The sequence below is a fragment of the Microtus oregoni genome, unplaced genomic scaffold, assembly GCF_018167655.1.
Source record: "Microtus oregoni isolate MIOR12 unplaced genomic scaffold, Mior012 000108F_ref0000382, whole genome shotgun sequence".
Classification (NCBI taxonomy): Eukaryota; Metazoa; Chordata; class Mammalia; order Rodentia; family Cricetidae; genus Microtus; species Microtus oregoni.
This window is the reverse complement of record NW_024544726.1, coordinates 720,945-865,123: the sequence shown is the minus strand read 5'-3', so window position 1 is coordinate 865,123 and position 144,179 is coordinate 720,945. Positions and strand designations below refer to the sequence as shown.

The following is a 144,179-nucleotide window of genomic DNA, read 5'->3' as shown; positions in this document are numbered from 1 at the left end:
TTTCAATGATGTCCCTCATAGGCTCTGGAATTTCACCATTCAGCTACCAGTTGGTGGTGTTTTGGGGAGAGGATGAGGAAGTAGGGCCTTGCTGGGGGTGGGCATCTCCCTACTTCTAGTTTCCTTTCTGTTTCCTGATTGAGACTGAAGATGCATATACTCAGCTTCTCTCTTCAGCCCTCTGCTACCATGTCTCCCCATCCTTTCTGGACTCTCCCTCTGGAACCATAAGTCAACATTGCTTCCCTAAGTTGCTTTTGATCATAATGTTTTACCACAGCAACAGGAAATAACTAATACAACCTCCCATCTTAGTCTGCAAGGCTGATGATATCGTCACAGAAAAAAACAAAGATTTTTGTAAGAAAAGATTCATATCCTTCTTCAATATAGATATCAAAATCCTAATAAAAAGTTTAGCAAATTAAATCTGATTATATATACTGGCTAACTCAGCACAGATAAGTGAAGTTTGTCTCAGAAATGAAAGTGTGAGTCAATAGTTTAAAGTCACTTTTTATTGCCAGGCGATGGTGGCACACGCCTTTAATCCCAGCACTCGGGAGGCAGAGGCAGGAGGATCTCTGTGAGTTCGAGACCAGCCTGGTCTACAGAGCTAGTTCCAGGACAGGCTCCAAAGCCACAGAGAAACCCTGTCTTGAAAAACCAAAAAAAAAAAAGTCACTTTTTATTATAATAGCAAGAATCAGAAATTTCTAAAAATTTCAAATATCATTTAGAATAGCATCAAAAGTATGATAAACTTAGCAATAAATATGACAAAGACATCAAAGATTTGTGCATTAAAACCTGAAGAGATAACTGAGATGAATGAGACCTAAAAGTGGAGAGAGACACTATATCCTTGGGTCAGAAGACTTGTCATAACATACCACTTCTTTTTAAGTTGATCTGCACATTATTTTCTTTTTTAATTATTATTTTATGTATGTGAGTTTTATACATGCACATATGTCTGTGCACCAGATATATGCCTCATATCCACAGAGGCCAGAAGAAAGTATCAGATCCCCTGGAACTGAAGTAACAGAGAGTTATTAGCACCCATGAGCCAATGCTCTTAACTGCTGAGTCATCTCTCCTGGCCCTATATACTATTTAAACATTAAAAATTACGTTTATTCTTACCAAAAGCATCTACAGATTCAACGCGATGCCCATCAAAATCCCAGCAAAATTCTTCAAAGACCTCGAAAGAACGGTACTCAACTTCATATGAAAAAGCAAAAAACCCAGGGTAGCCAAAAAGATCCTGTACAATAAAAGAATTTCTGGAGGCATCAGAATCCCTGACTTCAAACTCTACTACAGAGCCACAGTACAGAAAACAGCCTGGTATTGGCATAAGAACAGACAGGAGGACCAATGGAACCTAATAGAAGACCCAGATATCAATCCACACACCTTCTTCGAACACCTGATCTTTGATAAAGAAACAAAAATTATCAAATGGAAAAAAAGAAAGCATATTGGATCTCTGTGAGTTCGAGACCAGCCTGGTCTACAGAGCTAGTTCCAGGACAGGCTCCAAAGCCACAGAGAAACCCTGTCTCGAAAAGCCAAAAAAAAAAGCATATTTAATAAGTGGTGCTGGCATAACTGGATATCAACATGTAAAAAAATGAAAGTAGACCCATACCTATCACCATGCACAAAACTCAAGTCCAAATGGATCAAAGACCTCAACATAAAGCCAGCCACACTGAACCTTATAGAAGAGAAAGTGGGAAGTACACTTGAACACATTGGCACAGGGAACCACTTCCTAAATAGAACCCCAGCAGCACAGACACTGAGAGAAACAATTTATAAATGGGACTTCCTGAAACTGAAAAGCTTCTGTAAAGCAAACATGGTCAACAAGACAAAACGACAGCCTACGGAATGGGAAAAGATCTTCACTAACCCACATCAGACAGAAGTCTGATCTCCAAAATATACAAAGAATTCAAGAAACTGGACATCAAAAGATCACCTAATCCAATAAAAAAAATGGAGTACAAACTAAACAGAGAACTCTCAACAGAGGAATCTAAAATGGCTGAAAGATACTTAAGGAAATGTTCAACATCCTTAGTCATCAGAGAAATGCAAATCAAAACCACTCTGAGATTCCATCTTACACCTGTAAGAATGGCCAAGATTAAAAACACTGATGACAACTTATGCTGGAAAGGTTGTGGGGAAAAGGGAACACTTCTGCATTGGTGGTGGGAATGCAAGCTGGTACAGCCCCTTTGGATGTCAGTGTGGCGATTTCTCAAAAAATTAGGAAACAACCTTCCTCAAGACCCAGTAATACCACTTTTGGGTATATATCCAAAGGATGCTCAATTGTGCCACAAGGACATGTGCTCAACTATGTTCATAGCAGCTTTGTTTGTCATAGCCAGAACCTGGAAACAACCTAAATGCCCCTTGACTGAAGAATGGATAAGGAAAATGTGATACATTTACACAATGGTGTATTACACAGCAGAAAAAAAATAACAGCTTGAATTTTCCAGGAAAATGGATGGAGCTAGAAAACATCATTTTGATTGAGGTAACCCAGACCCAGAAAGACAATTGTCATGTGTACTCACTCATAGGTGGTTTTTAAACATAAAGCAAAAAAAAGCCAGTCTACAAACCACAATCCCAGAGAACTTAGACAACAATGAGGACACTAAGAGAGCCATACACAGATCTAATCTACATGGGAAGTAGAAAGTAGAAAAAGACAAGATCTCCTGAGTAAACTGGGAGCATGGGGACCTTGGGGGAGGATTGAAGGGGGGAGGGAATTGGCAGGGAGGGGAGCAGAGAAAAATGTAGAGCTCAATACATATCAATTAAAAATGTATAAAAAATTAATTAGCCAGCTGGTGATTCATATGCCTTTAATTTCAACAGCTGGGAAGCCAGCCTGGTCTACAGGACAGCCAAGGCTATACAAAGAAACCCTGCCTTGAAACCCAAATATATATATTTTATGTGCAGTGGTGCTTTGCTTGTATGTATAGGGTGTCCGATTCCCTGGGGCTGGACTTACAGATGGTTGTGAAGTGCCACGTGGTTGCTGGGAATTGAACCCAGCTCTTCTGGAAGAACAGCTAGTGTTCTTACTTGTTGAGCTAGCTAGGAGATCCTGTTTTAGGATTAAAAATCCCTAGTTTAATAGTTCATTATAAAAATAACAATGTGTGTGGTAATCACTATATAAAAGAATCAAATTTATAAAATTTACATTTATTTATTGATTGTGTGTGTGGAAATTGAAAGCCATGGCATATGTGTATGAGACAGAGAACAGAGGACAACTTTCTGGAGTGAGTTTTCTTTTTCTACCATATGGGAGTTCGATGTCATCCTGGTCTAAGAGTGAGCTCCAGGACAGCCAGGGCAACACAGATAACCCTATCTCGACAAACTTAAAAAAAAAATCGAGCCGGGCAGTGGTAGTGTATGCCTTTAATCCCTGTACTCGGGGAGGCAGAGGCAGGTGATCTCAGTGAGTTCGAGGCCAGCCTGGTCTACAAGAGAAAGAGACAAGGTTTCTCTGTGTATCTTTGGCTGCCCTCCTGGAACTTACTCTGTAGACCAGGCTGGCCTCAAACTCACAGAGATCCTGCCTTTCCCTCTGCCTCCCAAGTGCTGGGATTAAAGGTGTGTGCCACCACTGCCCGGCTCAATGGCCTTATTTTTAAGCATGGTATATATACCTTTTGCTGTTGTTGTTGTTTTTCTTTCTTTCTTTTTTTTGCTTTTGGCAGACATATATTAAAATTTATTTATTTCTCTGTGTGTATGTAAGAGTGCTCGTTCATGCCATGGTTCATGTGTGGGAGTCAGGATTACTTCTGTGAGTCAATCCTCTCCTTCCATAATGTGGGTGCCAGGGACCAAATTCAAATCATTAGGCTTGGCAGCAAGCACCTTTACCCACAGAGCCATTTCAACAACCCTGATCTCTATATTAAATGCAATCTCTCAATCAAAATTCCAGCAAGCTTTCCAGTAGAAAGTGACAGGTGGTTCTGAACTTCAAACAGAAGTGTGAAGGACCTAGAATAGCCAAAATAGAAGGCTAAAGCTACCTGATTTCAAATACTTACAGTAAAGCTACAGTTGCTAGACAATGTAAGATTGACATCAAAGTACCATTAGATAGGTATAGTAGATTCGAGGCCAGAAATAGATCTATACTTGTGTGAACATATATTTTTTCTTATAAAGATACAAGATAAATGAGTGGATTTAATCGATAATCTTTAAATTGATCTTTATGCTGCCTGTGGTCTAATGTGATGGCTAACATTATGTTTTAAATTACTGTGCTTAAGAGACCTATAAAACAAAAACATGCCTCTAACCTGCAAGTCCCACATGCCTAAGGACAGATAACTTCCTGGAATGCTGGGGGTTATTGCTCATATACAAGCTTGGCTGCTCCCACTGCACAGGGTATGTTCTTGATCACATGTAGGCAGGAAGTAAGTCAGGATGTACACTTGACTCTGATTGGACAAATGCTTGAAGTACGTAGTCTTGTTGCCTTTATAAGTCCCTGATTGATGTAATTTGGTGCCATATTTTGAGCATGGGTCTGGGGTATGGACCTGGCTGTAACCATGGCCAGTATTTAATAAAGCCTGTTTCAAATTGGCTTAAGAATTGAGGTAGTGGACTTATTCTTGTCTGTTGGGATTAATACTATCTGTCAGAACACATCAATTTATGCCAATAACAGCTCTAAAACTTATTAGCTTTACAACTTTTCGGCAAAGATTTTAAGTCTCTGTTGTGGGGGGAGGGCTCTCATTCGTTCCCAGCTGCCCAGGCCTGAAATAATTATCACTCAGAAACCATATTATTTGTAATACTATTTGACCAATAGTTTAAGCATATTTTAAGCTAGCTTTTTTTTTTTCGATTTTTTTCGAGACAGGGTTTCTCCGTAGCTTTTGGTTCCTGTCCTGGAACTAGCTCTTGTAGACCAGGCTGGCCTCGAACTCACAGAGATTCGCCTGCCTCTGCCTCCCGAGTGCTGGGATTAAAGGCGTGCGCCACCACCGCCCGGCTAAGTTAGCTTTTATATCCTAAACTAACCCATCTCCATTAATCTGTGTATGTATCATCATGAGGTCGTGGCCTACCAGCAAAGTTTTGGTGGGCTCTAGCGGAGGCATCTGTCTCTGACAGCGGCTACATGGCTTCTCCCTAACTCTACTTTCTTTCTCCCAGCATTCAGTTTAGTTTTCCCACCTAGCTCTATTCTGCTAAGCCAATGGCAAATCAGCTTTATTCATTAACCAATAAAAGCAACTCATATACATAAGAACTTCCCACACCAATGCCAGTAACAGCTCTCCAACTTATTAGTTCTACAAATTTCAGCAAAGTTTTAAAGTCTCTGTGACATGTTTCTGTCATCTGTAAAGTAGGGATACCTACTTCCTAAGTGACAGTACAACTTAAATATGCTGGTGTTAGAATACAGTCCAAAAATAGAGTCGTGTGAGAATTCTGAGTGCTTGTGAGAAAACTCCAAGAAAACAAGAGTCTTATGTCCTTGGTTTCTTCAAAAACACAGAAATGTTCTTGGAATGCGCTTTTGTGGCGCTCCCAGGTGCAGCAGATAGGAGTGAGTTTACTTCAGACTATTCATTACAATTGCTATTGCTGTCAGCTTATATGCCTTTATGGAAAAACATGTTTATGCCATGTGTGGGCTTGTCTGATACTTGTGGCTTGTCCTTGTGATTGTATACTTTATTCATGTGTAACATAAGGGCCTGCTTGTTGGGGTTTCTGTCCTGCCTGGTTCCCGCAATCATTAAGTCCCAAAGAAATCACACAGAAAGTCTACATTAGTTATAAACTGATTAGCCCTTTAGCTCAGGCTTCTTATTAACTCTTATAACTTACATTAGCCCATTATTCTTATCTGTGTTAGCTACATGGCTCAGCACCTTTTTTGGCAGGGTAGGTCACACCTTCCTTCTTCAGTGTCTGGACAGGACTGGGGAGGAATGGGCTTCCTTTTTCCCAGAATTCTCCTGTCCTCATTGACCGGCCTCTACTTCCTATCTGGTTGTCCTACCTGGCTACTGGCCAATCAGCATTTATTTAAAACATAATTGACAGAATATAGACCATTGTCCCGCACCACTCATGTGATTCTTCTTAACTGTTAGAGTATAAACTGCCCAATGCTCTGAATAAAGCTGGGTATTACATGAGACTTTAGTTTGCCTCATTTATTAGCTCCATCCTCCCATCACTGCTAGTGTGGTAAAAAATATCTACAATTGTTAAAATTCATAGAAGTGTGTATATTCAAAAGTATCAGTAAGATTGTGTAGTAAGCAGAAGAAAGCTGGGTATGGAGGCACACACCATTAATCCCAGCACCCAGGAAGCAGAGGCAAGTTGATCTCTATCAGTTTGACTCCAGTCTGGTCAACACAGAGAGTTCAAAATGAAACAAGAAGTCAATGACCTATCAGATCAGTTCATCTCTGTCGCAAGTGAGATCAAAGATTACCCTTTCCCTGAGGTACAGAAATCTTGATATCCTTTCAAAGGTATGGCCTCCAGCTATTCTGTTTACAAATTATTTCTTTTTTTTTTTTTTGGTTTTTCGAGACAGGGTTTCTCTGTGGTTTTGGAGCCTGTCCTGGAACTAGCTCTTGTAGACCAGGCTGGTCTCGAACTCACAGAGATCCGCCTGCCTCTGCCTCCCGAGTGCTGGGATTAAAGGCGTGCGCCACCACTGCCCGGCCTACAAATTATTTCTTGTAGTAATTCCCTTAGTTAAAACACTGCAGCTTTGTGTGAACAAAGAATGAATTCATTTGTAACTTTTTGGAAGGTTGTGATGGTAACTGTTTATTTTAGGATGAGAAAACGTGTTAATTTTTCTGTGTTACAAAAAGAAAAAAACCATATTTATTTGTTATACTAATGTCCAAGTCATTAGCTGAGCATTGAAGCTTAAAGCAGTATGTGAAGTGTTTTGCCTGCAGCCATGTCTGAGCACTGCCTTTAGGCAGTGTGACTTTAGACGCCAGAAGAGGGCACCAGATCCCCAGAGACTGGAATTACAGAAGATTGTGAGATGCCATGTAGGTGCAGGGGCTCAAACCCAGTCTTCTGAAAGAGCAATCTGTCCTCTTAACCACGGAGCCATCTCTCCAGACTCTGATTTTTTTCATACTTTTTCTTTTTTAAAAATTTTATTCAATTAATATTTTTTCATTTATTTTACATACCAACCGCAGTTGCCCCACCCTCCTCTCCTCTTGTTCCCACCCTGCTCCCATCTACTCCCCTCCACATCCTCTCCTCTTCCATCTCCATTCCAAAAGGGACAGGCTTTCCATGGACTTGGACCAAGCATGGCACATCAAGTTGAGGCAGGACCTCCCACTGCATCTAGGCTGGGCAAGGTAATCCAGCATGGGGAACAGATTCCCAAAGTCCAGCTCAGCTCCCTCCCTCCCTCCCTCTCTCTCTCTGAAACAGGGTTTCTCTGTGTAACCCTGGCTGTCCTGGAACTCCATTTAGACCAGGCTGGCCTCAAACTCAGAGATTCACCTGCCTCTGCCTCCCAAGTGTGGGGATTAAAAGTGTGTACAACCACCACCTGGCTTACTGTATCTGTTTTTAACTGCTTTCATCAGAATACAATCTTCTATAGGTAGGACTTATTGTCTGTTTTGTTTTCTGTTTAGTCTCCAAGATTAGAACTATCCCTGACACACAGTAGGAGCTTAGTAATATATTACCCATATTATTATATTATTAGAAGGGATTTTAGCTGGCCTTGAACATGCTATGTAGTCAAAGCTAACCACTTACTGCAGATCCCCCTGCTTCTATCTCCCAAGTGCTACAGTTATAGGGTATGCACCACCACACTCAGCTCAATAAGTAAGTTACTTATGTATATAAGCACATGTACATGTGAGTGTGTATGTGTGTGTGTGTGTTTGTGTGTTTGTGTGTGCATGGACACAGTGACCATAGGAACACCGTCTATATCCTTTGAGACAGGTTCTCTCATTGACTTGGAGTTCACTAATCAGGCAAGAATGGCTAACATTGTCCTGTCTCCATCTACCCAGAGCTGGGAATATAAGTACACAGCAACATGATGAACATTTTAAAAAATATTTTATTTATTTATTTTTAAAGATTTATTTATTGGGGCTGGAGAGATGGCTCAGCGGTTAAGAGCACTGACTGCTTTTCCAGAGGACCCGGGTTCAATTCCCAGCACCCACATGGCAGCTCACAACTGTCTGAAAATGCAGTTCCACGAGATCTGACACCTTCACACCAATGCACATAAAATAAAGTTAAATAAATCATTAAAAACAAATTAAAAAAAGAACTCAAGCATTCTCTTTTTAAAAAAAGATTTATTTATTATGTTCACAGTTCGCAGAAGAGAGCACCAGATCTCATTACAGATGGTTGTGAGCCATCATGTGGTTCCTGGGAATTGAACTCAGGACCTCTGGAATAACAGTCAGTGCTCTTAACCACTGAGCAATCTTTCCAGCCCCCTAAAAAATATTTTATTTGTCTTTAATGTTCATTGGTGTCTTATCTACATGAGTGGGGGTGTTGGGTCCCCTGGAGCTAGAGTTACAGACAGTTGTAAGCTGCCATGTGGGTGCTGGGAATTGAACCCAGGTCTTCTGGAAGAGAAGTCAATGCTCTTAACTGCTGAGCCATCTATCTTTCCAGCCCCAATGATGGACATTTTAGAAGGGTCTGTAGGGATTGAGCTTAGGTCCTCATGCTATCTCCACAAACCTTCAAAATGTATTTTAAATGGATCATGTTGCCTACTCTAATTGTATTTCAACAGGGAACTGTGGTTTGTATATTACGTTAAGGACCCCCAGGCCAGTCTTCTCAACAAAATTTTTCTTCTACATCTTTCAATTGAAGGTTCTCAATACTATCAATAGACATAATATTAAATAGTAAAAGATAATGTCATCCTCTGGGGTAGGAGATTTTGCTCAATGGCAGAATGCTTGCCTAGGAAGTGCAAAACCCTGGTTTGGATCCCCAGCACTACATAAACAGTGTATGGCAGCAACCCCAGCACCCAAAAGATGGAAGTAGAAGGAGGTTCAGAAGTTCCAAGTTATTCTTGGCTACTACACAGTGAGTTTCAGGGCAGCCTAGGCTATATGTATGAGACTATGTCTCAAAAAGGAGGAAACAGAAACAAATTGTGCTGGCAAAACTGGATTTCAATCTGTAGAAGAATGAAAATAGATCCATATCTATCACCATGCACAAAACTCAAGTCCAAATGGATTAAAGACCTCAATATCAGTCCGAACACACTGAACCTGATAGAAGAGAAAGTGGGAAGTACTCTACAGCACATGGGCACAGGAGACCACTTCCTACGTATAACCCCAGCAGCACAGACACTAAGGGCATCCCTGTCCATTCCTAATGGTTTCTGTCACCTGGTGCACATATGCAGTTTAAAAAAAAGGATTCACACACACATGCATGCATACACACATGCATGCACACACATGCATGCACACACACATGCATGCACACACACATGCATGCACACACACATATACTCTTGTTATGCTCTCAGAAAAAAGGATTCACACACACATGCATGCATACACACATGCATGCACACACACATGCATGCACACACATATACACTCTTGTTATGCTCTCAGATGTTGAAACATATGACGCTCCTTTTTTGGTTTCCACTTTAACATTCGAGTTATTCATCTGCTAGCTTTCTTGCCTGCCCCATCCTCAGAGGGATTTCCAATTTTTTAGTTTTTATAATTTATTTATTTACCTATCTATTTGTGTATTGTGGGGGCATGTGTGTACCATGGCACATGTGTAGAGGACAGCTTTCAGTAGCTGGTTCTCTCCTTCTACAGCTTCTACCCATGTGGGCCCTGGGGATCCAATTTGGGTCAACAGGCTTGGCAGCAAGCACCTTCAGTCACTGAGGCATCTCTTCAACCCTGCTATCTTTCTTTAATAGTAGGATTTATCTATACCATGAAACTAGATGCAGGGGCTAGAGAGATGGCTCAGCAGTTAAGAGCACTGACTGCTCTTCCAGAAGACCTGGGTTCAATTCCCAGCACCCACATGGCAGCTACAGACATACATGCAGGCAAAATACCAATGTACATAAAATTAGAATAAATAAATTTACAAAAAGAAACTAGATGCTGTTATCCTTCTACAGTACAAAAATAAGAGGCAGGAATAGTAGCACATGCCTTTTAATCTCAGCACTTGGGAAGCAGAGGTAGGTAGATCTCTGTGAGTTCAAGATCAGCCTAGTCCACATAGAGAGTTCCAGGATAGTCAGGATTACACAGTGAGACACCCTGTCTCAAAATAAAAATGAAAAAAGAAGCTGGGGCGGAGCTCAATGACAGAGTACCTGATTAGCAAGTACAGGCCCTAGGACCCACTTCCAGAAACACACAGTCCAAAAACTAAATAAGAGCAAATAGGTACAAGAATTCAAAACTGTGCTACCTACAGTGCCAGCATCTATTCAGAAAGATACTTAGGGCAGCAATACAGCATTTTGTTAACCCAGGACAGCAGTCAATATATACTGACAGAAAGCCAAATAAGAACAGGAGGCAAGACTGTACGGGGTCCCACACTCCAGTGGTAATGGTCCATGGAATATCATAAGGAGACTATACCAGCCTGGGTCTTAAGAGTCAGTCAGCTGAAACATATTTGGGGATAAAGATCTACACTGAGCTGAACTGTTAACTAGATTGAATAGGACAGTGACAATAGAGGGATAAACAGAGCTAGGATAACCAGGCCATGGGAACAGTCTGGGCCTCTTGGAATAAAGCAGAACCCTTCCTTGGTAGGCCAGCTGCATTAACTAGGCGTTTACTAAAAGGACTCATAATTGAGACATGTACCTTCCATAACTGGGAAACATGTTTCAAGGACATAAGAGTCATAAAAAGAAGACCCATGTCTCTAAGACTGAGTGGGAGAACAGGATCCGGGCTTTGATCTTTGTGAGCCAATAAACACAGCTTGCCTAGTCTCCTTTGTACTCAGCAATCCCTTCTACTTTTTATTTCTGATTTTGAGGCCCTATGTTTCCTTGGCTACTTGCTTTCAGTTGCCTTGGAAAATGTTTGCTGCTCATGCGGCACAGTGTACATTATCATTCTCCAACTAGCATGGCTGTCGATAACACCTCTGACATGTGAATCATGATGATAACGGTTGCCTAGGTTACTCTTCAGAGACTTGAAGGCTGGTTTTATTTTATTTTTTCCCCCATGAGAACCTATTGACTCTTCTTTTGGGTCTGAACAGGTGTCTGATGAGTGACCTTCTGACATCAGGAGGCTGAAAACCCCATCCTTAGACCATGTTAGCATTTCCATTTTCTGAGCACACATTCCATGATGAGACAGACTGAGGACATGTGCACAGGCCTCTGATTACTGCATCTCTATCACTCTCCTTCTTTACCCTGTAACTATCCCCAAACGGGAGGAAGATTTGAGGTTTGGGTCTCCCATGTCCTACTTGGCAGCCTTGAAAACGTGTTCTTTGTCTTTTGTGAACTCGTTATTCCTGCGACTGGCACAGAACAACAACAAAGCCTGATTTGTTACAAAAAATAAGCCGTCATATATTTGGACATTTCACAACAACAACAGGAGACATATTCTAGCCATGAAGTTTCAAAATTCATTTCTATCTTCTAAAAACTTAGAAATATTAAACTTACTTGACAATGGAAAGCATAATAGAACAAAGGGCAAAAGCCACATGGCCATTTCTTCTTTCTTTTTTCCCCTCCTTAAAAAATGGTTAGTTGGCCGGGCGATGGTGGCGCACGCCTTTAATCCCAGCACTCGGGAGGCAGAGGCAGGCGGATCTCTGTCAGTTCAAGACCAGCCTGGTCTACAGAGCGAGTTCCAGGACAGGCTCCAAAGCCACAGAGAAACCCTGTCTCGAAAAACCAAAAAAAAAAAATGGTTAGTTGGTATTTACTTGTAATGCAAGGTTTTTAAAATATAAAAAGGCTGTTATGGCTTAAAATTTTGTTGTAGATTGTAACAGCGTAAACAAATGCAGACAGATTGTAAAAAATATATATATCTATAGCTTTAATGTAGAAATAGACTTACAGAACTACTGTTCCCGCGGAGACCAGGAAAGCAGAAGCAACAGCTGGGAGCACGCTTGCCAAATTTATAGGCAGACATTAGCCCGAGAAGAAACATGCCCCCCCAAGGGGCGGGACCTATCCCTACATCTCCCCTTTTTGTCTAAATAAGACAGAACCAAACCAAATACAACTATATACAATAACAACAAATAATAAATATAACAAATAATATTGAGAACAAAATCTTTGCTAAACATTCTATCTCAAGGAGTCCAAATAATGTAGAGAGTAACTACAATAATATAATCTTCAACTCCGTCAAAGATCTGAGAAGGGAATAAACACTACTCAACAAACGAGATATATCCAAAATGTGCAACAATTGACAGAGACAACTGACTACCTGGGCAATCACCCAAAGTCTCGTTTGCAATGTTGAGTCAACCAATTTTGGCTAAGGCCTAACATAACTGACATACCATTATTAAAGGCAAGGAACTTTTCCCAACTATCTTACTCTGTCTTGGCAGGATATGACAGTCCTGTTTTATCCATTGATGCACGCTCTGTATCTCTGTCAGTGGTTGAGGTATGGGCATTTCTTTGCCCAAAGGCCAGTTCTGCCAAATAGAAAGGCTCCAGGTGGAGTGTCTTTGGTGCTCAACATTCTCTCAGGAATAGAGCGGTGTTGCCAGGAGCAATTGTGTCTCACTATCACGAAACTCTGAGTTAGATTAAAGGCCATTTTCTACAGCTCTTTGAAGAGGTCGAAAATTATCTATCTATACTGAGTATAATCTCTATATATCTAAAGAACCTGATTAGTCTAATTATAAATGACAAACTTAGATGACTATTTATCTATATAATTCTCAATATCTATCTAACTTAAAGACTAAGACAATAAACAACTGTGTAACAAATGAGGATAATGACCTCCAAATATAAACACTGTACAAATATACATTGCAATATGGTAAATATATATCAATACACAAATATTATATGAGTTTCTTAATCAGAGGTAGAAATGTACACTGCAATATGGTAAATATATACAATATGTATTTATCAATACAATATATGTCAATACATAAAAAATGTTTTAAACAGAGATAGAAACATGCATGCATACAATAGTCAATATAATTTAACTTTGTATCAATATACAAGAATCGATACCAATATATTTGTCTAAAAGCAGTAACTCACAATTATAAATCTATTATCCCATCATTCCCTCTTTTTTTTTTTCAAAATGATCCCTGAGCTTATAAAATTCCTCCCCCAACCTCCCAACCCCTAAATGATGTCCCTAAACCCAGGGGTAAATTTTACTGGGAGAGGGGACGTCGTCCTCTAGAATTACTTCCAGCTGTCATGGGGGCGATGTTCTTTCAGGGGGATCCTGTGAAAGTAAAATGATGGTTAAATTTCAAGATCAATGTCTTTTAAAATTGTAAATAGTCTCTGAGTATTTTGTGGAGGTCTGGCCAGAATGTTGTATAAGATGTGCACCATGTCAGCTAACCAAGTTGGGATCGTCTTGTGCAGCTGGTATCCAAAACAGGTCTTGTAGTAGCGCTATCAGTATCATGACGTCATATCAACCAGGTAGAGTTGTTGTTGTGGGGCCCCATCTTCTTCCTGGAAACATATATTTAAGAACATGCTTGGAGCATGGTGGTTCACACCTTTAATCCTAACACTTGGGAGGCAGAGGCAGGCTCTTGTTGCTTGGGCTGGCCTCAAATTTACAGAGATCTGCCTGCCTCTGACTCTCAAGTACTGGGATTAAAGGCGTGCGCCTCCACTGCCCAGCAATAGTTACTTTGTTTTTAAGGTTTTCTTTTTGTTGTTTTTAGACAGGATCTTTAATTTTTCAAAGCCTTCCTCGAGTACCATACTTCCTCCAATAAGGACACATCTCCTAAGCCTCCCAAGCAGCACTGTCAATTGGGGATGTTCAAACATCTGAGCTTGTGGGAGATAGTCTCATGTAAACCTCCATCCTGTATGTCTCTGTAAATGTATGCCACAAGTGTGCCAGTACCCAAGGAGGCTAGGAGAGGATGTTGGATCTCCTAGAGCTAGAATTATAGGCAATTATGAGTTGCCCAGTATATGGGTACTATTGTCCTTTGGTAGAGTAGGCAGCACTCAGTAAAATGCTTACTCTGAAAATTAAGGATTGAGCCGGGCAGTGGTGGCGCACGCCTTTAATCCCAGTACTTGGGAGGCAGAGGCAGGCGGATCTCTGTGAGTTCGAGACCAGCCTGGTCTACAGAGCTAGTTCCAGGACAGGCTCCAAAGCTACAGAGAAACCCTGTCTCGAAAAAAAAAAAGAAAAAGAAAATTAAGGATTGGAATTTAATCCTCAGAATCCACATATAAAAGCTGGGTATGACAGCCAAACATTAGGAAGAGCTGGGGGAATCATGTGGAAGAGGGGAAGGAAGGACTGTAGGAGCCAGAGGGGGTCAAAGATAGCATAAGAACAGAGCCCTCAGAGTCAAGTAACCTGAGTTCACAGGGGCTCACAGAGACTGAACCAACAACCAGGGAGCTTGCATGAGACTAACCTCCTCATATATGTTACAGCCGTTTAGCTTAGTCGTCTTGTGAGACTCCTAACAGTGGTAGCAGGGGCTGTTTCTGACTCTGTTGCCTCCTTTTGGGACCCTATTTCTCATACTGGGTCACCTTGCCCAGCCTTAATACATGGGGAGATGCCTAGTGTTACTGCAACTTGATATGTTATGTTTGGTTGATAATCATGGGAAACCTGCCCTTTTTGGAAAGAAACAGAGGAGTGGATGAGGGAAGGGCTTGGAGGAGAGGAGGGAGGGGAAACTGGTTAGTATATTAAAAAAATCATAAAAATAGAATAAACAAAACAAAAAAGCTGGGAGTGACCAGACATGATGGTGCATACCTTTAACCTGAGCACTCAGGAGGCGAAGAGTTTAAGCCAAGCTAGGGACCCTACCTTAACAAAACAAAGCACAAAAAAGTTGGGTATGGTGGCTCATGCTTGCCATTCCAATGCTGAGCAGGCAGAGACAGACAGACCCCTGGGCCCACTGGCCAGCTACTCTGTCCCACCTTATTCAACTGTGACCTAATTTTAACTGAACTACATCTATAAAAACCTATTTCTGCCAGGCACTGGTAGTGCACACCTTTAATCCCAGCATTCAGGAGGCAGAGGCAGGATGATCTCTGTGATTTCAAGGCCAGCCTAGTCTATAGAGTGAGTTCTAGGACCAGCTCCAAAGCTACACAGAGAAACCCTGTCTTGAAAAATCCAAAACAAAAACAAACAAACAAACCAACCAAAAAATCAAAACCTATTTTTCAATTGTGGTAGTACTCAGAGGTCCTAGAGATAAAAAATAGACATATTTTGAGGAGATATCATATGATTTTCTACTGCTATACCAAGAATCATCATAAACTTAGCAAGTAAACAGATTACCATGTCACAAGTCCAGACAGGATCAGACAGTTCTTCTGCTTCTGATTTCACAAGGCTGAAATCTGTTTGTTGGCTTTTGTCTAGCCATTTGGTGGTAGCCTTTACTTCCTTGCCCATTTAAGTTCTTGGCAGAATTAAGTTCTGAAGGCGTAAGTCACAAACAATGCCACACCAATTCGGGGTTATGATTATTAGGGTGGTATTTATTTAAAGGGGAAAAAACTTACAGATCACTGTCCCAGGCAACAGCCCTCTTTGCAACCAGGAAAGGAGTCTAGTCGCAGGCGGAGCAGGAAGTGAAGAGAGAGAGAAGAGGGAAGTGGCCGCTTTTTTAAAGGGAGAGAAACCACGCCCCAGTGGGCTGGTACCTCAGCGGTGATAGGCTGGAGGAGTGGGAGGACCTCCCGCAACACCTCCCCCTTTTGTTTAAATAAGAGAGTTCTAAACCTACTATGAAATTATATACAATAAGTACAAATATCCTATTCTAACTAGCTTAGATCTTGTATAATAAATAACTTGGCCAAGTCATGAGAGAAAGTAACTACATTTATATAGTCTTCAACCCCATCGAAGATCTGAGAAGGGAAATAATGTTACCTGGGTAATTAGGAAGTTCAGTAGAACAACTTCCAAAACATGCAACAAATTACAGAGACAACTAGCTACCTGGGCAATCACCCAAAGTCACATTAGCAGCGTTGAAGCAACCAACTTTGGCTAAGGCCTAACATAACTGACATACCATTTTCTAAGGCAAGCAACTTTTCAAAACTATCTTACCCTGTCTTGGCAGGATATGACAGTCCTGTTTTATCCATTGATGCATGCTCTGTATCTTTGTCAGTTGTTGAGGTATGGGCATTTCTTTGCCCAAACGCCAGTTCTGCCAAAAAGAAAGGCTCCAGGTGGAGTGTCTTTGGTGCTCAACATTCTCTCGGGAATAGAGTGGTGTTGCCAGGAGCAATTGTGTCTCACTACCACAAAACTCTGAGTTAGATTAAAGGCCATTTTCTACAGCTCTTTGAAGAAGTTGAAGATTATCTATCTATACTGAGTATAATCTCTATATATCTAAAGAACCTGATTAGTCTATTATAAATGACAAACTTAGATGACTATTAGTCTATATAATTCTCAATATCTATCTAACTTAAAGACTAAGACAATAAACGACTGTGAAACAAATGAGGACAATGACCTCCAAATATAAACAATGTACAAATATACATTGCAGTAGGCAAATATATATCAATACACAATCATTATATAAGTATCTTAATCAGAGGTAGAAATGTACACTGCAATATGGTAAATATATACAATATATATATATATATCAATACAATATATGTCAATACATAAAAAAAATGTTTTAAACAGAGGTAGAAACATGCATGCGTACAATAGTCAATATAATTTAACTTTGTATCAATATACAAGAATCTATACCAATGTATTTGTCTAAAAACAGTAACTCACAATTACAAATCTATTATCCCATCATCCCTCTTTTTTTTTTTTTTTAAATGATCCCTGAGCGTATAAAATTCCTCCCCCAACCCTCAATCGTGTACTAATTATAATCAACCCCTAAATGATGTCCCTAAACCCAAGGGCAAGTTTTACTGGGAAAGGGGACGTCGTCCTCTAGAATTACTTCCAGCTGTCATGGGGGCGACGTTCTTTCTGGGGGATCCTGTGAAAGTGAAATGATGGTTAAATTTCAAGATCAATGTCTTTTAAAATTGCCAATAGTCTCTGAGTATTTTGTGCAGGTCTGGCCAAAATGTTGTATAAGATGTGCACCATTTCAGCTAACCAAGTTGGAACTGTCTTGTGCAGCTGGTACCAAAAGCAGGTCTTGTAGTAGCGCTATCAGCATCATGACGTCATATCAACCAGGTGGAGTTGTTGTTATGGGGCCCCATCTTCTTCCTGGAAACTTCAAATGTCACTTCAGGAAAAACTCATTGTTCATTATGAAAAACTTAAACATTAATCATATAGACATATATAAACATATATATATATATTCAATGAAAGACATGATAGATATATTCAATGAAAAGTATGATAGATATGAAGAAAAGCAAAGATGTTTTCTAAACTCATATTTCTTTCTGTCCCATATCATGGCTCTTGACATGAGACAGAAACTCCAGAAACTCTGGGTTTTTCTCTTACTAACAGGCTTGGAATTGGAGAGGGACTGAGCCAAAGTCCAACTTCAAAACCAGCTTTATAAAAATTTAGAAATATGGTTTAATATTACTTACACAATCCATTCAGTTGTCTTCATATTTCCTATTGGGCAGGTATTTTTCCATTTGTCAGTATCCAAACATCCAGGGTCCCTTGAATTTCTCAAAGATGAGTGTTTTCCTGTGGAGATAAGAACAGAACCCTGCCCCCATTCTATATGTTTTTCTTACCACCTGTATGAATATCATCGTTGTGGATGAGTTGTCATTTCTCCTTTCCAAGAGGTTTCTCCTCTTCAAATCGAAACTTTATTAATTTTGATGGTATCCACAATTTTTCTTCTCCTGTGGAAACAAGAGCAAAACCCCTTCCCCAACGTAGCACATCTCCTGGCTTCCACTGAGAGGTCAGCACATCTTTGAAATAAATCGGTTGATTTAGTTCAGCAGACTTTTCCATTATCCAATGTCTTTCTGCTGCTGTCGTTCCTTTCTCATTAGCGTTAAGAAAATTCAAGGTTAATAAAGCATTATGTAATCTATTTCTGGGGGTATTTTCAGTCCCTTTCTGTTTGTTCAGCATATCCTTTATAGTACGATTTGATCTTTCTATAACTGCCTGACCTGTAGGATTATTTGGTATACCTGTAATGTGTTTTATATTATAATAATCAAAAAAGCGTTTCATTTTCTTAGATACATATGCTGGACCATTATCTGTCTTTATTTGCGCAGGTATACCCATGATGGCCATAACTTCCAATAAATGTGTGATTACTGAATCAGCCTTTTCTGAGCTCAGGGCAGTAGCCCATTGAAAACCTGAATACGTGTCTATGGTGTGGTGTACATATTTTAATTTACCAAATTCCATAAAGTGGAACACATCCATCTGCCAGATTTCATTTCTCTTAGTACCCTTTGGGTTACTCCCTGCAGGCAACGGTGTTTGATTATAGAAAGAACAAGTAGGGCATCTCTTTATAATGTCCTTAGCTTGTTGCCAAGTAATGGAAAATTCTTTCTTTAGGCCTTTACTATTGACATGATGCTTCTTATGAAATTCCGAGGCCTGCAACACACTTCCAATCAATAATTGATCAATCTCAGCATTGCCTTGGGCTAGAGGACCAGGCAGACCTGTATGGGACCGGATGTGTGTTATGTACATCGGACAAAGCCTGTTCCTGATTATGTCTTGTACCTGGATAAACAGTGAAGTCAACTCTGTGTCATCTGGTATAAATTCAGCGGTTTCAATATGCAAGATAACTCTTTCTGCATAATGTGAATCTGTAACTATATTAAGAGGTTCTTTAAAATCCCTTAGCACCATAAGAATGGCATATAATTCTGCCTTCTGGACAGAATTATAAGGGCTTTGTTCCACCTTACTCAATTCATCTGACTTGTAACCTGCTTTCCCTGATTTATTTGCATCAGTATAGAACGTACGGGCTCCAGTTATTGGAGCATCACGTACAATTCTAGGAAGAATCCAAGAAGTTCTTTTTATGAGATTAAGTCTATCACTTTTGGGATAGTTGCTATTAATTTCTCCCAAAAAGTTAGCACAAGCTCTTTGCCACGGTTCATTGTCTTCCCATAACTTTTTTATTTCTTCAGTAGTAAAAGGCACTATAATTTCTGCTGGGTCTATACCTGCTAGTTGACGAAGTCTCAGCTTACCTTTTATAATTAATTCAGAGACCTTTTCCACATAAGTTTTTAATTTTTTACTTGGTTTATTAGGTATAAATATCCACTCTAAAATAATATCTTCCCTCTGCATTAGAATCCCTGTAGGAGAAATTCTGGAAGGCAATATGACTAGGATGCAGCTAAGATTTGGGTTCACCCTATCCACATGTGCCTCCTGTAATTTTTCCTCAATCATTGTCAGTTCCTTTTCTGCTTCAGCTGTCAGTTCTCTTGGACTATTCAAATCTTTATCACCATCTAAGGTTTTGTTTAAATGAACTATTAGATCAGGTGTTATCCCAACAGCTGGTCGTAGACTGGAAATGTCTCCTAACAATCTTTGGAAGTCATTAAGAGTCTTTAACCGGTCTCTCCTAATTTGTGCCTTTTGCGTTTTAATTTTCTCTAACCCTATTCTGTAACCTAGGTAATTAATAGAATTTCCTCTTTGAATCTTTTCAGGGGCAATTTGTAATCCCCACCTAGGCAAGACTTTCTTTACTTCTTCAAACATCCTTTCTAAAGTATCTTTATTTGAATCAGATAATAAGATGTCATCCATGTAATGATAAATGATGGACTTGGGGAATTGTTTACGAATTATTTCCAATGGCTTACTTACAAAATATTGGCACAGTGTAGGACTATTGAGCATACCCTGTGGGAGGACAGTCCACTGATATCTCCTATTAGGCTGAGAATTATTATAAGTAGGCACTGTGAAGGCAAATTTTTCTCTATCCTTTTCTTGTAACGGTATAGTGAAAAAACAATCTTTCAAATCAATAACTATAAGAGGCCATCCTTTTGGTAACAGAGAAGGCAAAGGAATTCCAGATTGTAGTGGGCCCATAGGTTGAATTACTTTGTTGACAGCTCTTAGATCTGTCACCATTCTCCATTTACCAGATTTCTTTTTTAAAACAAATACAGGAGAATTCCAAGGGCTGGTTGATTCTTCAATATGGTGAGCATCTAGTTGCTCTTGCACCAGCTGTTCCAATGCCTGTAGTTTATCTTCAGCTAGAGGCCATTGTTTGGTCCATATTGGCTTCTCAGTTAGCCATTTTAAAGGTAGGGCCGTTGGTACCTCTAAAGGTTTGGTATTTGCTGTATGTTCTTGTACAGCCTGAATGGCTGGTGACCTTTTCCCATAATACCTCATCATATCCTTCCCAGAATTATGAGTTCCTGGAAATACAGGAATGTTAATCTGGGTATTCCATTGCTGTAGCAGGTCACGGCCCCATAAATTTATGGCAATATTGGCTATATATGGCCTTAGTCTTCCTATTTGCCCTTCGGGCCCTATGCATTCAACCCATCTTGTGCTTTGTTTTACACGAGATAGGGTTCCAATTCCCAGGAATTGAACATCTACCTCTTGAAGAGGCCAATTCGGATGCCAAGATTCTGGGGTAATGATACTTACATCCGCACCTGTGTCTAATAAGCCTTCAATAAAAGTGCCATTTATACAGACTCTTAGCTTTGGTCTTTGATCATTAATAGAAGTCTGCCAAAATATACGTTTACTCTGTCCTATTGGGTTTTTTGACTCATCCTCCACACGTAATTCTTCATTTAGACCAGTATTACTTTTTACAGCAGAAATTGGAGCTTTTAATTTTCTTGGTGAGGCACGTTCTCCACTGTGACTGGGAATGACTGGGCCACTGTTGGCTTGGGGGCCTGCGAGAGGCCCCCCAAGGAGTTTCCCGATGATATCGGATTGCCCCGTCTGTCTGTTGTTGACCTACATTCGTTGGACCAATGCCTGCCTTTACCGTATCTCCTACATATACCTGAAGGCCGAGGTCTCCTATTTTTGTCATTCCCAGAAGAGATATTATTCCTAGAAATTCTTTGCCTGCAATTCCTTTGCAAATGTCCTAATTTACCACAATTAAAACACCTGGCAGTTTGATGTCTCCTCATTGCTTTGGAAATCGCTTCTCCTACCCAAGATTCATCATTATAGCTAAACGTCTCAACATTCATCGTATGCTGAATCCATTCATCCATAGGTGCTGATCTAGACTTTAAAGGCCCAATTATCTTTTTGCATTCTATGTTTGCATTCTCAAAAGCTAGAGATTCAAGAAGTATTCGTCTAGCTTCTGGGTCTGTTACCCCTATGTCCAGAGCCTTAATTAATCTTTGCAAAAAGTCAATAAAGGGTTCTCTCTGTCCCTGCCTAATTCTGGTATATGATTCGACCCTTTTTGCTGGATCTTGTATCCTATTCCAAGCATTTAAAGCTGCTTGGTGACATAGACACAGTACTTCATCGTCATAAAGAGCTTGGACCTGTGGATCAGCATATTCTCCTGCACCAAGAATTTGATCTTGGGAAACCTCAATACCTTTTGCTCTTCCTTGCTGTTCCATATGTTTGGATTCTTCTCTGAAATAAATTCCAAACATCAAGGAAGGTCCATTATCTAAAACTGCAGACACTAACTGATGGAAATCATGGGGAGTAGCTCTAGCATTAGAAGCCCAAGTCCTTATCATTTCCTTTACATATGCATTGTGCAAGCCAAAATTAACAACAGCTTGCTTAATTTCTTTCAGATCATTCATTGCTATTGGCGTCCATCTAGCTTCTCTGACTCCCTTTGAGCCTTTAGAAGTTGATGCTTTTTCAGAATTAAGTATAGGGTATGTCGCTAGAACCCTGGGTAAGCCAGTTCTAATAGCTGGTGGAGGCCTTGTATCCTGTCCTTGTGCCTCCTTACTCTGTTCACCAGCTGCAATAATTTCCCCAATCTTTTCAAATCTTTTTATCATTGTCTCTCTTAAATCCTGAATCTCCTGACCTGTATATATTTCCAGTGATTTCACTGAGGTATCAATTTTTTGGTCCCCATTCTGCACCTGTGATTCCAAAGCTTTAATTTTTTCCTTCAAAGATAACATGTCCTCCTTAAACTTTTCTTGTATATCATGTAGATTCCCATCTTGGAGGTACATTCTGTCTGTTACCTTATCAAAACTTTGTGATAAAGTCTGAACGTCAAATTCAACAGCCTGAACCCTTTCAGGTAACTTTCTAATACCCTTGGATATGGAATCAATTTTGTCTGTCATAGTATCCACTTGTTCAGATAACCTCTGATTTTCAATAATTTTAATCCTGTCAATTAGTTGTTCATTATTAGTTCGTAAAGATTCTATCATTCTTAGGAGTGCCATATTCTTCTGTTCATTATTAGTACGTAAAGATTCAATCGTTCTTAGGAGTGCCATATTCTTCCTTAATGATAGAATATGGAAAAGAAAACTGAAGGCTAGTAACAAGCAAATTAAGGTATCCCCATAATCATATAAACCTTGTATGATGTAATTCATTGTATTAGTAAATATAAATTTACTAATCCATTGTATTAGTGAAAACAAAGCAGTAAAATTTGCGTTAGAAACAAAAACTGCAATATTACCTATTATCCAGCAGGTGGCGCTGTTGCAGAGTCGCGGTGAAAACATGGTCCTGTTTCAGTGCCTTAGTAGATGTTAAAAACTGGAAAATTCAAGTTTCTCAACAAAATAAATCTAATTAAATCAATTCCTGAGACGGAACAAGTCACCCTGAGGGGTTGCAGCTTTCAGCAACCACGTGCTCTGGTTCGTGCCACTTAAGAGCTGTACTTGCAAGGGAGATTTAAAAATGACTCAGAAAAGAGCAAACCACGCGGCCAGAGACTACGCGGGCCTGTGAAGTTTAAATCCACGTGGGGAGTCCAAGGCCGCTGGCGGCTGAGGAAGGGGAGGGCTCTGTGATTTCAAGGCCAGCCTAGTCTATAGAGTGAGTTCTAGGACCAGCTCCAAAGCTACACAGAGAAACCCTGTCTTGAAAAATCCAAAATCCAAAACAAAAACAAACAAACAAACCAACCAAAAAATCAAAACCTATTTTTCAATTGTGGTAGTACTCAGAGGTCCTAGAGATAAAAAATAGACATATTTTGAGGAGATATCATATGATTTTCTACTGCTATACCAAGAATCATCATAAACTTAGCAAGTAAACAGATTACCATGTCACAAGTCCAGACAGGATCAGACAGTTCTTCTGCTTCTGATTTCACAAGGCTGAAATCTGTTTGTTGGCTTTTGTCTAGCCATTTGGTGGTAGCCTTTACTTCCTTGCCCATTTAAGTTCTTGGCAGAATTAAGTTCCATGTAGTTTGGTTCTTAAATCCTGAGTTTCTTGCTGGCTGCCCCCAGAAGTCATGCTTAGCTTCTAGAGGCTACTCTGATTCTTGCACACAGCTCTACAAATAAGCGATAGTATGTTCTTCTGATGTTTCAAACCTGACTTTCCTTTCTGTTCAACCATGAGCATGCATGTGTGCATGTGCATGCACATGCATGCAAATGAAACAAAAAAAAACTGGCTCACGGCTGGACATGGTGGCTCACACCAGCAATCTCTGCATTTGGGAAGTTGAGGTAGAAGGATTTCCACAAGTTTGAGGACAGTCAGGACCAAGTGAGAAGGGCTAGAGAGTTGGCTCTTCTAGAAAAGCTGGGTTCAATGCCTAGCACCTATGTGACATCTCACAACTGTCTGTAACTCCACTTATAGGGTATTCAATGCCCTCTTCTTGCCTCTGAGGTACCAAGCATACACACGACGCACAAACATACATATAGGCAAAACATCCATGCACATAGACAACAAAACCAAAGAAGCCTGATATAGCTAGGGTGGGCCCACATGGATAGTCCCCCTATATGAAATTACATTATCACAGGAGAGATTATATCATCATAATCACAGCTTTCATCATATTTCCACATTCTGGAGCTCTAGGTAGAGCCATCTTTGAGGACCACTGAAAATATTCTGTCTGCCACAGTCTCTCCTCTGTTCCCTAGCAGCTCATGCTTCTGACGGGAAACCAAATTCACCCTTTCCCAAATTTCCCAGGGGGCTTGTCCCATTTCTACTTGTCCTCAAAGTTTCAACTCTCATTTAAATCTCATCAGCTCCAAAGTCCAAAATCTTATCAAATCATTTAGATCTGTGTGGCTGAGATTCCTTATACCATTTCTCTCCTTCTGTGGACGTATATAGCTAAAAGTACAGAACATCCATCCGTCTCCAGAACACAGTAATAGCTGAAGCACAGGTTAAGAGTTCTAGATGTCAGGGGCTGGAGAGATGGCTCAGTGGTTAAAGAGCACTGGCTGCTCTTCCAGAGGTCCTGAGTTCAATTCCCAGCAACCACATGGTGGCTCACAACCATCTGTACTGAGATCTGGCGCCCTCCTCTGGCGTGCAGGAATACATGCAGGCAGAATGTTGTATACATAATAAATAAATCCTAAAAAAAAAGAGTTCTAGACGTCCTAGTTAATAAAGGAGAAAATGAAGGGCAAAAAGAAGTCACCAATGCAGGGTGCGGTGATGTATACTCATAGTCTGAGTACTGGGAGGTAGTGGCAGAATGATCCTGAGTTCTAGGACAGCCCCGGGCTACATAATGAGACCCTGTCCTTACACACACACATATTACATACGTAAGAGACACTAGGCTGAAGCAGTTAAAACTCAGCTGAGAAACTCCTTTTACATGAGATGGGAACAATACCTTGTGGCTTCCAGTGTTGGCCTCAGACTTTCCTCCCTTTGAGTCATGCTTTTCCCCTCACCACACAGGGTTTCTCTGTAGCTTTGGAGCCTGTCCTGGAACTCTCTCAAACTGGCCTCAAACTCACAGAGATCCTCCTGCCTCTGCCTCCCCAGTGCTGGGATTAAAGGTGTGCACTACCATCGTCTTGTGAATAATGTTTTTTTCCATGCAAAGTAGGATGTGTTTACAGCCTGAGTAACCGAGTAACTCTTTTTTTTTTGGTTAGAATTTCTTTCCTTCTTTTTTTAAAATTGATTTTATTGAGCTATACATTTTTCTCTGCCCGAGTAATTCTTTTATGTATATGTGTGTACATGTGTGGGGGGGTGCACATGTGCAGATGCATGTGTTTGGAGGCCTGGCATCAACCTTTGGTATCATCCTTAGCATGGTTACCCATATTGTTTTTTCTGAGAGGATTTCTCACTGGGCAAAGATTTGCCAAAGTTAGGCTACACTGGCTGCCTGGTGAGCCCCAGGATCTTTTGTCTTTACCTCCCCAGCACTGGGATTTCAAGAGTATACCATGTTTGGTATTTTGACATGGGCTCAGGGAATCAAACTCAAGTACTCATATCTGTGAGACAAGCATTTTACTGATAGAGCCATCTCCCCAGCCCTATAGTCATTTCTGTTAAGTAACTTGTTTGAAATCTGAAGTTGTGTTTTCTTCAGTCCTCATGACAAATACACAAACCTTAAAATATCTCCAATTCCCCCTTCCAATTTTACATGTTAGTATTTTATTTTCATTTTTTAAAATATATTCAAATTAATCATTGTTGTATTTGTTTTTGACACAGTTTCTCCCCATGTAGTCCAGGTTAGCCTGAATTTAAAATAACCTGCTTCAGTCACACACACCTTTAATCCCAGCACTCAGGAGACAGAGACAGGTGAATCTCTGTGAGTTCAAGGTCAGCTTGGTATACAAGAGCTAGTTCCAGGACAGGTTCCAAAGCTACAGAAACCCTATCTTGAAAAACCAAAAGAAAAAGATCCCCCTGCCTCAGCTTCCCTAGTCCTGCAATCACAGGCATGTACAATGGGAATTTGGTAATCAAGATCATGTCTAGATTTTTAATGGCTAATATGAATAGATTTGTTTATATTTTATTGATTTTAAATTGCATTTATTTTGTGTGTGTGTGTGTGCATGCACACATGTGGAAGGAAGTCAGATGCTGCTGTGGTTTGAATTAGAATGGCCCCCATAGGCACATAGATTTGAATGCCTGGTCACTAGGTCACCAGGGAATGGCACTACTTGAGAAGAATTAGGTGTGTCCTTGTTGGAGCGGGTACGGCCTTGTTGGAGGAAGTATGCCACTGGGGGTGGGCTTTGGAGTTTCAAAAATCCAAGCCAGTCCCTGTGGCTCTCTGTTCCTGCTGTCCATGAATCCAGATGTAGAACTCGCAGCTACTATATCTGCCTGTGTGCTGCCAAACTCCTTATCATGGTGACAATGGACTAAAGCTCTGAAACTGTAAGCCAGGCCCAATTAAATAATTAAATACTTTCTTTTATAAGAGGTGCCATTGTTATCTGCCCCCCCTTCTGCCAAGGCAAGCAGATCTCCTGCATCCTCCAGCCTGTTCTCTCTCTCTCTCTCTCTCTCTCTCTCTCTCTCTCTCTCTCTCTCTGGCATATCTATGTCTGTCTCTCACCCTCCATGGTCTCCCACCCACCACTGCTCTGCCAAGGCCTGGGGGACCTACCATGGCCCTTCATGGGACCACTGCCCCTTGCAGGACCAGTCCCCACCACCATATATTTAAAAAAGAATAACAGCCATGGTCATGATGTTCCTTTACAGAAATAGAGCACTAAGACAGAGGCCAATTTGCTAGACTAGGTTTTCTCCTTCTACCTGGGGATCAGACTCAGTAAATCAGGCTGCTGAGTCAGCTTGCTGACCTCTACTTTTGTTGATTTCTTTCTACTTGTTTTGTTGATTGCTTCCTACTTGTGCTTCTACCCTATACTGTCCTTCTAGGACTCAAAACTTTTCTTTTTGACACAAATCCCTAAGAGATCCTTAAATGACACAGGAAATGTCATGTCACATTACAAAGTGTCAGTACTAGGCTGGTGATTCAAATCCAAAGTGATGTTTAGTTGTAAAATGAAATTTTAGTTGCTGTAGAAGACATGTGAGCGATAAGCTCATTCAGTCTTTGTCTGTAAATGTCTTCATTCGTCTTTCTTTTCAATACAAAATTTAGCCTCATGATGTGGCAGCTATGAAAATCTTGCTCCAAGGAACATAAACGACAGATGGCCTCAGACTACTGTACTCTGAATCTACCAAGGCAGCAGTGTGGACACAGTCCTTCACAACAGCTGCTGGTAGCAGCCAGTGACTAAGCATAGCATGAACAGCAAGACAAATCCATTTCTGCAGGATGTGTGTCCTCTGATGGGTATTTTGGGCCTGAGGCTGCCTTGTCAGCTTGACAAACCTTTCCCAGTACTGCACTACAGTTTAAGAATCAGTGAAACGGGGGCTGGAGAGATGGCTCAGTGGTTAAGAGCACTGGCTGCTCTTCCAGAGGTTCTGAGTTCAATTCCCAGCAACCACATGGTGGCTCACAACCATCTGTAATGAGATCTGGCGCCCTCCTCTGGCATGCGGGCATACATGGAGGCAGACTGTTGTGTACATAATAAATAAATCTTTAAAAAAAAAAAAAAAAAAAAAGAATCAGTGAAACGCAGAACCTGGAAACAACCTAAATGCCCCTTGACCAAAGCATGGATAAGGAAAATGTGGTACATTTACACAATAGAGTACTACACAGCAGAAAAAAATAACAACAGCTTGAATTTTGCAGGAAAATGGATGGATCTAGAAAACATTATTTTGAATGAGGTAACCCAGACCCAGAAAGACAATTATCACAGGCACTCACTCATAGGTGTTTTTTAAACATAAAGCAAAGAAAACCATCCTACAATCCACAATCCCAGAGAACCTAGACGACAATGAGGACCCTAAGAGAAACTTACATAGATCTCATCTCCTGAGTAAATTGGGAGCATGGGGACCTTGGGGGATGATTGAAAGGGCAAGGGGGAGGCAGGAAAGGGAGCAGAGGAAAATGTAGAGTTCAATAAATATCAATAAAAAAAAGACTCAGTGGAACAACCCGCCTTTCCCAGGCATCAGAACTGCAGTGTTTGAAGCCTCCTACCCTTTCCCTCTCACAGACATCTTTCTGATCAGTCCTGAGTGGCCAATTCCATCCTGGCTTCTGCTTCTGAGGGCTCAGACTAATACACTCTTTAATAAGTTTATCCAAGATAAAATGCATACAAGAGAAATCTCAGATCCATCCCTGCCCACATTTACCACTCTCTACACACAAACAAATACGTTGTTTTTTAAATTTTTTTAAATTTATTTATTATGTATACAGTGTTCTGCATGCAAGTATGCTTGCATACCAGAAGAGGGCACCAGATCTCATTACAGATGGTTGTGAGCCACCATGTGGTTGCTGGGAACTGAACTCAGGACCTCTTAACCTCTGAGCCATCTCTCCAGCCCTTAATCTATTTTTATATATTTTTTATTTCCTAATGAAATATAATAAATATGAGGCACACTGTTTTGTTCTATTTTTATTTGAGATACAACCTTTGCCTCCAATTGCCACTCTTACTGCCTCAGCCTCACAAGTGCTTGGATTTCAGGCACCCACAACCATACCCCACTTTTTTTCCCTTTCTTATGTAAAGGAAACACGCTACAAATATTTCTCTTAGCATTATTATTATTTATCATTATTATTATTAATTACATGGGTTTGAGAAAGGATCTCTCTGTGTAGCCCTGGCTGTCGTGGAACTTGTTCTATAGACCTGGCTGGCCTTGAACTCAGAGATCCATCTGCCTTTGTGTCCCAGTTGCTGCGATTAAAGGCATGCACCACCACATTCGACTTCTCTTAGTTTTATATATTTTATTTTTTAAGTCGCAAACTTGTTTATATGTTTCAATTTTGTATTATTCCATGTCACAGAATTCAGGAAAACTGCCTTAATCTATTTTAGTGTATTTACTTCTTTTTAGTTGTATCTAATCTGCTTTGTAACATATCCACTGAATACTTTTCAGGGCCTGCCTATTAAAACATACTTTTACATGTATTTATTTAACATGTAAGTGTTTTAACTACATGCCTGCAGGGTACCTGCAGAGGTCAGAAGAGGGCATCAGATTTCCTTGGAACTGGACTTTGTTGTAGGATATTATTTTAAAGTGTGTTAGTTTTGTTTATGCTCTGGAACATTTGTTTAATGAAGCAAAGATATGGTTCTTTTTTGTTTGTTTGTTTGGGTTTTTTTTTTTGGCTTTTAGAAACAGGCTGCTTGCTATTCGGCCTCTCTGAGGAGCAAGATTCTACCTTGACCTTTAAATCTTGAGTTCTTTAGAAGGCCAGAGACTTAGGTAAGTTCATTTGTAGCTTTGAAAGAGTCACTGCCGCTCTTTACCCAGCCACATTTGTGTGTGTGTGCTGGGGGGTCAAGAAGTAAGAATGTTCGGCAAGTTCTCTGCCACTAAGTTGCATCTTCAGCCCTGAAGCCACATTTTTCTATCTATCTATTGATAGGCACTTTAAAAAAAATCTGTATCTGCCGGGCGATGGTGGCACATGCCTTTAATCCCAGCACTGGGGAGGCAGAGGCAGGTGGATCTCTGTGAGTTCGAGACCAGCCTGGTCTACAGAGCTAGTTCCAGGACAGGCACCAAAGCTACAGAGAAACCCTGTCTCGAGAAACAAAACAAAACAAAACAAAAAAACACTGCTGGTAGCAGCGAAGTTGCAGTTGCTGACTAGGCTAGCCTTAGCTTAAAAAGCAGTAACAACTGAAAAAAATGAGGACAACAGGTGTTGCTATTGGTTGAGCCACCGTGTGGGTGTTGAGAAGTGAACCAGGCCCTCTGTAAGAACAACATGTATTCTTTTTTTCCACTTTTTAATTTTTTAAAAAAATTTCCACCTCCTCCCCTCCTCCCATTTCCCTCCCCTTCTCCCCACCCCTCCCTCTCCCTCCAGTCTAGAAGGTGAACCTAAAGAAAAACATATAGTTATCCTCCTGGATATTGGAAGTAGACAAGATTGCCAGGCAAAAATTGGGAACTTGGGGGTGGGATGGGGTGGGGGTAAGGGGAGATGGGGAGAGAAAAGTGAGCAGGGGAGGATGGGGAGAGCTTGGGGGAATGGGAGGGTTGGGATGGAGGAAGGGTGGATATGGGAGCAGGGAAGTATATATCTTAACAACATGTGTTCTTAATGGCTTAGCCATCTTTGAAGCCTCCAAAGTACCTGTATTTTATATTTGTGGTTTTCCCCTGCAATATAGCTTTTATTTTAAAAAATTATTATTGTTTTTTAAAAATATTTATTTATTTATTTATTTATTTATTTATTATGTATACAATATTCTGTCTGTGTGTATGTCTGCAGGCCAGAAGAGGGCACCAGACCTCATTACAGATGGCTGTGAGCCACCATGTGGTTGCTGGGAATTGAACTCAGGACCTTTGGAAGAGCAGGCAATGCTCTTAACCACTGAGCCATCTCTCCAGCCCTTATTGTTTTTTTTTTAATTTCATATATGTGTGTGGGTATGTGCATGAGCATGCTGGTAGCCATGGAGGCTGGAGGAGGGTGTCCGGCCTCCTGGAGCCGGAGTTACAGGCAGCTGTAAGCAGCTTGCTGTTGTGGAATAATCTTTTTAAACACTAAAGATTTCTCACTTGGATTGGTTTAATAAAGAGCTGAACGGCCAATAGCTAGGCAGAATTTTCAGGACAGAGAGAATGCTGGGAAGAAGAAGGGTGGAGATAAGAGATGACAGGAGCTACAGAGGAAGAAGCATGGGCAAGACAGAATAAAGTTAACTGAGCCACATAAAAGAACATAGATGAAAAGATATGGGTTAATTTAAGTTAAAAGAACTAGTTAGAAACAAGCCTAAACCAACAGCCGAGCTTTCCTAAGTACTAATGAGCTTCAGTGTGTTTTTTTGGGAACTGGCAGGCAGGACAGAAAAATCTGTCTAAAACCACCCATGGTGTTTAGCTCTCAACACGGGTCCTCTACAAGAGCAGTAAGTACTCTTAACACTGAGCCATCTCTCTAGTCGTAGCTTTTCTTTTTAAAATTCTTTTTATTTTATATGTTTTTTTGGGGGGGTGTTGAGTTTGGTTTTTCAGTAGCTTTGGAGCCTGTCCTAGAACTAGCTCTGTAGACCAGGCTGGCCTCGAACTCACAGAGATCCGCCTGTCTCTGCCTCCCAAGTGCTGGGATTAAAGAGTGTGCACCACCGCCCGACCAATGGTGCAAGTATGGAAGTAAACAATTTCAGGAGTCAGTTTCATCCTATGTCCTAGGGACAGAACTCAGGCCACTAGCTTTGAAAATACAAATCTTTACTTACTAAACATTTCACCAGCCCATGCTTTTTATGAGGTGCATATGTATCTTATTCTTCTTTCAGGTTTTACAATTACCCAAACTGAAATTATTTCACATTCTTTCGATTCTTAGTCTACTGTCTCTATTTGCGCTGGGTGGTGGATTGGTTTTTCTGTCAGCTTTTGAAATATTTTACTGTAAGTTTGACAGTAGCAGGATCTCATTTTTCAAATGTGAATTCAATGCAACCTGGACTCTTTGCATTTAGTTTTGTCAGGTTAATCAACTAGGGTACAATAAGGAGATAGCATCCATACCAATAATTTGAACACAGTTTATGTAAAGAATTAATAATAAAAGATAATTACTAAAAGGATGGAGGGCTAGAGAGATGGTTCTGTCAGTAAGACATTTGCCTGAAAGTTTAAGAAGCTGAGTTCAGATCCCCAGAGCCCCTCTATAGCCCCTCTAAAACGCCAATGATGGTGGTGTCTACTTGTAGTCCCCATGATAGAGAGACGAGAGGCTGAGACAGGCTTACCCTACACATCACTGGCCAGGCAGCCTAGCCCTGCTTTGAAAAGTTCCAACCCCAAGAGAGATGCTATCTCAAAATAAAAAAAAATGTGGAAGACTTCTGAGAGCTATACTTCTGTCTTAGGGTTTTAGCATACATGAAGCCCTGGGTTCTCTTCCTAGCCCTGCATAAACTGGCATGGTTGTAATCTCAGTCACTTAAGGGGTAGAATCAGGAGGATCAGAAGTTCAAGGTCATCCTTGGCTATACAGAAGCCAGGGGAAAAAATGGTGAAGAGACACCGTGGCCGCAGCAACTTTTATAAAGAAAACATTTAATTGGGGTGGCTCACTTAACAATTTCAGAGGTTCAGTCTCTTATCATCAGGATGGGGAGCATGTTGCTGTGGAGGTAGACATGGTACTGGAGAGGTAGCTGAGAGTTCTACATTTTGCAGGCAACAGAAAATTGACTGAGATATGGGTGGTATCCTGAGCATAGAAAATCTCAAAGCCCACCCCACAGTGACACACTTCCTCCAACAAGGCCACACCTACTCCAACAAAGTTACACCTCTTCATAGTGCCATGCCCTATGAAATTATGAGGGCCGATTACATTCAAACTACCACAGCATCCAATTTTTTTTCTGAATTATACACACACATGCGCATACCTGTATGCACCCCACCCCTGCATACCCACCCACAAAGGATGATTGGCAGAACACTGAAAGTGGAAGAAAAGCATTGTAAGAAGCAACTACCTCTAGAGTTGAAGTAGTGGATCCAAGGTAGACCAACACATGTACACTGCCCTGCCCCATCCAGGCAAACACTCACAGTGTTTGGCAGTATAGCTTGTAGCTGCTTGGACAGTGGAAAAGTCCTCCAAGAGGTAGCAGGGTAAAGCTGGATAAGGCTAGACTGAGGGAGCTGTTTGCCAGGGTACTAGTACTAGTGACCTGCTGGCACTAGGAAGCTAGAGCTGAAGATGATCAGGAACTGCCTGCTTAGGTGCATGCCACCAAGTCTCCTGTGTTGTAATAGGAGCGGCGGGGCTGCATCCCCAGCACCCCGGCCGCCTGGCTAGCTTATGCCCCGAAATAACAACACACAAATTGTATTCTTTTAAACACTGCTTGGCCCATTATATCTAGCCTCTTCTCGGCTAACTCTTGCACCTGGACTAGCCCATTTCTAATAATCTGTGTAGCCCAAGAGGTGGCTTACCAGGGAGATTCTAGCCTATGTCCATCCTGGGTTGGAGCTTCATCGCATGTGCTCGGGAGAGGGGAGCATGGAATCTGCTCCAAAGAGCAGAGCTGTCGAGTCTGAGCTCACTTCCTCTTCCTCCCAGCATTTTGTTCTGTTTACTCCATCCACCTATGTTTTAACCTATGAGAGCCAAGCAGTTTCTTTATTATAATTAACCAATGACCTTTCTCATCATTTCCCCTTTTTCTGTTTAAACAAAAAAAGGAAGTCTTTAACTTAACATAGCAAAATTACATATAACAAAACAGTTATCAAGTAAAAATTACAATATTTACATCTATTTTATCATTATCATAACTAAGGAAAACAACTATAACTATCTATCTATTCTTTAACACCATCAGAGACTCCAGAAGAATATAATATTACCTAAGTAAATAAGAAGTAAGCAATTACAAACTCTAGAAATGACAGAGACATCTCGCTGCCTGGACAGTCACCCAAAGTTTCTCTGTACCATTGGGGCATCCATCTTTGGCCTCCAGGCCCATAGTATCCAGAGACATTTCCATGAAGCAGGAAATTTCAAAGTCAGTTCAGTCACTATCTGTTGTGTCCTGCAGAATGTCTCTCAGACTCCTTCATGAATCAGGAACCCTGAAAGATCATCTCACCTTTAGGCAAGTTCAGTAGTACTCTCTCTGTGGGTTCTCTATGTCCAGTTTATGCAATAGTCCAGGCAAGAGCAGTTTCTTGCCCAAATGGCTATCAAACTCCATAAGGATCCTCTTCGATGCCCATCTTCTTCTTGAAGTAGATTGGTGCTGCCAGGAGCAGACATGTCTCATTGTCATGAAAAATCCTAAGTTATTAAAAAATTTAATAGCATATTCCGTAGTCTTTCAAAGATATGAAGAATGCCGATCTAACTGAAATATATATATCTATATATCTAGAAAATCTAACTAACATGACTACAAACTTGACTATTATTAATGATTATCCAATAACAACCTATATACATTATATTTTTAAATGAACTACACAATCACAATACCTTAATAAAGATCAGAAATACATATACATATAACAAAATTGACCTTAAATCTCTATCAATAAAGCAAAATCTATACTAATGTAAATTATTCATATCTATATCATATCCCCCTTTAAATGTAAAAGAACGTTTATAAACCATATTTGGGAACATGGGCACAGTTTTTTCTTTCCAAACTGTTTTCTGCTGAATGGGGGCGTCGTTAATTAGGTCTTTCATGGTATAACCTGTGTGCTAGTTTCATCTCAGTTGGCAGTTGAGTGAAGCAATTTTCTGAAGGTATTCACAGCAAACCTTCAGGAGGGCGTGGTCCATCATACCATATTGGAATAGAAGAAATTCACAGACTCTCTCCTTTCCAAAGCATCATGTCCTTAGATCCAAATTTCAAAGTCAAGGCATTTTTAAAATATCTATGTTGGATTAGTTCAGCAACATTTATAAACAAATATCTTTTAGCACCTGTTGCTCCTTCCTCAGCATTTAAACAATTCAAACAGAGCATAATAGCATACAGTATCAAGATTCTCTGTGTATTTTCCATCTTCGTGCAGCTTTGTTTTAACCTCTATTTTGTTTATTTTTACTTTTAACTTTTTGCTTTTTGAGACAGGTTCTCTACGTAGAATACCCTGGAAAACTACCCACCCCTGTTCTAGGAACCTGAGGTCAAAATGCCCCAGCTAACTTAGCATGTGTTAAATCACCTGCTGTGGAAACCTTCCCTCCAGTTAACAGCTTCTTTTAGCTTTTGCTAAACTACCTGCTTGTGCAAACTTCTCCCTCCAGCGAACAGCTTATCTTAGTTTATATTAAACTGTCTGCTTGTGCAAACTTCCCCCTCTAGCCAATAGCTTATCTTAGCTTCAGTAAAACTGCTTACTTGTGCAAACTTCCTCTGCAGCTGAATGAGATAACAATATGTGGTTTTTGCCTTTAAAAGCCCTCGGTCTAAATGCTCAGGGCTACCCCTGAGTGTAGTCCTAGTAGGCTGGAATAAGGATTTTCAATGAGCTATATACTGTGTCTGAGTGGTCATCTCAGGTAGAATCCTTGCAAAAATTTCCTTCATTCTGCTGTCCCATGTTCTACTGAATAGACTTGATTAAGAAAACAGTTAACACATATGCTCACGTTCTTGCAGGCTACCCCACAGCAGTTCATGTTCTCACTGTCACTCGGCCTTCATTTCCTAGCTTCCCTTGAGTGCCTTTTGCTAACTGGAAACTACTGGTAGAAACCTGTTGGGAGGGCTTCTGGGAAAGTTTTGTTTTATAATGAAAGGACGAATCTCCTGAACCCATTTCTTTCCCTCTACTTCATGCGAAGTGTAGGGTTGCAACCATCGTGTGATCATTAGGTTATGAAGCAGAGGACTCTGGTACAGCTAAGATACTCAACCCAATCCCTAACAGCCAAGAGCTTCAGACACCTTGTTATCTGAGAGAAGCAAAGCCTGTACCCTAGCAGCCAGGTTTTCTAGAGTTGGAAGCCAAATCACTTCTAACGAATACAACGGGGGATATTTTGGCTTTTTAGAATTAAAAAAAAAGAAAAAGCTGGTCATGGTCACATATGCCTGTAATCTCAGCACTTCAGAGGTGACAGCAGGAGGACCAGAAGTTCAAGATCATTATCAGCTACATGGCAAATTCAAGGCCAGCTTGAGTTACAAGTCTACAGCTCAAAAAATTAATTAAAAAATAAAGCAGTGGGGAGAGGGGAGAGGCAGGGAAGGGAGCAGAGAAAAATGTAGAGCTCAATAAATATTAATAAAAAACAAAAAAAAGAAACGTAACATTGATCCCCCGCCCCTTTTAAATCAGCATTTGGCGCATAGTTGACCATGGTGATGGAGTAGCATGTACTCTTGGTGTTCTTTTCCAAAGATGACCGACCTGTGGGGAACTATAGACGGGGGAGGGTATAGCTGCTGTCACTCAGACAGTCAGTTTGGCCACACCACTTGGAATGACTGAGAATGTCATGTGCCATCCCCCCCCAATATGTAAACAAAATCCAGGTCACGTGATTTTGCCCTGAGCGCTCATGTGTTGATAAGTGGAATCTGATCCCCTGTGACATCTCTCAGGGAGGACAGACTTCTGTCTCCATTAGTCTTTATTCTTCACAAATATGAAAGGGATTTATGTACTGACCACAAAAAATGATAAAAGTCACTGTACAAAAAAATAAATAAAGCAGTGTTTCACTCAGACTGGGCTTCATTTAATTTTGCTTTTCTGAATTCAGAGCCCACAATGTTAATGGCTGAGACACAATCTAATATTTGCCTGAGGTCAGCCTAGGACTAGGCATGTCTATAAATGAGCTGTTACAAGTACATACCAGAGACAGATGGACTAAGGGTCAGTGCCATGACTCATCACAACAGGACAGTGCATGGTCTCTTCAATCCATTTTTTTTGTTCTATCTGTAAGCATACTGTGCCGTCAAGATTTAATGCTGCAGAGTCGTCTCTGCATTCCTGTTCCGCTGCCAGCGTCCTCGTCCTCGGAATGGCCTCTCAAAACCGCGACCCAGCTGTCGCCAGCGTCGCCGCCGTTCGCAAGGGAGCCGAGCCCAGCGGGGGTGCCGCCCGGGGCCCGGTGGGCAAGAGGCTACAACAGGAGCTGATGACCCTCATGATGTCTGGTGACAAAGGGATTTCCGCCTTCCCTGAATCAGACAACCTGTTCAAATGGGTAGGGACCATCCATGGAGCAGCCGGCACAGTATATGAAGACCTGAGGTATAAGCTCTCACTCGAGTTCCCCAGTGGCTACCCTTACAACGCACCCACGGTGAAGTTCCTCACGCCCTGCTACCACCCCAACGTAGACACCCAGGGGAACATCTGCCTGGACATCCTCAAGGATAAGTGGTCCGCGCTGTATGATGTCAGGACCATCTTGCTGTCTATCCAGAGCCTGCTAGGAGAACCCAACATCGATAGCCCATTGAACACACACGCTGCTGAGCTCTGGAAAAACCCCACAGCATTTAAGAAGTACCCGCAAGAAACCTATTCAAAGCAGGTCTCCAGTCAAGAGCCCTGACACAAGATGTCCAGCTTCTCCTTGTGTCGTCTTTTTTCTTAGATGGTCTGTCCTTTCCTTGATTTCTACGCTGTGGTGTTATTTTTGTTTTATTTGTCTTTTAAGTCTGCTTAAGCCTTTACAATGTATATTAAATAAATACACGTTGATTGTTTTTGTATAAAAAAAAGATTTAATGCTGCAAAACTATGTTCATAGCAGCATTATTTATAATAGCCAGAACCTGCAAACAACCTAGATGCCCTTCAATGGAAGAATGGATAAAGAAAGTGTGGAATATATACATATTAGAGTACTACTCAGCGGTGAAAAACAATGACATCTTGAATTTTGCATGCAAATGGATGGAAATAGAAAACACTATCCTGAGTGAGATAACCCAGACCCAAAAAGATGAACATGGGATGTACTCACTCATAATTGGTTTCTAGCCATAAATAAAGGACATTGAGTCTATAAATCGTGATCCTAGAGAAGCTAAATAAGAAGGTGAACCCAAAGAAAAACATATAGTTATCTTCCTGGATACTGGAAGTAGACAATATTGCCAGGCAAAAATTGGGAACTTGGGGTGGGGTGGGATGGGGGTAAGGGGAGATGGGGAGAGAAAAGTGAGAAGGGGATGATGGGGAGAGCTTGGGGGAATGGGATGGTTGGGACGGAGGAAGGGTGGATATGGGAGCAGGGAAGTATATATCTTAATTAAGGGAGCCATCTTAGGGTTGGCAAGAGACTTGACTCTAGAGGGTTCCCAGGTGTCCAGGGGAGATGTCCCCAGCTAGTTCCTTGGGCAGCTGAGGAGAGGGAGCCTGAAATGGCCCGATCCTATAGCCATACTGATGAATATCTTGCATATCACCATAGAACCTTCATCTGGCGATGGATGGAGATAGAGACAGAGACCCACATTGGAGCACCGGACTGAGCTCCCAAGGTCCGAATGAAAAGCAGAAGGAGGGAGAACATGAGCATGGAAGTCAGGACCACGAGGGGTGCGTCTACCCACTGAGACAGTGGGGCTGATTTAATGGGAGCTCACCAAGGCCAGCTGGACTGGGACTGAAAAAGCATGGGATAAAACTGGACTCTCTGAACGTGTTGGACAAGAAGGGCTGACTGAGAAGCCAAGGACAATGGCACTGGGTTTTGATCCTACTGCATGTACTGGCTTTGTGGGAGCCTAGTGTGTTTGGATGCTCACCTTCCTAGACCTGGATGGAGTGGGGAGGACCTTGGACTTCCCATAGGGCAGGGCTCTTTGGACTGGAGAGGGAGGGAGAGGGAATTGGGAGGCGGGGAGGAGGCAGATATTTTTAATAAAAAAATAAAAAAGAATGATCAGATGTTCAAAGTCATTGATTCTAGGCCACATATGGAGTCTAAGGCCAGCCTGAGCTATATGAAAGCCTATCTCAGAACCAGAACAAAAAGCAAACAAAAAGGGAAACTAACCCTAAAAGCACAACAACAAACACAACAACAAAATAAGCAGTGGTGGAACCCCTGGGTCTTTAGCTGTGGCTATTCGTTGTGCACAGAAGCTCCTGCAACTTGAGGTCACTGGAACTTGGGTATTAGCTATTATGCTGTTGATGTTCCTGGCGTTTTATTATGCTGAGATTTGTTTGGCCCTTTCCTGGGGAGAGGACCTGCGAATTTCCCAGCTTCCCAAGGAGTTTGCTGCATATCCTCAACTTTCTGAGTCTTCTGAACCTCTCAAATCCTTCCAGACCTGAACGTTTTAATTCAGAGGAAATAAGATAAAACAGAACCACAGCAGGGGAAAAATCATCTCTTAAGGAAGAATATAATAAATAGGATTTTTTTCTCAAGACAGGGTTTCTAGGTAGTTTTGGAGCCTGTCCTTGAACATGCTCTATAGACCAGACTGGCCTTGAACTCACAAGACCCACCTGGCTCTCTACCTTCTGAGTGCTGGGACTAAAGGTGTGCGCCACCACTGTCTGGCAGATTATTTCTTTTTTTTTTAAATTTCTTTCTTTCTTTCTTTTTTTTTTTTTTTGGTTTGAGACAGGGTTTCTTTGTGTAGACCAGGATGGTCTCTAACTCAGAGGTCTGCCTGCCTCTGCCTCCTGAGTACTAGGATTAAAGGCGTGTATCACCACACCTGGCTAATAATTAGATTCTCCATTCACAGCTCCCTTTCCTTTAAAAAGTTTCTCTTTTTCTTCTTCCTTTGTTCACCCACTGAAAATGAAATGTCTGCCCTGGCAATGGTGAAGCAGGCACGGGCAGCCCGTATATGGGGTTCTGTTGAACTTGTCCATATTGGCTTTCATGGTCTAAGTTGGTGAGGACGATTGACCAGGTCTCTTCCTCTTGTTCACTCATTAGCAACCATTTATTTATTGGATATTGAATTTTAGCATAGCTAGAAAAAAAATTATGATTTTCCTTCTTTCCTCCCTCCATCCCTTCCTTTTTCTTCTTCCTCTTCCCCCCTTCTTTCTTTTTTTGGTTTTTCAATACAGGGTTTCTCTGTAGTTTTTTGGAGTCTGTTCTCTTGTAGATCATGTTGACCTTGAACTTACAGAGATCTATGTGCCTCTGCCTCCCAAGTGCTAGGTGCTAGGATTAAAGGTCTTTCTTTCTTTCTTTCTTTCTTTTGTCTTTCTTTTTCCTTCCTTCCTTTTTTCTTATTTCTTTTTTGAGATTAAGACCTCATTGTGTATCCCTAACTAACTTAGAAATTCCTATGTAGGCCAGCTAGTCCTGCCTCCATATTCCACCCTGATAGTTTCCTCTTATTGACAAATTGTCGAGACTCTGTCTAGGTAGAACCTTACTGCCTAATAGAAGAAATACCAAAAGGCAAGATTTGTTACTGTGTTTATACAAGAAAACACAACTGAAATCTTCTCAACATCATACAGAAATAGAAAGTGTTAGAGAAGACTTGATGGACCATCTTATACAATCATCTTTTGTTTGTGACAACAAGAATGTCTTAATTGAAGTCAATATTGTTTTTAAAAGAGAGAAAAACTTGAATAAGACAAGTCAGAACTGGAAAAGAAATACTCTGTGCATGTGCCATGGCTTTGTTGTTGTTGTTGAAAAAATTTCTGCCTCCTCCCCACCTCCCACTTCCCTGCCCCTCCTCCCAATCCTCTCCCCCTCCCCCCACTCCATTTCACACTCTTTTGAGTATGAAGAAATGCCTGATTTTTACCTGACACAAATATGTTATCTGTCCCACCATGGATATTAAAAAAAAGATAAGACCTTACATCTGCTAGAATGGCTATAAAGAAAAGGAAAAAATAGGGAAGATGGGGAGAAAAAAGAAACCTTGTATAGTGTTGGTGAGAATTCAAAATTACTATAGCCATTTTGGAAAACAGTATGGAGAGACTTGCAGCTACTAAAGAGATTACCAAGTGATCCAGTAATCCAATTTTCTGGGTATATATTAAAACCAAGTGAAATTATTATGTCAAAAAGATATTTGCATTACTATCTTATTTCAGATCCAGGGTTTCATATAGTCCAGACTAGCCTGGAACTCGTTATGTAGTTGAGAACGATTCAACTCCTGGTCTTCCTGACTCTACTTCCAAAGTTTTGTGATCACAGGAGTACACCACCACACCTGAAAAATATACCAGCATTCATAATAACCAAGATACAGATTTGTTTTTTTGAGACAGGGTTTCTCTGTAGCTTTGAGGCCTGTTCTGGAACTAGCTCTTGTAGACCAGGCTGGTCTCGAAATCACAGAGATCCGCCTGCCTCTGCCTCCCAATGGCTGGGATTAAAGGTGTATGCCACCACTGCCCGGCAGATACAGATTTTTTTTAAAGTGCCTATCAACAGATAGATAGAAAAATGTGGCTTCAGGGCTGAAGATGCAACTTAGTGGCAGAGAACTTGCCGAACATTCTTGCTTCTTGACCCCCCAGCACACACACACAAATGTGGCTGGGTAAATTGATGCATTCACAGTAGCCTAGCATTCAGGAGTGAGGCAGGAGGAACTTAGCCTAAGGTAGGTCTGGGTTATACTATGACCTTAGGCATATTAGAAAACTTCTGTGCTGTTTATAATACACAATGGACTATTACTTCAAGCAAAGACTATGAAGTGTCATCTAAAACAGCATAGGTGGCTTGAGAGGGCATTAATTATACCCAGTCAAAAAAGGAGGCACACAAAGCAAGTATCGCATCTCACTTTAAGTGGAATCTTAAAATGTCCAATTCATTGAAGCAACAGTAAATAGTAAATAATGTTTAGTAGAGGCTGAGGGCAGGGAAAAGGGAAATGTTACTGAAAAAATACCTTTCAGGCAGCAATGTGCAATGCAGCAATTTTAGTTACTAACTCCTGTTAATAGCATCTCCTATAGTTAAGAGTGGATTTAAATAGAACACAGATGAGTTTGAGGAACCAAAAGCTACGGAGAAACCCTGACTCAAAAAATCAAAAAAAATAAATAAATAAAATAAATAGAACACAGAGATGCACACCTATAAGCCCAGTTACATGGGAGGCTAAGGCAGGGGATCACAAGTTGAATATCAGTCTAAATTACGTAGCAAGTTCCAGGTAACCCTACGTCATTTAAGAACCCAACGCAACACAAAATGGCTAGGGATATATGGCAGAATGTTTGCCTACTAGAGATAGGCAAGGATGCAGCAGGAGGTGGTGTGTTAGCTGTTCTCACCCCCAAAGACGAAAGTATCAGAGGCACATTTATGAATCTGACTTGTTCATTTGGGAGTGTATCCATGTATTGCAATTTAACATTGTACCCCATAAAAAGACGATTTCTCAATCTGAAAAGTGGGCGAGGAATGCAGGAGCTTGTGGTCCTAAGTACTTTGAGCTCAAGAGCCTCAAGACCAGCCCTGACAACACAGTGAAACCAAGAGTCAGAAAGAGTACTGCAATTGCACAAGTGGAGAACAAAGAGAATTGTCTAACCTTCGGATCAGCATGAGCATCTGTTACACCTGCGGGAGATGAAGCTGCAAAACGATTAGGTAGGGTCACAGAAACAGACGCTTTTAACAGTGAATTTCTCCGTGAGTTGTTAGAATCACTAGGTGACTATTAAAAACAAAAACAAAAACTCGAAGCCCAGACATCACGTAAGAACAATTGCATCTGAATCTATGGCTACGGAACCCATAGACTCTTTTTTTTCTTTCTTTCTTAAAAGTCTTGTACGTGATTCCAAACAGGAGCCAAGATTTGAAAACACATACAAAATATGTGGATTTTTGGAGGAAAAGAGGCAATAGGGAACGATGAAGTAAAAACCCATGCAAGACAGGGCGGCTACTGCAAGGGCAGGGACAAAAGCCAAGAATGCCAACGAAGGATTTAAGGACTGCACGTGTTTCACTGTCAGGCTCGGAGCACCCGAGACTGCTTTCAATTGATGTTATTGTGCCCTTGGGCCTGTCGTGTTCCATTTTCTCGCCCATTTTCCCACAGTTGACAAAAAAAAAAAAGAGAGAGAGAAATAATGACTGCAACGTTGTCTCCCACGCGTCGCGCCAGAGATGCCTATGGGCGGAGCGCGCGTGGGAGAGTCACGGCGCGCGGTAACCGGCGACCCCTTGTCAGAGCGCGGGGGGCCACGAGAATAGATGGGTGACCGGCGACTTCTCCACCGACCCTCCTCCGCCCATCGCCCCCTGTGGCCGCCTAGGCAGGGGCAAAAAGAACACTCGGGACTGCTGACGTTTCTGTGACGCGACCCTCTCGGCTGGCGGCGCGGCTTCCGGCAGTGCGCGTTCACCCACCCCCCTTTTCCGCTTTCCCGCCCACGTGCCGCCTCGCCCCGCCCCGCCCCACTCCCACACACCCCCTCCCGAGTGGCGCCCCCCTTAGCCCGGCACAGCGCGGGGAACCGTCACAGGTAGCCTGTGGGAAAAGCTTCCTGCGGGTTCCCCTTCCGTTCTGCCAGGCGACTTCCGCCCCAGGCCCCGCTACGTGGTTGCTGTCGGCCACCCGCCGGGCGGCCGCCGAACAGTCTCTGAAGCTCGCTCCCTCGAGCGGCGGCGGACCCGCCTCTCCATCCTCCTGTCCTGCCCGCGCTCGCCTCCTCGCGGCCGGCCGGCCTGGCCCTACATGGGGGCGGGCCTCCGCAGTCAGGACTCGGCTTCCTGTTCAACAGAGGCGGCCTGGAGCTAGGCGGCGGCTACTTAGCCAGCGCCCGCCTCGGTGCGGTCACCGAGCCCGGGAGGAGGATCCAGGGCCGCTTCTCGGGCGGTTGCGCCAAGCCGGGCTCTGCGTCGCCATGGCCCCAGTGCAGCTGGACAACCACCAGCTGATCCCTCCGGGCGGCAGCGGCAGCGGCTCAGCGGCAGCCCCGGCTCCTCCGCCGCCAGGATCCGCGGTGGCGGCAGCTGCGGCCGCGGCTAGCCCTGGGTACCGGCTTAGCACGCTCATCGAATTTCTTCTGCACCGGGCCTACTTGGAGCTCTTGGTGTTGACGGACTTGTAAGTGCTGCGAACCCGTACCTGCTTCCCGGCTCCCCACTTGCCCTTCCCGCCCTGTGGGCCGATAGAAGCTTGCGACCGCCGTTTAGTGAGCGCGGCTGTTGAGTGTAGAATTTTGGAATTCTTGGGGTTCAGGTTGCGGGGACGTGGATGAGGTTAGTTAGTATTGGGGATCTGGTTGGCGGTGAAAGCACTGAGACTGGTTAGTTTCGCGTGTTACACTTGCGCTGAAGATTGTCGTTAGGATTTTTGTCTTGCGATCCCAATAGAACTCGATTGATTTCTTGGTGGAAATCAATTTCTTAGGTTTTTAGAACCCTAAGATTGAGAGTAAGCATTTAGGACTATGTAAAATTCTAACTGAACGCGGTTTTCAAAGAAGGGAAATGTTTCACAGCCTTTTGGCAATGTTTTAAAAGTAGATTGCAGTTGCTTCTCTTTGGGCTCTGGAGATAGAGATTCTGTTTAAAACATTACATTTTGAATCCCGAGTCTTTCTGAAACATTTGAAAGCGTTCGAAGTCTCTGAATGTAGTGAAAGTAAAATACGTTTTGTTAATGAGCCTGCTGGTTTCAGTCACCTAGTTACCTATGAAATGCCTGTCTTGGGACGTGATTAGGGTGTTAATCCCTTCAGAATACAAACCGAATACACTGGTGGTTCAGTGTGCGAAGAAAAGGTATTACGAAATTTTGAAACTCTGTTTTACATCTTCTAGCTGAGGTTCATGGAAGTTTTCACCTTTTATCTACCTATTGTTAGGCTCCGTCGGGTTTCTAGGAAAATACATTAATATGCAGACATTAGGAAGTATCTTGTGATAACTTTGTTACTGGAAAATTAAATATTTCATTGTACACGGCTAAAAGAATTAGAGACGGCTTCTCATACTTTTGTAAAACATTCCTTTTAGTTTTGAACGAGACAAAGCTTAACCTTGCCAAAAGAGGTGTCTTTTTTTTTTTTTGAGACAGGGTCTTGTATAGTGAGACTGGCCTCTAACTTTCAGATATGGTTCAGCCTCTTTCGGGCTGGGATTACTAAATTTGGGCCAGCACACCTGCTGAGAATTGTTTTTGAACGCAAGATCTTCCATTTCTAAATGTTAGGATTAAAGGTGTTTGGCTCCTCCCCTCCCCATGACTTCTGACTGAGAGAGAAATAGCTGTCCTGTTTAGGAATTCTTGTGATGATAGGTGGTGGTGGCTGGCTGGTTGTGCATGCCTTTAATTCCAGCACCCGGGAGGCAGAGGCAGATGCTGGCGGATCCCTGCTTGGTCTACAGAGTGCCAGGACATCCAGGGCTACAGGGTGTCTTGAAAAAACAAAACAAAACAAAAAAATCCAGGAGAAAATTTCATATGTCCTGTGCATAGCCGTGGGAAAAAGACTGTGGTCATGGATCATGTGATTTGATTTTCTGTAGAGGAGTTGTATAAATTTATTGAGTTGTGTTCTATTTTTAAGTTTTTGGACTTGGCTTATGGAGAGGCATCTGTCTTATTGCTGTAGAATAATATAGTTTTAGTTCTACACCATTTGTGTGATGATTCCTAAACATATTTCTAGCACAGACCTCAGCTGAATTCCACATTCTGTGTCCAGATCCATACATTTCAATATCTAATGCAGGGGCTGGGTTTGGTGCTGGATATGTGCCTGGGATATCAGCATTTGGGAAGCTACAGCAAGAGGATCATAAGCTTAGGTCAGCCACAGGCTACATAGTGAGACCCTATTTCAAAAAAATACCCCAGAGCCAGACTTGGTGGTGCATGGCTTTAATTCCAGCAGAGGCGCGTGGGTCTACATAGTCAGTTCTAAGACAGCGGGAGCTATATAGTAAAACCCTGTTTTCAAAGCCGCAAATTCCCGGCCACTCCCCCCCCCCCCACACACACAAAGAAACCACAAACTCACAAACAAAAACAAAAAAAAACACAGAAAAAAAAGTTCTTAGAATTACTTTTCTATTAGAGTGACCATAAGATTTGTGGTCTAAACCAGAATACCTTTGGACATGAAAAAATTGCTGTAAATATAGTAGTGCACACCTGTAGCACCAGTACTTTGGAGGTCAAGGCAGGAGGATCAGAAATTAACAGCCTGTAGGCAACTTGCAGCGCACAGCGGGGAGGGTTGCTGTCAATTTGGGCTGCCTGGTATTATGTTTCAACAATAATAATGCCCAGTGTACTGGGAATGTAGCCCAGAAGTAGAGCATTTGCCAGGTCCTGGCTCCAGCTTTCCTGCACCACACATTAAAAAAAAGACAGAAAAAGCAAGTGTACACTGGGATTATGTTGTGTGTAGGCCCTGAGAGAACTGTGTCTTATCTACTTTACCTTTTTTAGTTAATGTGCTAAGTCTTATTCTGTTCCATCTACCTACCCTAACCTTGATGTTTTTTGATTGTTCTTGGCACAATGCTCTTTTTCCAAAAATACATGTCGTTTTCTTTCTCATTTCCTTTCAGTCTTGGCTCATGTATAACGTAGATCAAAGACTTTATCCAAGCACTCATATAATAGTACTTTGCACATTTTTTAGTGTTTCCCCCCCTACAGCGCTTACTGCTTGAGACATCATTAGTTTACTGTGCTTCCCCCATGGAATAGAAAATCCAGGAAAACAAGGATTTTGATTTGTTTTGGTTTCCCAGTGACAAGAACAATGTCTGGCATGGACTTGGGACTTAACTAAATTTAGTACATGAATGAATGAATTCTCAGAAATGTCTCTTTAAACCATGGGTAATTAAGGGAAAAGCAACTGTCTTTTTGTTGTTTATTTTTTGAGACAGGGTTTGTCTGTAATAGCCCTAGCTTGTCTCTACCTTTCAAGTTCTGGTGCACACTGCTGCAACAGTAATAATAGTAATAACAATAATAATAATAATGTTTTTCAAGACAGCGTTCTCTATGTAACCCTGACTGCCCTAGAACTAGCTCTGTAAACCAGGCTGGCCTCGAACTCACAGGGATCCACCTCTCTGCTGGCCCAAGTGCTGGGATTTAAGGCGTGTGCCACCCCCACCCAGCACCACTTTTATTTTTGATACTTAAGAAAACAAACAAACAAGAAACCCTTATATGGCAACTAAAATTTCTTGGTTTTGTTTTGAGACAGTCTTGCTCTTTTGTAGCCCAGATTGACATGGAACTTAGCATTCTCCTGTCAGAATTAATGTATTAATGCACATTAATGTATAAGTCTTGAGGGACATGGTATTTAGTTTCTCAACATCTGGTTCTGTCTGAAACATGAAAGATAAAAAGATAGCTTTGACAGTTTTAATCCCAGCATTTAGGCAGAGGTAGGCAGATCTCTGATTTTGAGACCAGCCTAATCCACAGAGTGAGTTCCAGGACAGCCAGGACTACACAGAGAAACCCTATCTCAAAAAAAAAACCCCAAAAAAACCAAAAAACAACAACAACAACAAAAAAAAAACTGGAGAAAAAGTGATTATATCTTTGATATACTACCTGTGTTCCTTGGTTTGGGTTTTTGAGATCAAATCACTAGGGAGACTTAAGAGTATTTATTAGTGGCTTTCTCTCAATTACCAACATCAAATGCCCTATTTGTAGACTTACACACACACACACACACACACACACACAAGGTTTCAATAATTTAGATGATTTGGTTTGAGCCCCAAGTTTCTAGATTTTTTTTTCTTCTGCTTGTTCACCCCCAACACATATTCATACTTTTTAGGGGCATATATTCTATTCTTTGCTTTTTTTCCCCCTCCAAGACAGGGTTTCTCTGTGTAGCTTTGGAGCCTGTCCTGGAACTTGCTTTGTAGCCCAGACTGTCCTGGAACTCACAGAGAGATCCACTTACCTCTGCCTCCCGAGTGCTGGGATTAAAGGCGTGCGCCACCACTGCCCAGCTATTCTTTGCTTTTTAACATCTTTGCTAGGGTTATAGCCATATAAACTTTTACTGGTGTGGAATAAATGTGCTCTGTGCCTTCTTTCAATATTTGCATCTTAGGGTTTCCCCCCATGTGGTGAGTTTCATAAAGGAATTTAAAATAGAAGTGGAAGCATTGGGAGAAAAGGAGACAGTCAGCAAATCCTGTCCTTTACCCTGGAAATGGTAGAATTTCTGGTGGGAGCTGATCCTTTAGAGTCTCTGGGGGCAGGTAGGAGCTGGAACAATGGTTCCTGCCTTCCTATTCTACCTCTAAGTGCTTCTGTCTCCCCATCCCCCAATCCTCATTTTTCTCTCTTTTGAGAACAAGGCTTTTCAGGGAGTACTCTGAGGAGCTTTTTTTTATGTAGAGGAACTTACCAGGGGCTGCTTTTATTTGCAGTCTTTGAGACAGGGTCTGACTCTATCTATCCTAGGCTGGTCTTGTGGCAATCCTCCTTCTCAGCCTCCCAAGTGCTGTGATTACAGGTGTGTGCTACTATACCTCGTTCTTATTTGCAGGCTTCTAATAGGCCTTTAGCTTCTACTTGGCTTTTCGGTAAATAGGCCTTTTCAGCACCTACTTAGTTTAAACTCCCATGCATATCCTGACCTCTGCCTTGGTGTCCATCATTGTCCTGAACCCCACCTTTCTACTAGGAATTGAGCCCAGGCATGTGCTGTGTAGGTGCTCTACCACTGAACTGTATACCCCAGCTCACTATCTAGTTCCTCTGTCACTCTGATTATACCTGTAGCTTCCATCCATCCCAATGTCTTTCCTGAGAATAAGACAGTGCTTTCCCCTACTTGTGCCTTTCTCTGTTTATGAGGCACATGGGGTGGATGTGTGTGCATGCAGGAAGACCATTAAGCAGCTTGGGTGCATTCTTCAGGATCCGATATTTGCTGGGCAGCTTGGGTGCATTCTTCAGGATCCGATATTTGCAGGCCATCATGCTTAGACTGTGAGCTAGAGGTTACTGGAATGTGGAGGTTAAGAGCTTTCCAAGCATCACTAGAGTAGTAGTATAATTTATCAATGAGAAATGATAGAAATGATAGAAATTTATCAATGAGAAAGTTGACATAGGTTGCTGGCAGTCAGTACTGGAGAACTAGCAAAAAGAAATCAAGAACACTGATGGTTCTATTAAAAAGTATTATAAAACACGTAGGAGAGATGGCTCAGTTGTTAAGAACATTGACCGCTCTTCCAGGGGACCCAGGCAGCTCACAATTGTCTGTAATTCTAAGATTCAACACCCTCACACAGACATATGTACAGGCAAAACACAAAAAAATTTAAAAAATAAAAAAATATATAAATCCTTCATCTAACCATTATGCAATGTCATAATTGCCATAAAGCCTTGATTGCACCCTTAGCTTCCAGAGTCACCTATTGTAATACAACATTTCTGCTAAGAATCAAAGTGCTCACAGAGGTTTGGGTTCAGAGAGGCTGATAACTAACCGCTATTCCTACACCTGTAGTCATTTTGGTATTAAAAGATACCTTTTCTGACTCTGATATTGTGTGCTGATATGAGACTTGCAGTATTTACTTATTTATTTTTTAAGAGTGTTTCTATGTAGTTCTGGTTGTCCTGGAATTCACTGTGTAGACCAAGCTGGTCTCATACTGAAATAGATTCTCCTGCTTCTGCCTCCTGAGTATTGGGAACAAAAGGTGTGCACCACCACACTCCAAGCTTGCACTTTTTAAGTGTTTAAAGTTTACATAGTATCTTCTGAATCATTTTGAGTGGAAAGAAATGTTGGTTTCTCAGCTTGTACTTTACAGCCATATTGTTGCTAATTGATAGTGTAGGGAGTTAGCAGCCACTTGAGCCTGTAGTTACTGTTTGCTCAGTTTTTCTGAAAGCATGAAGATAAGAAATAGTGTCACAGTAAAGGCCATTATCACATTTTCACCAGGCATGCATATATTTAATCAACTTTTTCTTTTTTTAGATTACCAAGGAAATCTGATGTGGAAAGGTGAGTATGAAGAAAATTCTTAAATCTTTCTCCTTATTGGCTTTTTTTCTTCTAGTCTAGAGTATGGGTATGGGGCTGTTGATGGTGTAGGGGTGTGGATTAGGAACCTAGCCCCAAAGAGACGTGGAACTGTGTATTTAGTCAGAAGCACCAGGGAATGCGGTTTTCTTATTCTTGGTACTTGAATGTGTAGAACCTTTGTTCTTTAAACTTTTGTTGGTGACCGACCAAGGCAAATCCTTGGGAGGAATAGGAAAATGTAATTGTCTATTTGTAATGGAAGTTGAGGAGTAGACTGGCTTTAGACTGTTATATCTTTTAGCACATTGCGTTTCGTCTCTAGCTATTGCTATTTTATAGTTGAAAACTTTTTGAGTCAATTTTAAATTTGGTGCTTAAGACAACACTGTTTCTATAGGCCAAAGGAACAAGATAAATTAAGATTTAAGGAGATTATGTTATTGGGGTTTAAATTGGGACTATAATACAAAGCTAACTTCATTATATCTTTCATACTACCAATGCGCCTTGGTATTGGTTTTAAAGGCCAAGTCACTAGGGCAGTTTATAATATTCGTTAGTGACTACCTCTTCATTACTAACACCACATGCTCTGTTTGTAGACTTAGACACAAATCAAAAAGATAGAGCTGGAAGACACTACTGAAACTTAACCTATATAATAACTTGGCTGGTCAGTTTTTTTTTTTTAAATTGTTGTTGTTGTTTCGAGGCAGGATTTCTCTGTGCATCTTTTGGAGCCTGTCTTAGAACTCGCTGTTGTAGACCCGGCTGGCCTTGAACTCACAGAGATCTACCTGTAGTGTGGCTTTGTTTCTTGTTTCTCAGGACAGGGATTCTCTGTGTAGTCCTGGCTCACAGAAATCTGCCTGCCTCTGCCTCCTGAGTGCTGGGATTAAAATCGTGGGCTACTACAACCAACAGACCGGCTGGCTGGTCAGTTTTCAAAGAAGGAAATAAGCTAGGTTTGTTCTAGCTGCTGTGGGGTAGGAAAGACCACTGGGCTTTTAGAGAACTAACTCATGTGCCCTATCATTTGAGACAGTGCGGTGTCAGAAATCCACATTACAGTAGCTTCTAGAGAAGGACATCTTTTTGATAGAGGAGCATATTTAGGCAAAAATATACTAGACAAACCTAGAGAGGAGCAGCACTGATGTTCTGAGTCCTGTTGTAGGCAGTGTCCAGGTGGTTGTGTGGTGTTGGGGGTTGAACAGAGCCTTATATTCTGAGCTCCAACCCCAGCCCTGTCAGAAGTCAATGTAATTTTAGCACTTGTGTTGTGTCACAGTCTTGCTTGTTTTTCTTCTATAATCCTTGACAGACACTGACAAAGAGCCTTAAGTGCGCCCTTGGCTTTTCTTTTTCTGTTTCCAGTAATCATGGTATTGACTGTTCTTAAAGAAGCTTTTCAGGTTGTGTGTGGTCCTTCTACACTCTCAGTAGCAGCTTGACTTTGACGTATTCAGTCAGCATTAGACTTCAGCAAAAACTTACTTGCATGCATTGCGTCATGGTGATGTTATTGGCAAGATGCAGAGACTTGTAGTTCATTGCAAAGTCACATTAAAATTAATAAATTCATCTCACTTGGAGGTAGGTTGGTATTCTTCTGGGTTTTGCCATTAGTCTTGGCATGTTGAAGTTTTCTTTTTTTCCAATGTCTTAGACAATAAAAGGTATGATTATCAGTTGTGTAGTGGTCCTGAAGTAAAGAGCTCTAGCTAACATAGGCAGAGAGTTTTTAATGAAGCTCTTAAAGCTTCATGAGATGATAAAAATATGGATGATTGCTGGGTGAAAAAGCATAGACGTGAGTACAGTATTAAAATAGATATGGAAAGACCTACTTTCCTTTTACTTTCAGCTTGTCTTTAATTTGGCTAAGGTAGTGAACTTTGCCATTGAAATTGGTGTGAAGAGTTCATACTGAAGTTCTTTGTTAAGTTTTTTTTCAGTTATGCCATTGCAACTTGGGAAATAACCCTTGATTTTGTAGAAAGAACACACTTCCAAGTTTTGGTAAAGAATATATTTCAACTCCTCTAACCAAAGTGGTAACTAATTAACAGGAGTTTCAGTTAAGAAATTTATACTTCATAGCTCCTAAATTAGTCTCTTCTGACTCATTTAACGTCCACTACCTCATATCCATGAATTTAATATATAAGAATCATTTATTATAATAAAAATTAGTTTAAAAATGTAGTTTATTGTGGAAAAACTCCTATTGGATCTATTGCGCTGTGGTCAAAGTTTCAGACAAGAAGGACCCAAAGAAGAGATGAAAATATTTATATAAATATTTTAGGTTAAGTTTGTTGTGTTTGTAAACAAATACTTTAAAAATTTAGATTTGAAACAGATTGTGAGATATAATGTGCTGGTTTCAGATGAGAATTATTTTATCTTACAGGAAAATAGAAATTGTACAGTTTGCTAGCAGGACACGTCAACTCTTCGTTCGATTATTAGCTTTAGTAAAATGGGCTAATGATGCTGGCAAAGTAGAAAAGTGTGCGGTGAGTTAAACTTGATTTTACTTTATAAAATAACTTTTGAAAGCTGGACATGGTAACACATGTCTGTGATCTTAGCATCCAGGAAACTGTGTAAAAGACAGTTGTAAATTCCAGGTTAGTGCCGGGCGGTGGTGGTGCACGCCTTTAATCCCAGCACTCGGGAGGCAGAGGCAGGTGGATCTCTGTGAGTTCGAGGACAGCCTGGTCTACAGAGCTAGTTCCAGGACAGGAACCAAAGCTACAGAGAAACCCTGTCTCGAAAAAAAAAATTCCAGGTTAGTGAGACTACATGGCATGATGCTGTCTTGAAAGAAGCAAAATAACTTGAAATGTTTTGCATAATTTACAATTTTAGCTTTAACATCTCTTGATTAAATGTTATTACTGATGTCAATAATCATGTTCCTTTATGAAATTCCAAAATGAATTTCTGCGGAAGCATAGTATTTATTTTTGGACACTTGATCAAAAGGAAGATGAGGAGATACCTAGAAGACATTACTTGAGGAACTAAAAGGGAGAAATGGTTACCAGGCTCCAGAAACCACAGAGAAACCCTGTCTCAAAAAACCAAACCAAAAACAAAACAAAACAAAACAAAAAAAAAAAAACAAAATTTTATGAGTCTTTAGAGCTGCGATTCTCAACCTGTGGGTTGCAAACCCTTTGACAACCCTCTATCTCCAATAATATTTACATTATGATTCATAGCAGTAACACAATTACAGTTATAAAGTAGCAACAAAAATAATTTTATGCTTAGAGGACACCACAACATGAGGAACTGTATTAAAGGGTTGCAGCCTTAGGTAGGTTGAGAACCACTGAGCTAGAGTTTGTAAGGTTCTCTCAAAGTTTGCTTATTGATTCTGATGTCCTGATGAGAATGGCAGAATCTGTATTTTCTATTTTCACAGAAGAGATTGATATGATTTCTAGAAAATACATGGCTTCTTCAAAGTCACAGAACTGATGATGATGTGTATCTGTTCAGTTGTTAGTTCATTTACTCACGCTCCGAAACTACTGAACTCGTGTTATAAGAGATAGCAGGGAATGACTTGAATAAAGCATAGTCCCTGTCTTCAGGAAGCTCATAGTCTTTTGACTGTTGAATTACTCTTAATTCAAGGAAATGACTTCTTAGAGTGAAGTGTAACAAACACTAAATCTAGCCCTTAAAACTGTTTTAAGGGGCTGGAAATGTAGTTCAATTGGTAGTACTTTTAGAGCATGTACTTGTCTCTAGTGCTGCATGAACCAGTCATGGTGATGTTTGCCTGTAATCCCAGCACTTGGGAGATGAAGGCAGAAAGATCAAAAGTTTAAGATCATCCTTAGCTACATAGTCAGTTGACTTTAGCAACAGATCCTGTTTCCACACAACAATGACAACAACAACCAATCAAGTTTTAAGCTAAGAATGTGAAGAGGACAAGCTAGGGTCCTTGAATGAGCTTACTGAGCAAACTTGGGAGGATGATTCAGTGTTCACAGATGAGGAACACTGCCTCTTGTTTTACTTCAATCACTCCTAATGAGTTCATACTGGGAAGGGTAGTTAGATAGTGAATAAAGTACTGAAATGCAGACAGCATTTTCCTACTTTAATTAAGGTTCCCTTTTTAAGTTCAGCTCTACAAGACCAAATGTATGTCTAGATGCTGTCATTTAAATTTGTGAATGGAAAGGAAGTGCAGAGCTATACTAAGCTTCACAATGATGTTAGAATTCCATTTTTTGTTTTCTTTCTTTTATTTAATGACATTTAAAAAAGGGTTATTAGTTTTCAGGCCAGTTAAGACCACTGGGTCCCAGGTTCCACTCTCAGGACCCACATGGCAGCTCACAACTGCCTGTAATTCCAGTTCCAGAAGATCTGACATACTCACATACATAAAGTCAAAACACCAATACACCTAAAATAAAATCAATTATTTTTTAAAAAAAGGTTATTAGCTTTCATAGGTTAAAGCAGATTAACAAATTGGTACTAGCTAAATTATGTATGAGAACTTCAAAAATTCTCTGAGATTTATTAAGCTTCTTAAATAAAAATGAACAGCTACCTGGCTTGGTCCCATAGTATATTTATTTTCTTAGCATTCTTGTAAATTGAAAATATATTAATGGAGAATTTTTCTTTGTAAGTTGATGAAGGTGCTTATTTCCCAAAAATCCCACTCTACAAAGAATCTACAGCACAGTTGTGTTTCTTACATTTCACCTCAGTTTTTAGCCTGTTGTCTTTGCTTAGCCTCTTTCACTTGATTGCCTAATTATAACCAAAACTTATGCAAAAGTCGCAAATTAAAAGGAGGATAAAGATCAAAGATTGATATGTCCATCATCATGAACAATTTTAGAATTTTTATCACCACAGAAAGAAAGCTTGTGCCATTTACCTATTGCTCCTAGCCCTTACCTATAGGCAACCATTAACCTACTTACTTATCTGTTTGAATTTGCCTACTCTAAACATTTCTTATAAATGGATTCATGTGTTTTCTCAAAGGCTTCTTTATAATGTTTTTAGTATGTGTCAGTACTTCATTTATATTGAATTGCACAGAAACCCTCATTTTGTTTTATCTCTTCTCTAGTTGGAATCGATAATGTTACAAAGTTTTTTTGTGTATGCCTTTCTTTCTTTTGAATACATACCTAAGGTAAAGTGATTGTATCATAGATAATTGTTTCATCAGCTAGACTGTTCTTTAAAATGGTTGTACCATTTTACAATCCCACCAGCAATATATGAAGGATCTAATTTTTCCATATCTATAATATTAAACTGCTTTGAATTTAGCCAAGCTAGTCATATCTCACTAGGGTTTTCACTGTCTATTCATACATCCTGACTGATTTCCCTGTGTCTCTTTTTTGAGGTAGTATTTTACTGTGTTGTCTAGACTGGCCTTGTATTTGCTGTGTTGTCTATGCTGAAGTCAAGCTTGTGATCTTCCTGCATCAGTGTACTGAGTGCTGGATTACAGGCATGTACCACCATGCCTGCCTTCCACTAAAGTTTCAGCATCTATTTCCCTGTTGACTGATGATGAGCATATTTTCATTGGCCATTTGTATTTCTTCCTTAGAGAAATGTCCATTCACTGCTCAAAGTCTAACAATTTTTAACCAAATTGATAGTTGGTGTGCAAATATGTTTAAAAACCATGATGATTACTAGGTTTACTAATAAGTTGCTCAAAACTAAAGCATTAGCATTAATTTGATTTCTTCCCTTCCTTTTTGGTTTTTTGAGACAGAGTTTCTCTGTGTAACAGCCCTGGCTGTCCTGGAACTAGCTCTGTAGACCAGGCTGGTCTCTGCTTGCTTCTGCCTCCCAAGTGCTAGGATCAAAGGCAAAAGCCACCACCATTTGACTAATTTGCTTTCTAAGTTTAGAGTATCTGGACCTGATTACACAGATCTACAGGCTAGATAAACTGTTATCTCAGTTTATCTCCCATCTTCCCAGAGGGAAGTTCTCTGGTTTTCTTTTCTCTTAACCGGCCTTACAAACCTTTTCTCCTGAGTGATAAGGAACCTTTTCTCCTGAGTGATAAGGAACCTTTTCTCCTGAGTGATAAGATATTTTTTTCCTAGACAGCGTTTCTGTGTTGTCACTCTGGCTATCTGGTCTAGAATTTGCTCTGTAGACCTGGCTTGGCCTCAAACTCACAGAGATCCAACTGCCTCTGTCTTACAAGTGCTGGGATTAAAGGTGTGCACCATCACCACCCAGCAAAGTGACAAGATTCTTTTTTTTTTCCGGGACAGGCTTTCTCTGTGTAACAGTCCTGGCTGTCCTGGAAGTCTCTTTGTAGTCCAGTCTGGCCTCAAACTCACAGATCTGCCTACCTCTTCCTGAGTACTGATATTAGAAGTGAGCACCACCACCAAAAAAATTTCTTTTTAAATTTTTTTAAAATGTGGATTGGTGTTTTGCCATGATTGTCAGGTCCCCTGGAACTGGAGTTACAGATAGTTGTGAGCTGCCATGTGGGTACAGGGAATTGAACCTGGGTTCTCTGGAAGAGCAGCCTGTGCTCTTAACCACCTACCCATCTCTCCAGTCCTGAAAAATTTTAAAATGGCCTAAATCCAAGATAAAATGAATTCAGCAGTTGAGACTGTTTATTAGTTTCATGGCTATGAATATGAATTTAGCGTTGGTGGTGTTGATAGACTATTGCACTAGTTACAAAAGGTAGCATTTCTTCTGGCTCTAACTAAGAAATAAAAGGTCTTTACCTGTGAATCTATTTTTCTTATCTCTAAGGTGATAGTAATTATAGGGTTGTAGAAATTAGATAATAAAATAACTAGAAATGAAAAGAAGATACAGATCACTGTCAGGGTATGATGCTCTATTGCATTAATTCTGGGTTACAGTGTTTTAAGTTGTCTACCAGAAGCTTGTTTGAAGGACATGAGCGAAAGGAATGCTAGGTATTGATGTAAAACAGAACTAAAGGTTTGAAAGAGAAAGTATTTCAGTCTTGTGATGACTCTACTAGTGTATTGAATAGAGAACTGATAGAATTTCTGTATTGGGTAGAAAGTTGCCCGGATCTCATACCGGCAGTATGTACTTAGTGTTTTCTATGTTCTGAAGATTAAGTATGTGGTACTTAATTCTCAGAACAACTTCATGAGGTTGGGAATCTTACCTCCATTTTACTGCTGAAAACCTTAGGCATAGAAAGGTTGACCTATTTGTCAAAGTGGACAGGACTAGTAAGTTAGAGTTAAAATTTTGATCAAGGCAGTCTTGGAGTCCATGATTTTAACTACTTTATTGCTGCCCAACACTAGAAATCTATCACGTTAAAACCATTTTATTTTTCTCTTTTCTTAATATTTGGTATTATGTATGAGTGGTGTCAAAAGTGGAAAAATGAAAGAAAAGTACTGTTTTAGTGTCATACAAATAAACACTTATTTTAATATCTTTTGAAACTTGCTTAGGAGTGAGTTAATGGTATTTAATGAAGAAAGCAATTTTCAAGGCAGCTTATTTACCCTTTGCTTTAAAGATGATCTCAAGCTTTTTAGATCAGCAAGCTATCTTGTTTGTGGACACCGCTGATCGCTTGGCCTCCTTAGCTAGAGATGCACTGGTCCTTGCACGCCTGCCTAGTTTTGCTATCCCATATGCCATTGATGTGCTGACTACTGGCTCTTATCCACGACTTCCAACCTGCATCAGGGTAAGTGCTTTGCTCCTGTACTCGTACAAGTTCAAGACTTTGGGTTTAGATTATGCAGCATAGGAAAAACAATATTTTAAAAACTAGTTTATATAGTTGTTTTTTTCTCTACAAGTAAACGTGTGGTAGTTTGAAATAAATTGGGGCTACGATGTGAGTAGATATTGAACTGGGGAATCTTTTCTTTCCTCCTTTCTTTTTCCTTTTTTTCCTCCATTTCCTCCCCTTTCCCTGTCCTTGTTGGGAGTGAGCAGATATGCAAATATTATTTGGTGTCTGTTTCAGGTGTGAAAATAATTGGCACAGCCGTAGCATTTTGGAAGTGCATTCAAAATGTATTATGGTAGTTGAATGAATTGGTGCTATTGTTTTCTATACATTTAGGAACTAGAGGAAGTCATGTGATATTAATTTGGTGTCATAAATGGAGCACGAGGAAGAACATGGTTTTGGCAAGGTGACAGAATTATTTGCATTCAAATGCATAGTCACTATTATTAGATGTAGATAACAGAAATGAGTGTTGTGGTTGTCTTGAGTAAAGTAAGAAAATGTATCAAGACAAGTGCAGATAAACAATTTCATCTTTCTGTATATTATTTTTTTTGTAGGATAAAATTATTCCTCCAGACCCAATTACCAAAATTGAGAAACAAGCCACACTTCATCAACTTAATCAGATTCTTAGACATAGGCTTGTAACAACAGATCTTCCTCCACAGCTAGCAAATCTTACAGTGGGTATGTACCTGAAATTTTTTTTTGTAAGAATATGTTTTTGAGCTCACTGGGCAGTGGTGATGCAAACCTTTAATTCCAGCACTTGGGAGGCAGAGGTAGGTGAATCTCTGTGAGTCTGAGTCCAAGCTTGTCTACAGAGCTAGTTCCAGGACAACCAAGCCTACACAAAGAAATCCTGTCTTCAAACAAACAAACAAACAAAATATTTTCTCACACTGGAAAGATGGCTCAGAGATTAAGAGCACTGGCTGTCCTTCTAGAAGTCTTGAGTTTAATTCCCAGAAACCACTTGGGGGCTCACAACTATCTATAATGAGATGTGGTACCCTCTGCAGGCATATATGCAGGCAGAACACTGTATACATAATAAATAAATAAAATTTTTTAAAAGAATATTTTCTTAAATGTCCTTTTGGGTTTTGTTCATAGAACAAGTAGATAAAGTTTTAATTTTTGTGGTATTTGAACCTATGATTTGCCATCCATTTTTTTTCTTTTTAGTATCTAAACATACAGTGCTGGTATTTGTTTCTGGGGGGAGTTAGTGGTATTATTCGAGGCTGAAAGAGAAAAGAGGCCCCAAAGTTGACCCTGGAGAACATGCTGTGCTATTTATTTATATGTAGTTGCCTTTAGTTTCTCAATGACCTAGACATTGCTTACTGTCTATGTCTGAACCATTGGGCTTGTTTCAACACTTAGGACAGAGCTTACAGTCCATTTAAAATGTTTCATAAATGAGATTGAAACTTGGAGATTAGCCAGAAGCTTATTGTTTTAAAGCAATGTCCACTTCTTCCTCTTCTAAAAGCAAATGGCCATGTGAAGTTTCGAGTTGAAGGAGAATTTGAAGCAACCTTGACAGTAATGGGTGATGATCCAGAAGTTCCATGGCGCCTTCTCAAGCTAGAAATTCTAGTTGAGGATAAGGAAACGGGAGGTAAATCGTCTTAGTCTTGTCATTCTTCTTTCTTTAACTTTTATTTACTTATTTGTTTATTTATGGTTTGGCATTTTTATATTGAAGTATTCCTGCAGAAAAATGTGTAGCAATGTATTTTGTAATTTGAAGCAAAATTTTGATGATCATAATTACCTACTGACTGGAGAAATTTCAGTGTTTCCCAATGTATAATGTTCTGTAGTTTTCTCAAGATAATCTTGGTTCCTCTTTTTTTTTAATTTTAAATTTATTTTTAAATTTGAGTGTACACTTCGTCGGTTAATGTTATAATACTGACCTCTCTTTCCAATTAACTGCCTTCTTTTCTTCTACCAATGGAAGATGGCCGAGCTTTGGCTCATAGCATGCAAATCGACTTTATCCATCAGTTGGTGCAGTCTAGGCTCTTTGCTGATGAGAAACCTCTTCAGGACATGTACAACTGCCTACGTATCCTTCTGAAATTTGAGACATGTACTGTAAGGATTTTGTCTTCCTCTTTCCTCTACATTTTCTGTTTATCCTTTGTCCTGAGTGTAGTAATCTGGTCTCTCCTTCCCGTACCTCATCTCTTTTGAATAGAAATAGGCATGGAGAACCAGCCAGTATGAACATTAATGATATATCTATAATAAGACTGATAGCAAATTTTACCGACGACTTTGCAGGCAACTCCTAAAAGTGATTACTTAGAAGTAGTATTGTTTGCTGGGCAAGGTGGTACATGCCTATAGTCTCAGCACCTGAGAGGCAAGGCTCTGTAGCTAGTTCAAAGCCAGCCTGCATTACATAATGAGAACCTGTCTCAAAAAGAGGTACCATTTTGGTGAAAATGTGTTATTTGATCAATTTGTATTTTCTAAACGATGAATTAAGGGATAAACCTGGACCTAGTTTTGTTTATTTAGGCCAAAATTGTCAACCTTTTTTCTAAAATTATGCCACATATTTTACTACTTCTTATGATTTGTCATTTGAGAATATAATTTCAGGCAACCACAGGTTTTGTCTTATTTAGGATGAGTCATTAGACCAAGATGATTCCAAAAACTTCCTTCATTTCTAGCTCTTTGGGCATAGATTCCTTGTTAGATGACATTTGCCTGTGATTATTGCCTGCTTGAATAGCATATTATATTTGATTTTCTTAACATGATAAATCAGATTGTTTCTGCTTATCTCTTCAATTAGAAGTGTTACATTCCCAGACTCTGATGTTAATCCGAGAGAGGTGGGGTGACCTTGTACAAGTGGAAAGGTATCACGCTGGAAAGTGCCTCTCTCTCTCAGTTTGGAAGTAAGTAAAATTGGTTCTGGTGGTTTGTGTGATTTGTTAAAGCTGTTTTCGTTGTTGTTGTTTTTTGGTTTTTATGGTTTCTTTCCCACATAGAACTGATTTATTATATATGAATAGCTATGTGCCCAGAATTATGTGATTTAATTTAGTAAGGTTCCAGTATCATGTAGACCACGTGTAACATCTGTAGTGTCAATCCATGACAGTTTGAGAGAGGTTCAAAAGAATTTGTTTAGGTGTAAAATGGGAGTAAACACTGATACAGGACAGGTTAGATACCACTGCAGTTCTACTTAAGGGGAAGGGGAACCAACAGCAAGCTGCCTGCTCCACTCGTACCATCCAAGTGAGCACGAGCAAAGGCAAGAGACCCTTCACCCTCAGCTTATCAGTTGTCATTCGCAGACAACGCCACGCCCTAGAGCTTGTTGCCCCAAGTCATTGACTAAATGGATTGAAATCATACAATACTTCCTTTTTTGTATAAATAAGAAGGTTCTAGCCTAATATTAAACTATATACAATAAGAGCAATTATTAAGTATTGTCCAGAAAAAAAGGGTAATAACATACACAAAATAAAACTACAAACAATAAGGACAATATCAAACAAGAAACACATACTAAATGCCCAGGCTATAGGTAATGGCAAATAACAGAGATTATTCCAATAGCTGTCCTGTCTTGAGGAGGAGCCTATGTCTTGTACCTAAAATGTCTTAGCTAAGATAAAAGAGGATAGTAACTGTGACTATCTAGTCTTCAACCCCCCAAGACCTGAGAAGGAAAATAATATTACCTGATTAAGCAGGAAGTGCAAGCAAGCGACTTCCAAAATATGTAAGAAATGACAGAAACAGCTGGCTACCTGGACAGTCACCCAAAATTTCTCTGTAACACTAGGGCAACCAACTTTGGCTATAGACCTAGAGTATCTGACAGATCATTTTTAGATTCAGTAGTCACTTTTCCTTGTATCCTACTTGTTCAGATTGGACAGTGTGCTTATTGTAAGTCAGCAGTTGAGGCAAGGGCAGTTCTTTGCCCAATAAGCCAGATTTGCCCAGAAGAAAACAAGCTCCATATGGAGTGTCTTCACTGCCCATCATTCTCTCTGGAGTAAATTGATGTTGCCAGGAGCAGTTATGTCTCATGTCAACAGAATTCTAAATTATTAAAACATTTAAATGCCATATTCTGTAGGTAGGTCTTTGAAGTGCTTGAAGATTACCTATCTATGGAGAGTACATCTCTGTATCTAGAGAACTAACAAGTATGGCAAACATGGGTGGCTATTAACCTGTAATTCTTAATAACCTATATAACTTGAGGACTAAAGCTTCACATGATAAAAATAAAATAAACCATCTTCAAACATGTACAGCATGAGGACAATGATCTCAAAATTGTAACAACATATAATCAGAGGTGAAAAATGTAATATGACTAAAATATCTCTAATTTGTATCAATATATAAAATATCTTAAGCAGAAGTAAAAAAATACATTCATTATGACAAAAATAACTTTATATTTGTGTGTAAAACATTGCAAACAGAAATAGCAACATATACAACATGACAAATATAATTTTGAATTTGTATCAATATATAAATTATCTTAGGAATACAAAAATTATTTTACATTTGTATCTATACAAGAATCTATACCAATATAAATTCTCTAAAACTAATAGTTGCTAAAATAGTTTACAAATAGTTATACTAATCTACCTTATTATCCTATTCTACCTTTCTTAAGAGTATTTTGCTTTAGATTTGTAGACATATATCTTTACTAAGGCTTATTATATATTTATTTTTAAGTTAGATTAGCTTATTGTGGGCTCATGTCAGATTGTTTCAGAGACTATTAGGTTAGATTGGGTTTTGGGTGGCATTGGTGATCAAATCCAGGGCTTTAAGTGTGCAAACAGAGCATTCCACCACTAGAGCTCTAGTCCCCAAAGCTTAGAATGTTATCACTTTTTTTACTCTTAATTACACCAACAATTTATTCATACACGCCCAGGAACCCATCCAGAAGCCACGGGAGCTAGGCTGGTCTGGCCAATCTTTCATTAGTCTATGTGTAATAATGTTATTCCTTTCTAAGTGAACTTGTAGGGAGAATCTGCTATTTGCCATCTTATGTTTATGCATAACATATGTACTATAACTGCAGTTCACAAGTCATGAAAGAGGCCAGAGAGACCTCATTCAACATGTAATAAAGCAGGCGTAGAGTCCCAAATACAAACTTTAGACTACTCTGGTAGTCCTGTAGAGGAGGGAGAAGAAAAATCAGAGGAACCAGAGGGTTCAGAGACATTATGAGAACATGACCACAGAACCAACTGATTAGGACTCATGGGGGCTCTGAGAGTTTAGAGCTTGTATGGGTCTGACATAGATTTTCCACCCCCTCTATCTATATGGATAAATATCTTGGTATTCTTGTGGGATTCCTAACAGTAGCATCAGGGGCTATCTCTGACTTTTTTGGCTTCTGGTGGAATATGTTCTTACTGGATTGCATCATAAAGTCTGTCTGTCTGTATTTATTTATTTATTTAAAATTTCCACCTTCTCCCATTTCCTTCCCACTACCCCCTCTCACTCCCCCTCCCTCTCCAGTCCTAAGAGAAGTCAGGGTGCCCTGCCCTGTGGAAAGTCCAAGGCCCCTCTCTGCTCCATCCAGGTCTAGGAAGGTGTGCATCCAAACAGATTAGGCTCCCAAAAAGCCAGTACATGCAGTAGAACCAAATCCCAGTGCCATCATCATTGGTTTCTCATTCAGTCCCCATTGTCAGCCACATTCAGAGTGTCCGATTTGATCACAAGCTCGTTCAGTCCCAGTCCAGCTGGCCTTGGTGAGCTCCCATTAGATCAGTCACATCGTCTCAGTGGGTGGATGCACCCCTAGCGGTCCTGACTTCCTAGCTCATGTTCTCCTTACTTCTGCTTTTCATCTGAACCTTGGGAACTCAATCCAGTGCTCCAATGTGGGTCTCTGTCTCTATCTCCATCATTTTTTTTTACCAGATATAGGTTCTATGGTGATATGCAAGATACTCATCACTGTGGCTATGGGACAAGGCCAGTTTAGGCACCCTCTCTTCTGCTGCCAAAGGACCTAGCTTGGGAAATCCCCTTGGAAACCTGAGAACCCCTCTAGAGCCAAGTCTCTTGCTAACCTAAAATGGCTCCATTAATTAAGATATCTTCTTCCCTGCTCCCATATCCACCCTTCCTCCATCTCAACCATCCCACTCCCAAGCTCTTTCCAATACTCTCCTCCCTTCTCTCTCCCCTTCCCCCACCCCACCTCCACCCCTGTGCTCCCAACTTTTGGCTGGCGAGCTTGTCTACTTCCAATTTCCAGGAGGATAAATATATGTTTTTTTTGGGGGGGGTTCACCTTATTATTTAGCTTCTCTAGAATCACGAACTATAGGCTCAATGTCGTTTGTTTATGGCTAGAATTCACTAATGAGTGAGTACATCCCATATTCATATTTTTGGATCTGGGTTATCTCACTCAGGATAGTGTTTTCTATTTCTGTCCATTTGCATGCAAAATTCAAGATGTCATAGTTTTTTACCACAGAGTAGTACTCTACTGCGTAGATGTGCCACACTTTCTTTATCCATTCTTCCATTGAGGGGCATCTAGGTTGTTTCCAGGTTCTGGCTATTACAAATAATGCTGCTATGAACATAGTTGAGGGCTGGAGAGATGGCTCAGTGGTTAAGAGCATTGCCTGCTCTTCCAGAGGTCCTGAGTTCAATTCCCGGCAACCACATGGTGGTTCACAACCATCTGTAATGAGATCTGGTGACCTCTTCTGGCCTGCAGACGTACACTGTATGCATAATACTGTATGCATAATAAATAAATAAGTAAATAAATAAATAAATAAATAAAAGAACATAGTTGAACAAATGCTTTTGTAGTATGACTGGGCATCTTTTGGGTATATTCCCAAGAGTGGAATTGCTGGATCCTGAGGTAGGTTGATAGGTTGACTCCCAGTTTCCTGAGAAACTGCCACATTGATTTCCAAAGTGGTTGCACAAGTTTGCATTTCCACCAGCAATGGATGAGTGTACCCCTTACTCCACATGCTCTCCAGCGTAGGTTATCATTGGTGTTTTTGATTTTAACCATTCTGACAGGTGTAAGATGGTATCACAAAGTTGTTTTGATTTGCATTTCCCTGATTGCTAAGGAGGTTGAGCATGACTTTAAGTGTCTTTTGGCCATTTGAACTTCTTCTGTTGAGAATTCTCTGTTCAGTTCAGTGCCCCATTTTCTAATTAGGTTAATTAGCATTTTAAAGTCTAGTTTCTTGAGTTCTTTATATATTTTGGAGATCAGGCCTTTGTCTGTTGTGGGGTTGGTGAAGATCTTATCCCAGTCAGTAGGTTGCCTTTTGTCTTAATGACAATGTCCTTTGCTTTACAGAAGCTTCTCAGTTTCAGGAGGTCCCATCTATTCAATGTTGTTCTCATTGTCCGTGCTACTGGGGTTATATGTAGGAAGTAGTCTCCTGTGCCCATGTGTTGCAGTCTACTTTCCACTTTCTCTTCGATCAGGTTCAGTGTGTTCGGACTGATATTGAGGTCTTTAATCCATTTGGATTTGACTTTTGTGCATGATGATAGATAAGGATCTATTTTCATTCTTCTATAGGCTGACATCCAGTTATGCCAGCACCATTTGTTGAGGATGCTTTCTTTCTTCCATTGTATACTTATAGCTCCTTTGTCAAAAATCAGGTGTTCATAGGTTTGTGGATTAATATCTGGGTCTTCAATTCGATTCCATTGGTCGACTTCTCTGTTTTTATGCCAATACCAAGCTGTTTTCATTACTGTAGCTCTGTAATAGAGTTTGAAGTCAGGGATGGTAATGCCTCCGGAAGTTCCTTTATTGTATAGGATTGTTTTGGCTATCCTGGGTTTTTTGTTTTTCCATATAAAGTTGGTTATTATTCTCTCAATTCTTCAAGGTCTGTGAAGAATTTTGTTGGGACTTTGATAGGGATTGCATTGAATCTATAGATTGCTTTTGGTAGAATTGCCATTTTTACTATGTTGATCCTACTAATCCAAGAGCATGGGAGATCCTTCTATTTTCTGATATCCTCTTCAATTTCTTTCTTCAAAGACTTAAAGTTCTTGTCAAGTAGATCTTTCACTTCCTTGGTAAGAGTTACCCCAAGATACTTTATGCTATTGTGGCTATCGTGAAAGGTGATGCTTCTCTTATTTCTGCTCTGCTTCTCTATCCTTTGTGTATAAAGGACTACTGATTTTTTGAAGTTGATCTTGTATCCTGCCACATTACTAAAGGTGTTTATCAGCTGTAGGAGTTCTTTGGTAGAGTTTTAGGTCACTTATATGTATATTATCATATCATCTGCAATGAAAGTTTGACTTCTTCCTTTCCGATTTGAATCCCCTTGGTCCCCATATGTTGTCTTATTGCTATTGCTGGAACTTCAAGCACTATATTGAAGAGGTATGGAGAGAGTGGACAGCCTTGTCTTGTTTCTGATTTTAGTGGAATGGCTTTAAGTTTCTCTCCATTTAATTTGATGTTAGCTGTCAGCTTGCTGTATATTGCTTTTATTATATTTAGGTATGAACCTTGTATCCCAAATCTCTCCATATCCTTTATCATAAAGGGGTGTTGAATTTTATCAAATGCTTTTTCAGCATCTAATGAAATGATCATATGGTTTTTTTTCTTTCAGTTTATTTATATGATGGATTACATTGATAGATTTTTGTATGTTGAACCAGCCCTGCATCTCTGGGATGAAGCCTACTTGATCATAATGGATAATTTTTTTGATGTGTTCTTAGATTCGGTTTGCCAGTATTGTATTGAATTTTTGTGTCGATGTTCATGAGTGAGATTGGTTTGTAATTCTTTTTCTTGGTTGAGTCTTTGGTTTTGGTATCAGGGTAACTGTAGCTTCATAAAAGGAGTTTGGCAATGACTCTTCTGTTTCTATTTTGTGAAACACATTAAAGAGTATAGGTATTAGGTCTTCTTGGAAGTTCTGCTAGAATTCTGCATTAAAACCATCTGTTCCTGGACTTTTTTTGGTAGGGAGGTTTTTGATGACAGTTTCTAATTCCTTGTGACTTATAGGTCTATTTAGATTGTTCACCTGGTCTTGATTTAATTTTGGTATATGGTACTTATCTAAAAAAATGTCCATTTCTTTTACATTTTCCTATTTTGTGGCATACAGGTTTTTGTAGTAAGATCTAAAGATTCTCTGAATTTCCTCTGTGTCTGTGGTTATGTCCCCCTTTTCATTTCTGATCTTGTTAATTTGTGTGTTCTCTCTCTGCCGTTTGATTAGTTTGGATAGGGGTTTGTTAATCTTGTTGATTTTCTCCAAGAACCAGCTTTTTGTTTCATTGATTCTTTGGATTATTTTCTGTTTCTATTTTGTTGATTTCAGCCCTCAGTTTGATTATTTCCAGTCTTCTACTCCTCCTGGGTGAGTCTGCTTCGTTTTTTTGGAGAGCTTTCAGGTGTGCTGTTAAGTGTCTAATGTGTGCTTTCTCCGTTTTCTTTAAGTGAACACTTAGTGCTATGAAGTTTCCTCTTAGCACTGCTTTCATAGTGTCCCATAGGTTTGGGTATGTTGTGTCTTTATTTTCATTGAATTCAAGGAAGACTTTAATTTCTTTCTTGATTTCTTCCTTGACCCAGGGGTGGTTCAGTAGTTGTCTGTTCAGTTTCCATGAGTTTGTAGGCTTTCTGGGGGTAGCATTGTTGTTGAATTTTAACTTTATTCCATGGTGATCTGATAGTACACAGGAGGTTACTACAATTTTTTTTGTATCTGTGGATATTTGCTTTGCTACCGATTATGTGATCAATTTTCGAGAAGGTTCCATGAGTTGCTGAGAAGAAGGTATATTCTTTTCTGTTTGGGTGGAATGTTCTATAGATGTCTGTTAAATCTATTCGGTTCATTACATCTGTTAGTTCTCTTATTTCTCTGTTAAGTTTCTGTCTGGTTGACCTGTACATTGGTGAGAGAGGAGTGTTGAAATCACCCACTCTTAGAGTGTGGGGTTTGATGTATGCTTTGAGTTCTAGTAATGTTTCTTTTACATATGTGGGTGCTTTTATATTAGGGGTGTATATATTCAGGTTTGAGACTTCCTCCTGATGAATTGTTCCTGTTATGAGTATAAAGTGTCCTTCTCCCTCTCTTCTGATTGATTTTAGTTTGAAATCAATTTTGTTAGATATTAGTATAGCCACACCCACTTATTCCTTAGATCCATTTGATTGGAAAACCTTTTCCCAACATTTTACTCTGAGGTAGTGTCTGTCTTTGAGGTTGAGGTGTGTTTCTTATAAACAGCAGAATGTTGGATCCTGTTTTCGTATCCATTCTCTTAACCTATTCTTTTTAATAGGTGAATTGAGTCCATTGATATTAAGTGATATTAATGACCAGTGGTTGTTAACTCCAGTTAGTTTTTTTTTTTGGTGATAGTGTTTGTGTGTTTCCCTTCTTTGAGTTGTGCAGGTGGAGGGTTGTCAGGTATTTGTGTTATTATGGGTGTTGTTGGTTTCCTTGGTTTGTGGTTTTCCTTCTAGTATGATCTGTAAGGCTGAGTTTGTGGCTATGTATTGTTTAAATCTGTTTTTGTCTTGGAATATTTTGTTTTCTCCATTGATGGTGAATGCAAGCTTTGCTGGGTATAGTAGTCTGGGCTTGCGTTCATGGTCTCTTTGTGTCTGCAGCACATCTATCCAAGACCTTCTGGCTTTCATGATTTCCATTTAGAAGTCAGGTGTAATTCTGATAGGTTTCCCTTTATATGTTACTTGATCTTTTTCCTTTGCAGCTCTTAATATTCTTTCTTTATTCTGTATGTTTTGTGTTTTGATTATTATATAGTGAGGGGATTTTTTTTTGATCCAGTCTATTTGGTGTTGTGTATGCTCTTGTACCTTCATAGGAATGTTTTTTAGGTTGGGAAAGTTTTCTTCTATAATTTTGTTGAGCTGTAATTCTTCTCCTTCTTCTACTCTTATTATTCTTAGGTTTGGTCTTTTCATGGTGTCCCAGATTTCCTGGATGTTTGTGTTAAGAATTTGTTGGATTTGCTATTCTTTAATCAATGAGTTTATTTTCTCTATAGTATCTTCCTGCGTCTGAGATTCTTTCTTCTTTCTCTTTTATTCTGTTGGTTTTACTTGTCTCTGTAGTTCCTGTTTGTTTACCCAGATTTTCCATATCCATCCATCCCTCGGTTTGTGTTTTCTTCATTACCTCTATTTTATTTTTCAAGTCTTGAACTGTTTCCATTACCTGTTTATTGTTTTTTTCTTGGTTTTCTTGGGTATCTTTGAGAGATTTATTTATTTTTTTCTACCTTTTTGTTTGTCTTCTCCATTTCTTTAAAGCAGTTTTTCACATCCTGTTTAAGGTCCTCTATTATTTTCATAATGTTACATTTAAAGTCTATTTCTTCTACTTCTTCTGGAATAGGGTGTTCAAGTCTTTTTGTTGCGTGATCACTGGATTCTGGTGTTGTCAAGTTGCTTTTCAGGTTGTTGGGAATTCTTGCATTGGCGCTTGCCCATCTTTTCGTTCAGATGCAGCCAGGAGAGTCTTGGCGTCTTGGTCCAATCTTTGCTGTGACTGACTGTGTACTTGGGGAATTTTCTTGGTCTGGCCTTTCTTAGGGCCCCTTAGCACTGGAGCCAGTCTTGCTGGTGGATCTAAGGACTCTGCAGATGGAAAGGAGTGCCCTCTGGCTGGATCTCCTCAGTTCAGGAGCAGGATATGTTCGTGGGCCAAGGACCTTGCAGACAATAAGGCAGGCCTGGGGGAGGCAGGGTTATGTGGAACAAAGAAGCCCCTGCAGCAGGAGTTGGAGGGGCCCTGTACTCCCTTCTGGACCTTCCTGCTGGGTGAGCACACACTTACCCCTCTGGATGGATCTCCTCAGTGCAGGAGCAGGAACTGTTCCTGGGCCAAGAACCTCACAGACAATAGCAGTTATCACTTTTTAAAACATACTTGTTTTTCACAGTTTCCCATTTTAAATTGTAACTTTTAAAACCTGATTTGGAAAAAATTGCCTTGATCCTATTTACCTTTAATTCTTGTTTGAACTTGAGTTCTGATTTCTCTAGATAAATCAGAGGCAGATACTACCTATAAGATGGTTTCTGTTTTTAAGTTTTGGGTTTGTTTTTGTGAGTGCAAATATTTTATTTTTAAAATGTAATAGAGCAAATGTTGAATTGGTTTATAGAATAACTATCTTCTTCATATTAATGTATCCCTGCACAAACACACACTGAGGGCCTGCTATGTTTAAGGTTCTGACTCAGTAGCATAATGCATGTATCTTTTTGACTATAAAAGTTAAAAAAATTGTGTTGATATGTCATTCTCCCCTGCCCTCTTTCAGTCAACAGGTTCTAGGGAGAAAAACAGGCACAGCATCTGTTCACAAAGTTACAATTAAAATTGATGAAAATGATGTCTCCAAGCCTTTACAGATTTTTCATGATCCTCCTTTGCCATCTTCTGATTCTAAATTAGTAGAAAGAGCTATGAAGGTAAACGGTTCTCAGTGTATTTTAATTGATTAAATAAATAAATATAATTTAGCACATAGAAAACTTTTAGTACAAATTCTTTGAAATATGTAATCATTTCTAAACCCCTGTATAAAACTTGTTTTAGGTCAGTTTTATACTTCCGTATTTGTTTTTTGTCTTTTTAACATCTGATACTATATAAAATAATTTTCAATATCTTCTTTTAGTTTAGTATGTAGAGCAATGCTATTGCATCTAAGAATACACTCTTATGCTGAATTATGCCTTCAGCCTAGTTTAAGTTTTGTAGTTTAAATCAGACCTTTTTATTTTTTAAGGTCTGGCATCTGAGAACTGTGGCTACTATGTGTGTTTGTTTGTGTGTGTGTGTGTGTGTGTGTGTGTGTGTGTATCCATGTTGTTGCTTTGAGGTGGAATCTCACTATGAAGCCATGGCAAGCCTGGAACTTAATATTTAGACTAGGATGGCCCTAATTCCCATAGATCGAGTTGCCTGCATCTTCCTCCTAAGTGCAAGGAAGGGTCTCATGTCACTTAGGCTGATCTCAATCTTTTTATGTATCTGAAGATGACCTTTGAATTTCTGATCTTCCTGCCTTTACCTCCTGAGTGCTGAGATTGCACACAATTTATGAAATGCTTGGGAATCAAATCCAGAACTTTCTGTATTCTGAACACTTGGCCGACTGGAACTATACATACCCTAGCCTATTGTATTTAGGAAAATAGCAGTTTTAGTTTTGAAGTTTCTAAAGTCATACAAAATAATTAAAAGCTCACTCTCATTTACATTATATTTTTACTTTATCTAAGTTTGCTTATACTAGTTAATCTCCAGTATGGAAAAGAAGTATCTTAAGGCACAGTTGTGTGCACACTCACACTTTTATAATCAAAATGTTTTAATTGTACATTTGACTTTATTGTTGATATTTATGCAGATTGACCGCTTATCAATAGAAAAGCTCCTGATTGATAGTGTACATGCAAGAGCCCATCAGAAGCTGCAGGAACTGAAGGCCATTCTTAGAAGCTTCAATGCTAATGAAAATTGTAAGTGTTTTCAATTTTCTTTTATTTAAGGGCTTTTCTTATATGCCTTTTCCTGATGTATGGTTTTGTTGAGGATGCTGGGTCTTTGTTGCCTTTATCGCTAAATCTACCATACCTGTTTGAATTTTTACCTTATTTATTTATTTATTAATTATACTTAACTTGTCTTTATTTTTGAATTGTTTGCACAGTTTCTCCTCAAAAATATATACTTAGTAAAATAGAAACATTTTAACATGACTCGTAATTTAGTGTTTCTTCTGACAAAGCAGCACTGCAAATACTTTTATAATGTACTTATAAAATATGGCTGAACAAAGCAGAATTCAGCTCTTGTTTTCAGTTTTATTACAACTCTAAATCCATTAACAGTGTTAAGAATAAGAAATTCAGGGGGCTGGAAAAATGTTGCAGTCGTTAAGAGCACTGGCTGCTTTTCCCGAGGTCCTGAGTTCAATTCCCAGCAACCATGGTGTTTCACAACCATCTGTAATGAAATCTGATTTCCAGAAAGGCAGAGCACCCATATACATAAAATCAATAAATAGTTAAAAACAAAATAAGAAATTCAGATGTAAAAGAGTGGAAAATCTTCTAAATTTAATTACCTACCTAATATGTTAAAGAACTTTAGATGTAGCAAATTCTTCATTCCATGGAGTTTCCATTTACTGTCCTTAGGTCCAGACCAACTGTTTTTTTTTTGGTATATAGGGTCTTGTTATATAACCCAAGCTGCCTTTCAATTTGTGGGCTTGCTACTTCAGCTCCTCATTGGTTGGGATAACAGGCATTGGCCAACATATACAGCTCCTCCAGTTGTTTTTGATTATAATTCTCTTGTGCTCCGAGTGCAGAGTATAATTAAGATGTTGTAGGTGAAGTGCCTTTAAAGTAGAAGCTAGTAGTAGTGGATTACAGACCTCAGATTACTCCATTATACTTACAGAAAAGCGACTTCCTAGGTACATAATAGTAACAGTGCATTAAAGTCATTTTGATAAAAGGAGATAAAACACTGCCCGAAGCAAAGACAACCTTTGAAAAATGGATAGTACATGTTCATTCAAGAATGTTCTGGTGTTCTGTTCAATAGTAGACTAGTTAGTTAATAATAGTATACTGTGTAATAGCTACAAAAGAAAGTTTTTGTTGTTCTTATCACAAATGCTTAATGTTATTGCTATAGTAGTTACTGACTTGATCATTGCATAATTTATAAATGTATTACAATATCACATGATCTATAATTATATAAATATATAATTATTTTACTTTATGTTAATAAAAATATAGTCATTCAGCCGGAAGGTGGTGGTTCACGCCTTTAATCCCAGGTGGATCTCTGAGTTCAAGGCCAACCTGGTCTACAAGAGCTAGTTCCAGGACAGCTCCAAGCCACAGAGAAACCCTGTCTCAAAAACATATATATATAGTCATCAACACAAACTAATGAATAGAAGTGAAAAATAGGATTGACAGCAAATCATAGTATTAAAATATGACTATAATATAAAGTTTTTCTTTCTCTTAGCATACAGAACAATTGGTCTCCTTTTCTTTGCATCATTTTTAAAGATTGATTTATTTTTATTTTATGTGTATGCGTGTTCTCCCTGCACATATGTCTGGTTCCTGCAGAGGCCAGAGGAGAGTGTTGAATTCCCTAGAACTGTTATAGAGTTATATACTGTTAGCTGCCATGTAGGTGCTGGGAATTGAGCAAGGGTCTTCTGAAGGAACAGTCATTTCTTTTAACTGAGCCATCTGTCCAGCTCCCTCCCTCTCCCCCTCCTTCTCTCCCTCCCTCCTTCCATCCCTTCTTTCCTCTCTCTCTTCCTTCATTGGCTTTATAGACAACACTGGGCTTTGAACTGTCAGCAATGTTCCTTGGTCAGTGCTTCCTCTCCTCAAGTTCTGGAACAACTTGTATGCACTATGAGTTTCAGCATGATTTCACCGTGACATTTTCATATGTGTATATTGGACTTTGCTCATATTCACTCCTACTGTTGCTATCTCTTGTTCTCGCCTTCCTTCTCTGATTTCTTTCTTCCCTTAAGTTTTCATGTCTTGTGTATTTTGTTAAACATCTCTTTTCATACCATCTATATATTGAATTTGGGGTCTTTTGTTTGTTTGTTTGTTTTGTTTTTTGAAACAGGATTTCTCTGTAGCTTTGTCCTGGAACTAGCTCTTGTAGACCATGCTGGCCTCAAACTCACAGAGATCCACCTGCCTCTGCCTCCCGAGTGCTGGGATTAAAGGCATGCACCACCACCGCCAGGTTTAATTTGGGTTCTTTTTTTTTAAAATATTTATTTATTTATTTTGTATGCAATATTCTGTCTCTGTGTGTTTGTAGGCCAGAAGAGGGCAGCAGAGCAGACCTCATTACAGATGGTTGTGAGCCACCATGTGGTTGCTGGGAATTGAACTCATGACCTTTGGAAGAGCAGGCAATGCTCTTAACCACTGAGCCATCTCTCCAGCCCCCTTAATTTGGGTTCTTTAAATCAAAGAAAACATATTTTTCTTTCTTCGTCTGGTTTATTTTGGTTAACTTGTTCTCCAGTTGCATCTGTTTTCCTGAAAATGCCATAGTTTTGTTGTTCTTTATAGCCAAATGAAATTCCATTGCATATATATTCCACATTTTAAATATCCGTTCACCTGATGATAGGCATTTAGATTGATTTTCAGTCTTGAATGTGGTGATTAGTGCTGCAGTAACACACATGTGTTTATATCTTTGTGGCAAGCCAACTTAGATTCCCACCTAGGACTGATGAAATTGGGGAATACAATAGTTTGTTTTTTGAGGAAATTAAATTCTGCATACTGATTTCTCTAGTGGTTGTACTAATTTACTGTTCCACCATTGCTAGCATTTTTTAAATTTAATTTATTTCCTTCCTTCCTTCCTCTCCCCTCCCCTCCCCTCCCCTCCCTTTCCCTCCCCTCCCCTCCCTCTCTTGCTCTCTCTTTCTTTCTTCTTTCTTTTTCCAAGACAGGGTTTCTCTGTGTACCCCTGACTGTCTTGGAACTTACTCTGTCGACCAGACTGGCCTCATACTCAGAGATCTGCCTTTGCCTCCAAATGCTGGGAATAAAGATGTGTACCACCACCATTGGGGAAATAAGGAATGCTTCACAAATTTGCTTGTCATCTTTTCACAGAGGCCATGCCAATCTTCCCTATATGGCTTTAATTTTAGTATATGTATGTTTTGTTGTTGTTGTTGTTGTCGTTTTTTTTTGAGACAGTTTTTTTTTTGTGCAGCCCTGGCTGTCCTGAACATGCTCTATAGACCAGACTGGCCTCTGTTACTCTCCCTGCCACCAGTGCTGGAATTGAAGGCGTGGACCACCATGCCTGGCTGATTTCTTTTTTATATTTTTTTATTTATTATTTTTTTATTCAAAATGATTTTATTGTTAGTGTACACAAGGGAATTTATGCCACTAAAGCAGAGGCTGTGGATGACTCATATTTCCAGTTGGGTGGGAGGACCCGCCTAGTCTTATAGTAATGAGCCAGTTGGTGAATTCTGTTGTCTATCAGAATCAGGCGGAATTTAGCATCCTTATCCTCTCTGTTCCTCTCAAGATGCTTTCTGACAGCGACTGCCTTCTTAAACAACTTGTAGAGATCCTCAGGGAGATCAGGGGCAAGGCCTTTGGACTTAAGGATTCTCAAGATTTTATTACCAGTCACAAAACGGACCTGGGCCACACTGTGCGAGTCCCTTAGGATCACACCTATCTGGGAACGAGTAAGGCCTTTCTTGGCCAGTTTGTAAATCTGTTTCTTCACATCATCAGACGTCAGCTTCAGCCACATGGGGACGCTACAGCAGTAGGGCAGTGTCGACTGGGACAGGGCCTTCCCGGGAGCGTGCATGCGGCCCATGATGGTGGGGGTCTGGCAGCAAAGAGAGATCGAGGGAGGAAACTCCGCAGGAAGCCTTGGCTGATTTCTTGATAGTAGACATTCTCATTGTAGTGCAATGAAATCTCAGTGTAGTTTTGATAGGCATTTTATTAAGAGCCAAGAATGTTGAAGATTTCATGTATTCATTGGCCCTTTATTTTGTGAAAACTGTTCATTTGTAATTTGGATGATTTTTCTCTATTTTTTTAAGTTCTTTATAGATACTAATTTCCTTTCCAGATTATGTAGCTGTCAAAGATTTTTTAATTAATTTATTTTTTTAAACAATCCTTTCTCATTTTACATATCTATCTCAGTTCTGACTCCATCCCCTCTTCCTGCTGCCCCCACCTTCCCCCCACTCCAGCTTCCATCCACTACTCAGAGAGAGTAAGGCTTCCTAAGGGGCGTCAACAAAGTCTGACACATCACTTTGAGGCAGGACCGAGGCCCTCCCCGCTCTATCTAGGCTGAGCAAGGGATCCCTCCAAAAAGAATGGACTCTAAAAAGCCACTTAAGCACTAGGAATAAATGTTGGACCCACTGCCAGTGGCCATACAACTGTCTCCCACATTCAGAGGGCCTAGTTTGGTGCTATGCAGGTTCCCCCACTATCAGTCCAGAGTCAGTGAGCTCTCTCTAACTCAAGTCAGCTGTTTCTGTCGCTATCCCCATTATGGTCATGACCCCTTTGCTCATATTATTCCCTCTCCCTCTCCGGAAGCTCGGCCCAGTATTTAGTTGTGGATCTCTGCACCTGTTTCCATCAGTTGCTGGATGAAATTTCTATGGTGACAATTACGGTAGTCATCAATCAGATTACAGGGGAAGGCCATTCAGGAATCTTCTCCACTATTTCTTAGGGTAAGACCTTGTGGATTCCTGGGAATTTCTCCAATGCCAGGTTTCTTGCTAGCCCCATAATGGCTCTCTCAATCAAGATACCTCTTTCCTTGCTCTCCCTGTCTGTCCTTCACCATCTCAGCCATCCTATTCCCTCATGTTCTCCTCCTCTCTCTTCTTTTCCCTTCCCCTTCCACCCTCCCTCTGCACCCTCACTCCCAAATTTCTCAGTAGATCTTGTTTAATTCCCCTTACCTGGGGGATCCATATATGTCTCTCTTAAGGTTCTCCTTGTTACCTAGCTTCTCTGGGGCCATGGACCCCAGGCTGGTTATCTTTTGTTTTACTTCTACTATCCACTTTTAAGTAAGTACATACCATGTTTGTCTATCTGGGTCTGGGTTAACTCACTCAGTTCCAGTTCCATCCATTTTCTAGTTCCATCCATTTGCATTCAAGTTTCAAGATGTCATTGTTTTTACCGCTTAGTAGTACTTCATTGTGTAATGTACTACACTTTACCCATTCTTTGGTTGATGGGTATGTAGGTCGTTTCCAGGTTCTGGCTATTATGAACAATGCTTCTGTGAATATAGTTGAGCAAATGTCCTTGTGATATGAGTGTTTATCCTTTGAGTATATGCCCAAGAGTGTGGTATTGCTGGGTCTTATGGTAGATTGATTCCCAATTTTCTGAGAAACCACCATACTGATTTCCGGAGTGACTGTACAAGTTTGCACTCCCACCAGCAATGCAGGAGTGTTCCCTTTATTCCTCATTCTCTCCAGCATAAACTATCATCAGTGTTTTTGATCTTAGCCATTCTTACTGTAAGATGGTATCTCAGAGTCATTTTGATTTGCATTTCTCTGATGACTAAGGATCTTGAGGAATTCTTTAAGTGTCTTTCAGCCATTTGCAATTCTTCTGTTGAGAATTCTCTGAGTAGATCTGTACCCAGTTTTTTAATTGGATTATTTGTTGTTTTGATGTCTAGTTTCTTGAGTTCTTTTTATATTTTGGAGATCAGTCCTCTGTCTGATGTGCAGTTGGTGAAGATCTTTTCCCATTGTGTAGGCTGCCGTTTTGTCTTATTGACTGTTTCCTTTGCCTTACATAACTTTCTCAGTTTCAGGAGGTCCCATTTATTAATTGTTACTGTTATTGTCTATGCTACTGGGGTTATATTTAGGAAGTAGTGTCCTATGTCCATGCACTAAGGCTACTTCCTACTTTCTCTTCATTGAGGTTCAGAGTAGCTGAATTTATTGGACTTGATTTTTGTGCATGGTGATAGGTAGAAATCTATTTGCATTCTTCTACATGTTGACATCCAGTTATTCCAGCACCATTTGTTGAAGATGCTTTCCTTTTTCCATTGTATAATTTTAGCTTCTTTGTCAAAAACAGGTGTTCATAGGTTTGTGGATTCATATCAGGGTCTTCAGTTTGATTCCATTGGTCCACCTGTCTATTTTTATGTCAATACCAAACTGTTTTCATTGCCAGAGCTTGAACTCAGGGATGGTGATGTCTCCGGAGGTTCCTTTCTTGTATAGGATTGTTTTGGCTATCCTGGGTTTTTTGTTTCTTCATATGAAGTTGAGTATTGTTTTTTCAAGATCTGTGAAGAATTGTATTGGGATTTGATGGGGATTACATTGAATCTGTAGATTGCTTTTGGTAAGATTGCCATTTTTATTATGTTGATCCTACATATCTGAAGCATGATTAATAAATCTCAGAGAGAGAAATTGGGGTTCAACCTGAAGACCTGAAAAGCAAAACAGCCAGCCACTGGATCTTACCTCTACCTCAGCCTGAAATGGCTAAATTGACTCCAGGAATGTCAGAAGGAGACTGTGTCTGAGAGCTTCTCCTCCTGCTTTATAATCCTCTCTAGGTCTGGGATAAAGGATGTGCACTACTGGGATTAAAGGCATGCACCACCCAGTCTCTATGGCAACTAGTGTGGCTACTTGGATTAAAGGTGTGTGTTACTAGTGCCTGGTCTGAAAGGCTGACCATTTGGACTGTTTCATTCTCTGATCTTCAGGCAAGCTTTATTTATTAAAACACAAATGAAATGCCACTATGCTTATCAAAGAGCGTGGGAGATTTTCTTTTATTCTAAATTGATCTATTTAGGCAATTGTTTACTGTGCAGAAGATTTTTAATTCCACATCATCCCATTTATTGATTCTTGCTAGTGTTTCCTAATCTACTCGAGTCCTTTGCCTATATGCACATATTAAAATGTCTTCCCTGTATATTATTTTCTCAGTTTTTAAGTTTCAGGTTTTGAAGTGTTTGGAATTGAAGTTTGAGAGACTTGATAACAGGGCTTTAGTTTCATTCTTCTGTACATGGATGTTAAATTTTTTCCAGTATTACTTTGTTTTGGCATTTTTACTAAAAACCTGGTGTGCATAGCTTTCTGGGATTGTTTCAGGAGGTCTGTGTTCTGTTCTATTGGTACATCTCTGTTTTGTGGCAATATCATGTTGTTTTGTTACTATAGTTCAGTCATATAATTTGAAGTGGGCATTTTGATGCCTCCAATATCATGTTTGTATGGGTGCAGGCCACAGGACAGTTTGGGCCTTGTTCTTTTGGTATGCTGTTTTACCTTAGTGTTTGAGTCAAGGTCACTCACTTCACCATTTGCCACATAGACTAAAGTGAACACCATGAATCTGCCTGTCCCCATCTTCTTAGCACTTCTTACACTATACTCAGCTTCTTACTTGGATTTTGGAAAGCAGGCTCTGGTCTTTGTATTTTTATGACAACTGAGCCATCGCTCCCTACTCTCCACTGATTGCTGTGTGTTGCTTTTAGACAGGACCTCTCTATAATCCCAGTTCGTCTTGTATTTGCTATGTTGTTTAGGCTGGCTTGTCCCAGCCTTCTGATGCTGGGATCACAGGCATGTGTTGTGTCTGCTTCAACATTATTTTTCTGCTCAGGATTGCTTTGGCTGTTTGTGCCTTTTGTGCTTCTGTATAGATTTTAGGATTATTTATTATAATTCTTATATTTTTGGTTGTGAGCCTAAACTTTAACAACTGAACCATAAATCCCTCCAGCATTATTTCTTGTAATTCTGTGAAGAATGTCTTTGGTATTTTTAGGGAGCTAACACTGAAACTAGATCATTTTCAGTAATACAACCCTTTTGTAGAATTCTGCTTAGGTATGTGCATGTTATTCCATCTTTTAGTGTGTTTGTTGATTGATTGGTAGATATTATATATTATAGGCGTCTGTTATGTCTATTTGATCTATGGTATACTTTTAACTTTGAGGTTTCTTTGACTCATTTTGTTGTGGATAGTTTTTCTATTGATGAAAATTGGGTATTAAAGTCACTCATTGTTGTATATAGATTTATTGCTTTATGTTTACTAGTTTTGTTGAAATTAGATATACCATATAGCAGTGGTGGCATTTGTCTTTAATCTCAGCACAGGTAGGAGGATCTCTGAGTTATGAGGCTAGCCTGGTCTTTATAGTGAGTTTCAGGGCTATACAGAGAAGCTCCATTGAGAAAAAAACAAAAAAGAGAGAAAAAAAAAGAAAGAGATTGGCTATACCAATGCTTAGTTTAGAGATCATTATAAAATCATTGTATTTTTATTTTTCCAAGACAGGGTTTCTTTGTGTAACAGTTCTAGCTGTCCTGGAACCGGCCTTGAACTCATAGACATCCATCTGCCTCTGCCTCTAGTGTACTAGGATTAAAGATGTGCTCCAACTCGCCCAGCTTAAAATCATCTTATCTTGATGCATTATTTCCTTTACTTTTCTGAGTAATTTTGTCTTAGTATATCTGATTTTGTATTATAGGACATAGGCTACTCACCAGTGGCTATGTGAAAATGTCTCTGCCTATAGAACCCCTTGAAATTTTTAATAGTTTCTATTTTCAGAACTGGGCATTTTACTATTAGATGTGTCACATATGTTTAGTCTTGAAATGCCTTTTGTGTTTTGGTATTCTTTTCTTTCCAGAAGAACAAGATTCCTCATAGAATTGTGTTGAACAGGCTTTTTATGTCTTCAGTGTTTGATTTCAGCTGCTTTTATGCAGTGGAATTTTTTATTTTAATTAATATTTTAGATAAGTACTAACATAGCCCTTGAACTCCTAATCCTCCTAAGTTCACTTTTCAAAATCTAGAATCAAAGTGTTTACTATTATGCCTTACACTATCCTGTGGATTCATTATTTTCATTTTGTTTTGTTTCCTTTATTCCTTTGTCTTTTCTTTTTTTCCTGCCTTCCTTTTTTGACTTGCTACCAGGGATTGACCCTAGAACCTCAGATATGCTTGGCAAGTGCTCTACCACAAAGCCCTATCCCCGACTCATACCATGGATTTTTTTTAAAGTTTTTAAGTTAAATTTGTTTATTAGCAGTGAATGTTTTGTCTCCTTGTATGTATATGTGTGCCTAGTGCCTAGAGAGGTCAGAAGAAGGTGTCTGATAACCCTGGAACTGGTTGTTATAATCTACGATGTGGGTGTGGGGAATTGAAGCTGCATCCATCCTCTGAAATAGCAGCAAGTGCTTTTGACCACTTAGTGATCTCTCTGTTCCATTCTATGGATTCCTTTTGTATTTTTTAATCCATGGATTCTTTTTTTTATTTTTTTTTAAAAATATTTATTTTATTTATTTATTATGTGTACAATATTCTGTCTTGTGTATATGGCTGAAGGCCAGAAGAGGGCACCAGACCTCTTTACAGATGGTTGTGAGCCACCATGTGGTTGCCTGGAATTGAACTCAGGACCTTTGGAAGAGCAGGCAATGCTCTTAACCTCTGAGCCATCTCCCCAGCCCCAATCCATGGATTCTTAATTTAGCTTTTTAGTCATACTGTTCTATTTATTTAATTCTTTGATGTCTGATAGAATTTCTTCATTCTTGTATTGTGATTTCTGTCTGATTTTTTTTCTAATTTTTATTTAATTTTTTCAAATTTATGTGTATGAATATTTTGCTTTCATGTTTATTGTGAGTGCCTCCTGGTGCTTGCAGAGGTCAGATGAAGGCCTCGGATCCCTTAGAACTGGGGATAAGGAATAGTTGTGAGCCATCATGTGGGTGTTAGGAATGGGATCTGGTTCCTCTGCAAGAGGAACAAGTGCTTTTAACTACTGAGTCATAGCCAGCTCCTTGATTTTAGTGTACTGATGAAACTTTCCACTGTGGTTTTCATTTGATTTATTTAGTTTTTTATTTCTACTAAACTATCACCTTAAATTTTATTTAAGATAAAAGTAAAAATAGTAAATGAATAAAATAAAGGTCAAAAGAAAATCAAACCAAAATTAAAAAGAAGAAAGGTAAATGTTAGGAAGACAAAAAAGAAAAAGAAGGGAAAATATTGCACATTTAAAGAAAAATGCATAAACAAAATTACATAAATGTAAGAAGAATAAAAAGAAACAAGACTTTTGATGGGAGGAAACTTTTCACTATTATATAGCTTTTGAAATCTGTAGTGTATATATATATTGTGCTTATTTTTCTTTAATAATAAGAGCAATAAAAATTCAACAAATATTTACCTATTCTTTGTTTTGTTTTGTTTTAAAAGACTCAGTATGGCAGTTCACACTTAAAATGCTAGCACTCATAAAGCTGAGGCTGGAGGATCTGAAGTTCAAGACCAGCCAGACTACATAATGAACTCAAGGTCATTTGGGTTACATAGCGAGAGCCTGTCTCAAGCCCTTACATAAAATAAAAATAATACTGAAATTATAATAAAAGGAAACAGCTTGAGAAAAGGAGGGGGAACTAAATGACAAAGTAGTAGCACTTTTTTTTCTGGCTACTCTAATATTGGATTCTTCCAGGTGGAAGGGGTGGTCAATTGAGTTGGAGTCTCTTCTTTCCCTATCGTTTAGGAGGGCTGCTGAGCCTGGATGAGTCAGATGTGTGAACAGAACTGTCTTCATTTTAGGAGCCCCCTTCTTTGTATACAAGAAACCTCTGTTGGCAAGTCTTAGATTTTCAGTCTGTGGGCCGTGCAGCTTGTCCCACACTCCAGAGAATCCCCAGTTTGTACACCCTGGATTGACTATGTTCAAGTCAAGGGGTGTCTCTTGAATGCAGAGCAGTGACATCTATGCTGCAAGACTATGGTGTTGCAGTGCTTTGAATACTGCATTGAACACCCTTGGGAGGGAGGAGGCTGCACAAGTTGAGAGACCTCTGCTCTGGATCTGAGCTTCAGAGTTCTCAGTCCCACCAGCAGAGAACCTTGCAGCAGACAGGTGACTACAGAGGTTAGGCTGCCTGCTGACCTTGGGCTCAGGGCCTGTGAGACTCTATCCTCAGATGATTGGGGTCTGTTATTACCATCGACCACCAGACCTTTCAACACTCAAGCCTCCTGGTGCATGAACTTTGGCTCTCCTGATATCACAACTGCCCTACACTGCAGTCTCCTACCCAGAGGCTGAGGCATATTGTCCCCCAGGCCCTTTGACTTGTGATTGTTCCATGCAGAAGAGTGCGTGCCTCATCTCAAAATGGCAGCCAATCACAGTCCTTCAAGACATGAGTGAGAAAATGGACCTCATGTCTACTGCAGACTCATCACATAGGTGGAATCATTCTCTAAGCAAATGCCCAGCTGAGAATGCAGTCCTCTGCTGGCTGAGTGGGTAGAACTGCCAATTACTTTATCAGGGCTTCCTGGCCTAACCTGATGAGGCTTCTGTGTTGGGTCTTGTCCACACCCTCTTTCTTCCCACCAGGGAGTCCTAACATTAAGTATAGGGGTAGGGAAACTAAGCAAAAATGGAATTGTGGGCCTTAGGAAGTAAAGGCCGATGGTCCAGAACCTTGAATGTATTGGTTAAATGTTTTTTCTGGGTGTATGTGTCTGTTAATTGTCAGTGTTCAGTAATCTTAATTACAAGATCATAAGAAGCTACCCCCTTTTTTTCTTTCTCTTTTTAAAAATTACTTATCTTTATTTTATGTGCATTTGTGTTTGGCTCCCAATGACTGGTGGTATGGAGAAGCTAATGTCCTTATTTGACAAAATAACACAGAGGAGTGATGCTTCCTGAAAGGCTGCCCTTTTGGGGTGTGCCATTACGACAGGACTTCTGCGATCCCCAATCTGAGTGGTGCTTACTGTGCTTTGAGTTACTGGGTTTCATTATCCTTGATTGAGGGAATAAAGAACAAGTTAATAGGAAATACCACGAAACTCGTAGACTAAGTGTATTGTCAGCTTTAGAAGTTTGGCTGTCTACATTCTCATCTCATCTTGGATTTGAAAAGTAGGTATACAAATGAGAACAAGAATTCCATGTAATGCTGAATACCTGTTAAGTGTTTCTTAAAAAACACGAGTTCTTTGCTATCAGAACAATAACAAAAATCCCCAATTTTTAACAAAAAAATTACATTGGCAATCTTATTGAGCTATAGATAAAATTTATATATTAAACTTTTTCTTGACACTTTTTAATTAGTTAAAATCTCTAAAAGCAAATATATTGAATGGAAGTAAATCAGTCAACTGATGGGATTGGTCTTTTATTGGAGTAATTTGTTTTTATGGTATTTTGAGTTAATTTTTCTGTCTTTTTCTGTTTTTTTAAATATGTCTTCCACAAATCAACTAGAAAATGACTTTCTTTTCAGTGACTACTAATTGATACTGTGATTCAGTTTCACTTCTTAGATTTAGGTATTTTCTTCTATATTCAAACTCATTGCAAAATAATTTTATGACAATATTCAGATTGAAAAATAATTTTTAATTCTCAACTGTTCAGCCTCCATAGAGACTGCGCTTCCAGCTCTTATTGTTCCCATATTGGAGCCCTGTGGTACTTCGGAGTGCCTACACATTTTTGTAGATTTGCATTCTGGAATGTTCCAATTGATGCTTTATGGACTTGGTAAGTTACTAAATGTAGTCACTCAATGTAAGAATTTGTGTGTGTGTGTGTTTTGCCTGCATATATGTATGTGTACCACATGCGTGCCTGGTACTCACAGAGGTCAGAGAGGGCATCAGATCCCCTGGAACTTGTTGTTACCGATAACTTTGAACCACCATGTGGGTCTTGGGAATTGAACCCCTGAGTCTTATGCAAAAGCAACAATTGCTCTTAACTCCGAGTCATCTCTCACCCAAGGAAAAATGTGTTTTTTTTTAAATGCAAAATAAAAATGAACTGCTATAGCCGGGCGGTGGTGGCGCACGCCTTTAATCCCAGCACTTGGGAGGCAGAGGCAGGCGGATCTCTGTGAGTTCGAGGCCAGCCTGGTCTACAAGAGCTAGTTCCAGGACAGGAACCAAAAACTATGGAGAAACCCTGTCTCGAAAAATTAAAAAAAAATGAACTGCTATAATGTGTAGGAAGGCGTAGTGTGTGCAGTGTTGAAAGTAAGTGTGGAAGGAATAATGAACTGCCTTACATCTTGTACTTGGAATTCTTAAGTCTGATTTGAATTTTTATTTGTATCAGAAGTTAAATTTGTTTATTATATAAAAAATAACTTTGAGGAGCTGGAGAGATGGCTCAGAGGTTAAGAGCATTGCCTGCTCTTCCAAAGGTCCTGAGTTCAATTCCCAGCAACCACATGGTGGCTCACGACCATCTGTAATGAGGTCTGGTGCCCTCTTCTGGCCTTCAGCCACACACACAAGACAGAATATTGTACACATAATAAATAAGTAAATATTTTTTTTAAAAAAGTAACTTTGATGGTTGATGGTTTTTGCATTATTTATCCAGGAATTCAATTTACATTTCACTACTAATATTTGACATAGAAATGACTACTAGGAATTGCTAATCTAATTTGTGATTAGAGAATATGCTCATGACAGTATAACTGTATATGACTTGGTATGGTATATGGAGCCCTGGAAGAATTTTTGTCTCTGGCCTTAACTTAGAAATGAAAGTTTAACTTCTAGGCAAGTGTTTGAACTTAACTATATTCCCAGCCCTAAAGTTTGTTTTCTACTTGTTCTGTTGCTGAGTGGGTATTCTCAAATGATATATTTACTAGGAACTACTAGGAACAAAAGCATTTTTCTGTGACTTTTAAAACAATGTTCCTGAATGTGAAATCATGTTTTCCATTTGCAAGTAATACTAAACAAAAGAAATTGATTAAGGATTTTCTGATTCTGTCATGTATCTATAAAGGTAAACAACTTTGTTATTTATTCGTTTGAGATGGTATGTAGCTCTGGCCTGGAACTTGCTATGTAGACCAGGCATGCTTTGAATTTTTAGAGATCTCTGCTTTCCAAGTTGGGGTTAAAGAATTGTATCCAAACCTGGCTAAATAGGTATAATTTTTTTTCTTTTTTCTAGTTTACAATTGGGCAGTTCTGAAACTGTTTCTTTTTTAATTTTATTTAATTATTATGTATACAATGTTCTGCCTGCGTGTGTCCCTGCAGACAGAAGTTGGCACCAGATCTTATTACAGGTGGTTTTGAGCCACCATATGGTTGCTGGGAATTGAACTCAGGACCTCTGGAAGAGCAGTCAATGCTCTTAACCACTGAGCCATCTCTCCAACCCCCAAATAGGTATAGTTTTAAAAAATATTTTATCAGCTCATGGAAAAGAAGACTTTGAATCGCATATTAGTGAGAGTTAATGGCATATGGCAGTAGTTTATTTAAAGATCTCCCCCCCCAACAATACACATTTAAATAAAAACATCACTTTTGTTTCTCCGGATACCACAGATAGTTCCACATAACAGCCGGTGATTCCAGAAAAGCACTGCAATTAATCATCTAGTTAATATTCTTCATCCTTTCCCTCATCATTATTTGCTCCAAAATAATCTTCTCTAGGGTAGCCATTTTCTCATTGACTTTCCTTTCTCCATCTCTTCCCTCATACATCAGTGAACAAGGGCACATTTGGCATACATCAGATGAGGTATGATTCAAGTAAGCCCAGGCCTCAGCAATGGCTGTGTCAGGTAGCTTACCCACAGCTCACAACATTTTGGCTAGGTTCACCAACTACCTCAGTAGGAAGCTGCTGACCTTGAAGCTGGTGAGTCACTGCAGCAAACTGGATAGTACACTTGGCTTTGAGGCAACAACAACAGTGCTGACGTCTTTGGGAACCATGTCACTGATCTAAGAAGCAGTAAGCTATGTATTTATCATTCTATGGCTGACCATCTAGTTGTCTGGATTAGAACGATGATAGGGATTTAGGTACAGAAATACCAATGGCAAGAAAGTCAATGTGGGATAGATAGGGTACCATGAAATGCCTCCTAACGGAGGCAGTGATCCAAGGCATAACTGGTCAGTAAGGCAGTTAAGGTTAATTAGTTGAGCACCCAATATTAAAGTTTTTATGACTGTTGATGAGGAGGAGGCTGTGACGAGAGCAGGGAGGGGAAACTATAAAATAAATTAATTCATTAAAAAATTATAACTAATGTCATTGAGGTCTTTATTTTGATTATGAAGGCACAAGGTGCTCCACGTTGATACAGGTAGGAACTAGAGACCTAGGTAAATAGAGACCTCTTGCTTAGTTTTTCTTCCATCAGGAAGGAGACAAGCACACAGCCAATTCATCAAAGCCATGGAAAATCCTGTGTATTAGTTAACATTTGGTTGTAAATTCCTTGCCATTGATGGGCTGCTAGAGTGGAAGAACCAGTAGTAGGTGCCATCACAAAGTTTTTTTTTAAATATTTATTTATTATATATATATATAATATTCTGTCTGTGTGTATGTCTGCAGGCCAGAAGAGGGCACCAGATCTCATTACAGATGGTTGTGAGCCACCATGTGGTTGCTGGGAATTGAACTCAGGACCTTTGGAAGAGCAGGCAATGCTCTTAACCGCTGAGCCATCTCTCCAGCCCCCCACAAAGTTTATAAATAACGCTGTGTTCCAGATCTTTTGAGCACAGCTTTGAGTTCATGCTTGCCACTCCCTATCCTGTATCCACTGAAAAGGAAAACCACAATGATCTTACTTCTTGTGCTTGACCAATTACTTGATACCATCATGCAGCCCTAACCATTCTGGCAATTAGCTTGGTCAGTGTGGATGGAGATGCATGCATGTGTATGACTTAGCTTCCTATTCCTCAAGAAGTGTACTATAAGGAGTCTCCACTGAGATATTACCAATAAGTCAGAGGGAGTGCAGTGAAAGATCAGCTGGCTCCCAGGGTGCAATATACTGCATAGCACCTCTAGCTGGGAGGGTGGTCTTGTGGCCCACTACTGACTTGTACCAGCTGGCTGCAGCCATGCCTCAGCCACTGTTGCACCAGCTCACATACCTCTGTGTGCCTTTTGCTTCTCGAAACCTTTTCTTTAGCTATTTTCTCAATCATTAATAGTACATATTTAGAAAAAGCACATACAATTGAAAAGAGGCAGAAAATTTTTTTGTATGCAAGCAAAGATGCTATAACAAGATAGAGTAGAAAGTATTTTCACACAGTTGTGGGGACTGTACAATATTAATGTAGGTGTTAGTGGTGTTAGTTTTAGTGTGGACTTCATTCCTGACTCCTAGGCTCTTCTCTTCATGTCCTTCCCAGGGGGTGCGCACTCTCCTTTCCATTATTCCATTAGAGCAATAGTTCTCTATTTTCCTAATGCTGCGACCCTTGAATACACTTCCTCATGTTGTGTTGACCCCCAACTATAAAATTATTTTTATTACTACTTCATAACTGTCATTTTGCTACTGTTATGAATTGTAACATAAATTTCTGATATGATATTTCTGATATGACCCCATCTGAAAGAGGGTGTGACCCACAGGTTGAAAACTGCTCTATAGAGATACTAATTGTCCTCGCTTCATGACCCCTTATGAAAAACCTAGCTACTTCACAAAGGCTGCCTTTGAACAGCACAGCATTTGAAGATAAGGACTTCAGTATAAGAATTGAGAGGCGAGGCTGCGGCAAAGTATACCACAATAGTTTTTTATTTGTCATTTTTTTATATATTTTTATCTAGTTAGTTGAAATCATTTTGTGCCTTATTAATATTTCTACTGTCATTAAAAATTTGGATTGGTCTTTAGAAAGCCAGTTTGGGCAAGAGGTTTTCCTTATGTATGCTTGATCATTTGTATGGTGTTAAAAGCAGTATTTCAGTAGGCTGCACTTTTTTAAAATTAAGATTCTAAGTCTAGTAATTTTATGAGTTTTAAGTAGATATAAGGTGCAAATGCTATTTAACTCATAAAATAGTTAAAACTCTCAAAGTTCCAAGCACTATTCATGTGTTTGCTACCTACTCTTGCCAGTGAAATGTGAAGGAGAAAAAGCAAGTTGATTGACAGCTCCTGATGGATTTAATTTGTTTTCTCACTCAACTACAACATGGGTTTCTGCCTAAAAAAATAATTTTCATTTAAACTGTGGCTATACAGATAAGGATTTTGTTTGTCTTATAAACAGTTAATTAATGAATTCTTTATTCTGTAGACCAGGCCACTCTGGAGGACATGGAAAAATCTGTGAATGACGATATGAAGCGGATCATCCCTTGGATTCAGCAACTTAAGTAAGCTTATTTAATGTAGCTCAAGACTGAAAGGGAAACCTATCTTAACAGGATTTATTTTCATCTCCATCATTAGTCTTAATCTGTCACTGTCCTTAAAGTTTATGACATGAAACTTGAACATCTTTTGGTTCCTTGGAATGCATCCAGGATGGTAGTGTTCATATGAGATCCTCTAGATCCAATGTTAGTCAGAGGGCTATGGCACTGAACTGTCATTCATCTCCATATTTTCTCTGAACAAGCACTTCAAACATCACTTAATTAATATTTGTACCACGTCCTCTAATTGAATGCCATTTGTTCTTAGCCAGAATTATTTTGTTTCCTGAGACAGGGTTTCTCTGTGTAGCTTTGGAGCCTGTCCGGGAACTAGCTTTGTAGACCAGGCTGGTCTCGAACTCACAGAGATTCACCTACCTCTGCCTCTGAGTGCTGGGATTAAAGATGTGCGCCACCACTGCTTAGCGCTTATCCAGAATCTTTGTGGTATTAATCTCTTAGCAAACCCAGCATCAGAACAGTTGTTCCTTTTTTCTCTAACGTTGTCATTTAGTTTCAAAATCATTACCCTGTTAGCAAAACCAGAGATGATTGCAATCTGGTTACACTAAGGTTCCATTATGACAGCTCTGTCAAACTTTTTTTTCTCTCCTTGAGACAGGGTTTCTTGTCTTTTCTTTTTTCTCTTTCTTTCTTTCTTTCTATCTTTCTATCTTTCTATCTTTCTATCTTTCTCTCTTTCTTTTCCGAGACAGGGTTTCTCTGTAGTTTTGGAGTCTGTCCTGGAACTCTCTTTGTAGACCAGGTTGGCCTCCAACTCACAGAAATCTGCCTGCCTCTGCCTTCCAAGTGCTGGAATTAAAGGCGTTTAAAAGTGTGCGCCACCATTGTCTGGCCTGGGTGTAGTAAACTGAGTTGTTACCACTTCTTGGCTGATTTGAATAACATTTTGTTGTAGTAATACGGGCGGCGGGGCTGCATCCCCAGCACCCCAGCCGCCCGCACGGCTAGCTTTACACGAAATAACAACACACAAACTGTATTCATTTAAACACTGCTTGGCCCATTTTTATCTAGCATCTTCTAGGCTAATTCTCGCACCTGGACTAGCCCATGTCTAATATTCTATGTAGCACAGCTAGGTGCGCTTACCGGGAAGATTCTAGCCTATGTCCATCCTGGGTCGGAGCTTCCTCGAGTGTGTCTGCCCAGGAGCCAGGAGCATGGCGTCTCTCTCTCTGAGGCGTCTGCTCCCGAGAGAAGAGCTGTGGAGTCTGAGCTCACTTCCTCTTCCTCCCAGCGTTCTGTTCTGTTTACTCCTCCCACCTATCTCTAACCAATGAGAGCCAAGCAGTTTCTTTTTATTTAACCAATGACTTTCCTCCATCATTTCCCCTTTTTCGGTTTAAACAAAAAAAAAGCCTTTAATTTTAACATAGCAAAATTACATATAACAAAACAGTTATCAAGTAAAAGTTACAATAATCTTTATCATAACTAAGGAAAACTATAACTATAACTAACTATTCTTAACTCCATCAAAGACTCCAGAAAGATACAATACTACCTAAGCAAACAAGTAAAAAGCAACTTTTAAAACTCTAGAAATGACAGAGACATCTCGCTGCCTGGACAGTCACCCAAAGTTCCTCTGTACCGTTGGGGCATCCATCTTCAGCCTTCAGGCGCATGGTATCCAGCAGATATTTCCATAAAGCAAGAAAATTCAAAGTCAGTTCAGTCACTATCTGTTGTGTCTTGCAGAATGTCTCGCAGACTCTTTCATGAATCAGGAACCCCGAAAGATCATCTCACCTTAGGCAAGTTCAGTAGTCCTCTCTCTGCGGATTCTCTGTGTCCAGTTTATGCAATAGTCCAGGCAAGAGCAGTTTCTTGCCTAAATGGCTATCAAACTCCATAAAGATCCTCTTCGATGCCCATCTTCTTCCTGAAGTAGATTGGTGCTGCCAGGAGCAGAGTGTCTCATTGTCATGAAAAACCCTAAGTTATTAAAACATTAAATGTCCTATTCTGTAATCTTTGAAAGACATGAAGAATATCTATCTAAAATATATCTCTATATATCTAGAAAATCTAACTAACATGACTACAAGCTTTACTATTATCGATGGTTATCCATTAACAACCTATATTTCTTAATTATACAGTACATATTTAAATAAACTACACAATCACAATACCTTAATCAAAATCAGAAACACTTATACATATAACAAAATTGACCTTAAATCTCTATCAATAAAGCAAAATCTATACTAATGCAAATTATTCATATCTATATCATATCCCCCTTTAAATGTAAAAGAACATTTATAAACATTTTTTGGGAATATGGGTGCAGTTATTTCTCTCCAAACTGCTTCCTGCTGAATGGGGGCATCGTTAATTAGGTCTTTCATGGTATAACCTGTGTGCTAGTTTCATCTCAGTTGGCAGTTGAGCGAAGCAATTTTCTGAGGGTGTTCACGCAACCTTTCAGGAGGTCGTGGTCTATCATACCAAATTGGAATAGAAGAAATCCACAGGGTCTGGTCCTCTGTGAAAACAAAATAAGAAACCCCTTTCCAAAGCATCATGTCCTTAGATCCAAATTTCAATGTCAAGGCATCAAAATATCTATGTTGGATTAGTTCATCAGCATTTATAAACAAATATCTTTTAGCAGCTGTTGCTCCTTCCTCAGCATTCAAACAATTCAAAGAGAGCATAATAGCATACAGTATCAAGATTCTCTGTGTATTTTCCATCTTTGTTCGTTTTATTTTAACCTCTATTTTGTTTATTTTTACTTTTAACTTTTTGCTTTTTGAGATAGGTTCTCTGTATCTTTGACCTGAAGTAACTCTGTAGACCAGGCTGTCCTTGAACTCTCAGAGATCTGCCTGTCTCTGCCTCCCAGGCATTGGGATTAAAGGCGTGAGCTACCATACCTTGAAGTCACAGAGGTCAATCTCCCTCAGCCTACCAAGTGTTGGAATTAAAGGTGTGTACCACACACAACAACTCTCTTCCTTTTTTTTGTTTGTTACTTTAAGAACTTCAACTTTTAGTCTGAATATATTTTTAACTCACTGTAAACCATTTAAAAGTTTTCTTTGTCTTTGAATCTCTCTTTACTGTATCTCTCTCTGTTTTTCTGACCACATGAATCTTTAATTTAACAAGCAATATCAGTAGTATTAAAGGCGTGGCTTTGCTGGCTAGATGTCGCCCATTCCTTAGCTTTCCAGCCTCATGGCTGAGGTACTGGCTGTAGCCATGTTTACTGCCACAACTCTATGGCATTTCAAGGTCCGTGCCATCAAGCGAGCTTCAGCAGCCTGTGCTTGCAAACCGCACGAACCGCCTGCGTAAAAGAGTCAGAGTTTGCCCTGGCAGGACAGCCCAGAAAGCTGGCATTTTTAAACGGCGCTGCTTTTTTCCTGCTACGGCTGAAAACCGAAAAGCATGCGTTCAGCTTTTCGTCAACACCATTTAAGTGTTTCATGGCAGGACCTCTTAATGAGCTGCAGGGTTTTGCAGCTAAAGCTGAGTCAGGAAGCCTCTATTAAATTGCAGCTACCAAGAAAACATGCTCTTCTCTTTCCCAAGCTTTCTCAGGCTTTCAGTGGATTCAGTTGTCCACACGTCTGGGCGCCAATCTGTAGTAATACGGGCGGCGGGGCTGCGTCCCCAGCACCCCAGCCACCCGCACGGCTAGCTTTACCCAAAATAACAACACACAAACTGTATTCATTTAAACACTGCTTGGCCCATTTCTATCTAGCCTCTTCTAGGCTAATTCTCGCACCTGGACTAGCCCATGTCTAATATTCTATGTAGCACAGCTAGGTGCGCTTACCGGGAAGATTCTAGCCTATGTCCATCCTGGGTTGGAGCTTCCTCGCGTGCGTCTGCCCAGGAGCCAGGAGCATGGCATCTTTCTCTCTGAGGCGTCTGCTCCCGAGAGAAGAGCTGTGGAGTCTGAGCTCACTTCCTCTTCCTCCCAGCGTTCTGTTCTGTTTACTCCTCCCACCTATCTCTAACCAATGAGAGCCAAGCAGTTTCTTTTTATTTAACCAATGACCTTCCTTTATCATTTTGTTCAACTACAGTCCTGTGTGATCTTACATCTTCATTCCTCTTTGATCAAAACTTAACAGTGGAATTGCTGATATAGAGAATAAAAATTATGTTTGACTTTTGAAAGAAATTCCCAAACTGCTCTCCAAATTAGCTGTGCCACTTTGCCAGTCAGCATCTGAGGGTTTCTGTTTTTGGTTTTTTTTTTTTTAACACTTGTTATTGTCTTTGGTGCAAGGAGGTACCTTGTGACAATATATCATACTTTGCTTTAATTATTAATAGTATTGAACATCTAGTTCACAGGATTTTTTTTGTATTATACAACAAAACCAGATTCTAATAGAAGAAACGGCTGAGCATCATGGTACATGCCTCTGATTCTAGTATTTGGCAGAGGCAGGAATATACTGAATTCGAATTCAACCTGGTCTCCATATTGAGTTCCAGGCCAGCCATATAGAGGGGGCTCTAATCCACAAAAGACCAAACCAAATCAAAAATCCCCAACAACTCACATACAAAATATAAACCACTTTTTAAAGTATTGAATTGAGAGACAAAGTTACATATACTCCAATAATATCAAACATATATATCCTAGGAAAATAATTATAGAAGCTGCACATTTTCCATCCAAAATATTTATAGAAAATTAGTATAAAGCTCACATAGAAATTTTTTGGTCCTCAGAATAATAACAAAAAGTCAAGGATGAAAAAATAAGTTTAGGAATGTAAGTAAAAACCTCCTGTCCCAACCGTCAAGATATTGAGATAGGGGAATTATGAATTGGATGCTTAGTAAAACTTTGTTCCAGGGAAAAAAGGAAAAAGAAAAAGAAATAGTAATTCCACATGTATACGTTGTATAATAATATTAATTTTGTATGTTTTGTTTTTCAAGACAGGGTTTCTCTGTGTATCTCTGACTGTCCTTGAATTCTCTGTCGCTCAGGCTGGCCTTGAACTCAAGGAGATTTACTTGCTTCTGCCCCCCAAGCGCTGGGATTAAAAGTGTGTGCCACCACCACTTGGCTATTTAGGATTTTTAATGTAGCAGTGAGCTTGTTTTTCGCTTGTACCATATGTAGATGAGCAGATATAACTAATCAGAGAGAGTGAGTTAATTTGTACCGAGTATGTGTGCCTTTTATACTTATTTGTTTTTCTTTTAATAGCATTAGTAGATATAACAGTCTCAAAGAATTTTGAATGGCATGGATATCCATTTGCAACTCTTGCCCAAAGTGAGGCAAATGATGATACATTTTTAATGTTTATCTTAATTCCTTCGATTGATCCTTTAAAAGTTATGATTAAATGTCAGATGGGTTTTAATGATGAAAAATCATTTTTCAGACTCTGGAATAGCGACATTCTGATCTGTGAATTTGAGACCAGTTTAATCTACATAGTGAGTTATAGGGTCACTGGGCTACATGGTCAGAACATGTCTCCAAAACAAACAAAAGAAACCGAAGGAAACCCTCCCTGACCATTTCACTTTTGTGTGAATTGGCAAACTACCCTTAAGGTGTAATATAATCTTCACTTATCTCAGACTCCCCACCCATAAGGTGTAATATATTCTGACACAGTTCCAATGCACATGGTTAGCACACCATTTGTACCACATGTAGTTCTTTCCGAGAGCACTTTTTCCTAAATTGACCTCTACCTTATTCAGTAAATGGAGCGAGTTTGTTCTCAATAGTTTGGTCTCTTTGGCATTGCTGTACTGCTATGAAAGTCATTCTTTTGTGTTACTTAGCTCATTGTGGACCAGTAAGGGTCTGAACGAGACCTTTATAATTTTTTTTACATATTTGATTATTTGTTATCGAAGCCACAAGGATGGTCACATAAGTATCCATAGAAGTACTATAGTAAACTCATCAAAGTTAAACCCAGTGTCTGACTTGAAAAGGAGGGAGGAAAGAGGGGAGTTAATGCCAAGCACTTCACACATAATTTTTATAAAATATGGGGCTAACATCTACAGTGATGAGAGAAAAAATAGTTTTTATTCTTGTTTCTTGTTTTGTTTTATGAACACTTTAGATTAATTTTTATTTAATTTTTGATATTATAATATAACTCCCTCCAAACCTTCCCATTTATCCCCCCCAATCCCCTTCAAATTCCTGGTTCCCTTTTCCCACTAATTGTTGTATGCATTTATGTATATACATCTGTATTCCTGAATCTAACCAGTTAAGTCCATATACTTTTACATGTATGTACATTTTCAGGGCTGTTAGACATTAAACAGCTGGTGTGTTCTACCCACTTTGTAGTATTTTTGTGTGTGGAATTCCTGAGGCAGGTTTTCTCTGTGTATTCATGGCTGCCCTGGAACTCACTCTGTTGACCAGGCTGGCCTCAAACTCACAGAGATCTTCCTGTTTATGCCTCCTGAGTGCTGGGATTAAAGGTGTGTGCCACCACCTCCCAGCTCTCCTCAAGTTTCTTTGGAAAGATACTGATTTTAGTTTGAGTTATCTTTAAACATTGGGAATCTGCCATTCTGTAGCTTTTATCTTAGGCTTATACTTCACCCCCCCATCAAATTATTCACAGTGCAATTTACATTTCTTACTCTATAAGTAGAATTAGAAGCCAAATACAAAACTGTAGAAATGAATTACTGATTTGATCGTGTGTCCGAAATGAATTACTGATTTCATCGTGTGTCCATTGACTAAATGTCTTTTCTTTGTTTTATTTGATTTGGAAATTAGTGGCATACAGTTAACCCAAAAAGTTATGGTTTTATGATGTGAATTATCTTTTAAATTAAGGTTTTGGCTTGGACAACAGCGTTGCAAGCAATCTATAAAACATCTGCCTACAATAACCACTGAAACGTTGTATCTTTCCAACTATTCAACGCATCCCATTGGAAACCTTTCTAAGAATAAGCTGTTTATTAAACTTACCCGCCTTCCACAGTACTACATTGTAAGTATGTCAAGCGTGTTTGGTAGTGAACAAGTTTAATATGTATGGATGTATTCAGAAAACTGTCTTGTTTAATTTCATTTATAAATGAATTTTACTTAGTGTCTGATGTTCATATTGGGATTTTCAACCCAGGGGATACGAATGAAGGCAGAAAAGTAGTTAAGACTCTTCTGGGAAATGTAGGATAGCCTCTGTCTCTCCCTATTGCCTCTGCCATTATAAGGCCTGAGTTGTTGGGGAGGCCTTGTTCATGATAGACAAGGAAGTCTTAGTTTCTGATTGGAACTAAGCATCTCTTTGGTTAAATGCAAGCATTTGAGTGCAATTAACTGTAACTATTATGAAGATTTGGAGGAGTTTGGTATCAGACATACTAGCTTGGTTTTAGTTAAATGAGTTTGTGTAAATATAGACTGGCTAAAAGTAGCCTTATTTTCTCCTTTATTGATGGCATACTGTATTTTGTTGATGGCATATTCCTTCTTTTTCATATTTTCATTCTTCCTAGATTTTTTTGAGAACTTTTTCATATCATTTTCTAATTTTTTGACTTTTTTGAATTTGTTAAGAATTATTTTTTAAGAACTTACCATAAGTACATTTTCACACTTAAGTTTCTGTGTACAACAAGTAAGTATTTGTGATAAAACTAAGGTGTTTGAAAATATTAATCTAAGATTTCTTAAAGAATAGGAATGAATTTTTAAAGTTTTCCATTGTACCTTTTCAATCTACCGTCTTAAATTGATACCAGGTACTGGCTGAGCTGTTGATGTAGTAGGTTAATGAGTTTACTGTTGACATGAATTTTATCATTTTATGAATTTTAAAATCCCATGTATGGAAGTAGATTTGACATGTACTGAAGAGCTATCTGTGGTTTTAGTTTTTGTTGAGTTGTTTGTGTTACATGTCTTCTTAGTGATGATGAATAACCAAACTGTAAATATTCATAGAGCTTTGGGCTCAGCCACACCCATAATAAAATTGAAGTAGGTACATATTGTTAAGTTTCTGGCCTTATTTTGTAAGCATCGATGAATAGCTAGCTTTTAGTGTCAGTGTCCCAGTAGCAAAACAAAAAATTGGTTTAGATCAAACCCGATTGCAGGTTACTCTACTTCCTTTAGATTTGTCACTTAAGTAGAAAAAAATTAACTGCTACTGTGACCATTAAAAATAGGAAAGGACTGGTAGTGGTGGTGGCACACGCCTCTAATCCCAGCACTCGGGAGGACGAGGCAGGCGGATCTCTGTGAGTTCAAGGCCAGTCTGGTCTACAGAGTGAGTGCCAGGGCAGCCAGGGATACACAGAGAAACCCTATCTTGAAAAAAATAAAAAAACAAAACAAAAAAAAATTTCTTTTTTTTCTCCCTTTCTATTTGTTGGTCACCTCTGTTGTGATCTAATTATATACTATGAAAATCTGTGCTTTTTAGTATATGAGGTTTATTATTAAGTGGGTGCTGCTGGGATTAACTCCATGGTTCACACATGCTAGTCAAGTGATTTACCACGGAACCCCTCTTTTTTTTTGTGACAAGGCTTCACTAACTTGTACAAGTTAGCCTTAAACACAACCTTTATATGTTTGTATGTTTGTGTACTATATGTGTATAGAAAACTGAAGAGGTATGATAGCTGGGTCTGGAGTTATAGACAGTTGTGAGCTGCCATATAGGTGCTGTGAACTAGAACCAGTGCTCTTAACCTTGAGTTTTCTCTGGATCCTCATTTGTAATCTTCCTGCCTTAACTTCCCAACTACTTTGGATTAAAGGCCTGACCCACCAAGGCTGTCTCAGACTTGAGATTTGTAAAGTACTGGTTTTGGTTAAGTGTATAGTTGTACCCTCTATCTCAGTAAGGGTATATAGATTTATCATGCCACTTAATGTCCTCATACTCTGTCTTTTTTTTAGATAGATACTGACATTTCTAAGCTGCCATAGTGGCTAAGAGGAAGGCTTAAACAAACAGTTTAACCTCTAGGAAAAAATACCAAAGTGTGTGACCTTGGACAGGAAACTTCATTTTTCAGTGTCCTTATTCTTCATAAAAATAAAGACAACCCATGACTCCTCACTGGTACTCTGAGGAGGCATTTAGGATAGCACTGGCATGGTTAATTCCATTTTGGCACTGCTTCTTTTTTATGTTGTCCCCAGAGCAAACAACATTTTTTAGTTCAAAACTTGGGGTTTAGCTGGGTGTGGTGGCAACACATCTTTATTTCTAGCACTTGGGAATTGGAGGCAGTTCAAGGCCAGCATGGGCTACACTGAGACCCTGCCTCACATACAAAAGTGAAAATTTATTTTTGCATGTTTCCCAGTGAGGTGTAGTTGTTGTTTTTTTCTCTGATTTGTCTTGGCCACAGTAATTGAATTTTTAGGGTCTTTTTACAGATAAGAAAGGTAAAAGGGATATTGAAAATAGATACCATTCTAGAAGACCTGCTTGGTTTAGGTATATTTTTATTTCAGCTTATAATAAGAAGTATGAATGCCATCTGGGTGGTGGTTGCGCATGCCTTTAATTCCAGCAATCGGGAGGCAGAAACAGGTAGATCTCTGTGAGTTCGAGGCCAACCTGGTCTACAGAGTGAGTTCCAGGACAGCTCCAAAGCTACAGCAAAATCCTTTCTCTAAAAACAAAATAAAACAAAACTAGCATCAATAATTTATCTCATTTCTTGTGTTTATTGTTTCTTTTACTCTTTACATTCTTTTTTCCCACTGCTAATATTTAGAAGACACATCGTATACTTACGAAGAATGTTTTTAAAAATATTTTTTTTCTTAATTTTTTAAAAAATAATTCCAAACTCCACTTGATATAAGATGGAGAATGTACTCCGGTTCTTATTCTACTAGGGCTTACTTCCTTCTGATTTGGATCATTTTAGGTTGTGGAAATGCTTGAGGTTCCCAATAAACCCACTCAACTATCGTACAAGTACTACTTCATGTCTGTGAGTACTCCAGATCGTGAAGACAGCCCTGTCATGGCACTGCTGCTGCAGCAATTCAAGGACAACATCCAGGACTTGATTTCCTATACAAAGACTGGGAAACAGACCGGAACGGGTACCAAGCACAAGGTATGGTCACATAGAAGTTAGAAGTTATTTATATTAATGTTTTTGCAATCCTCATCCCATTTCATCCATCCATCTATTTATTTACTTATTTTTGTTGTTTTGGGGACAGGGATTTTTCTGTAGCTTTTGAGCCTGTCCTGGAACTAGCTCTTGTAGACTAGGCTGGCCTTGAACTCACAGAGATCTGCCTGCCTTTGCCTCCTGAGTGCTGGAATTAAAGACGTGTGCCACCACTGCCCGGCTTCATTTTATTTTATTTTTAAAAATTTTTTATATTACTGCTTTATTTATTTATATTTTCCTTATTATTATTATTATTATTATTATTATTAAAAATTTCCACCTCCTCCCACTTCCCTCCCCCTCCCGCACTCCCCCTCTCCCTCCCCCTCCCCCCACTCCCCTCTCCTTTCCCCTCCAATCCAAAGAGCAGTCAGGGTTTCCTGCCCTGTGGCAAGTCCAAGGTCCTCCCCTCTCCATCCAGGTCTAGGAAGGTGAGCATCCAAACAGGCTAGGCTCTCACAACACCAGTACATGCAGTAGGATCAAAACCCAGTGCCATTGTCCTTGGCTTCTCAGTCATCCCTCCTTGTCCAACATGTTCAGAGAGTCCGGTTTGATCACATGCTCCATCAGTCCCAGTTCAGCTGGTCTTGGTGAGCTCCTATTAGATCAACCCCACGGCATCAGTGGGTGGGCACACCCCTCACAGTCCTGACTTCCTTGCTCATGTTCTCCCTCCTTCAGCTCCTCATTTGGACCTTGGGAGCTCAGTCCAGTGCTCTAATGTGGGTCTCTGTCTCTATCTCCATCCATTGCCAAATGAAGGTTCGATCTGTCCTCAGCACAGGGACAGGACTCTTGGAGGTTGAAGGACCCTGCAGACAAAAGGGCGAACTTCCTGTTTTGTTTTTTGAGACAGTTTCTCTGTATAGCACCGGCTATCTGGGAGAGCTGGCTCTGTAGACTAGGCTAGGCTCCAATTTCAAAGATATGCCTGTCTCTGTCTTCCTGAGTGCTGAAATTAAAGGAATACACCATCACGCCCGGCTGCCTTTTTTATTTTTGAGATATGATCTTCCTGTGTAGATTTGGCTGGTCTGTGATGTCTTATGTTACTAATTTTTGCTTCTAAATTGACACCCTCCAGCGCCTGCCTCACAATTACCAAGTGTACTACACTTAGTTTCATTATTCTTAAACAGAGGTATAGGGCAGCAGTGAAACAGTTACCCACATTTTCTTAAAAATATTTCTTCTTTTTTGAGGGTAGGGTGGTGGTGTTAGAAATGGGGGGCTTTGTGTACTCTAGGTAAGCACTCTGAGCTACATTTCCACCACCCCCCTTTTTTCAGATAGGTTTCTTTCATTTTATTTTCCTTTTGTTTTTCATTTTACTTTTCTTTTTAACCCTGGACTGGCCTCAAATTTAAAATCCTTCTGTTTCCTGAGTACTAGAATTACAGGTGCATACTACTAAATTTGACCAAATGCTTTTCTTTTAATTCTTAATTGATAATTTCATAAAAACCAACTTGCTAAACATAAGATAAGTATCTACTGTGTTACTTGTGTCTGGGTTATGATTTGCTCAATGTGCCTGTGTTGACAGGTCTTATTTTTTGTGTTAACCCTGAGCTTTGTTGTAGAGCTTTATTTGCCTTGGTGAATTGTAATTTTGTACACAGTTAAAAAATTTTTAATTTCTAGTTGTCTGATGACCCATGTCCAGTAGAATGCAAGAAAGCCAAACGAACAGGAGAAATGTGTGCCTTCAATAAAGTTCTAGCTCATTTTGTCGCTATGTGTGACACCAATATGCCATTTGTAGGACTTCGATTGGAGGTAAGTTCAGAATTTTCCAGTTGTGTTTCCAGCTGGAGAATTGGTCTCGGGTACACACAAGCTCTTTTGTCTCCCAATCCATCAGCTCATATTCTTCTCCTTAGATAATGGAGATTAAATTCTTCCCAATTAAAGAAAATAGATAACTTTACTTGTTTTTTTTTGTTTGTTTTTTGTTTTTTTTTTATTTTGGTTATTTTTCGAGACAGGGTTTCTTTGTGTAACAGCCATAACTGTCCTAGAACTAGTTCTTATAGATCAGGCTGGCCTTGAACTCACAGAGATCCGCCTGCCTCTGCCTCCCGAGTGCTAGGAGTAAAAGTGTGTGCCACCACTGCCCAGCTGAAAGTAGACAACTTGTAAGAATTGATGTCTTCTACTTCATAGTAGGAACATTGTTTAAGTCTACTAGAAATGACTATTTAATAAAGCATATCTCTTTGTTGAATTTATAAAGTAATACGTGCTGTTTGAATACTAATATTACTAGACTTATTTTTGAGAAGTAAGTCATAAAAATATTAAGTTAAATGTTTACTTTGGTATTATGGAAGAAGCAGTTGGCTGATGCAGAGTCAATTTCCTTTACTAATATTGTAGGGATTGAAGAGATGGCTCAGCTGTTAATTGCACTGGCTACTCTTCTAGAGGACCTGGGTTTGGTTCCCAGCACCCACATGGCAGCTTACCACTGTTTGTGACTTCAGCTCCTGGGTACCTGGCACCTTCACATAGACATGCCTGCAGGCAAAATACCAGTAAAAAAAAATGGTTTTGTGATACCTACCATGACCCCACATATGAATGTAAAGGGAGGTAACCAGTCTGTTTGTTTTCTCTTGTTTTTTGAAGGGTCTCATGTTCTCTAGGCTGTCCTTGAACTTGCTATGTAGCTAAGGATGAACTCATAATTTTTTGTGTTTGTGCTTCTACTTTCCTGTACTAGGATTACAGTCATATACCATTATGCCTGCTGCAACCTCTATTTTTTATTATTGCTTCTATGTGTATGTTTGTACATTGGTGTTTTGCCTGCATGTATGTTTGTGTGAGGGTCCTTTATCCCCTAGCTGCCATGTGGTGCTGGGAATTGAGCTTGTATCACTTGGAAAAGCAACCAGTGCTCTTTTTTTAATTTCTTTTTTATTGTTTTTATTGCGCTATATATTTTTCCTTGCTTCCCTCCTTTCTTCTCCTCTCCCTGTCTACCCTCTCCCATGGTCCCCATGCTTCCAATTTACTCAGGAGATCTTATCTTTTTCTACTTACCATGTAGATTAATGTATGTCTCTCTTTAGGGTCCTCTTTGTTGTCTAGGTTCTCTGGAATTGTGAATTGTAGTCTGGTTTTTCTTTGCTTTCTTCTAAAAGCCACTTATGAGTGAGTATATATGATATTTGTCTTTCTGGTGTTTGGGTTACCTCACTCAACATGATGCTTTCTAGATCCATCCATTTGTCTGCAAATTTCAAGATGCCATTATTTTTTTCTGCTGTGTAGTACTCTATTGTGTAAATGTACCACATTTCCTTATCCATTCTTCGGTCAAGAGGCATTTAGGTTGTTTCCAGATTCTGCCTATGACAAACAATGATGCTATAAACATAGTTGAGCACATGTCCTTGTGGTACAATTGAGCATCCTTTGGATATATACCCAAAAGTGGTATTGCTAGTTCTTTTTTTTTTTTGCTAGTTCTTGAAGTAGGTTGTTTCCTAATTTTTTTAGAAATTGCCGTACTGAAATCTAAAGCGGAAGTACTAGTTTGCACTCCCACCAGTGATGGAAGTGTGTTCCTTTTATTCCACATCCTTTCCAGCATAAGTTGTCATCAGTGTTTTTGATCTTGGCCATTCTTACAGGTGTAATATAGAATCTCAGAGTTGTTTTGATTTGTATTACTCTGATGGCTAAGGATGTTGAACATTTCCTTAAGTGTCTTTCAGCCATTTTAGATTCCTCTGTTGAGAGTTCTCTGTTTAGGTCTATACCCCATTTTTTTTATTGGATTATTTGTTCTTTTGATGACCAATTTCTTGAGTTCTTTGTATATTTGGAGATCAGCCCTCTGTCCAAATTGGGGTTGGTGAAGATCTTTCCCCATTCTGTCGTCTGCTGTTTTGTCTTGTTGACTGTGTCCTTTGCTTTATGGAAGCTTCTCAGTTTCAGGAGGTTCCATTTGTTAATTGTTGCTCTTAAGTGTCAGTGCTACTGGGGTTATATTTAGGAAGTGATCTCCTGTACCAATGAGTTCCAAGTGTGCTTCCTATTTTCTCTTCTATGAGAAGGGTATTATAATATGTACCGTGTGCTTTGAATAGCTATGGGTAATCTTACTTGCAGTTTTTCTCTCTTTATTGATGGAAAGCCATTTTTTGAGCTTTTATTTTTTAGTCTGAACTTCTCTTATTTATTTGGTCATTAGCTAGTTTCTATACTTACGTTCTTCCTGGACCTCAAAGTAGGGCTAGACAAACATTTAAATCATTGTTGAAATAGGGTATGTAAAACTTCCATTATAGAAGACTTACCTTTATTTGCTGAGGTCAAGCATTTCTTTGCTCAATCAGAGGACCTTCTGACATGCCTTCCTATCTTCCACTGAATGAGTTTCAGTCTACATTTGCCTGACTTAAGTTTCTTTTTGATCAAACAGTAGAATCACAAATAATACCAGTCTTAGTTCTTAGTTGCTTTGTTTGGAACCACTATAACTGATTCTGGATTACTTTTAGCTTGTAGCAAAAATGGGTTTATCTCCTGAATTTTGAAGATTTGTCTACTGTGCAGATTTAAGCTAGAGAATCTCAAGCTCCTTTGACTTGCAGTTGCCTTGCTATAAGTTCCACGGAAGTCTAATGATAACAGTGCTCATTCCTTATAACTTGTCAATTTGAGAAAGGCTGCCTTAGAACAGATGGGATGAAAATAGATTAAAGTGTAGAGAAAAGCTACTTTCTTTTGTAAAATGAACAGTTTAATAATACTGTCCTTTTTCTCTTTCCAGTTGTCCAACCTGGAGATACCACATCAAGGAGTGCAAGTGGAAGGTGATGGCTTCAGCCATGCAATTCGCTTACTAAAGTAAGCCCCTGTTCTGTATCTAACATGGTGCCACACACTGCAGCCATGCTGAAGGACAGTTTGTCTCCTTTGGAAGCATGTAGAACAGACCTCACACCTGTGTGTGTATGATAGCTTTCTGTGTAGAATTGCTGAGGTCCAGGGGAGGTTCTCTTCTACCCGTTGAGTGGCAATTCAGCCCCATTTGCATTTTAGGGCATCATTTCTCTGCATGCATCTCTTTCATTTGTTATCCACAATTTTTTGAATATTCAGGCTTGATTTTTGTAAGGCCCTGCAGGATGCTTTGGATTCACATAGCAGGGAGATATAGCCTAGTTCACAAGTCAAGATGGAAATTCCCAAGAAAGTTCCAGTTGTACTTAGACTGAGAACGGTGAGAATTAGCCAGAGCACAGGGACATGTAATTAGAGTAGAAGGTTCTAACCAGAGGAGATAACTGCTAATGTGTGAATGGTTGTAAGTAAGAGAAAGCTCAGCATGCCAGACCTGAATGTTCAGCAAGGCAGGAGAAAAGGAGAGTTAAACATGGAGGTGTAAGCTGAAAGGGTTAGCGCCCATAGAGTTTTATGTCTTTCATTAATATAGAACTTATTTCAATGGCACTAAGAAACTATCTGAAACTGGAAGATGGACCACATTCCTCTACCCCAATTAGTTAAGAAGTTGAGCTCAGAGGATCCAGACTAGTGTGGACCTCATAGTGAGATGATCGTCTCAAGAAACAAAAACGTGCCATAGGTAACTCTAGCCTAATTTCTCGAGTTGTTGAATACTAGAGAAACATCAGCTAGGGAATAACTGTTTAAATTACACTTTTTGAAATTTTTAGATGTGGTTCACCCTCTTTGTCCATGAAATGTTTTCCTAACTTTTTATATTATTTAAGAAATTTTATGTATATGGCTACTTCATCTGCATGAATGTCTATGCACTGTGTGTGAAGGACAGAAGAAAACATTAAGTTCTTCTGGAATTGGAGTTACAGGCAGTCGTGAATTGCTATTTGGGTCCTGGGGATCGACTTTGGCTTTCTGGAAGAGTAAACAGTGCTGTTAACTACTGAGCCATCTCTCTTTGTCCCCTGCTTCTTTAATCTTGTATATTTTATAGTAGTAGTTTTATCAGATTCCCTTTGGAGGGATCTGATTTTATTTTCTCTACTCATGTAATCATGCTGGCATGATCAAAGTTGATCCTGTCTCAGAAATCTTAACACTAGCAGCAAAAACTAAAAATGACATGAGATGTACTTTCAAACGTCTACTGTAGTTGAGAACTAAAATTTGAAGGAGTCTCCTTAGTTCTTATTTTGAAATATGCAGGCATGTTCTGTGCTTTCATTTTCCAACCAGATGGATCTGATGAAAGGATTAATCTACCTAATATAAAAAGAAGATATGTCTGCATTTATATTCTCAAACTCAAGGTGAAATGTCCATGTGATACTAGGGATTGAACCTAAGGCCTCCTACATGCTATACAAGATTTCTGCCATCCAAGTTACATCTTTAGTTCCAACTAAAAATTCTTATTGTGTTGCTGAACCTCATTCTTCTGGGAAACTTGAACCATTTTATTGTTAAACAGCATTGCTAACATTTTATTGTTATTTAAAATGGAAAATTCCTTTGCTTGGTACACCAAATAGGGTAAAGCAGCATCATGACAAATACACTTTGAATGTGGGTGGTGCATGCTTAGAATCCCTGCATTTACTAGGCTGAGACAAACAGAAAGGAGTTTGGTGTCTTTTTTATTTTCTTATCTCTTTTAAGACAGAGACTTGCTTTGTAGCTGAGGATGGCCTTGAATTGATCCTCCTGCTCCCACTTTGCCATTTTGGGGATTGCAGATTTGTACGTATGCTGAGCTGAGAGTAAAGATTCAAGTTATCTTTGCCTCCACCGTGAGCATAAACTCAGTCTGGACTGCATCAGACCCTGTCTTCAAAAAGAAACAAATATAAATGTACAGAAATATGTAGATAACGTTAAAATGTAGTTTAGCTTATTTGAAGAGAAATTGATTTGTTATGACAACACCCAAGATGAATGACAGTTACTTACACATTTAAATAAGATTAAGTTGAATGGATTAAGTGGAAGTCAGCTTGTGGAATTTTCTTTTAACATAAAGTTCTAGTTGTAGTAATCCATGCCAGGTAAACACTATACCTAAAATTTCCAAATAAACAAAAACAGGGAATGAAGCAGTTAGTTACTCTTGTTGTTGTTTTTAATTTGGATAGTTCAAAAGAAACTGGTTACTACAAATAAAGAATGATCATTGACATGATGCACCCCGTTTCAATCTCAACTTGTGTACTAAGCACTCATCATTAGTATTAATGACATCATAACTTAATAGAGAATCATACAGCTGTGTTGTGTCGCCCCCCCTTCCCCCATTTGTCTCCCTACATTCATCCTTACATATTAAATACTAAGTATATATTTACATACAAAAGTTTTTCTGGGAGGAATTTACAGGAAGTAGTTTGGGATCTGCCAGATGACATAAGGCTCTCCACAGCAAACTCAAGAGATGTCTCGGTGAGGGGGAGGGGAGTAAAAGTTATCTGCTGCCAAGCTTGTCTGCCTTAATTTAATCTCCATAATCAACTTGGTGGAAGGAGAGAACTGACTTGTGACCTTGACACATGTGGCATGGCTATGGGTGCATACACTTATAAAATAAATAATTGTTTTTTTTTTTTTTAGACAGGCTTTATCTGTAGCGTTGGAGCCTGTCCTGGAACTCACTCTAGACCAGGCTGGCATTGTACCCACAGAGAGGCAGAGGCTGCTTCTGCCTCCAGAGTGCTGGAATTAAAGGTGTTTGCTACCATGCCCACTCAAATAAATTAAAAAAAAATATTTTAAAGTGTCATCTAATTCTATGGTAGCAATCTGTTCCCACACCAATATCAGTAACTGGGTGAAAGCAATAACTACATTCTGATTGATTTGGCACCAACAGTATCCCTCCATTATAAACAATTGAGCATAGGAAACTAATATGAAACGATTGGTATGGTTAAGTATTTTGTAACATGAGGGGCTGTTTGTTGCTGGGGTTTTTGTCCCACCCGGTATCCCACAACTGTTTAGCCCCAAAGAAAATCACACATAGGTCTCCATAATTTATAAGCTGATTGGCCCATTAGCTGTAGCCTCTCACTGGCTAACTCTCACATCTTGATTAATACATTTTTCTGATCTATGTTAGCCATGTGGCTCAGTACCTTTTTTCAGTGGGGACAGATCACATCCTGCTGCTTCGGAGGTCTGGGCAGGAGTGGGAGGATTCAACTTCCTCCTTCCCAGAATTCTCCTGTTCTCATTACATCATTTCTACTTCCTGTCTGGTTTCCCCACCTATATTTCCTGCCTGGCCAATCAGCATTTATTTATAACATGATTGATAGAATACAGACAATTCTCCCACACCAGTATTTCAATAATAGCTTGTCCAAATACCAGATGATGAAATACCCCATTCACTGTGATTGTCTGGGTCTGATTGTAACAGATTATACATTGGGTCTTTGTGTGGCTTCTCCCTGACTTAATGTGGAGAGAGGCTACTGTATAGCAGAATATCTGTCTATCTACCAAATATGTGGAAGGTAAATCTTCAAAAATATTTCCAAACATTGATATTTCAATGTTTATATAGACTGATCATGAAAGCCACACATACCTGGATAATTTGTCTGTGTCAAAATTATCTTTCAACATTGCTATGCATTCTGCACCCACCCTGCTTTTAACAGTGTTTTCTGTAGCATAGCCTTGTCTTGAAATTAAGTATCAAGTTCAACTCCTGATTCTCTTGCCTCTACCTCCTTCATCAGGGATTGTCTCCCTTGTGCTACCATTATAAACATGTTACCAAGGCCAACTTTTGTAATGCATTTTGGATGGAAAAACTTTTTCAATGCATTTTCTCTACCACTATGCTACATCCACTGTTAACTTTCTAGATTTTGCTTTCTGATGGATTTGGGGACTATGTAAATTATAGTTGCTTAGGCTGGCCTTGAATTTGAGATTTCCCTCAGACTTGAATAGCTGTGATTACAGACATGGGTTAGCTGCTCTCTAGGGAATAATAGGCTACCCTACACTGTTGCCTATCAATAGCTAGATAGCTTGTATCTTGATTTTTCCCACGAAATTCTAGAGTTTCATAAAGATGTGGATTTGCTCATTGCATCTCCACTAATGCTAGAAAGATAATGCGTATTTGATTGTTTTGTTCCAATTTTCTACCCTTTTCAGAGTTTTAGTACTAGATGATGCTTCAGCTGTTTACTATCTTTTAGCTGTATGGCCCATAGATTTTCCTCTGTGCTGAAGCGGCTTTTCATGGCAGTGTTTATTAATAGGTTTATGGTTCCCACTCCTTTCACCTAATTCCTCACCTGCCCTCCTCTCCTGGGGTTACTTGCAGTGCATCTGCCTCAGCGGAGAGCTCCAAGCAGAGGGAGCTCAGGGAGCCTTGTGCCTGGTCCCAAGCCTTTTCACTGCTGGCAGTCCATTTCTGAGGCTGCCATGCAGGCCCACTAGGGTGTTGCCCAAGCTATGCCTCTGGGAAGTCAGCAAAGATGACCACTAAGGGCCAATTTTGCACAAAGTACAGCCACAGAGTCTGGCACACTCTGCCTCACCCCTGCCCTCATCTTTCTGATCCTTTTCTTTTTGGCTAGCTTTTTATACAAAATGAAAAGCCCTTTTCTAGGTACTCTGAATAAGAGAACTGAAACAGATTTCTGTATTTCTTGTTACGTACATTTTAGTGTTTTTGCCTTGATATGAATGATTATGAAATCTGAGAGATACTCAAATTGAGATACTATGTAATTAATATACCTTGTTTTTCATCTAATACTGAAATGACAGCTAAAATATATTGCTTCATAACTTATGATAAATAGTCTATAAAGCTGTAGAAGAAAAATGCATAGGTAGGTGTTTTTAAGATGCCAAACTACTACATTCCTTTTATGTATCTTACAGCATGTATGTTAAGTGGGTTAATACAAATCAAACTTTATCACAAAGGTCAATTCTGCAAAGGAGGAAGATGCAAAGAACAAATAACCATTTTTTTTTTCGAGACAGGGTTTCTCCGTAGCTTTTGGTTCCTGTCCTGGAACTAGCTCTTGTAGACCAGGCTGGCCTTGAACTCACAGAGATCCGCTTGCCTCTGCCTCCCGAGTGCTGGGATTAAAGGCATGCACCACCACCGCCCGGCAATATTTTTTATTTTATTAATTTTGTAATTGTTTTTATTGAGCTATATATTTTCTCCCCTCCCCTTCTACCCTCTCCCAAGGTCCCGATGCTCCCAATGTACTCAGGAGATTTTTGTCTTTTTCTACTTCCCATGTAGATTAGATCCATGTATGTCTCTTTTAGGATCCTCTTTGTTGTCTAGGTTCTCTGGGATTGTGAAACCAATATTTTTAAAAAAGATTTATTTATTTATTATGTATACAGTATTTTGCCTACATGTGTTCCTGCAGGCCAGTAGAGACACCAGATCTCATTATTGATTGTTTTGAACTACCACATGGTTGTTGGGAATTGAACTCAGGACCTCTGGAAGAACAGCCAATGCTACAGCTCAAATAACCCATAATTTTGTTAGGACATTAAAGGCTATGGTTAAAATTTGCTTTTGCAGTGTTAGGGGTTTATCTCAAAAGGCCCTGGGTTCAGTTTTGAGTTCAGTTCCCAGCAACCATATGATGGCTCACAACCGTCCATAATGAGATCTGGTGCCCTTTTCTGGCCTACAGGCAGACATGCAGGCAAAATATTGTATATATAATTTGAAGTAAATAAATAAAATCTGAAAAAAAATATTTTGCTCCAAGTGTGAATTAACATTCGCATGTTTTAGTCACGTATGTATTTATTTTTTTTAATGAGTGATCCATAAGAGAAACTCTTCTATTGATTTTATAGTTGGGTAATTGAGATTCAATTAAATATGACTATTAAAATTAGATCATATCCCTCACTCTAGAGTCCTTATTATTTGTACTATGTCATCCTGTTTTCAAAAATGAATTTACGCCGGGTGGTGGTGGCGCACGCCTTTAATCCCAGCACTCGGGAGGCAGAGGCAGGCGGATCTTTGTGAGTTCAAGACCAGCCTGGTCTACAAGAGCTAGTTCCAGGACAGGCTCCAAAACCACAGAGAAACCCTGTCTCGAAAAACAAAACAAAACAAAAAAAACACAAAAAGAAAACAAAAAACAAAATCAAAAATGAATTTACAAGTGTTTTTGTCCCCTTAGCTTTTCTTGAGGATGTTCTAGATAGATATTCATTCTCTAGAATTAGAACCCCTTGTAAGCAACAAGATTGTGAACAAAGACAAACCTCATTTAAAATTTAAAAGGAGCCATACAGTGATGTTGCACACCTTTAATTCTAGTACTTGGGTGTCAGAACCAGGCGGATCTGAGTTTAAGGCCAGCTCGATCTACAGAGTGAATTCCAAGATATTCAGGGCTACACAGGAAAATCCTGTCATGTAGAAGGGGGGAAAAAAACTTAAAATGAGAGTTCTCATAACGGTTGATGTAAAGTGATACAGCTTAAATATTATCAATTACTAGGAATTACTTCCTTTCTTTGTAGAAGGAAGGGATCTAGAAGCATGGTTGAACCTGAAGCTATGATGTCATATCTTATCTGTCATTCATACATTGTTCTTTGTCTTTCTGTGTAACGTACATTTCATGTGCTGTCTTTCATCACTAGAATTCCTCCCTGTAAGGGAGTCAATGAGGAAACCCAAAAGGCCCTGGACCGCTCTCTTCTTGATTGCACTTTCCGATTACAAGGTAGAAATAACCGCACATGGGTGGCAGAATTAGTGTTTGCAAACTGTCCGCTTAATGGCACTTCTACCAGGGAGCAAGGTAAGATTTTTCATATACTGTTTATGCATATTTCTAGATTTTTAAGGTGTTGATTACTATTAATCTTCTCTTTTGAACCTATAGGACCATCCCGGCATGTTTACCTAACGTATGAAAATCTGTTGTCCGAACCTGTTGGTGGTAGAAAAGTAGTTGAAATGTTTCTTAATGACTGGAGTAGCATTGCCCGATTATATGAGTGTGTGTTGGAGTTTGCACGTTCTCTACCAGGTATGTGTAATCTTCCTTTTAAATTAAAAGTACCTTTTTCTGTAACAGAAATAAAACCTGTACATTGCTTTAAAAAGTGAATAGTCAAAAAGTATATCTAAGCAGAGGCAGGCGGATCTCAGTGAGTTTTAGGCCAGCCTGGTCTACAAGAGCTAGTTTCCAGGACAGGCTCCAAAGCTTCAGAGAAACCCTTTCTTGAAAAAAACAAACAAACAAAATATATCTAAGAAAAATTGTCTCCTTTACCTCAGCCTATAATTTATTTTCTCCAGAGAATATAACTGTTAAGTTTCTACTATTTCTAGAAATTTGGGCACATAAACAGACTTGTGAGTTACCACAATATTCTACTCATTTACTCTGTACACGCTATCTAATAAACACACTAGAGATGGTGGGACCCAGGAGGATGGAGCCAATAAATGAGGCAGACTAAAGTCTCATGTAATAGCCAACTTTATTCAGAGTACCAGGCAATTTATACTTTGAGTGTTAAGAATGGTCAGCCTGTTCTACATAGTGAATTCCTGGACAGGCAGGGCTATGTAGAGAAATACTATCTCAGCAAAAAGTAAATATACAATAATAAAGACACATAGTAGACAAGCTACACATGGCAAAACATGTTTTTCCATAAAGGCATATAAGCTGACAGCAATAGCAATTGTAATGAATAGTCTGAAGTAAACTCACTCCTATCTGCTACACCTGGGAGGGCCACAAAAGCACATCCCAAGAACATTTCTGTGTTTTTGAAGAAACCGAGGACATAGACTCTTGTTTTCTTGGAGTTTTCTCACAAGCACTCAGAATTCTCACACGACTCTGTTTTTGGACTGTGTTCTAACACCAGCATATTTAAGTTGTACCGTCACTTAGGACGTAGGTATCCCTACTTTACAGATGACAGAAACATGTCACAGAGACTTAAAGACTTTGCTGAAAGGCATACAGCTAATAAGTGACAGAGCTGTTATTGGCATAAATTGATTACATAGGAGGCCAGGACAGAGAAGGTGATTTGCTATACTGGCCACTATACTAGACTTTTTCAGTGTCTTTCTTCACTTCTCTGTTCTGGCCTCCATTCCTTTTGATTTATGCTTTTTACAAAAGAATTAAACCAGGCGTGGTGATGTTTGCCTGTGATCACAACACTTAACAGGATCAGGAGCACATTGTCACCCTCAGCTAAATAGGGAAGTTGAGACAAAGTATGGGCTTAAAGGAGATCTTATCATAAGAAAACTAGGCATATATAATATGCCAAATGCCCTCTTTTTCCAATCTACTTTTTAAAACTTTATGTGTACTAATAACTTTTTTGGTTTGTTTCTGCATAGACATACCTGCTCATCTGAATATTTTCTCCGAAGTTCGTGTTTATAATTATCGAAAACTTATCTTGTGTTATGGAACCACCAAAGGAAGCTCAGTAAGTCAATGGATTAAAACATCTTTGTGTATCTTTAAAAAATTAAGAACCGAAGACAACTCGGGAGGCAGAGGCAGATGGATCTCTGTGAGTTGGAGCCCAGCCTGGTCTACAAGAGCTAGTTCTGGGACTGGCTCAGAAAACTACAGAGAAACCCTGTCTTGAAAACAAACAAACAAACAACAACAAAAAAAAAGAATCTAAAACAAATGAAAGCTTCCACGCATGGTGGTATATGGTATATACCTTTACGCTGGCACTCTGGAGGTTGGGTCAGGATCTTGGTTTCAAAACTTTCCTAGGTTACTTATTGACACTGTCTCAAGAAGGAAGAAAAGGAAAGGAAATTGCCTTAAATAGGGCTCAAGTCAAACCATAGATAAAATGGTAAATTTTAAATGCTTTGCTGAAATAAAAGTGTGATATGCTTAATCCTTTGAAATTGAGAAAAAATTATATCTTTAGTGTATATATGTTCTTGATTTTAAAACAAGCACTTTTGGTGATATTTTTTTCCTTCACTGATTTCAAATTGTTAGGAAGAGTATTTATTGGTGACTCTGTGTGTGTGTGTGTGTGTGTGTGTGTGTGTGTGTGTGTGTGGTGTGTATAGCTTTGGTTTGACTTCTGAATATAGTCATTGTTTGCTTCTATCCTCTTTTTAAAAAAAAGATTTATGTATTTAATGTGCTTTGGAGTTTTGCCTGCATGTATGTCTCTATGAAGGTGTCATATCTTCTGGAACTGGAATTACAATTGTGAACAGCCATGTGGGTTCTGGGCATTGAACCTGGGTCCTCTGAGCCATCTTTCCAGCCCCTCTTAACCCTAAATATACTCCCTGTAATCTCTACTTTCTTCTTTTCCTTAAAAATGAAATCAACTGGGGGCTAAAGAGAGGACTCAGTAATTGAAAACCTATACTGTTCTCAGAGCGGATCTGCTTGGTTCCCAACACCCACATGGCAGCTCACAACCATCTGTAAATCCAAGTTCAGGGAACCCTGTCCCCTCTTCTGGTCTCCTTGGACACCAGGCACACATGGGGTACATGTAGAGACTTGTAGGAGAACACTCAATACACACTAAATAAACAAATAGATAAACACTTCTTTTTCTAATAATATCAGAAATTACTTGTGTTTTCAAACGTAGTAATTGAATGAAACTCTGTTTGAGGTAGCTTTCTTCTCTTTTATGACAGTGCTCCTTTGGTAGCACTGAGAATAGGATTCGGCAGTTGAAGAGAAAAAGAAACACCTGAGGAATGTGTGTGAAAATTACTAAAGTTTAATGATTTTTTTCCTGGAATTTGGGTCTAAATTTTACCATGTTACTCATTTTCAGAAAAGATCTCATTTAGATATTTGGCAACTTTTAACATTTTATTCTTCATCTCAAATCTCAAATCAACTTTTCAGTTTTCTTAAATGTGCTCTCTCTGATTTAGATTAGTATCCAGTGGAATTCTATTCATCAGAAATTTCACATTTCTTTGGGAACAGTTGGCCCAAACTCAGGTTGCAGTAACTGTCACAATACCATTCTCCATCAACTTCAAGAAATGTTCAACAAAACACCAAATGTGGTTCAGTTGTTACAGGTAATTATGTTCCCTATTCTGTCTAAAAATAAGACTTAGGAATGATAGTGCTTCATGCAAAATGTCTCAAAAGATCATCTGCATTTGTCTTTAATAACTAACATGGATGCTTTTGTCTTTATATGATTTTTTAATATCGCCTTGAGAATTTGATTAAACTTCAAGTGAAAACTTTAGGATGTTTCTAGAATGCTTATTTGTGACAGTGATACGTAGAATATTCTAAGTTTTTCGTAGTTGCATAGCAACTGGATGACTTCTTTGTGTTTGTTTCTTCTAGGTGTTGTTTGATACTCAGGCACCATTAAATGCCATCAACAAACTCCCTACTGTGCCAGTGTTGGGCTTGACTCAGAGAACTAACACTGCCTACCAGTGTTTCTCCATTCTACCGCAGTCATCCACCCACATCAGACTGGCCTTCAGGAACATGTACTGCATTGATATATACTGCCGTAGTCGTGGTGTTGTGGCAATACGGGATGGTGCTTATAGTCTTTTTGATAACAGCAAGTTAGTTGAAGGTTTCTATCCTGCACCAGGATTGAAGGTAATAAACTTCAGTGTTACAGAATGATAGACTAAATAAACATAATCTTGAAAACAGTTGCTCTGAGAGAGAAATGCTATCCCATTAGAATTTAATGAGTAGTAAAGTGTATCTTCTCTGACTTCCTTCTGGATCTAGAATTTGTATCAAGTACTGTTCTATGTACATGAACTGTTAGGAGGCCTCTTGTTTCCTCACTCTCTTATGAATAAGCATTTGCTCTTTGGGACTATCTATCTATCTATCTATCTATCTATCTATCTATCTTTACATTCCAATCCCAGTCCCCCCCCCCCTTCCTCTTGTTCCTTTACTTTTCCTCCACCCCCATCCTCTCCTCAGAAGTTAAAGCCTCCCCTGGGAAGTCAGCTAAGTCTGCTCCATTGCCTCATTAAAGCAGGACCCAAACCCATGCTCCCCAACCCTAGGTTGAGCTAGGTATCTCTTCATAGAGAATGGACTCCACAATGTCAGTTCATCCATTAGAGTTAGATCTAATGGATCTATTGGCCCCATATTTTTGGGACTTTAATGGAACACTTTATTGCTGGAGAGCCTTACAAGAGTCAGATGCCTGTGTTCATATTTAGGATTCTAATAATTCCAAATGCTGGTCTTGAAAACTTCTATTCCTTGTATGTTCCCACTCTCATATAATCTGTTATCTAGCAGTGCTTCTCTTGGTATTTATAGAACCAAATATCTAAGTAACAAGAAGCACTATCACTTGTTGAATTTTTGCTTAATGGCATTATATGATTCTCACCTGAAAGTGGAGGATTTACTTACTACTTTGGAAATTTAGTTTTATGTCCTCTTTCCTCCTTCAGGCTGCTCCTAGTGTATAAATAAATACATTTGCTTTTCTCCAGTTTTGCAATATGGTTAGGTAGAAGTTGTGATTGGATAGGGTTTTTTTTAGTATTTTTGTTACTATAAAGATACTTGGTATCCCCTTTGGGCCTACACATGCATGCACACATATGTACCTATACACATTACACATATACATGCAAGCAAACAAAAAAAAGGAGTCAAAGCAAAAGCATGGCAGGGAATGCATGGCAGCAGAAGTCTGAGTTGCACTGTTATAGTATGCTCATAGTCAGGAAGCAGAACAAATTGAATGCAGGTGTTACACTTGCCGTCTGTCTCCTTTATTCAGTTCAGTACTTTAGACATCAAGCCCATGGAAGGATGCAGCCCACATTCAGAATTCAACTCAGTTAAACCTCTCTGGAACCAGCCACATAGGCACACCTAGAACTTTGTCCTCTGTGCAACTCTAGATTTTTCCAGCTAACATTCCAGACTAGCCCTTACAGACCCCATGTATTTTTCTTACTTTACTATTTTGGTAGTAGTATGGTACTACTATGTACTGCAGTAGCTGCTTGGGAGAAGTTACACAGGAGATTGAGTGCAGACCATGGAGGGTGTCTGAGACCTTCTTGTGTCTGAGAAGTGCCTAAGTATAGAATTCTAGGCTATGATCATATTTTTGTTGTTGTTTGTTTTGTTTTGTTTTGTTTTGTTTTTTTGATGCGATTTCTCTGCATAACAGTTCTAGCTGTCCTGGAACTCACTCTGTAAACCAGGCTGGCCTTGAACTAACAGAGATCTGCCTGCCCCTGCCTCCTGAGTGCTGGGATTAAAGGCGTATGCTACCACCCTGCTGCTATGATCATCTTTATAAAATGTTTGAAGACTTGTTTCCTTATTTGCTACACTGGATTGTGACTAACTTGAACCTTGTATTACTAAGTTGACTCCACATCTGAAAGCTCTGGGAAAGTTCTTTGTAAGATGCTTTAATTCTACCTTGTTTTTTTGTTAGATGTTACCGCCCGGCCGGTAAAGGTTTATATATAGTGTTCTGCCTGAAGGCCAAAAGAGGGCACCAGATCTCATTACAGATGGTTGTGAGCCACGATATGGTTACTGGGAATTGAACTCAGGACCACTGGAAGAGCAGGTTTGAAGACTCTGGTGTTCATTGCAGGACAATCTTCTTGGCCATACTCCCAAAGTCAATAGTTTTAGGGTTTTTTTTTTGTTGTTGTTGTTGTTGTTAGGCCTCTTGTGAATTTGCAGAGATTCTCTACATCTGATTCCCCAATTACAGGAGGTCAAAAGAGAAGAGAAAGAAAAACCTTCTCTACTTTAAATATATGGTTTTTAATGCCCGGGTTAAGTATGGTACCCTTTTAATTTTTATTTTGTTTAAAATGGATGGATGTTTGGTTTGTACGTATGTCTGTGCACCACTTGTGTGCCTGCATGCCCTGAAACTAGAGTTACAGACGGCTGTGAGCTACCATGTGAAAGAGGTATCTGGCACTGCTACTTCCAATGTGTCTTGAGAATCTGGATGGAAATAGCTTTGCCTCTTGGCTTTCCCCATGGCTTGCTTAGGATATGACTCTTCTTATCAGGTGGTTCAGCCATCTGCTTTATTATCTTCCAGAGAGCATCACTACTTTTTTTCTTTTTGTCTCTGACTTACTATTTTAAAATTCTTTTCAGTAATTTTAGTGTATCTTGCATATCTCTTTGAAAGACTTTGTCCTGACATGCTTATTTGAAGACCGGGAAAGGGGTATTAAAAGAAGATTCAGGAATTGGGGGTTTATCTCAGTGGATAAGAACACTTGCTATGATAAAAAGAAAGTTTGAGTTTAAATTCCTAGTACCTGTATGAATAAAGAACAAGCCAGGCATGGCTGAATATAATTGTAACCCCATTGTTGAGTGGAAACATGCAGATCACTGGAATGTACTGGCCAGCCTGGATAGCTTTAGATTCAGTGAGACACTATCTAAGAGGAAGACACCCAGTGCCCCTCCTGACCTCTTACTGTGCATACATACATACATATATACATACACTGAGAGGCATTTGTGTGTTTGCTTGAGACAAACTCTATTATCCTTGCTTAAGTTTTTGATTACATCATCTTATTTAGAAAGACTGTCTCACTTAGGATGGTTCAAGATTAAAATTATGCAATTTAAAGTGCCAACATTAACTGGCTGGAGGGAATGTACATGTTTGTTTTTTAGAAATGCATGTATATACATAGGTCATAGGTTGATGTCAGCTATTTTAATTCTTTATCTTCCTTTTTGTTGTTGTTTGTTTTCTTATTTTGTTTATTCGATACAGGGTTTCTCTGTGCATACAGCACCACTCCCTGCTGCTTGTTTGTGAGATGGAGCCTTTCACTGATTTTGGAGCTCACTTGATTCACCAAGACTAGTTAGTCAGCAGGCTTCAGGGAGCCTCTTGTCTGTATCTACCCAACGCTGAGATTAAACTTGCTCAGTGCCATATCTGGCTTTTTAACATGGGTTCTGGGTATCAAAACTGAATTCTTTGCCAGGCAGTGGTGTTGCACCCTTTAATCCCAGCACTCAGGAGGCAGAGGCAGGCGGATCTCTGTGAGTTTGAGGTCAACCTGATCTACAGAGCGAATTCCAGGACAACCAACGCTACACAGAGAAACCCTGTCTCGAAAAATACAAAGAAATTAACAAAAAAACAAAAACCAAAAAACTGAAATCCTCATGTTTCTGTAGCAATCGCTTTATCAAGTACACCATCTCCCTGGCCTACTTCTTTCACTTAGTTTTTTTTAAATCTTGTCGTATGTTCCTGGCTAGGCTCTAACCCAGCACTCCTTCTATTCCTGACTGTTATGTGCTGTGATTTCAGGCATGTGACACCATGTGACGGTAATACACTTAACTCTTACCCAGTTTTTCAGTCACATTTTCTAGATTAAGAAACTGTTAACAACAAAAACTGCTAAGTAATAACCAGGTGTAGGTGGTGGTGCACACCTTTAATCCCAGCACTCTTTAATCCCAGGTGAATGTCTGTGAGTTGGAGCCCAGCCTGGTCTACAAAACGAGTTCCAGGACTGCCAGGGCTGTTACTCAGAAGCCCTATCTCAAAACCAAAACAAACAAAAAAGGTGATACCCTGTGCCAGGCATGGTTGCCACATGCTTTTAGTTCCAAGACATTAAGGTAGATCTCTGTGTTCAATTACCAGTCTGGGCTTACATACATAATGAGTTCTGTGTTAGCCAGGACTACATAGTGAGATCCTGTCTCACGTCACAACCACCAGCAAAAAAGAAGAAGAAAAAGAAACCTTTTAGTAATAGGAAATTTTATGGTTACTTATATGGTTGTATTTCTGGGTCTTAGTATGCCAGATGTCACAATATACTTATTTTTCTTAGGTTTTGTTTGTTTGTTTTGAGACAGGATTTCTGTGTTTCGCCCTGGCTGTCCTGGTACTCACTCTGTAGACCAAGCTAACCTCAAACATCTTCCTGCCTCTGCCTCTGTACTGGAATTAAAGGCATACTCCTGACTATTACTTAGGTGTTTTTATTGTTAGCAGTTTTCCTTAATCTTTGTCCAAAATTTGTCATAAATCTTTTAGCTTGTCCTTATATTGTTTTCAGGGATATACTTAATATGTTACTGTTATAATATTCTCCATGATCAAACATGCTTTACTTAAGTTGGCAAGATAGCTCAACATGTAAGGCATTTGCCATAAAGGCGGACAACCTGAGTCCTATCTGTGAAACCCCCATAGTAGAAGGAAAGAATTGACTCTGGCAAGGTGTTTTTTACCCACCACCCAAATGCTATGGCACACACATGTACATATGCACACACACACATGTAAGAAAATACTTTACTAATTTTTGCTCATTTATATCCTTAGACATTCCTGAACATGTTTGTTGACAGCAATCAGGATGCTCGGAGAAGATCTGTAAACGAGGATGATAACCCCCCTTCTCCTATAGGAGGTGATATGATGGACTCTTTAATATCACAGCTCCAGCCACCTCAGCAACAGGTAACGTCTCCCTGAAATTCCACTGGTCCCATTTGTGGAACTCCGCAGCTTCTTTAGCATTTCTTTGTTGAGAAGCAAGATGTCTTTGGAAGGCCCAAGTAAGCCCAGGAAATCCTTAGGGAAAACAAAAGTAGTGACGGAGACATTAAGACCTGCAAGGATAGGAAACGAGCAGTAAGTAATGGAAAAGACATTGGCCTCAGGTCCTCGGATCACACATGGACTTAAAGCAAAGGAGTCTAAATGAAAAAAATAGTTATTTGCTCGATATGAAGTAGCCTGCTGTGGAGCAACCTCACTGTGTCCTGAAAGACAGCTGTTTTAAGTCTGCTGATGTTCACTAAGGGCTCTGCAGAGCCAGAGTATCATTTCAAGGGTTCTTCCACAGACAGCTACACCAGGCCATACAATCACATCTCCAAAACTTTCAGCTCTTTTCTGACTCCTGTGTCTGCGAGTTGAGCAGCCCTCAAGCCAGCCTTTGTTTTCACTCTGACTCTCTTGAAATGGAAGGTAGTCAGTGATCTTGTACCCCTAAACCAGTCTTGTATGATTCACTAGCCTGGAAGAGGCTACTGCCCATGCGTCAGAGCACAGTGTGGCTGGAGGCCCTTTAGCAACTCTGATTTTAGTTGTATGTGAACACATGAGCTGTTGACTGTGTTGTGAGACACATCTTTGAGCCATAATTTTTATACAGTACCTCATGGCTTCTCACCCAGATCTTTTCAGAACATCAATGAATGCCCTTAGGTTCCTTGCTTCTGGCCTGGCTACTTATGCTTAGTAAGTGCAACTTGCTGGTGCTTGAGTCTTTCAAAGAGTACAAGACTTCTACAGCGGGAGAGTTTGTGTATTATTCTGGGCAGCTTTTTAGGTTCTTTCCTTCTCTGTTTTTTTCTCTTCCTGTTCTTTTTGAACATACAGGGCAGCCCAGTAAAACCACATATGAATAATTCTATAGCCAGAGTGGGGCTGTGCCAGATGTTGACTCAGATGAAGTTGTTGTGCCACCATTGCAGAGTAGGACCTTGTACTGCAGATGCCATAGGAGTGCTTAGTGGTTGTAGTAGTAGTAGTAACGTTTATTGTGGGGCCTTTTTTGTTACATTGTAGATCTTTTTTTTGGACTTGACATTGGGTAAAGAGTGAACCACATATTCTTGGAAACAAATGACTGAGTTGGGCTGGATGGCCACAGAGATAGCAGGGATTAATGTCATACTGACAGTTGCTGGAGATGTGATCCATTGTTAGTTATTACGTTCATCCTAAATAAATCATTCATTGGCTGATTCTCCAAGGATTGTTTTGGTCACTGAAAAAATCATGTGACACAGTAGTTTCTTAAACCCTCTGATTTTGCTGAGAGTTCTATCTGCCTGTAACATTTCACACTGGATATGAGATTTCCATCTGGGAGAGTAGTCAGAGGCTAGGGCAAAATGATTAGATGTGGGTAGATTAAGGGAAAGTTAGCGTGTTCTAGGAACATTAGAGCAGTTTATCACTTTGTAAAAACTCTAGGAATTCTTTGCTTTTTATTGTTGGTGTTATTTATTTCTAAATCAGATGTCTGACAATGCCACTCAGAATTCTTGGGGAGTCAAAAAAGTTTTGAGACTAATTGGCCTTGACTGTCCTCTTCCCTAGAACAGACTGGCCTCAAACTCATGCCTGCTTGTATCTTCCACGTCCTGGGATTAAAGGTGTGCACCACCCCGCCTTAAAATTTTTTTCACCGCTTATTTATTTTGTGTGCTTCTAAGTGTCATAGCACATGTGAAGGGCAGAGGACAACTTGCTGGAGTCAGTTTTTCTTTTACCACATGGGTCCTGGAAATTGAACTCAGGCTATCATTCTTGGTATCTTTAAGAAGACTGGTTTGGAATGATGGAAATCAGAACAGTTGCAGATCTATGAGGAGGCACTAAAGACTTGGAAAGACTGATATGCTGGTAGTTACTCTGCAATTTATTTATTTACTTTATTTTTTTGAGAAAAGGTTTTTCTAACTAGCTCTGTCTGGCCTGGAGTTCATATGTAAACCAATTTGTCTTTAAACTTATAGAAAGCCACCTGCCTTTCCCTCCTCAGTGCTGGCATTAAAGGTATGTACCACCATATCTAGCTAGTTAAACTTTTAAACATTCATCAAATTGTGCATTTAGATTTTTTTATTTTTTTTTCTGGGGATGGTGCTTAGATGTGCTCACTCATAATGGTCCAACATTTGACAAACTGTTGTGAGCTTCTCTCCAATAGTCTTTAACAAAACTAGGCTGTCTTGATCCTCTGGCAATAGAATGTATTACCTTTATATACCAAGAATGCTTTGAAAGTACCAAATTCTGCATGTGGTTCTCTGCAAGAGGTTCATTGGTGCTGTAAGATTAAAATTCTTATGAGGGATATTATCTAAATCAAAGCTGGGCCTGTGGCAATTCCATGTGTGCAGTGAACGTGACAGGATAGTGCATGCTTTCTTTATTGAGGAGTGATACATTGTTGTGGAATTGTACAAGAAGAGTCAGAAAGTGAATCAATATGAAGCTTTTTATTTAAGTAATTAATTTTTTTATATTTTACTATATGAGCTGAACACCTCAATTAATTTGTTAGTTCATTTTTTTTTTGAGACATGGTTTTCCAGTAGCTATGAAGTCAGTCCTGGGAACTTTCTCTATATACCAGGCTGACCTCAAACCCTGCCTTTGCCTCCTGAAAGCTGGGATTAAAGGTGTTCACCACCACTGCCCGGCCAATGACTAGGAAACATTTTCACTCTTGTGTGTATTCTGCACACTTGCGTGGGTGTCTGTATGTTGCTGAAGATTGGACCAGGAAGAGGTGTGCTGCCATAGAAGCTATCTCACCAACTACATGCACCACTTTTTATCTGCTGCTAAAGAAGGTAGAGGTTAAAAATTAAAAGATTCACTGTGATTTCACAGATGTTAACGTAAAAGGATTCAAATAACGCTGTGCCATATAAAATGAGCACAGTATACGGTGAAAGATAGAAGCAGTGATGTTGAAGCAGGTGAAAAAATGAGGGTTGTATTGTTTTTCAAACCTTTGCAAGTCAGCATTCTTCCTGACCTTGTATTTTGCATGATTGATGTGGAATTTGAACAGTTGCATATGTAAATGGTTTCTATTTGCCAATTAAAGTAGCAGACCCTAATGTCTGTTTACTGACAGACAGCCACACTTACACTCTCTGTGCTTGACCACTATGCCAACATTAACTTTTCTTTTTTTTCCCAGACATTTCCAAAGCAGCCAGGAACTTCAGGTGCTTACCCTCTTACTTCACCTCCTGCGTCCTATCACAACACAGTTAATCAGTCCCCCTCTATGATTCACACACAGTCTCCAGGTAATATATAACTTATTCTCTTGTCCTGTTCATCTTGTGAATCCAAAACACACATACCCAAGAGGAAGCACTATACAGGTGGCCTCAGGCTTCCAACAGATTCTTTTTCTGTTCTCTGACTAGATAATTGCCTGCTTTCATTGAAGTAGTGTTGGGAAATTCACATTTATGGTATTTTAGGAGCACTTTATAACACGTATTTCAAGCGTCCAGAGTGAGACTCATGGTACCGTAACTCCCAGGGTTGCTACTAATCTCATGGTCTGCTTTAGAGGTTGACAGTTGTAGGCTTGGGGCCAAATCTTACCCACTGGCTATCTGCTTCAGTAAATTAACAAATTGGAGCCCCTTTTCACTTTTTTTGTTTTGTTTTGTTTTTTGAAATGGGCTAATGTTGCCCAGGTTGGTTTTAAACTCAATTTGTAGCCCAAGATAGTCTTGAGGCCATGATCCTTCTGCCTTCTCCTCCCTAGTGCTGGGGTTACAGGGGTAACCACCATGTCTGACTGCTATGTGATTTCTATCCCTCTGCTCTTGCTTAAGCTTTGCTGGATGTGATCTGTTCTCCAGTTCCCGGAGTCAAGCCCTTCACTCCTTATTTGTCCTGACAAAATGGCTTTGCTGGGCCATCCTATGCACTGTAAAATGTGGGCGGCATGCCAAATTTTTACTTTTGACTGAATGATTCTCTGAATTTTTTTTAATACAGTGTTTCCCTATAGCTTTGGAGCCTGTCCTGGAACTTACTCTGTGGACTACGCTGGCCTCAAACTCACAGAGATCCACTTGCCTCTGCCTTCTGAGTGCTGGGATTAAAGGTGTATACCACCACTGCTCAGTGGTAACAGATTTCTTAAGGGGTAAAAAACCTCTTACCTTCCAGCTCACATAGTTAAATTAATGTAATGAAAAATTAAAGCAAAAACTGTTTTATCAAAAGATTTATTGTGTGATATTGCATGTAACATATAAGAAAATAAATAATTTGCCAGGCCTGGTGGTGTAAACTTGTAATCTTAGCTACTTGGCAGGCTGGAACAACAGGATCACAAAGTTCAGGACCTCATAAGCAGAAAAATACAGAATGGGATGGGGCATAGTTTAGTGTTTGAGTGCTTGTATAGCATACATGAGGCCCTAGGTTCAGTTCTTAGTAGTATAAGAAGAAGAAAAAGAAATAAATTTAAAAATGGTAAAAGCCTTTGATTTAATAAATTAGTCAACTAAAGGATGTTTTTATCATTTGAGGATGCTCAACATACTAGATTTTGTGTGTTTGTGTCTATGATATAAGAATGAAACCCAAGGCCTCATACATGCTAGACAAATGCTTTACTAAGCAAGATCCCTAAGCACTGAGTTTTAGTAATAAATTCAACAAACACATTTACAATTTTCACATTGTAAAGCAGAATTGCTAGCATGTGGGTTTTTTCCTTTATAAATTGCTCTTCCAAAATCCCTTAATACAGATACGTATGTATAAGTGTGCATACATATAAGAAATGCACATGATCCTGCAGAACCTGTTAATCTAATGAGAGATGAACTGGTCTGACTTGTTTAATTTGCTCATTTCTATTTGTATCTGAGAATATCATAAAATGCTTTCATCAGAGATATAGTAAGAATTTAGTGAAATAAATCCCATGAAGTATTTAGTCGGTAACCTGGCTGCACATGTACTTCTCTGATCAACCCGTTGTAATTTGCCTTGGTCCCAGATTAGACTACTTGATACTCCAAATGCCCTTGCTCAGCCAGTCTCATCTTGGCAGCTTCTTCCTCTGCTGCATACCTCTCACAGCCACTCAGATTATTCTTCAATTTATTACAATAACACGTTTTTTTTTTAAAAAGGGGGGTCCTAAGGGAAGCCAGGCAACCAAATCTTTGAGTTTTTTTTTTTGGTTTTGTTTTGTATTGTTTAGGAAATTCAATTTCCTGGTTTTTGGAGGCTGTGTGTATGGTTCCTGTTTAGACTCCCTAACAGTCGCCACCTGTAATGCCTCAGGTTTTGAGCCTTATAAAGGGGCCATCCAGGCTTTTGAAAGACTGTTAGAGGACCAGCCATTTCTGCTCTGGAGATCCTTCTTTGCCTGCCTTCTTCACTTTGATATGGGTCAAGATGAGACCTGAAGGGTGGGTTAGAGCAGGCCAGATGCAAGGACATAGACAATGTGGGTATTCTAGGAAGACCACACCATGTGTGTGGGAACCTGAGGTCCCAGAGGACATTGTCCTGAATGGCCAGAAAATGAAGAAGCAGGGCCTTTTCTAAAAGCTTCGTCTTTATTGTATCAGCCATCCATATTTGGACTATACTAGGGCCACAAAAGGGCTCGGTTTTCTTAACAGAGAAGAACTAGTTTCAGTGCTACAGAGGGAAGTTTTCTTAACTTTATGATTGTGAAAGTCCTGAAGATTTCCAAATCTAAGTGTGTGGTAGCCAGTTGGCTCTATGGAGGCCTGAAGCTTACCAAAGTTTCTTGGACCATAGCTTGAAGATTTGCCCAGGGCCATTAGAACCTTAGTGGGTGGGAGAGCTTAGGTCCTATGAATACCAGAGAGGCACAGCTGGGGAGGAGGTAGGCAATTAGAGACCCAGAACCCTAGGGGAGTGTGTCTCTAGGAAGGGGGAGGTTGTTGCATAGGAGGAAGGGGAAATTTTTTGATTGATTATAGTAGTAGGCAGGTATACAGTGCTTGCTGTGAATATGCCAAGCCCTATTCTAAGCACTTTATTCATTTAATCCTCACAGCAAATTTATGGCATAGGTTCCATTAACCAAGGCATGGAGAAGTTAAGTCACTTGTCAGATCATACAGCTAAATAGGTAAATATACAGGTTAATCAAGTTGACTGACATATTTATTGAGTATGAGATAGTATTATACAACATAAAATGAAATCATCTTATATTATCATAAAGAGTTTGAAATCTGCTAATATTGAGTAATAATATAGCAAGTATTTATATGTTGAGTTTTTCATAGTTTTAATAGTTATAGTTCTCCCTTTCAGAACCCTCAAAGTTAATATCAGTCCCATGGCTTTAAGTGCCTGTCTCCCAGCTTTTGTATATGTTTTAGACCTCATCCTGGAACTATTCACTTGCACCTAATATTTAGTGGATTGCCACAACACTTTATGGCTGAAACCAAGTTCGTGGTTTCCTAGACCTGAGTCATGATCCTTGCATAGGCACCCTAGTTCAGGAAGGGGCAACCCCTTCTGTCATCATGTTAGCCAGGCTGTAGCTATCAGAGACATGTAGAACACTTTTTGCTTTTATACCCACATTGAGTTATTTACCAAATACTGTTGACTACCCTTTGTGTTCAACCCCAAATTCAAGCACCTTGCAGCACCTCAGCCATCCTTCAGTCACCTTTGCAGCTAGTTGCAGTCAGAGTGAACCTCCTGGAACAGAAGTTAGTTAATGGCTTCTACTCCAGATGCTATTGGTTACCCAACATCTGAGGCAAACCAAATATCTTTAGAGTGGCCTACAAGTCCATATGTGATCTGGAACAGAACTTACCTCTAAACTGCTCGCTCTGTCTGTCTGTCTTTACCCCAGACAGGGTTTCTCTGTGTAACAGCTCTGACTGTTTGGAATCTGTCCTCTTGTAGACCAGGCTGGCCTTGAACTCACAAAGATCCATCTGCCTCTGCCTCCCAAATACTGGGATTACAGGCGTTTCCCACCACTGTCTGGCCTGTCATCTCCTCTTATGCCACCCTTCTTTACTCTTTCCTAGCACCCTGGTCCCTGCCCTACTACACAAACTATCCTTTCTTTGGGGCCTTTAGAGTGGCTCATCTGTTTTGCCTGGGTTATCTTATTCCCTGTGCTATGTCTTGCATTTTCTTTTTGTCTGGTTCTCGTGCCCCTTTAGAGTCTTGACCTCTGCCACAACAAAGAATTGTTCCTTTCCTTTGCACTGGTTTTCTCCACAGCACTTGCTGTTACCTTATAGATTTTTCATGCTAATTTTACTAGAATACATACTCCATGAGGGCAGAATTGCTTCTTACGTTAACTATGTCTTCCATGCCTAGAATAGTGCCTGGCAAAAAGCTGATAAACTCACCTACTTGTTGACTAAGTACATGACTAAAAAGTGTTTTGACACAATTTCTTTTCAGTTGGTGAGTATGAGAGTTATAACATGGACCCGTGGACTTGAACTTTCTTGCAATAGTGAAGTCTTTCCAATTTTCCTTCATGTTATTTATGGGACCTTTTCTGCTTGTCTCTATAGTCTCTAGGGAGATTTTTTTAACCTGTGGTCCTTGGACAGGACATAATATGTGTCCTGTGAGATCATCTGTAATTATTTTCCTTTATTAGGAAATCTGCATGCTGCCAGCTCCCCCAGTGGGGCCTTGCGAGCCCCATCACCAGCGTCATTTGTTCCAACTCCTCCCCCATCCTCGCATGGAATCTCAATAGGACCAGGGGCCAGTTTTGCTAGTCCACATGGTGAGTCCATACACAGAAATCGCTGTAGCATTTAGAGCTTTATATAAAAGTAATTTTTGTTAAATCAAATTTCTTATTGAAAAATTAGTATTTATTTATTGAGAAATAGCAAAAATGACATGGACAAAAATAGACATTTTTCTTAATTTTTCCACACAGAGGCACTGACTGGTTGGTCTGTGACTGTCTTCTCTCTTTCCTTGCTCTATCCTTCCTGTCACCTGCTGTCTGCTGATTGGACTTTCTATATCTTTCTGTCCTTGCTCTCGAGCTATTTTGGCTTGTCCTCCTCTCAGATAGTTCCCCCTATCTGGTTACCTTACCATATGAATTGTTTTGAAACTTAAATTTTCAACTTGAAATAAATTTATTTTGAATGGATGCAAATAAAGATCAGGTGGAGATAGTCAGTGAAATGTCCCCTTTCTGTTTGTTGTCATTTTGTTTGTTATACAAGATCTCACTGTATAGCTCGGGCTGACTTTTAAATCACAGCAAACCCACATCCCACTGCTAGCCCCAACCCCATCTGTCTCCCAAGTGCTATGAGTAAAAGCATAGGACAGGACACCTGACTCAAATGTTTTCATTTCGCCAGCCATCTTATCTCTTTTCTCAGAGGCATATATACTATAGCTAACTATTGTCCTATATTATATCTATTTTGAATGTTTCTATTTTTTCCCATAATTTAAAATGGTACCATATATACTCACATCCATGATGATTGCCTTAGGTAAGTTCCTAAACATGTCATTCAGATTGTAACACATTTGAGAAATTCTAAAGCTTTTGCAACATAGGGCTAATTGCTCACCTGAAAGGCTATACCAATTTCCTGTAGTATTGTTGGGGCAATGTCTATTGTCCTGCGACATTACCAACATGGTATATTAAGATTTTCTAAAAATTTTGCCATATGCCAGGTGAAAAATGGTGTTTTATTATTGGATATACATTTCTTGACTGTTATTTAAATTTCACTTACTTAACTCAAGCTTACTTTTCGAATACCCATTTGTCTGTAGTGTCTCTTATTTTATTCCCACCAATTTATATACACCTTGTCTACTTTTTTGTGTTGTTTTACTTATTTGTAAGACTTCCTTTTTTATAAGTCAAGATTATTTATTTTATCAGTGTATCATTTGGTGACAAAAGAATATAAACAGTATGTTAAAGGTGTTTTTGGTATAGTTTAAAATATCAAATTGCTAAGGAATCCACTGCTTTCAAAGCTTGATTCTCAGTTCTATTTCTTCATCAGTGTGGCCTTCACTGAATAAAGAAATTGTGTAGTTTCCCTCTCTCATCCTTTTCTCAGTAGAATGGAAACATAATTTGCCAGGGCTGGTCTTCCTTTCAGTGGAACTTGATATTTCTTTATGTTTTCGGAAGCTTGTTTGAAACTAATTTATCCTTTTCATTTTTCCAAGTCTTTAGTCCAGTTTGAAAGTACATAAACTCTAGCTGGTATAGTGCTGCATGCTTTAATTTTGGCACTTGGGAGGCAGGGGCAGGTGGATTTCTGTGAATTCAAGACCATCCTGGTCTATATAGTGAATTCCAGTCTAGCCAGGGCTATTCAAAGATAACTGTGTCTTAAAAAACAAACACACAGAAAGTACACAAGCACCACAAAATTGAGACTTAGGTGTAATGTGTTTAGAGACATCAAGCTTTAGTGAAAGATAGATATAATGGCTCACTATTTGAGACTATGACTGTTGTCACATACTTTGAGGACATTAAAATACATATTTTGAGAATCATCTGTTTGCTTTTTTCTCTAGGAACCCTTGACCCTAGTTCTCCATACACTATGGTGTCACCAAGTGGACGAGCAGGAACCTGGCCTGGGTCTCCTCAAGTGTCTGGACCCTCACCAGCAACCCGTTTGCCTGGAATGTCACCAGCCAACCCCTCTCTACATTCTCCTGTTCCAGATGCTTCTCATTCCCCCCGAGCTGGCACAAGTAAGTGTTGCCAGCATTATGTTCTTCTAAAGCATTACCAATAGATGATTTCTGTCATTTTGTCCTGGCATAAAGTCACAGTGTATTTCTCAAATGAGGATTTCCAAACCTTAAACTGTAAATCAGTTCACAGTATTAATTAGCAAAGTGAGGGAAAATGTAGTAAGAAAAAGGGTTGTCTCCAGAAGTCTTAGGAGGTGAGTCCCAGCAACTCTGTCATGACTGTTAATTTTTGTCTACACTATTGAACCATAAAAGATACCTTGTTAACCAACAAAACTATAGAAATTAAGAGAATTTTACAAATATATATTCTTACTTTTGTTACATAATTTTAGTGTTTAAAAAAACAATGCTTTGTTGGCTTATGATTCTGTACTTTGAGACTCTACTCAGCTTACTTGTGTGTCTGCAGTAGGAGACCTAACATAGCTTCAGTTGACATGACTTCTCTGTGCTCTTTGTGGTCTCACACTTGATCATGGCTGTTTTACACAGTGGGTAGAAGTTAGAGGAAAGCACACAAGGTCCTGTACCTAGTTGAGCATCCCTTCCATGGTGATATGTTTGGCCAAATGCAGGCAGATTCCAGGTTGAGCAGATCCCACTTCCTTGAAAGAGTTCCTGCAGGGTCATGTTGTAAGGAGCTTGGAAACAATCAGGAGAATCATGGCAGCTGATTGTTATCTGATGACTGACATAAGATTCCTTGGTGACCAGAAGTAGAGTCCTGAATTCATCATCTGTGATGAAGACAAAACAGACAATAATGGGATAGTGTGCATTTGCAAATGAAATTATTTGTTTTCCTTTCCAAAAGGTTCCCAGACAATGCCAACCAACATGCCTCCACCTCGCAAACTACCTCAGCGCTCCTGGGCAGCATCCATACCCACCATCCTCACTCATAGTGCCTTGAACATCTTACTATTACCCTCTCCAACTCCGGGCCTTGTGCCTGGCCTGGCAGGCAGTTATCTTTGTTCCCCACTTGAGAGATTCCTTGGATCTGTCATCATGAGACGACACCTTCAAAGAATTATTCAACAGGAAACGGTACTAGTGCTATGTGACTTTCTAAATGGTCCTTTTCAAAGGGACAATAAAGTCTTTGTGAGAGACACTCAGTCACTTTCTTAACCATTTTGTTAGTATTATATATACTTCACTTCGTTGCCTAGCATTAAAGATGAACCCCATCATTTTCTATTCTTAGGTTGGAGAGTTTTCCAGTTTTACTGTTCTGTGTTTTCTAGATAATGTGGCTAACCCTGACCTGGGAATAGGTTATAATATTGCAAGGAACCAACGCACACCGGGTCTGACCTTGCACATACAAATGACTATTTGATCTCTGGAGTACCTTTGTAGGCAGACTGACTTTGAAGCTGAGTCTTCATCAAAATCAACATGTTGGTCATAGATGTTAGGGTTCAGTTTTAAAAAGTACATGAGCAATTAGATTTGTTTAAAAGCCTTGTAGAGACATGGTGATAACCTTATGGTTACCCTATGGTGATAACCTTAAGAGATAGGTCGATACTGAGAGCAGTAATTCTATAGTCTGGCTGCTAAGTTTCCTGGGTTGTGCTCTGATGTAGATAGTATGTACCTGACTGGTAACACTTGTGGGCATTCATAGTGCTCCAAGTAAAGCCTTAGGATATTACTTTGGTATTCGGTGTGTTCTTAATTTATAGTTACCATTATTGCCAGAATCTATGTGCATTAATGAAGTATCCAAGCTGATCACTATTTATAATATCTACTATACGGTTGCTTGAAAGCCATTTCACAATCTTATAGTCATTTCATTTATTTATTTATTTATTTATTTATTTATTTATTTTCTCATGACAGGGTTCTCTGTAGCTTTGGAGCCTGTTCTGGAACTAGCTCTTGTAGATCAGGCTCTCCTCGAACCCACAGAGATCTGCCTGCCTCTGCCTCCTGAGTGCTGGGATTAAAGGCATGCGCCACCATCACCCAGCTTTATAATCAGATCTTGAAAAAAAAATCTAAAAAAATATTTTAAGAAATTGTTGCCTTGTTTGGATTATATAAAATAGTGTGTTTCATTTGATTTTTTATTTTTAATTGTATTTTATGAGTGTTTTTAACCTTCATGTTTGTGTACTAGATGTACACAGTGCACATGGAGGCCCAAAGAAGGCATCAGATATCCCTAGAACTATACTTAGAGTTGTGAGGCACCATGTGGGTGCTGGGAAGTGAATCTACATCCTCAAGAAAAGTAGTTTCTGCTTTGATATTTTTCATATGTGGCCATGATCTACTTTGATTAAACTCTCTCTCTTTGCCTTCTCTTGTCACTGTATCCCTTCCCAATATTAACATACATTGAATAAATTAACATTCAGCTTTAGCAATAATACGAGCTGTGGTGCAGCCTGAGTTCTGCTACTTATGGCCCCTCTAATGTTGGACTCTGTGACTCTCATCTGGCTAGCCTGGACCAACTTAGTTGGTTTTCTGTTGTGACAGTTCTGTCAACAATATGCTTGTCTTTCCCTGTTGATTTGCTTCATCCTTGTTTTGCAGTTGCAACTGATCAATTCCAATGAACCTGGTGTAATCATGTTCAAGACAGATGCCCTGAAATGCAGAGTAGCTCTTAGTCCCAAAACCAACCAGACCCTTCAGCTAAAAGTAACACCTGAAAATGCAGGACAGTGGAAACCTGATGAGCTTCAAGTTTTGGAGAAATTCTTCGAAACAAGAGTATGTGTTTTCTTTTTTTTTTAAATTTATTTGTTTTATGTATATGAGTGCTCTATCAGTATGTATGTCTTTATGCCAGAAGAGGGCATCAGATCCCATTATAGATGGTTGTGAGCCACGGTGTGGTTGCTAAGAATTGAACTCTTAACCACTGATTCATCTGTCCATCCCTGAGTATGTTTTGGTGTTTTTGTTTTGTTTTGTTTCAAGACAGGGTTTCTCTGTAGTTTTGGGAGCCTGTCCTGGAAATAGCTCTTGTAGACCAGGCTGGCCTTGAACTCACATAGATATGCTTGGCTCTGCCTCCCGAGTGTTGGCATTAAAGGTGTGTGCCACCATCCCCCAGCCTGAGTATGTGTTTTTTAATGCATGCTTGTAATTTAAGTCAGTGAACCAGAAAAGTCAAAGTAGAATGAAGAGTAAGGTGATTTCTTTTTCCCCCTCATAGGTTGCAGGACCACCATTTAAAGCCAACACACTTATAGCCTTCGCCAAGCTGCTGGGAGCACCAACACACATCCTCCGCGACTGTGTGCATATTATGAAGTTGGAGCTGGTGAGTTACTGAGAAACAAAAGCTTTTCTGATGCAGAGAAGTGTTTATTCTTGCTCACTTATTTTGTTTATTTTTGATTTTTTTCTCTTAAAATTTGTTTTTTTTTTAATAGACTGGCCTCAAATTCATAGTTACTCACCAGCCGCTAAAAAGGTTTTTAAAGGCTTAAATTGAATTAAATTCTTAATTTTGACTTAAAATTTGATGTGACAAGATGACACAATTCTGCTGTGTCATTTGAATTCAGGACAAGGTGATAGATTGAGGAATTACCCAATAACCACTCTCCATCCATTCTCTGTTCAAGCAGAGTTCCCAGTAACTAACTCTTCTTGCAGAGATGGTCTTATGAGAAGTGGAAATGTCTTGCTCCTATACTATTATGTACTTGTATCTATTTTTATTATAAAATATTTTATATTTATTTAATAGCTGTGAAATATAGATATATAGATGTCACTTTGATAGATCCTAGTAAATTTTCCTCTGTAGAGGTTCACCAGTTTCTAGTCCCACAAGCACACCAAGCTCAGTTATCAATTTTTTTCTTCTCTTTTTATATTTCTACCTTTGGTAGTCTCAGCTATTTTTTCTATTATTTTTTTATTTTGAAAATTTACTTATTTTTATGGGATGTTTGCTTGCATGTGTGTCTGTGTGCCATATAAGTGCCCTAGGATACCTGAAAGGAATGTCAGATTCTCTGGGACTAGAGTTATAGATGATTATGAGCCAAAGCCAGGTCCTCTGAAGTGGAGCCAATTCTCTTAATTACTGACCCTAGCACCATTATTTATTTTTTTAATTTATTTATTTTTTGAAATCTCAATTGTGTCTGTGTTGGTCTGCGTCTGGGTTTGTGCATGTTAGAGTAGTGCCCATTGAAGCCAAAAGAGGTCATTCAATTTCCTGGATTTGGTTGTGAGTTGTGACATGGGTGCTGGGCACTAAACTTGTGTCCTCTGCAAGAACAAAAAGCTCTCTTAACCTCTGAGCCATCTCTCTAACCCAAGATTTATTTTCATTTGATTTAGTATGGGTATATATGTATAGCTATCTATATGCCATATGTGTGTGGGTGTAGGCATGGGCAGAGGCCAAAAGAGAGGGCATTGGATCCCTTTAAGCTGAGTGGAAAGTTAGTTTGATCCATCCCACATAAGTGCTAGGAACTGAACTTGCTTCCTCTGGAAGACCAGTATGCACTCTTACCTGCTGAGCCATCTTCTAGCCCCATACTGTGGGTATTACTTAAAATTATTTAGTTTGAACCCCGGTGATAGTTGATTAATTATTCTCTCAATCTCCCAGTCTTTGATCTTGATATTTATTTCTGGTGGTGATTTGATTAGCCTAATACCTCCCTTATTTCTGTTCACATTTTACTATCAGGATTGGGGAGGAAGTTTTTTGGTTTTGTTTTTTTTAATTTTTGTATTAACATTTGCCTTTTGATGTGGTAGTCTGTAACAGACCTTGTATGGGATGTCAGAAAGATGTCTGAGATTTTGAAGGAGTAATATCTGTCTGCAAAAGCACCAGTGAATTATCCTTCTAAACCATTGACACTATTTGCCTAGTTTGTCTAAGGAAGCAGTTAGAAACAGGATTTGGAAATCTAATGGACCCCAGTCAATGAGAGCCTTAAGTGTCATGTGTTAGACTTAATTGTGGGAGGGAGCAGCATAAGTCATAGCGTCACTCAGCATTTGTGAGCATGATTAGAGCCTCACTCAAGATGTGGAACTGATAGTAGCTGTAAGCATGTACCCAAAGAGTAAGCCACTGGGATTGCTAGGGGTTCAAGGAAGAAGCAGTGAAGCCCTGAGCTTTGTTGGCTTCTTTGAAAACAGTGAAACAAAAGGAGCTAGATGTTTAGAAGCTGAAGTATTAGCCTTGGGAATAGTAATAAAGCGTTCAGGAATGAATGAGAACAGAGCACACAAATTTACACCCAAGTTTTCGTTAGTGACTTTATATATATTCTTTTAAGAAAGTGCATGCTGTCTGAATGATTGAATAGAATGTGGAAGTCCTACCTCCTCAGACTCCAGACCAGATGTGATTTTAAATGTTAACAGGAGTTTTGTCATAATCTCTCCCCTCTCACAACAGTTCCCAGACCAAGCAATCCAGCTAAAATGGAATGTTCAGTTTTGCCTCACCATCCCTCCCAGCGCACCACCAATTGCACCTCCTGGGACACCAGCTGTGGTGTTGAAATCCAAAATGCTGTTTTTTGTAAGTAACACCTGACATCATCTGTGCATGTGCAGAGTTTCTGAGGAAACAGCCATGTGAAAGTAATAAAACAATTTGTTGTGTTAGCGGTTATTGCCCACTGTAAGACTATATTTCTTCACTGTTCCCTTAGTAACAACAGAAATGTATTCAAGTTAGTAATTGTGAGACAATCGTAATACTCAGTTGTTTGTCACTTTTTTATCTTATTTAATTTTTTTGTATTTGCTGTATCTTAATCTGAAAGTAAATGATAGTACCTCACACCAATTAAGACAAATATTTGATTTTCTGTTTTTTATTTTCTTTGTGTGTCTACAGCTTCAGCTAACTCAGAAAACATCAGTCCCTCCCCAAGAACCTGTTAGTATAATAGTTCCAATAATTTATGACATGGCTTCAGGTACCACCCAGCAGGCAGACATTCCCAGACAGCAGAACTCTTCTGTTGCTGCGCCCATGATGGTCAGCAACATTCTGAAGAGGTTTGCAGAGATGAACCCACCACGACAAGGTACATGAGCAGTAGATAGTATTTTATTGCGTATATGTTATAAGGATTCCTTTGAGAGAGACCTGCCTCTGCTTTCCTCCTCTTTTCCCTCCTTCCCTCCTCTGCACCCCAATCCTAGTACTAGCGCTCTGTTGCCATGGCCTTCTTAGTGTCTGCTTGTCGCTTTCTTTCTTTCTCACTGGTTCTTCATTTTTGTCCATTTCTTTGCTGCCTGAACTTCATTTTTGTTAGCAATTTACTATTGAGACTGAGCCGATTGCTAATGCCAGAAGCTTGTATTTATAGCACACATTGCCACAAAGCCCTAGGTTAGGATGATAGATTTTCTGTGGCTGTGAATTCCTGCCTTGCCGTTAATACCTGCCACTCTGTACATCACAAAGTTGAAATGCATGCTGGTTTCTCATACTTAATGGTTCGATCATGAACAAAATACTATTATTAAAAGTTGTGTATCTTCTAAATGTTTTGTGAAGAATAAAAGCTGATACAAATGGCATCACTGCTTTTTGGGCTTCTTATGTAAGTGTCAGGTGGGTGCAAGTGAGCCTTTTCCCTGAGTGCACAATGAAGCTCTGAGACTGGACATTTCCGGGAAAAAAAAAAAACAGAGTGTTTCTTGAAAGATAAATAAGGTTGCTTCGATGCTGGAGTAGCCCACACTTAACATGTGACTCCTGGCAATACCTAATTTGGGGTTCTAAAATATGAAGCTCAGCAAAGAGAACTTTTATTTTTTTTTCATTTCTAATACTTAGAAAATTTAAATGGATGTTCACTCATGTCTAATGCTAAGGAAGTCCTCTTTATCCCTTGCTAACACGATTATGGTAAACAAGGAAAAAGCTGTTCTCTGAAACATTTTTATGTATCACAGTATGAAAAGTTTTAGGGATCCTGAGGAAAATGAGGTTTTTTTTTTTTAACTGTTTGTTCCCCACACATACCTGGGTAAGTTCTTGCTTCAGTTTCTAAGGAATACACTGGGCAATAGAGAGCGGTATGCTTCATTCGTTATAGTACTTTTACTTCTGACACTTCTCTGCTTTCATTCTTTGACCTATCTCTTCAGCTGAAAATAAGTCCTCTAGTAGAACTCTGATAAGCACAATTCCTTCATATAGACATGACTATTATCATTTTTATGTATTATATCTTCTGGAATTTAAAAATTATAAGGGAAATGTTTTGATCCTACTATGATCAAGCAGATTTTTTGGCCTATCAATGGAAGTGTGCATGCATATGCCTGTGCACACGCGCACGCATTCATGCACACACATGCCCGCACACACGCACCTACCTCAGTTCTTTAAGAAGTTGGTAAGGTATTGTATTGTGGGAGTGCTTTCTTTTTTTCTTTTGTTCCTTTTTTGGCTGGACAAACCTTTGGATTTCTTTTATCCTTTTGTTCTGTACCTTCATTTTCCAATGTTTGGAGCAAAGGCTCTCAGTGACTTGCATAGAGTCAGTGTGTCCTGCCCCTTGACAGAAGGCCATCATTCATACAAGGGCTTCTTCAGTTTTCCCCTTTTCAGCTGTGGTAGTGTAAAAAACATGTTCTAGTGGGAAAGATCCGGTTTGTTTTATAATATTTAAGTATTTGCAATATTTCATAAGAACTAAGCAGCAGAGAGGAAGTTGAGAGGATGAGGTATCAGTGGTGACTCTACAAATCGAATATTTAGATTTTTGGTATGTAATACTTAGGCTTCCTTGCCCATCTCACATTGAAGAGCTTTGAAGAAAGATCCCAGCTTAGTCCAGTGCTTTACACCTATAATCTCAGCACTTGGAGGCTGAAGCAGGAGGATTTTGAGTTCCAAGTCGGTCTGGGTTACATAGTGAGATTATTGTCTCATAGCAACCAAAAAGGAAAGAAAAGGGGAAAAAATAACTTTTAAGTATAAATAGACCTTTTCTTCCTTAAAAAAAACAAAACAACCCACTTTATTTTTGTATTTAATTGACTTCAGTCTTAATCTATAACTTTAGAAAATGAAAGTGTTCAGTTTCGTAGCTAGAGTAGTGCTTGGTAACCACAAAATACACGTTCCCATTGTCACAGAATGTTCTATTGGACACTATTCCTATGACCTATTGGAGGCATTCTCATCTGGCCTTTCAATGCAGTATTAGGAGGACATCACCGATGTTATAAGCAATGCATAAATATAATTTAGAACTTGTCATTAAATCCAAAACGCATAAGCATTCTACAGTGTTCAATTTTAAAGTCTTATCCACTGTGACACTTTCTATGCACTGACGGCATCTCTTTCTCTCTGTTTAAACTTGACACTTGCCCCAGATTTCTTCCTGAGCAAAAAGCAAAACCCCACTCAAATATAATACGCTAGTCCACACCAGATCTCATCGCCTAAAAATCTGAGTAGTTTGAAATACATAGTCCTTTATTTCAAATTCCTAACTGATTTTAATCAACCCTCCCCTCACCGGTGTGTTAACGTCTCTCCTGTACTGCGAATAGCTAATGACCATTTTTCTCTGTTGCAGGTGAATGCACAATATTTGCAGCTGTTCGTGATTTAATGGCTAATCTTACACTGCCCCCTGGTGGGCGTCCATAGACACTATTTTTAAACCAGGAAGGCTGACAAATGAAAAACAACACACACACAAAAAAAGGCTGAATTCAGCCTTCAATTTTTAAAAGGAAAAGGACTTTTAAAAAAATAAATAAATAAATAAAAACCTTAAGAGCTAAATATTCTAAACTGGCAAAACTTTTCAGGGTGCACTTCTTTCATCAAAAAGACCATCAATCTTTTGTATAGTGAACTTGTATAGTCTGTTTAAATGCGACACATTTCAAACTAGGTAACAAATCAGTGTCCGCTTGCCAGTAATAGATTTAATATTCTGTTTTATACTATAAAGTAATGAAAATGCCAAACTTGTTTATTTAATTGTTTTCTTATGTTTTGGGTATAATGGTCTTTTTTGATTTTTGAGGGTTTTTTTTTTTTGTTTTTTTAAGGCAGGTCTGTCATTTTTGAATACTGTAAAACTGTGACAAGCTTTCTATTGAAGTTGTATTTTAATATGACTGCTTTGAATCCTTACACAGAAATGTTTTGGGAGCTGTTAAACATATCCCAAAGAAGCAATATTGAATAAAACTAGGATGTAAAAGAGACACTCACTGGTGTGTGTAAGCTCTCTAGAGTTTTTAGGGCCTCCCTTCATCTTTAACCTGGTGGGGCCAGTCACTTTTTTAAATTACGTATGTCTGAAATTTGACCAAAAACATTTTTTGTTTTAAGGTTAATGTAGTTTCTTCAGACATTCCTAACTGGTGATAACATTTAGCACCTTGGTTGTTTTTCAGTATAGGATTTGGGTAAAATGAAAGAACTTTGTCTTTGAAAAGAGACAGTAAGTGATTTATAATGATCAAGGATCTCAAATAATACAGTTATTCTCATGTGTGAAGAAATGGGAACCTTTTTGTTAGGAAAATGTCATGTAAAGGATACTTCTGCATACAGCATTAACTAGGAAGCAAAGAACTTGAATGCTCTAGTTTGCATGAAGTTTCAGTGACATTTCTTTATCTTCTTACCTTCCCCAACACAATTGGGATTGTTCTGAGCAATCTCAATTTAATCAATTGTCAGCAAAGCAATAGGATATTTTGCTGGACACAACCTGGTCCAGTCCACAGTGCAGGGCCTGTCTAGGGTCCAGTGGAGTTTCTGGCACTGGTACCTCTCAATAGGATTTCTTTCTAGAGTACTATACTGTCTCTTACAGCCAGTCAGGACTTTTTAAGCTTTGATGAATATTATCTGATTCAAATGTCTTCTGATAACTTGATGTGTTATTTGGAGCAGTTTTTTTTGTTTTTGTTTTATGTGTTTTAATGATAATCATGCTGAGTTATATCTAGCCAATATAATTAGTCCTAGATGAAATTTTAGATGTTTGTCTGATTCCATTTGAAGATGATTAATTGAGATTCTAGAACTATAACCATCAGATTCTGGTTTTAAGCATCTCACTGCAACTGTATCATATATGCTCAACTTTGCTTGAATCTTCGTTTCCAGTCAGAGTTGAGGCCTTCTTTGTCTTCTGTGTTTCATTTTTGCCTTCATCTCCTGCTTTTCACCCAACTCTGACACTTTTCCAGAGTAGGTGACTAAACTTTTATTCTTCCTTTAACCTACTAACCCTTTTCTCCTTCTGTTTTCAGTTCTCTTCACAGTGGTAATCACATGGGTTTGGCAATCTAAGATGGCTTGATCAGGAGTCAGCCCTTTTCTATTGGGAGCTGAATCCTATCTTTCATGTAGAAATCTACAGGTATATACAAGAAATGTATTTTTTTCTGCAGGATATTGTTTCGAATAATTTTATTAATAGAATTCACTTTTCAGGTATTTTCTCTTTTAAGTGGTTTTGAAATGTTAATTGCATTTTTATACATGATGCATTCAATGGCTACTTTTTCTTAATTATAACACCTTTGAATGCATTGTGTAAATCAAGTAAGATAGGATTCAATGAACAGAATTTGATTTTTTTTTAAATTTTTTTTATTGCGAAAAGAAGAAAAAAAACATAAACAAAAAACAAGCAGAATTTGATTTTGATTTAAGAGTAAACCAGTGAATTTGAATTTTGATATCATGCTTGGTACTTGGAATCGGTATATACTTTATTAAAGCTTGGAAATACTTAGCATTTGAATCGTAACTTTCATCACAAACCATGTCTTTTGCCTCTTTTGTTAACCAGGTTCAATCAAAGAAACTAGATTCCATAATGGTTTTTCTCTAGTAGGTGGTTTGACTTTAAGGTGTTTTCAATGTGATTTTAGTATTTACAGTAATAAATAAAATTTATACAAGTTTCAGAGAACTAGCACCTCTCTAGTTAATTTTGGTGAAGATATTTTGGGTTGTAGTTTTGGTTTAGTATTAGTTTAACCCTGAAAGAAGACATTGGCCCTGATCTGCCCTTTTCAAAATGTCATTTTAAAATGTATAGAAGGCCTTTTAGAGTTAGGAAGAAGGCGATAACTTGGTCAGAGTATGGCCAGTTATTAACTGCAGGAGTTGAACCTTGTTTAAAGATTAGCTGGGTTAAAGGTAGGCATAAAGTTTTGTCTGCCATGTTTTGTTTTTTCTCCAAAAGAAATACCAATTACATTATTTTCTTTTTCTTCTTTGTTTTCCATTAAAAACTTCCATGTCTTGTTTTTTTCTCCAAAAGAAATACCAATTACATTCTTTTCTTTTTCTTCTTTTTTTTCCATTAAAAAAAAAAGACAGAGTTGTTTCCATGTTGCTCAAGCTCACCTTGAACCTTCTAGGTTCAAGTGATTCACCTGAGTACTGGGAAGACAGGCATGTCCCACCCTTACTTTCAAATGTTCTTCTTCTTTTTTTTTTTTTGGTTTTTCGAGACAGGGTTTATCTGTGGTTTTAGAGCCTGTCCTGGAACTAGCTCTTGTAGACCAGGCTGGTCTCGAACTCACAGAGATCCGCCTGCCTCTGCCTCCCGAGTGCTGGGATTAAAGGCGTGCGCCACCACCGCCCGGCCTTTCAAATGTTCTTAATACAAAATTTATACTTTTAAAATTTTTAAGAAAACTTATGAAAAATGAGAGAAGGATAAATGTTAATGTAGGGTTTTGTTGAAATTTTCATTTGCTTTGATGGGATGGCGTATTTGGATTTGCTTTGGATGGGTTTAATACTGAGGTTAGTAAGACCAAATTAAGAGATACCTGCCTGCACTGTATTTTGAGTCTTCAGATCACCAGATCTGGTCTCTTTTTTATAAATTGTCCCCACTTTCAACTAGCCAGTGATTTGATAAAATTCTTTGTCCAGTAATGTAAACTGATGGATAAAAGGGCATATTTACATCACTATATCGTGAGAACTAGCACTTACCAAGAGCTTACTGTATGCCAGGCATCATACTAAGTGTTTCCATGTGTATAAATGTCTCTCGTCACACTGTGAGGTAAGTATTAATAACCTTACAGATGATAAACAGAGGCACAAAGAAGTAAAGTAATTTATTCGGATTAAAACTAGAATTAGCTAAGATCAAACTACAAAAACTTGGTAGTTTGAACCCAGAACTAGTGCACCTTAACACTACCTATGTTGTGAGTCTTAGAAAGCCTTCTCTGTTTACAGCCTTCATTCAAGGTCTTTTGATTACACACAATTTCAACACGTTTTCCAAGCTAAAGAACTTCACTAAAAGCATCTAAAACAGTGACTTTTTCTCACATTATATTGATAATCTAATGTATTCTGACAGCTGAAATAACCGTGGTGTACATTTTCTGAAGGCTTCAGCTTGTGACTGTGCAGCCCTCCTTCCAAATCCAGGAAACACGTTATCTACATTTGTCTCGCCAGGTGCTCCAATTATGGAGATTCTGGCCCTAGTGTCACTTTAGCACGTGCCGGGGAGCACACAATAGAATAGACCTGCACATCAGTCAGATGGCAGGCATGGTCTATTGATGTCCAGGATTTTCTGCAGTTGTTCTATGGCGTTAGGAACTAGTTAATTTTCTAGAATTGCATAATGCAAGGAAATATGTCATTCAAGAAATGTGCCTTGAGTACTCCATCTTTACAATTTAAGGAGTCAAAGCAGGAATCTGCACATCATGAGTGGTTAGAGGGCTAGCAGGATTTTTGGGGAAATGAGAAAGTCTAAGGGCTTTAATCACAGAGGTTGCATCTGAATGTTTCAAGTCCACAAACTTTAGGTGGTTCCTTTAAGAAGTGGAGGAGCTGCAGCTTCCCGGATGTGGAAGAATGGCCCGCCTCTACCATCTGTCACAAATTGTATTGTGGTACTCAGTGACACTAAGCAACACCAATGGTGAGGAATAGTTTCTGGGCGGGGGCCGCCTGGAAGCTCCTCCAACGCTTGCGCTGTAGGAACTTCCCAGGGTTCCCTGCGCATGCGTACCGCTGCCAGGCCCGCCACCTTTCTCAGGTCGGGGCTGAGACATGGTGCTGTCAGAACTAGCGGTGCGCCTTAATTGCGCTGAGTACAAAAACTGGGTGAAGGCTGGACGCTGCCTGCTGCTGCTGCGCAGCTGTCTGCAGGGCTTCATCCGCCGCGAGGTCCTCTCATTCCATCGCGGACTGCTCGCTGCAGTCCCTGGCCTTGGTCCCCACGCCATCTGTCGCGGTGGTTCCTGGTGCAGCCCGCGCGCCTGCCAGGTAAGCTGCTGGCCCCGGGGCTGGGACAGTTCCCAGTCTTTCCCCAGTTCCTTGAACTTGTCTTTTTTCTCGAGGGGCGGGGCTGCTCCTGGGGTGTTCCTATTTCCTCTGCCCAGCACGCCTGGGTCTTGTCTCATGTCTGCCCCCTGTAGTTTCAGCCTCAGTGTGTGGTGTGCACAGAGTGGAAACGTGAGATCTTGAGGCATCATGTCAACAGAAATGGAGATGTGCACTGGGGAAACTGCCGGCCTGGCCTCTGGCCTGTGGACGCTTGGGAGGTAGCCAAGGTAAGCACTTGCAGCCTGGAGGAAAGCCGAAGGCAGGTCACCTGTTTCCCCAGGGCAGAGGATGGTTTATGGGTGAAAGCTGAGACTTTAGAAACTACAGGTACAAAGAGATTAGTTGGCCTAGTGTTCTAGTGGTTAAAGGCTGTTAGAGTGGACCCATCCCAGTGCACTAAAATAGAATCTTTTAGCTCTTCCTTCAGGCCTTTGAGCTTTGCTTCTTGAAAGCTATAGTAAAGATTTCAATAAGAGATGCTGATGCAAGACGTGTAGTGAAGCCAAATGCTGTGGCTCATGGCTGTAATTCCACCACTACAGAGGCCCAGGCAGGGTTGCTCAAGTTTGGGGATATCCTAGGCTATGTTGTTTAAGACCTTGTCTCAAAAGAAGGGGAAAGAAGGTACAGACCAGTGGACGTGGAAGAAGAGATAAGGTGTGCCTTACAGCAAGATCATTAAAAGGCTCATTTTGGCCGTGGAGTGCCTAGCTAAGGTATAAAATTTTAGAAGGTAGAACTGTGGTGAGTTATGAGGTAGATGATGTTAGGCCTGTCTTTAGATTTTGGCGCTGTGACTTACTGCCTGGGCTGATTGGGAATTTGTTTTGATTTCTTGATGTTTCCTGGAAGCTCAGTAGTGAGTGGAGGGATGAATCAGAAGTAGTAGCTTCCTAACACAAGTTGACTTTAGGAGTTAGTATATGGACAAGTACACAATTGCCAGGTGGAAGGGGGGGCATTGCTGGGACTGCAGTTAACATGTTGAGTCCACCTCTGTTCTCTCCCTCCCTGTCTTTTCCAGTTTATTAAGACAAGATCTCATGTAACCCAGGCTGGCCTTGAACTCCTAACCATCCTGCTTCCATCTCCCAAGTGTTTTGGACTACATATATGTACTACTATACCCAATAGTCCTTAAAAAAAATAAGATTAGAAAGTTTCTATTGGGGGCTAGAGAGATGGATCAGCGATTAAGAGCAGTGGCTGTCCTTCCAGAGGACCTGGATTCAGTTCGCAGCATTCAAATAGCAGCTCACAAATGTTCATAACTCCAGTTCCAGGATACACAACACTCTCATACAGTTATGCATGTAGGCAAAACACCAGTGCACATAAGTAAAACTTTAAAAGAAAATTTTCTATTGGGCTGGACTCGGTGGTGCCTGCCTGAAATCCCAGCACTGGGGAAGTAGAGGCAGACAGATCTATTGAGTTTAAGGCCAGCCTGGTCTACATGGCTAGACTACATAGGAAGACCCTGTTTCAAAAAACAAAAAACAAGAAAAGTTTTATATGTCAGTGTGTGAGTGTATGCCATCTGTATTCTGGTGCTTACTAGAGCCAGAAGAAGGAAT

The 144,179-nt window shown here is 39.5% G+C and overlaps 4 protein-coding genes and 1 pseudogene across 4 annotated transcripts in view; 3 read left to right on the top strand and 2 right to left on the bottom strand.

Moving 5' to 3' along the window:
• The first annotated feature begins 36,920 nt into the window (after positions 1–36,920).
• Positions 36,921–37,515, top strand: LOC121443509 (ubiquitin-conjugating enzyme E2 C-like). The gene has a single exon (XM_041645259.1). It carries the CDS (start codon positions 36,961–36,963, stop codon positions 37,498–37,500), a length of 540 nt encoding a protein of 179 aa, XP_041501193.1. The 5' UTR covers positions 36,921–36,960; the 3' UTR covers positions 37,501–37,515.
• A 6,225-nt stretch (positions 37,516–43,740) lies between these two features.
• LOC121443490 (mediator of RNA polymerase II transcription subunit 14-like) lies at positions 43,741–137,953 on the top strand. Its single transcript, XM_041645233.1, has 31 exons — positions 43,741–43,978; positions 49,881–49,907; positions 52,345–52,450; positions 57,493–57,666; positions 58,278–58,407; positions 59,219–59,347; positions 59,693–59,800; positions 60,515–60,647; positions 70,117–70,267; positions 71,212–71,323; positions 83,916–84,041; positions 88,601–88,679; positions 95,569–95,728; positions 98,640–98,834; positions 100,545–100,679; positions 103,687–103,763; positions 110,547–110,707; positions 110,792–110,938; positions 112,282–112,373; positions 113,824–113,976; positions 114,257–114,526; positions 119,274–119,411; positions 122,683–122,794; positions 127,153–127,284; positions 129,078–129,260; positions 130,081–130,316; positions 131,823–132,002; positions 132,451–132,558; positions 134,674–134,799; positions 135,121–135,313; positions 137,831–137,953. The coding sequence occupies exons 1-31, from the start codon at positions 43,776–43,778 to the stop codon at positions 137,902–137,904; spliced, it is 4,350 nt and encodes a 1,449-aa protein (XP_041501167.1). The 5' UTR covers positions 43,741–43,775; the 3' UTR covers positions 137,905–137,953.
• Positions 74,459–74,550, bottom strand: LOC121443512 (annotated as a pseudogene).
• On the bottom strand, positions 74,781–75,236 carry LOC121443489 (40S ribosomal protein S13-like). The gene has a single exon (XM_041645232.1). The coding sequence runs from the start codon at positions 75,234–75,236 to the stop codon at positions 74,781–74,783; it is 456 nt and encodes a 151-aa protein (XP_041501166.1).
• A 4,715-nt stretch (positions 137,954–142,668) lies between the features above and the next one.
• The window catches only part of LOC121443510 (uncharacterized protein CXorf38 homolog), an 18,851-nt gene continuing 17,340 nt past the window's right edge, over positions 142,669–144,179 (top strand). The window contains exon 1 of the mRNA XM_041645260.1: positions 142,669–142,829. The gene's annotated coding sequence lies outside the window, so the exon portion shown is untranslated. The remainder of the gene's footprint in view (positions 142,830–144,179) is intronic.

Excerpts from the sequence above, each read along its gene's own strand:
- LOC121443509 (XM_041645259.1), top strand. The coding sequence starts at position 36,961 with ATGGCCTCTCAAAACCGCGACCCAGCTGTCGCCAGCGTCGCCGCCGTT.
- LOC121443490 (XM_041645233.1), top strand. The coding sequence starts at position 43,776 with ATGGCCCCAGTGCAGCTGGACAACCACCAGCTGATCCCTCCGGGCGGC. Across the intron at positions 60,648-70,116 it reads CTCTCTCTCTCAGTTTGGAA|TCAACAGGTTCTAGGGAGAA; the intron begins GTAAGTAAAATT and ends GCCCTCTTTCAG. Across the intron at positions 132,003-132,450 it reads AGAAATTCTTCGAAACAAGA|GTTGCAGGACCACCATTTAA; the intron begins GTATGTGTTTTC and ends TCCCCCTCATAG.
- LOC121443489 (XM_041645232.1), bottom strand. The coding sequence starts at position 75,236 with ATGGGCCGCATGCACGCTCCCGGGAAGGCCCTGTCCCAGTCGACACTG.